At 37.3% G+C, this 121,896-nt stretch overlaps 2 protein-coding genes across 7 annotated transcripts; one reads left to right on the forward strand and one right to left on the reverse strand.

Annotated features, from left to right (window-relative positions):
* Positions 1-27,675: 27,675 nt before the first annotated feature.
* SDCBP (syndecan binding protein) lies at positions 27,676-57,361 on the forward strand. Of its 2 annotated transcripts, none has more exons than XM_063079507.1 (9): positions 27,676-27,776; positions 38,653-38,718; positions 44,040-44,118; positions 45,363-45,472; positions 49,329-49,490; positions 52,235-52,410; positions 54,057-54,228; positions 55,016-55,107; positions 56,188-57,361. In XM_063079507.1, exons 2-9 carry the CDS (start codon positions 38,668-38,670, stop codon positions 56,240-56,242), a joined length of 897 nt encoding a protein of 298 aa, XP_062935577.1. In that variant the 5' UTR covers positions 27,676-27,776; positions 38,653-38,667; the 3' UTR covers positions 56,243-57,361. The 2 variants fall into 2 exon arrangements, with proteins under 2 accessions (XP_062935577.1, XP_062935578.1); XM_063079508.1 differs by having other exon boundaries at positions 49,332-49,490.
* Positions 57,362-58,047: 686 nt separating this feature from the next.
* Positions 58,048-117,592, reverse strand: NSMAF (neutral sphingomyelinase activation associated factor). 5 transcript variants are annotated; one of them, XM_063080154.1, is made up of 31 exons: positions 117,454-117,592; positions 107,345-107,434; positions 99,292-99,370; positions 99,132-99,199; positions 99,014-99,050; positions 95,267-95,317; positions 89,602-89,673; positions 89,255-89,302; positions 89,101-89,153; positions 80,310-80,439; positions 78,580-78,651; positions 76,915-77,023; positions 74,722-74,898; positions 73,563-73,642; positions 72,960-73,050; positions 72,802-72,865; positions 71,818-71,869; positions 71,600-71,720; positions 71,074-71,205; positions 70,281-70,323; positions 69,820-69,983; positions 68,316-68,424; positions 66,812-66,870; positions 64,139-64,206; positions 63,323-63,390; positions 62,774-62,897; positions 61,741-61,824; positions 60,568-60,718; positions 60,379-60,481; positions 59,972-60,081; positions 58,048-58,752 (listed from the first exon to the last, which is right to left on the reverse strand). In XM_063080154.1, exons 1-31 carry the CDS (start codon positions 117,510-117,512, stop codon positions 58,658-58,660), a joined length of 2,763 nt encoding a protein of 920 aa, XP_062936224.1. In that variant the 5' UTR covers positions 117,513-117,592; the 3' UTR covers positions 58,048-58,657. The 5 variants fall into 5 exon arrangements, with proteins under 5 accessions (XP_062936224.1, XP_062936223.1, XP_062936226.1 ...); XM_063080153.1 differs by having other exon boundaries at positions 76,876-77,023; XM_063080156.1 differs by lacking the exon at positions 117,454-117,592 and adding an exon at positions 117,261-117,334.
* Between the last annotated feature and the right edge of the window lie 4,304 nt (positions 117,593-121,896).

A 121,896-nucleotide genomic window follows, 5' to 3' on the forward strand; every position in this document is an offset into this window, starting at 1 on the left:
TATTTCTGTCTCCTCCATCAGCTGTAGCAGTTGTTTAGGAGATGAGTTGGTGACCCGAGGTAGGCCAATGAGGTGCAGTACTTAGAATTTTATACAAACTATAACAAGAGTCTTTCTTTCTGTAATGTTGCTGAGAAGGTAAGGTGTTAGCATAGAAAAACAAAGTCTTCATGCCTCCACCAGCTTGTCTAAGAATGGAGGAGGGGAGAGTTTCCCTAAGGAAACAGCACCAAGAGATAGAGTAAGACTGAGTCAGATAGCGTCATGAAAGCCAGATCTGTCTTGGACTTTTCAGGTTAAAAATCCAATGCATTTTCAATTTTGCTTAAGCCAGTTTGATTTCTTTTTGTTTTGTTAATTGAAACCAAAAGTGTACTAACTACTACATATTTGAATCCTCCCCATGTACTGGTTTAGCTAGACTTCCTACCAGGTGCCACGATTGCCTGTAATTTCTAAATTTTCTTTAATAAATATGTCTGATTTTATTAACAAAAATTTTAAAAACCTCTTTTTTAAAAAATTTGAAGCTGAAATATCATGTAATTATATAATATATGACAAATAATCTTGTGGAGGAGCATTATCATCACCATAATTTTTATCAGAAAAAACTAACAATCTCATTTTATCTCATTTCTGTTAAATAAAGAAGTCAATGAAGAAAATGAACTAAGTCAGGAAGTGTTAAAGCAGGAATTGAAACTCACATCTGGTTCGAAATTCCATATTTTCTTCTTTATAGTCCTTGGGAACAGCTTCTTAGGACCTCTAAAAAATTTGATAACACGCTACGTATTTGGAACTCAAAACCAAACATATTCTCAGAACATACACAAATACCACATGGTCAGTTTAGTTTTTTAATACTCTGGAGAGACACGATAGCAGATGAAAACTCAACACATCTGATTGTCCCCAAATCTTCCCCCCTTTTTTCATGTATACTTTTTATAAATTTGGGGTTCGTAACTTTTTTTTTTGTCACTCAAAAGTTTTTATCAAATGTCATGATCAAGTAGACAACGAGTCAGAAAACAACAATCAGGTAAAATATTTGAGATGGTCTCCATTTCTAATTCTCCATAGTTAACCCCAAACTTCTACCATACACCTTTGGCTGCATTGACTTTGTTTGTTTCTTAATAATGTAACTCTTCAAATTTTTAATTTTGTTTAATTTTGAAACAGTCACAAATTTACACAAATGTAGGAAGTACAGTACAAAAATCTTTTTTTCCTGTACATGTGAGAGTAAGTTGGGGCTGACCTCAAGCCCCATCACCCTCTATGCTTACTACCTACAAACAAGTACATTCTCAGCACAACCACAGTACAATCAGAACATCAAACAGGAAATTAATATTAATTCTCTAATTCCATTCAAGTTTTGCCAGTTGTCCCCACAATGGTCTTTTTAAACCAAAAGGTTAAGTTCAGAATCTCATGTTGTGTTTGGTGGTCATATCTCTTTAGTCTCCTTTGGTCTGCAACAGTCTGAAACATTTCCGCAGCCTTTCCTTGATTTTCATGACTTTGGCAGTGCTGGAGGTTATAAGCCAGTTATTCTACAGACTTGCCCTCAATTTAGATTTTTCGAAAGACTCCTCTAAATTCATTTATTGCAGCATTATTCACAAAAGCCAAAAGGTGGAATCAACCTAATTGTCCATCAAAGGATGAATGGATAAAAAACTGTGGTATATGTGTACAACGGGATACTACTCAAGTGTAAAAAAAGTGATATCCTGTCATTTGCAGCAACATCGATGGAACTGGAAACCATCATGTTATGTGAATTATGTCAGGCACAAAAAGATAAATACTGCATGATATCACTCATATGTGGAATCTTAAAAGAAAAGAAAAGGTTCTCATAGAGTAGAGAGTAGAATAATGGTTACCAGAGGCTGGAGGGTTTGGGGGTAGGAGGAAAAGTGGGGGACTAATGGGTACAAAACTACTCAATCTACCCTAAGTGAATCATTGTGCAGTATCTGCCCGTGTTGAAACAACATACTGTACTCCACACATACGTACAAATAAATGTTAAGATATTTTGAATAAAAAAAATGTGTTTTATTCATCTCTGACAGAAATGCAACAGAACTGATGCTGCATTCTTGTCATCACGCCCTATCAGGAGCACACCCTCAACTTGTCCATCACTGATAGTGTTCACTTTGCTCACTGGATAAAGATGGTAAGTGCCAGGCCTCTCACAGCAACGTTATCCTCTTCCCATATGTAGAACACACTCACATCCCCACCAAGAGAAATAAGACAGAGTCTCATCCAGTTACTGTATTCTGCTCAAAATGCAGCATCTCTAGGTGATACACAGTCATTCATGCTGTGTCCAGGTGTGGCTCTTCACGGTGGGCCAGCAGCCTATCAACTAAAACACAAGTCATTTGCCTACTTTCTCACATATCCACGGAATGTCTTCCATTCAGTGGCTGAATAGGAGCAAGATTACTGCAACAGAATCTGATTTGGAAAGGGAAGAATAGGTGACACATAGCAGTCAAAGTCTATATTAAATCCTACTAAGCAGGACTTAGAAATACCCACTGTCTTCACACGAAATCTGTTCCTTCAAGAGCCTATCTGGATACCTCCAGTTTTGTTCCCAGAGATTAACATGCTAGTTCTTGAGCCTCTGTGGCAAGATATTACTTGTCTGTAACCCTCTGTGTCCACATTTAATGTAAGCATTAGGGAGAAATTCTGCCCTGATCATTGTACAGACTTTTTGGAGTTAGGTGGCCTGGAGGTGTCTTTAGGGCTCAGACAGTCACAGAATTTTGCAGCACTGGTTTGGGATTTCTTTGGCAATATGATGCCTTCAGAAACTCAGTTGGCTTTTAGTCTTCACATGTGGCAGTTCCATGTGCTGGTGACCATCCAGTGGTGATTCTTCTCATCTTGCAACATGTTTTAAATTTTTGTTTACCTAGATCTTTTCTTCTGATATTCAATAAAGTTTTCTATTTCATAAAGTACATATTTGAGTATTCATAAGCATATTAAAAAGGTTTTTGTTTTAGTCTATGTGTTTATATTATGGATTTTTCCTTCTGTTTCTAGATTACTAGTTATTTTAAAAATCAGGAATAGTTGCTTAATTTTATTAAATGCCTTTTCAGCATCTATTAAGGTGATCATATAGTATTTTCATTTTAAATTTAATATTGGCAGGATAGAAAAAACATTAAAGGAAATACCTATGTATCCATTACCCACTTACAGAAATAAAACATTACATATACAATTCAAACCCCTGTGTATCCTTCTCCAATCCTTCTCTCCCCTGATACTCTGCACCACATCATTATCCTGAGTCGGATTTGTATTGTTTACATACTATCCATATACTTTGCCACACATATATTTCTTCATCAAATATATAATATTGTTCAGGCTTTTAGTATACGTATTTAATGTTTTACATTGTGTGTATCTCTCTATACACTACTTTTCTTCACTCAACATTGTTTTTGTGATTCAGCCTTTCGGATACACTCAAGTCTAGTTTATTTTAACCACAACTTAGTGTTCAAACTGAATGAACATACAAAGTTTATTTATTCATCTTCCTAGTGATGGTCATTTACTTCATTTGCACTTTTTTGCTATTTCAAGGTTATTATGCATTTCTCCTTGTGCTTATATGCAAATTAGAATTGTCAGATTTAGCAAGTAAAAATACAGAATGGCCAGTTAAATTTGAATTTCAGATAAGAAATGAATAATTTATTAATATGTGTCCCAAATATTACAACCCTACATGACTTTTGTTTGAGAACACATAAGAAATCTTTTATGAACTGACCTAGTGCGCGTGCACACACACACAGCAACAAAAGGTAAAGTTTCCAAAAATAATAATTGATCTCACTTTTTGATATACATTCTATTATTCTTTTTCTATTGAAATTTATTCTGTTCTTCTCTATCCCATCTTATTCCATCCCATTCCATTGAAAAGGACATGTCTTGTACCAGTAAGTTAATTTCACCACTTACTAATTTGCCAAGTGCTACAGTTTGAAAAATGCTGTTGGAGAGTATTGCCAGGAGTGGATTTGTTAATTTGTAGGACTTGCATTTTTAGCTTTACTGGAATAGCCAAATTGTTCTTCATAGTGGTGGTATATGAATGTTACCAGTGTTCCAAAGCCTCATCAACACTTTTTATTGTCCACTTGTATAATTTTTAAATTTCATGAGTGTCAAATGCTGATTTATTTCAGTTTAAGTGTGCATTTTACTGATTATTAGTAAGATTTAGCATCCTGTTCATATGTGATCATTTAAATTTCCTCAGTGAACTGTCTATTCGTATTCTTCATCCAATTTTCTACTGGGTTGGTTACCTTTTCCTTTCTGAATTTTAGTTGGTCATGGTATATTTTGCATACTAATGCACTGTGTGTTATGTGAATTGCACGTGACTTAATTTGTAACTCATTTTTTCACTGTGTTTATGTGAATATTTTTGATATACAAAGATGATTATTTTAAATGGTCAAGACTTTAAGTCTTTTGCAAAATAATCTGTGCTTTTTGCATCTTGCTTAAATAAGTTTTTCCTATCCCAAGGTCAAAAAATATATTTCTCTTCTATATTTTCTTCCAGAAGTTTTCACATTTTGGGCAGTGATTTTGTGTATTTTAATTACTGCTATATTTCAAATACCTGGAAGAGTGTCAACACATGGTAGGCACACAATATTTGTTGAAACAGTTAAAGGAGTATATGTCCCAAATCCTTAGGGGCAAAACAAAGTGAAAATGGAAAATCCAATGGTGAGGGAGACTGGAACAAGTTCTTTGATTTGTGCAAGGTGAAGCTTGGAGCTTTGCAATCAAGGCACAGAAAGCCAGGACTCTCGGTGTCTTTAACAGACCCCAGGACCTCAGAAGAGATGTAGACAAGAAAAAACTGCTCAGCTAGACATCTAAAAGGATAATGGTTGTATTTTATAAAATATTTAGGTGATTTAGAAAGAATGGGTGTTCAGAATTATTTAGCCTTCTCTATCACAAGAAATTTACCAGTTAATGTTTGAATTACATTAATTGATTTTAGATTTTAATTGATCCCTACATTCCTGGTGTAAAACATTCTTGATAATGTTATTGAATTTTATTTGCTAATATTTTAGAATTTCTGCATTTTCTGATCATAACTAATATTGGCTTCTAGTTTTCTTGGTGATGACCTTACCCAATACAGGTATCTTGATACGCTAACCTGATAGAATGAGTCAGGAAGTTTTCTAGCACTTTCCATGCTTTCAAAATTTTAAAATAATATAGAACTATTTCTTAGATATTTATAAAACTTGCGTGAAAGCTATTACAGCTGTTTCCTTTTTAGGGATAAATCTTTTAAGTTGGTCTTTTCGATTTTGCAATTTTTGAGTCATTTTGGTTATTTATATGTAATGACACCTCTTCTGTTACCTCAGATTTTCAGCAGAGGACTTAGATTGTGAAACCTGTTGGAAACCTCAGCTCTTTGTGACATTTAGGGTTTCTTAGAGCAAGTGAAGAAATTCTTTAGGAGAGGCCAGCAGTGACGATGTCTCTGATGACTATTGTCAATGAGCTGTGTGCTCCTCAGATAGTGGAAGGGTAAAGGGTTTTCTTCTCTCACCTCAAACCAAATGATGGGTTTTCAAAGAAACTCTCCAGGAGCTTGTTATGTGCTCCCTGGCATTTGGATAGCACAGCTAAGAAGCTTGTTGGAGCCACAGTGGTGACTTCCTGAATCATAAGCTTTGTTTATTTTCAATTTTTGTAATATTTATTTTTAAGGATATATTTTTTCTTGAAAACAATTTGAGTCCTGTTTTAAATTTATTCTTGACCAAAGATTGGGGAGACAATCTATTCTTTTATAGTACCCAAATTAATTCTCATTAATTAAGGTAATGAGATTCAGAATGCTAAGAGACAGGCCTCAGGTGAAATAGTTTTTTGAGATAGTCCCACTTACTTTCTACTTTGAGAGTATTTAAGTAATTGGGTGTTCCTTGCTGTGTTTTCTCAACCCTCTTCCATTCAGTCTTCACCACGTAGTTTCAGAGCTCTGTACAGTGAAGAAACTTCCCTCTTTATGTCGTAGGAGGGACATAAACAAGAGATACTTGCACAAACAAGTTCTAAGGATACAGCTGGCTCACTGCATCCAGAGCTAATTGGCAGCAATGGTGTTTAATTGCATAACTTTTCATTTTTTTACTAGCAGGTTTTCCTCTATTTTCTAAAGGATATGGTCCAAATCAACAGGCATGCACCAACTCTCACAACTTAGAACAAACTATACTGACTCAGCAGCACATCTCTTATTTTTGTTTCCTCTCTGGCTCTAATCTATAAAACTTTCCTCCTGGAAATGGGATGGCCTAAATTTTGAGGATCTACACTCTTCTAAGTGACAATTGATCTAGTCTTTTTCCCAAATGATGGAAGCATTCATTGTGACATGGCAAGTTAACAAGAAGCCTAATTTCTAGGGGACACATTTTCTAAAGATTTCTAGGCACATTCTACTTGACAGCACTTATTATTGATTAGGACATGATAAATCTTTGTATCTGGCCATTATCCAAGACAAAATGAAAGAAGACAGCTGTTGTCTGCTTCAGTTGCAACATAAAATTAGTGCAATAATGACACCCATGGGTGCTTTACCCAATTGCCTCGAGGACACCACTTAAGATTTCTAAACTAGTTACCAATTCAAGTGATGTGCCTGCCCTGTTGTTAGGTTTGTTTAATGACTCACTCTATGGCCTCTTCTATTGTATTGATCTTTTAAATAGCATTAGATAACATTGTTTTATTGTGGCTTTAAACTGATGAAGATGATCTACGTTTTAAGCCCATGGACCCAATGCTGTTATATCTGGTTCTCACATGTTTTAATCTAAATATCAACTTCTCAAATTCTCCTTTTGAGGTTCTCTATGATCCTTTAGCCCATGTGGGCTTCATAACAGTACTGATAGCAACATCAATTGGTTTCATTAAATTGACATTCATTGTTCTTCAATGTAAGAACTGCCCCGTATTTTCCTGAGCAGCAGTGGTAAGATATGTCCCCTCCTGTCCCTTAGCCTTAGAAGAAGCTGCAGCAAGAAAATGCCAGGGCTCCTAAATTGAGCTGGTAAAATATCCTGTAGGATAATCAGCATAGACAGGGAGGACATGACTCACATGAAGAAGTTAATAATTGAATATCTCGTTGGAAAAAAATAGAGAATTGATACTTCTGTGGATGTGAAAACTGCCTGGGCAGACCTTATATCTTTACATACTCTAAAAATATACTCTAGAATTGAGGCACATTTTTGGTCTCTTATTAATTATCATGACCTTATCAATTCTGCATCCTGTGTGACATACAAGAGGAGAAAATGGTTCATGATAAAATGGAATTAAAAGATAAAAATAAAAAATATAAATTTTATTATTCAACATAAGCTCCATCAAGTTCATGACACTTTGGAAGTGATGATACCAGCCATTTAGTCCATTCCTAAAGAACCGAGGGTCCTGGGCATTGAACCATGTCAATGCAGTCTGTTTTACATTATTAACTGGAAAAAAAATGGGTGCCCTTTAAAGATTTTTGTGAGATTAGGAAACAAAAAGAAGTCAGAAGGAGCCAAATCAGGACTGTAAGGTGGATGCCTAATGATTTCCCATGGAAACTCTGGCAAAATTGACCCTCTTTGATGAGAGAAATGAGCAGAAGCTTTGTTGTGGTAGAGAAGGCCTCTCTGGTGAAGCTTTTCCAGGTGTGTTTCTGATAAAGCTTTAGCTAACTTTCTCAAAACATTGTCCTAATAAGCAGATGTTATTGTTCTTTGGCCCTCCAAAAAGTCAGCAAGCAAAATACCTTGAGCAGCCCCAAAAAACTGTTGCCGTCACCTTTGCTCTTGATTGATTTGCTTTTGCTTTGACGGGTTGACTAGACCACTTCCACCTCTTGGTAGCCACTACTTTGAGCTTTGTTTTCAGGATCACAGTGTTAAAGCCATGTTTCATCTCCTGTCACAATTCTGTGAAAAATGCTTCAGGATCTTGATCCCAGTTTTTCAAAATTTCCATTGAAAGATCTGCTCTTATCTTCAATTGATCTGGTTGCAACAGTTTTGGTGTCCACCAAGCAGAGACTGTGCTCCACTTTAATTTTTCAGTTGGAATTGTGTAAGGGGAACCAGTTGAGATGTCTATGGTGTGGGCTGTTGTTTCTGCTGTTGATTGGTGGTCCACTGCCATTAGGGCACAAGCGAGGTTAGTTTTTTTCTCACGAGTTGATGTGGATGGTCTGCCGCTGCAGGCTTCATCTTCAATGATGTCTTGTCCCTTCTTAAAATGAATTATCCATTTATAAATGCTAATTTGCGGGTGGGGGTGAAATGTCTTCATCAACTTTTGGTAAAGCATTAATGATTTCACCATTCTTCCACCCAAGCTTCATCATAAGTTTGATGTTTGTTGTTGCTTCGATTTTAGCAGAATTCATGTTGCTTTGATAGGAGCTCTTTTCAAATAGATGTCTTATCCTTCTTACTGCCTCAAACTAGATCCTGTTCAAACATGTTGTAACACATTAGTACGAGTTTCTTTTAGTGCAAAAAAAAAAAAAATTTGAAATCCATGCACAGCTTTTCCATAATATGCATTTTCCGTAAATTTTTGAAGATCCTTGTACATATTTAGCATAACATGACTTATTATGAAATGCTACTCTTCGATTTGTCTGAACATGTTTCATTGCACTGGTTGTCTGTACTCAGTCCACAGTGTCTATTGATTGGGCATTGGTGTTACTTTGGATAGACTAACGCATAAAGATAGCTAATTATTGACAGTTCCAGTGCATTGCATTGTGTGCTGTGTACACCGGCAACACTGCACAAAGATTTCCATCCCCCCACTCTCTCCCAGTCCCAGTTTCTCCTTTACCCTGCTCCTATTCCCACAGCCAGGTCAACGTTGATTGTTTTCTATGCTTTCTTATTCCATTTTTGCATGTTTCTCTAGTCCACAAATTTTTTAATGATTGTTTGGCTGCAACAAAATGTCTCCAAATGGTATTCTTATTATATAGCACAAATATAAAGTTGAAAAAAAAAAATTTCTTTAAAGACTCCATGACTTGAAACAGTATCTGCAAATACTTAGTGAATATTTTGCCTTGCTGACAGAAATATTTGATTTATACCCAGATATTGTTGGGTGAGAATACTTTCTCACTTTGTTCACACACCAGTCATCTAGACATAGTTTTACAGTCTAATGGGTACACACCAAATTATCAATATTGTTTATTTCAATATATTGGTTACCCTTATTAAATTACTTCAGAAAAGAGTTTGCTCACTTCTATAGTGGAATTTGTTCTCATATAGCTCAGCCTCCTCTCACAGATAGTACCCAAACATATTATTGGGCATTTTTAATAATTAGAGTCCTTGGCTGGTTCCCCACCTACAGGCCACCACAGCAGGGAAGGCTAATACACATTGAGTCTTTCCTAAACATAAGGGTTTATCAGATAGCTATAAGTCATGCCACTTATCAGTAGAGGGCAGAGTCTGTCAATCTAAATACTATACACGGAACTCTAGCCTTGAAGAGTAGTAACTATCAACAAGGGTAAAAAGATTGGGGCAAACTTATTGGAAAAGTAAAATCAAATTAAAGGATCAATTCTAAATGATTGCAGGATCTTAAGATATTTTCCACATATCCTTTCATCTCCATATTTAGTATTACTCAGCCATTAATTCTCCAATTTGTGGCTTAGTTCCAAGATCCTTCATTTGTTTGATTGTTTTCCAGGCCAGCAAGTATGGGGATCGGAACTCTTGACTTTGGTGTTGTAACACTGTGCCCTAACCAACAGAGCTAATTGGCCAGCCCTTCCTAGATAGCTCCTTTGGACAAAATGAATTTTCCTTTCTTACCCAAATCTTTTTGGCATGTCATAAAGTTGTGAGTTCTTATTCTGGTTTATTCAGTAAATTACTATCAAATTGCTCTCCCAGTTTGTGTAAACAATAAGTTTTTAAGGACTAAGCAACAAATAACAAGTTTGATTTGAATCCAAATAATGAATGGTAAAAATCAATTTCACTGATTTTGTTAAAAATGGTTAGTAACCACCAATATTTGATATGCATTTGTTTTTATATTTAACACGATAAAGGAAAAAGAATACTCTAAGATAGTTCATTTAGAGCCCTTGTTTATATTTCCTCTTTATCCAAGAATTACTTTAAAGAGTAATTGTAAATTTTCAAATAGAGGGAAAGTTTGTTTTGTTTGGATTTTTTATTATTTTATTGGAATTTCTACACTTACTGCATTGGGGTCAGAGACTATTGTCTTATGTAAATTCTGCTTTTTTGACTCTGATATATTTCAATGTGGCCTAACATACCATTGATTTTGGTGAATGTTCCATGTGAATTTCAAAATGAAGTATATATTTCTACATGTTAAGTGTACAGTTTTGTATCCTTTTATTATATCAGAATGACTACTTGTGTTTAAATTTTTGATATCCTTAGTATTCTTAGTTTGATATTTTGATTTCTGAGTTATAATAAACTTTCCTACAATGGTTGGGGATTTGTCAATTTAACTTTCTCTTTTTTTGATCTCTGTATATTTGAAGCTGTGTTGATAGGTGCATGTAAGTTTATGGTTAAGGAATGACCCTCTTTATCAATAATAAAATTTCTTGCCATGCAGTCTTAGTTTTATTTGTAATTGTTAAACCCATATTTTTTTTTCCTGCTGTTTGCCCTGTCTATCTTTTCCATTCTTTCTTTTTTTTTGTTTTGTTTTGTTTTTGTTTTTTTAATTATAAGGTGTAGTTTTTAAATGGCAAAGAGCTGGGATTTATTTTTAACAAGTATGAGAGCTTCTGTCTTGTAATAGGATGAAATGATCCTTTTCGTGTTTATTTTGGTTTCTCATATCTGCCCAACTTATTTCTGTTTTCCAGCCATCACTTTCTTTTATTCCTATCGCTTTCCTACCTTTGTTCGATTGAGGATTCCGGCCCCCCCCCCCATATTTTATTTTTATTCTCTCTTGTGGCATAGGAGCTATATATTTTATTTCAATTTTTATAGTGTTAACACTCATATTTTTGACCCATGTGTATCACTTATATTCTTCTAGCAACAATCAGAGGTATTCAGTGTAATCTTGTCTTTTCAGACATGAAAAAAATTGAGCAGCATTTGATTTTCCTACTCTTTATATCCAAGGAACTATGTAGAGATAATTTGCAATTTCAGTTTAAGGTTGTTATTCTAAAACTTTGGGTCTTTTCACATGATATAACAATAGACTTAGCTGTCTATTTTGCTGGCATTACTCACCACTATTTTTTGTATCCCACATACATAACTCCTGAGTCTGTAGTGGAATGAATTATGTCCCCCCAAAACTCACTGAAGCTGGAATGTGTCCCCAAGTTTTGTGCATTAGAAACTTGGCCCCCACTGTGACTGTTAAAAGGGTGGGAAATCCTATTACGGTAGTTGAAAGGTGGAGCCTTGAAGAGGTGATTGGATTGTAGGACCGTGCAGTAGTGAATGGACTAAAAATGGTGGTCAGGGGCGTGGTTCTGAGGGCTTTCAAAGAGGAGAGTCTGTCTTGCTCTCTCTCTGCACTCTCTGCTTCCACCGTCTTGCAATGTGAGACCCCTGGGTCACTGTCGCCACCAACAGAGAAAATTTGGACTTCCCAGCAGAAACTGTAAGCAATAAATTTTGTTTTCTTATAAATTACCCAGTTCCAAGTATTTTGTTATAAGTAGCAGGAATGGTCTAATATAGAGTCATTATTCAATTTGCTAGAATACATCCTCAAATACTTCTTTGAAAAAGGATGCGTGGATATGCCCTTATCTTGCTTGTCTTTGAGTACTCTTCAGTTTTTCCAGAAATCAGTCATCTCAAGCAATTTCCAGCTTATTTGGCTTCAGTTTCCGAACTTGGTGTTTTACCTATGAGAAGATTGCTCCTGTCCTTTGTCCACATGGAGCAGAGAGCAAGAAGGATAAGTAAGTGTACCTGCTCCACACGCACTTCCTCATGCCAAATATCCTGATGACACTCTCTTGCTCCTTGTATTTACATACCTATTTGAGCTTGGAGTTGCTGTGAAATGTGCATGCCTTCAACTCAGAGCTCATCTGCATCTGTTTTGGGCTAAAATTTCCTTTTGTTTTGTTTCTCTGGTAGGGAAAGAAGCCATATCATCACCTCTGCCCATCTCCTGAGTGCTTCTGAGTATCTCAGGGCAGGAGCTGATTAACTTGTACCTACCTCAGTGTGCTCACAGCAGCAGAGGGGATGCCAGTTGAGCAGGACCTGGCTTTGGTGGGCTGAGTTCAAAGCAGAAGCTAAACAGTCTCTGGTTTTCATAGTGACCATATGTGTGAGGGTGCTGTGTAAACAGAATAATAATGATCTTGCAAATATGTCTATGTACTACTCCCTAGATTAGAATTTGAGAATATGTTAATTTAGATGACAAAAGGGACTTGGCAGGTGTGATCAAGGTAAGGATCATGAGATGGGGAGATTATACTGTGTTATAAGGTGGGCCCAAGGTAATCACAAGGGTGCATATAAGAGAAGCAAGAGAGAGTCAGAAAAGTAGGTGTGGTCACAAAAGCAGAGTTTGGAGTGCTACGCTTTGGAGATGAGGAAGAGTCCGTGACCCAAGGAATGCAGGCATCTTCTACAACTAAAAATACAAGGAAGTGAATTTTTCCCTACAGCCTCCAAAAGTGGCTCAGCTTTACCTCCACCTTGATTTTAGCCCATAAGATCCATTTCAGACTTCTGACTTCCAAAACTGTAAAATAATAAATTTATGTTGTTGTAGCCACTAAATTTGTGGCAATTTGTTACAGCAGCAATAGGAAGCTAACACAGGTAGCATCTTTTTCCAGCAGCAGTGATTCTTTGAGTGTGGGTTACCTGTTCCTCATGCTATCTTCAGTGAAGGGCAGACCTAGCCAAAACAACTGAAGCTCTTACATAAACCTCAGTTTCCTCCTCCCTGACAGAGTCAAGAAAATGGACTGGTGCTGTGCTAGCCACCTCGCAGATGGAGAGCTGTGGCGGTTTGCACTTCGGTGGAACAATGCTGTGGGGTATCAGTCTGTTTTCTGTCACTTATAACAGAATACCTGAAACTGGGTTATGTATAAAGAACTGAAATTTATTTCTTATGCTTTGGAGGCTGGGAAGTCCAAGGTTTAGGGGGCCCACCTGCTGAGGGCCTTCTTGCTGGTGTGGGACTCACCGCAGAGTCCCCTGGCGACTCAGAGAATCACATGGTGACAGGGCAAGAATGTGTGCTAAGGCACTTCTTCCTCTCCTTAAAGCCACTAGTGTCACTGCCATGATAACCCATTCATACATTAACCCCTTAATTCTTGAATGGATGGACCCATTCATGAGGGCACACTCTTCATGGTCCAATAACCTCTTAAGGTCCCACCTTCAAAAACCATAGCGGGGATTATGTCCTGACATATGCTTGGGAGGATGTTCAAACCACAGCAGTCTTGCTAGCTGCTAGGAAAGCAAAACGGCTCAGGAATGCCATTGGACGGGTAAGGATGAAATGTTGTTCAAAAGCGTGGAGGGAAAGGGAGGTGGGGATGAAGCATGCAAAAGAAGGGTCATCTGCCCTGACAAAACTGTCCCTGGTCACCGGCTCCAAAGCTTGGTCCTACTTGTTCAGTTTCCTGCTCTGGTTGCTCCCCAGAGACCCTTGGCTCTATCAGGGAAGGAAATCTCCCAGGATGATGTCTTTATAGTTCTGAACTCCAATTTTTACATCTGGAAGCAACCTGTCCTTTGAGGTATGCAAGTACTTCTGAAGCACGGGTTGGCTTCCGGAGGCTGGGTCCGGTCCAGTGCCAGGAGCCAGCCTCCGAGGACATAGACGCTCTGTCCTTCACTCCTCTCTGACTCGGTGTCAGAGCTGGCTGCCCCTCCAACCTTACAGTAACACTATGTCGGTGGCCTCATTTCCCATGCCTCCCCTGCAATTTTATCTGGATCATTCTGGTTCATTCTGGAAGATCTTTATGACTTCAAATCTTGGAGAATAAGAATTAGGGCATAGGTTCCTTTCCTCCAAGAAGTCTCCGAGCTCTTTAATCAAATGGTTTCTTGGTCCTCCCACAAAAGAAAAATCTGCTCCAAAGTGGCTTTCCTGTCCCTGTCTGTGACTGTGAAGCAGGTGGCAATCTAAATGAAGAGAAAAATTAAACAAATGCAATTTTTGGCTGTGCATTCTATGAGCAAGGAATCCTCGTTCTGTGACTTCCCATGAATTCTTGTGACTAAATTTATTCATCATATTGTAATATCTTTAAATGGTAAGAGCCAAGTTTTACATATTTATGAATTTTCCCCACTTAACACAGTTTCTGGTTATATAAATGCTCCAATACATATTAAATACTTTGAAATATCACTGTGGAGCAAAGAATGTTGATTGCCTCACAATATCCATTCTCCCTTCTCCCTCTGTAACAGAATCTTGGGAAATGTGCTTGGCTTAAAAGACAATATTTCTCACACCTCCTGCAGCTAGATATGGCCAGTGAGAAACATAATCTAAATGTTATGAAGCTTCTAGGAAGGTTTTGTAAAAAGAGGAGGGCCTGTGTCCTTTGGCCCATCTGTTCTTCCACCTTCTAGGATGCAGACATGATGGCTGGAGCAGAGCAGGAATTTAGAATCATGAGGCAATTTCACTTCTAGATTTCTTTTGTGTGAGAAAAATTAATGTCTGTCTTGTTTCAGTTTGTTTTAGGTTTCTGTGTGCAGCTGAACATATTCCTAACTAAATCAAACATGTTTATCCTTTGCTTGTGGAGAAAAAAAAAAAGTAAAGAAAAGAATCGTGGAGAGAAGATTGAGAAGACTGATGAAACATTAAGAAAAAAAAAATGGCAATCCAAAATAGTATTAGAATTCTATGTGTGGTGTATTTCCTAAAGTCTTTCAGAGGATAAAACATCCAGTCTGTTCTGTTACCACCTATGTTTTGGTAATGTGAGTTAGCTCATACAAAATGGTAGATGGGAAGGGCCAACCCCGTGGCGCACTCGGGAGAGTGCGGTGCTGGGAGCGCAGCGGCGCTCCTGCCGCAGGTTCAGATCCTATATAGGGATGGCCGGTGCACTCACTGGCTGAGCGTGGTGTGGACGGCACCAAGCCAAGGGTTGCGATCCCATTACTGGTCACAAAAAAAAAAAAAAAAGGTAGATGGGAAAACGATATCAGTGTAATAATACTGAAATTGCTTCGATCCACATGTACGTAATCTTCCAAGTATGTGATTTCCAAGAAATTAAGGCCAAACTTTCTCCACGATTTAAATGCAAGTCTTAGCAATTTGCAAACACCTTATGAAAAAAATCCTATCTTCCTTTAGTGAAATCAAGGGCTGGGTTAGTGGTTTCAGGAACTAATTGCTATGCATTTCACCATGTTAAGCTATCTGGCAAAGTGAAGACAAATAAGAGAGCTGAAAAAAAAAAAACCCGCCTTTGTTTAAAAAAAAAATGATGAAGGCACCTGAATCAGATTTTTAGTTTAGATAAAGACTAAAATTTTAATTGGCCTCTTGACAGCAAATGCTCCTACATCTCAAGAGAGAAAGTGCAATCCCCTGAGTTCAAAAGCTGCGTGAGGTATGCTGCTGGTGTAGATAGACTGAGCAGATATTTTTTTTATGTAGATATTTAACTTTTTTGTTGGTGCTCCTGTTATAAAATTGGGTGGTGTGGTTTGTCCCTAACCCTATTTATGCCATATGCTCTTTTATTTCCAGTGTATGCTTTTGTAGAATGCAAAGCTTTACATGAATGCACAGATGATTTTATTAAAAAACGGCTATACATAAGAAAGCAAGGAGAACAGCTTTAAAGTAAACTATATTGGTAAAATATTCCTTTTTCACATCATAACACCAGTTCTTCAGTCAAGGTTGGCTTTCTTTCTGCTTCCTCCCATAATTTTACTTTATTTAACATAAATCAAATTTAAAATAAAATCTAGACTCAAATCTTGAAAAATGCAAAGCCTTAAACATTTTACCGTCATGCTCTCTTTCTCAGAAAGCTAGTAGGGAATGTGCTCTTGACAAATGAGAGTGAACAAAGAGTTGCAGGAATCAGGGACTCAGTATGGGAGAACCGTAGGGGGATGTCCAGGATGCTGGTGAGCAAAACCCAGGAAAATAGCTGCACAGCCACCGAAAGAGCCAACTGCTCAGTCTGGGCCCTGGAGAGGGAGCTTTGGGGGGCCTTAAAACTGAGAGAGTATCTGATAGGTTTGAGCATATGGAAAAGTAACATCTAAGATGTTTTACAGATCTCTTGGGTACACCAGGAAGAATTAGTTATGACAATATGGACAGCCAGTTCTAACTTGATTTGAGAAACAAGACATGTAACAGTACTTGCATCCTCCACTATGTAGAACAGACCATATGTCCTAGGTTGGCTCTTAGGATTTAAGAATAATAAAAGTGGATGTCATCCTGTTACTTTTTGAGAGTCCCAGAAACAACCCTGTACTTTTAATAGGAGATTTACTTGTATGAAGTACAAGAAATACAACTCTGCCTTTGTGCTGATGGCCTAGCTCAGAGGGTTACTCTGCCTCCCACAAGCATGGTCAGGAAGCCCTGTCTCTGCACCTCCCTCACCAGCATAAGACACAGTATCACTCTGTAAGTCCCATCATCCATGTTGCTGATCCTAGTATCCTCATGCAGACCTTTGGCTTTAGATAATGACAAACACCTATTTCTCCCAGTCCCTTATGTCCAGCCCAGATCATGCTCCTGAAAGATTCCCCTATTTATTTTGTGCACAGATGGTAGATTTATTGTGATGTAGACCTCACTTGTCAAGGTTGGACCTTCATAGGGTCAGTCACCGGAGAAGAAGTTCATTGTCAGAGAGGACACTAGAACTCCTGCTGGAAGAGACAAGGAAGTCCTGCCTCTTTCTGGCCTCATTTTATTGCCTTTAATAGCACAGGCAATCTGTTTCTTGTTTTTGAGTTACCTCATTGTGTAATCTTTTTGAAGGCATTTTCAGCAACGACCAAGAATCTTCCACTTAAGTTAAAAATTTAACAGTTGGAATGCTAAGAATGCAAGTAATTCAACTGAGGTGACAATGCTGAAGGGCTACCTCTGGAGAGCAGCTAAAGGTCACACACGAGCAGGTGAAGAAAATGGTCTCAACTTACTTTTTGGCCTGACATCTGGAATATTCTTTTGATATTGATGATTACAGAAATTTTAAGTTCTGAATTGTTAAAATATTAAAAGATAATAATGTGACTCTTAAAAACAAGAAAATATGATAATTCTAAAATCAAACTTTTTCAGTTCCTCAGGCATTGTGCCAGGCATCAGAGACCATTTGAAGTTTAGCCCCAGGCAGCTCTCAGGAAGTTCCCATCAGATGAAGAAATGATTAATATTCAAGAAACAACAGGAAGAAAAACGAACAAAAGACCACTTCTTATCACATGTAAAATTATACAGGAAGGTCTATAACAAGAGCTGAAGAGTGAGATCCAAATGTGAAATTAATGCAATTGCCCAATTATCCACACACAAGAAACTAAATAAATGAAACTATAGTAATTTTCTATACGTGCACAGTTCAGAAGTTACGCATTCTACTAGCTGTGCTGTTTAAATATGACTAGTATGGCTGATTCTGAACATCTGGAACACTTTTAGCCATGTGTAACTTGGAAGTGCACATTTGGCATTTTTTTTAAGGGTGTGTATATATTCACAACTTAGGGAGAAATCCCAAACCGTATTCCACAGTTAAAAGCAAAAACAAGTTTTAATATACTGAGAGAGTACTGCCCTGTGTGGTACAGAAAGACCAGCCAGTCCATGATGGAACTCAGGGCAACCCCAATGTCAACGTGGCACATTTGCAGAGTGCAGATACATTCAGAGACTCTAATGATTTCACTCTCTTAACAGAACCCAGATGCTCTTAAATATTTCAGATATTATTAAAAATTAAATTGAATATAAGTGGCCACAAAATATTGTAGTTAGTATTCTTGTAAAAACTGTTTTGAACACTGATATAGAAAGAGCTGCATCCTTTTTACCAGCATGGCTATTTCAAACCTACTACAGTGTATTCCTGTACATTGTTGATCACCTCTTTATCTTTACTGTTCTAGGAATTCTGTACCAAGTGGGCTAATATGTGTATTTTTATTATTTTTTTTTTATTTTTATTTTTTTATTTTTTTTTTTGTCTTTTTCGTGACCGGCACTCAGCCAGGGAGTGCACGGGCCATTCCTATATAGGATCCGAACCCGCGGCGGGAGCGTCGCCGCACTGCCAGCGCAGCACGCTACCGAGTGCGCCACGGGCTCGGCCCAAATATGTGTATTTTTAGATTTCTCTCCACTTATGTAAAATTCATGATGAGCAGTCAAAAAAAAAAAAAAAAAAAAAAGTAGGAAAAAAAAAAAATAAACCTTGAAACAAAACAAATGATCCAATCAACAATTGAAACTCATTTTTCAAAAAAAGAAAAGAAAAGAAAAGAAAAAAAAAAAAACTAAAGACACAGTCACTATACCTTTGCTTTAAATTTTTTTGGTAGCCACAAAAACTATTTCTACTTTGTGGAGGGGAGGTATTTCTAAATGTAGTAAAATTCGTTTTAATTTTTCAGGAAAACAGAATTCAACACACACCTTTGAAAGGGGATCCAAATGTTGTGCTATAAGTTAATTTAACTTATGTTTACAAGTTATGTTTAACTTACTGGTATGTCAACCAATAATATTTTTACCACCTGTAAATGGTATGGGAGATGACTATAATGGAATCTTTAGGACAGATATTCTCTTCAGTATGGAAAAATAATCTATGATGAAAAAACTTTAAAAATAGTCTTGTAAAATTATAACTACCTGGAAAAATGTTTAATTTATCAAGAGACTATTATTATTTATATAGGAATGTTCTACTATAAAATACCTAGCTATACTAAGTCCAAACTTTAAAAAATCACATTAACTAGGAAATAATTATTTACTTTTCACAAGTGTCTAGGCTTTGCAAAATAATTTATTTTAATGTTCTTTTTAAATAGGCAGTGCCCTTGTACATTTAGAAGGTGATCGAATTGACAAAATATGATTTACATATTTCTTTTCAGTAACATACTCTCTTTCAAGTGAGATTCTCTAGAATGTTCATAAACAAATTTGTTCCAGGAAAGTCAGCTGAGTTGCGTTGTAAGTGGTGCTTTCACTGTTCAACAAAACATTATTCACAGTCTTGCTGATATAACGTAAAACCCTGAGAAGGGAAACGTGCTCTGGAACAAAGGTCGGTGTTATAAGGCGTTTCCCTGGCTGGTTTGTCATGTGGCTGAGGTTTTAAAAAGGAAGAGGAACTTCCATAATTCAACAGAGTGAGTGAACTACAAATGATCAATTCTTTTTTGTGCTTTATGGTGAAATAACATCTTTAGAAACAGCAACAATGCCAATTATGATAGTAGAATTATATCGACATTTCAGAAAATTTAAAAAGATTAAATTCTCCATTCTGAAAATCCATAAAAATTTATGGTAATTATTCTTATCTTTACCTATAATCCACATTATAAATTAGACATGGAATATTAAAGAGATTTTCTTATGCAGTAATACCTTGGGTTAGTCATACCCTACCATGGTAATTGTTAGAGTACATTCATATTTGTGGCTTTATTTTTGTAAATAAAGACCACTGAAAATCCTGAATAAAGAAACGTGTATGGAAAATAACTAAATTAGCATCTGTAGGTAACCTGTGATGGCTTGGGCCTAAACGAATAATATATCGATCTTATGTTTATGTAAATATTACTCAAAGACAAGATGTGTAGTGATGTGATTACGTTTCTTTTCTTGGTCGATTTGTCTCATTTTTAAAAACTGTTTTGTACTCTAAGTTCTTATAATTAATTTATCTTCCTACTCTGTACCAGAAGCAAGAGTCCCTCACTATGTTCAAACTTCCTGGAAGCATTCCTGCTAGAGCCCTCCATCATCCAATTCTAAACGGGATTTCTGCTTTCCAGGACTCTGTCACCAGTGTCCTCCCAAGCTCTCCCTTCAACAACCCCCTGCAATTCTCTCTGCCTCTCTCTTGTGCCCCTGTGTTGTGGGAAGCCTCTCACCTCCTTTTCTTTGTTCTTAATGTGTTCTTATTTTTGTGAAGCAAATGTTTCATACATTTTTTGACAAAGGGCACATGAGAGGTAAATTTTTTGATTCCTCATATGGATTTAATGTTTTCATTTTATCACATGTGAGTGATACAGTTTGGCTCAGTGTACACCTCTAGGTTAGAAATCACTTTCCCTTTTAATTCTGAAAGCATTGATCTATTGCTATGGCATCAAGCCTTTATGAATTGAGAAGCTCAGTGTCATTCTGATTTCCAGTCATGGGTATGTGGCATACTTCTATGTGAAGACATTTAGGATCTTCTCTTTCCTCTCATGGTCTGAAATTTCACAGTAATGTGCTACTGTGTGGGTCCTCAAAATCAATTGTTCTGGGCATTCAGTGCATCCTCCCAACTTGGAGACACCTGTTCTCCAGCGCTGTACTGTTCCTGCATTAGTACGATCATTCCTCCCTTTCATTTTCTCTTTCTGGAACTTGTAGTATTTGGATACTGGACTTCCTAGAACAATCTATGATCTTATTTTTTCTCTTCTACTTACCATATTTTTGTTTTTAGCTTTCATTTCTGGAAGATTTTGTTGACTCTATCTTCTAGCCCTCTGTTTTTTTATATTTTTGTCGTAATACTTTGTTATTTCAATGATCTTCTTTATTAACATAACATTTTAAATGTTCCTTAAAAATATCATCCTGTTTCTCTTTTATGAATTCAATATCTTCTTCATCTCTCTGATGAATTCAATATCTTCTTCATCTCTCTGAAGAAGATTAATTACGAATTTTTGATTTTTTTTGTCATTGTTTCTTCCCATTTTTTTTTGTTTTGTTTTAACTTCTGTCTTTTATGATAGAGGCTTTTCAAATTGTTGGGAATCATTGGGTATCTGCTCATTTTTAAGAAGGGCTAAAAAGATCACTAAAAGCCAGGATGGGACTTCATTACAGAGGGATGGGGCTGACTGTCAGTATCTTAAGGTCTTCTCTCTTGAGTCTCTCTGTTTCTCCAGAGAGGCATCCTTCAATCTCCTGCCTGAGGAGGTACAGGGGATGGGTATAAGCCTGACTGTTAGTGTCATTGAAGCCAATGGATGGATGAAAAACGGGCCTGGGGTCTCACTATTCACTATATAGATTCTTCCCTTCTTCATTCATTAGGGAGTAAGTCTTCAGTATTCTGCAGATGTAGGTGACCTGCAGATGAAGGTGATTCTATAAGTCAAGGTGTAGACAGGGCTGGTTCCATTTGGAGGCATCAGGGGAGAATCTGTTTCTTCTCTTTTCTAACTTCCAGAGGCTGCTGGCATCCTTTGGCTCATGGCCACATCATTTCAATATCTGTTTTCTTCCTCAAATATTCTACAGACTTTGACACTCCAGCCTTTCCCTCTCGTAAAGACCCTGTGATTACATCAAGGCTTGATAATTCAGAACAATCTCCCACCTCAAAATGATTAACTGATTAACAAATAAATGATTAATGTGATTAACATCTGCAAAGTCCATTTTACTATGTAAGGTAGTGCATTTACAGTTTGTGGGATTAGGATGTGGACATCTTTGGGGGGGGCGCATTATTCAGCCTACCACAACTGGTAACTCGCATGTTACTTCAATTTAATAAGTTCCAGAACAATCTTCTGATCTTCCCACCTCCAATATCTGCACATCTTAGAGTACCCCCGACCTCTCAGCAAATGTGCCAACATCTACCTATTTGCTCATGCCAGAAACCCAGTACTCTTTTTAGAATCCCCCTGTAACTAATCCACATCATCAACCACCAAGTCTTCCTTATTATTCATCCTAATCTTTTACAAATTTCTCTTATTTTCTCCTTCTCCACTGTAATTGGCACATCTGGACGACTGCATCTATGTGCCAGCACCTCTCCTCACATCCGAAACTTATCCTCACAACCAATCCATCCTCCAAGCACTAACCTGCGTAATTGTTTTCAATGCAAATCTAATGGTGTTACTCTTTTCAGTAGTTTCAGTCCAGCCCCACCTACTTCTCCAGCTCCATCTTCAGCTGGTCTTTCTCTGACCCTGGAGTTCTAGCCATAATGGCCATTCAGCTCTTGGAATGCATCGAGCTTCAATTCAACTCCAGTGCTTTTGCATTTGCTATTTTCTTTACCTGGAGCACTTTTCCTCTGTTTGTCCCTTGGCTAATGCTTACTCTTCAGCTTAAAAGCCACATCCTCAAGGAAGCCTTTGAACTCCTGGTGTAATTTTGATTCCCTTGTTATATCTTTTCATAGTCTCCTGAGCTTTTTCTTTATACATGCATCACATATTTATTTGTGTAATTATTTCTTTTAGTTAACAGACTTTATTTTTTTAAAACAGTTTTAGATTTACAGAAAAATTAAGCAAATAGTTCAGTGTTCCTATATTCCTCCCTGACAGTTTCCCCTATCATTAACATCTTGTACTAATGCAGTACATTTGTTACAATTGCTGGACTGATACCGATACAATATTATTAACTAAAGTCCATAGTTATACATCAGAATTCACTCTTTGTGTTGTACAGTGTGTTGGCAACTTGGGTGTCCTAGAATTTAATTCAGTTCAGACACTAAGTACCCAGAGTTAGCATCAGATCCCACAAAGAAAGGGGACAATGTCACCAACAAAATTGTCCTGACTTCAGATGCCAGCTGCAAGTGGGGTCCTCATGCTACCCACACTGCCATCCAATTTGGTTGGAAATTCAGGGGTTCCACAATCCCCCTTCAGATTCAATCATTAGCTAGAATGACTCAGAACTCACTGAGAGTGCTATACTTATGTTTAAAGTTTTATTATAAAGGATACAAATGAACAGATAAAGAGGTACATAGGGCAAGCTCTGGAAGGGTTCCAAGTGCAGGAGCCTCTGTCTCTGAGGAGCTGGGGTTTTCTACTTTCTCTGGTACATGCATATATCTGCCAACTAGGGAGTTCTCTTGAGCCTTCGTGTTCAGAGTTTTTATTTAGGGTTTCATTATATTGGCATGATTGACTAAATCATTGGCCAAGTGCATGAACTCAAACTTCAGAGTTCCCCTCTTTGGAGATCAGAGGTTGGGGCAGAAAGTTCCAACTGTGATCACATGCTTGGTGTTTCTGGTGACCAGCTTCTATCCTGAAGCTTTCTAGGGTCCCTCTTCCTTACTCATCTGCAATGAGCCACCTCATTAGCATAACAGAGACATTCTTATCACTCAGAAAATTCCAAGGGATTTTAAAGCTCTGTGCTAGGTACTGAAAACATAGACCAAATATATGTATGTGTATATGTATATATGCGTGTGAATATATAAATATAAATTATACTACATATTGTCCTATGATTTTTGACAAATGCATAATGTCATGTATCCACCATTATAATATCATACAGGATAGCTTCACTAACCTACAATTCCCCTGTGCTTCACCTACTTATCCCACTTATCTCCCCTGAACTGCTGGTAACCCTGATCTTCTTACTGTCTCTATAATTTTGCCTTTTCCAGAAGGTCATACTGTTGGAATCAGTATGTACAGTACATAACCTTTTTAGACAGACTTCTTTCACTTAGCAAAATGCACTTAAGATTCTCCCATGTCTTTTTGTGGTTTGATAGCCCATTTTAAAAAAAGCTAAATATTTCATTATATCAATGTACCACAGTTTTTTTGTCCATTCCCCTATTGAAGGACATATTGGTTGTTTCCAATTTCTGGCAATTGTGAATAAAGCTGCTATAAATATTCATGTACTGTTTTTGTATGGACATAAGTTTTTAACTAATTTGAGTAAATACCCAGGAACATGATTAATGGTTCATATGACAAGTCTATGTTTAGCTTTGTAAGATACTTGCAAATTGCCTTCCAACATGGTTACACCATTTTGCATTCCCATCAGCAATGAATGAGTTTCTGTTGCTCCACACCCTAGATGGCATTTGGTGTTGTCAATGTTTTGGATTTTACTCATTCTAATAGGTGCGTACTGGTATCTCATTGTTGTTTTAATATGCAATTCTTAATTTTATGTAATGTTGGGCTTCTTTTTATATACTCCTTTGCCATCTATATCTTCTTTGGTGAGATGTCTGTTCAGATTTTTTGCCTAGTTTTTAATTGGCTTGTTTTCCTATTAAGGTTTAGGCATTCTCTGTATATTTTAGATACACATCCTTTATCAGATATATATTTTGCAAATATTTTTTCCCAGTCTGTAGCTTGTTTTCTCATTCTTTGACATTGTTGTATTGGTCTGTTTCTGTTGCTTATAACAAAATTGCTGGAACTGGGTAATTTATAAGGAAATAATATTTATTACTTACAGGTTTAGAGGTTGGAAGTCTAAAGTCCAGGGAGCACATGTGGTGAGGGTCTTCTTTGGTGGTGGCTTTACAGCCAATGCAGGGATCTCACATGGCAGAAAATGGCAGAGCAGAGAGAGAGATTCTCACATGCTCTCCTCTTAAAGCACTTGGAACCACTCCCCAGACCACCATTATTAATCCATTTGCTACGGCATGGTCCTACAATATAATCACCTCTTCAAGGCCCCACCTTTAAATTACCATAATAGGATTTCTCAGCCTCTTTATACTGTCATTGTGGGGACTAAGTTTGGGGGGGACATCAACCCACAGCCATTGTCTTTCACAGAGCAAAAGTTTTTATTTTAATGAACTCCAACTTGTCAATTTTTTCTTCCATGGATTGTGCTTTTGTTTTTGCATCTAAAAAATTTTTGTTAGAGCCAAGGTCACCTAGTGTTGTAGATTGGATGCCCCCCAACCTCAATGAAGCTTAAATCCCTACTGTAACTTCTGAGGGTGGGAAACCCTATTAAGTGATTGAAAGGTGAACCTTGAAGAAATGATTAGATTGTAGGACTGTGCAATAGTGAATGGATTAATAATACTGTTCAAGGGCATGGTTCGGAGGACTTTAAAAGGAGAGTGAATGAGGAGGTTGGTCTCTCTGCTCCACCATTTTCTGCCACGTGAGACTCCTGTGTCACTGTCACCACCACCAAAGCCTTTACCAGCCATATTCCCTGGACTTTGGACTTCCTAGCCTCTGAAATTGTAAGCAATAAATTTTATTTTTCTTCATAAATTAGTTCCAGGCATTTTGTTAAAAGAAATAGAAACAGACTAATCCACCTAGATTTTCTCCTATGTTATTTTGTAAAAGTTTTATAGTTTTGCCTTTCAAACTTAAGTCTATTGTCCATTCCAAGTTAATTTTTGTTAAGGATGTAAGATCTATTTCTAGATTTATTTTTTACATGTGGAAGTCCTATTGTCACAGCACCACTGTTGAGAAGATAATCCTTTCTCCATGGAATGCCTTTGCCCCTTTGCCAGATATTCGTTGAATGTATTTGTGTGGATTAATTTCTGGGATTTTCATTCTATTCTCTTGATCTATTTATCTATTCTTTTGCCAATACCACACTCTCTTCATCACTATAGTTTTACAGTAAGTTTTGAAGTTGAGTACTGCTAGCGACTGAATTGTGACCTTCCAAAGTTCTTATGTTGAAGCCTAAGCCCCAGTGAGATGGCATTTGGAAATGGGGCCCTTGGGAGATAATCAGGTCCTGTGGGTGGAGCCCTCATTTTGGGATCAATGCCCTTAGGAGAATAGACAGAAGAGAGCTTTCTTCCTCTCTCTCTCTCTCCTCTGCCATGTGGGGATACAATGGGATGATGGCCATCTGCAAATGAGAAAGTGGGCCCCCCACATGACCCCAGATCTGCCAGCACCTTGATTTTGCACTTGCCAGCCTCCAGAACTACGAGAAATACCTGTCCGTTGTTTAAGCCACCCGGTCTATGGTAATCTGTTATAGGAAGCCAAACTAAAATAGGTACTGACAGGCCTCTGAGTTTATTCCTCCTTTTTGGTATTGTGTTGGCTCTTTTGGGTGTTTTGTTTTTCAACATAAACTTTAAGTTTGTTGATATCCACAAAATAACTTGCTGGGTTTTTGGTTGTGATTGCATCAAATTTATAGATAAGTTAAGAATTGACATTTTAACAATATTGACTCTATCCATGAACATGAAATATCTTTCAATTTAGATCTTTTTGATTTCTTTCACTAAGACTTTGTAGCTTTTCTCATGTACATAGTGTACATATTTTGTTAGCTTTATACCTAAGTATTTCATTTTACTTTGGTGCTAATGTTAGTGGTAGTGTTTTCAATTTCAAATCCCAATTGTTCATTGCTGATATATAGGGAAGTGTACATGCTGCAACCTTGCTATAATTGCTTATTAGTTCTATTTTTTTGTTGTTGTTGGTCAATTCTTTGGTATTTTCTACATGAACAATCATGTAATCTGAGACCAAAAGTAGCTTTTTTTCTTCCTTCCTAATCTATTGTGTAATTATTTTTAAAGGTCTATATCATCAGCTAAACTATAAGCTCCCTGAGGGCAAAGTTTTCTTCTGAGTAGGTTTTCACCTCTTCGTGCTCGGATTTTTATTAATTTTATCAGAGTAAATTATTGTGGCATTAAATAATTTAGCTAGAAATAAATGCTTGTAAGTTAATGCTATTTTGTCAAGGACTCTACGGTATTTCACGATAACTATAACTGCTCTTGGGTAAACTGTGCCTCAGTTTCTTCGTAGTGGTATGTTGTATCTACCCTACATATTGATGTAACCACCAAATACGACTATATACATTAAGTTCTTAGAACAATGCCTGATCAGCCCTCAAGTTTTCTTGTTTTTGTTTTTGGATACAACCATTACCTTTGCGCAGTACCACACATAAGCCCCAACAGCCAATGAGCATCACATCGGGGGGACAAAGAAAAATAAAATCAAAGAAAAAATTTGTAACAGAAAAATAGGGCATAAGTTGAGAAGGAGTAGTGGGAGGACTGTTTCTGAGCTCTGGTGGGGAGTAAAGCGAACGGAGGGTGTAGGTAGGACAGCCGTGGTGGCAGTTAAAGCCTGGGGGAGAAAATCTCCAGAGAGGAGGTACGGGTTCTCGGGACTCCTTTGTATTGCAGGCAACAGGAACCAAGTGACCAGGAGCGAAGATACGCACAGCAGTGAGCGGGTTGCACGGCGCCCTTGGGCACAAACTGTCAGGAGGGCGGAGAAATTGGTGGCATAACGGAAGGGCAGAGCCGCGCAGGGACACTAGGTGGCATGGCCGGCGATACATCCCCCACCCAGCCCATGGAGCAGCAGGAACGACCCCCACGCCCCGCCCCCGCTATCTCCGCCCCATCCCCGCCGTCCCGTTACCATGGGGATGCGGGGGTCACCTGACCCGGTGCCGTGCGCCTGCGCGGGCGGAAGGCGGGGGTGGCACCGTGACGCGCCTCGGGGGCGGGCCTCGGGCCCGCGCCGCTCTCCTTTCCTCGGGTCTCGGAAGTCGGTGCCAGTGACCGGAGGAACGGCGGCGAGAAGGTTCTCGCGGTCTAGGTGAGCGGCCCCGGGGGAAGGAGGGACGCCTGTGCCGCGTCCCAGGCGCGAAACCGAGGGGCGGAGGCGTGGGGGATCCGGGCTACTTAACGGCGAGCGCCCCGTCGCAGCGGTTTTCAGGCGGCGGCGGCGGCGGTGACACCCTCTCCTCAGGGGGCTCCGCGCCCCTCTCTGCGCCCAGCTGGGCATGGAGGGAAAGTTTGCGGGAGCCGCGCGCTCTGCGTGGCCCACGACGCCGCCAGTTTCGGGGTCCCGGCCGGGCTGGGGGTGGGGCGGGCAGAGCCGAGCCCGGAGGCCTGGCTCGGGGCGACGCCGGCAGCCCCGCGGCAGCTCTGGGACTCTTTCTCGACCGCTGTCTCTCGAGCCTTGTTCCTGCTCGATCCGTTCTCCCAGAGATTGGTAAAGAAAGAGCGGCTGGCCCGGGTCCCCCCGTGCTGCGCATTCCTTCCTTGGTGGCTTAGTGGACGTCTGGAGGGGAAGGAGGAAGGCGCTGTTTGTTTAGTGGGCGAAGCCGTGACTTGGGACGCGGGAGGCGGGGAGCTCGTTCGCTGTGCGCTTATTTCTGGAGAAGTTGGAGCACAGGGAGAAACGTTTCCAATAGGCTGTGTTCAGAAGGAAATATCCCCTGAGATCTGGTGACTCAGGGCTTTCCTTTCAGGATTTCCGTGTAATAACGGCACAACTTGTAATAATGGGACAGGGGGGCATATGGATGTGGAAAGTTTTCACTTTCTTCAAAGTGGAATTACTGAATCATGGGGTCTTCTAATGTGCCAGCTTTTGAGAGGAGTTTCTAGGATTACCTAGTATGTGTACATTAAGTGCATGCACATTTACTGTTCCTTTTTTTCCATTAACTAAGTACATTACTCAGAAAGTACACTCGGTTTTAAAGATAAAACAATCGAGGGCTTAAGGCCTTGTAAATTAGATTGATTTCTAAATGTATATATAATTAGTTAAAACTCATATTTGTTCAGGTTTTCCATTTTTCTATTTCAGGTTTAGGACAAACGGTAAAAAAATGCGTGCGTGCGTGCGTGCGTGCGTGTGTGTGTGTGTGTGTGTGTGTGTGTGTGTGTGTGTGTTCCATTTTTTTTGTTACCAACTGTAAACTTTTGTGCCTTAAATGGTAAATAAATATTCTAGATGAAGCGGTTTGTGCCACAGAATAAAAATAAGTGGAATGACTTTTACAAGGTTCAGTTAATAGTGACTGCATTATAATCCAAATTTAACTTCGGAAACGTCAATTTTTACTTCTGTTTTAGGCATTATAAGAAAGGATACAGAAATCACAAACAAAAGGGGAAGAATTTGTTAATGGTTGACAGTTAAATGTACTGTTTAATTAAATAGATCTTTAAAATGGCCATAATTCAACTATTTTTTTCCCATTTTTGCTAGATTTAGGTACTTTTTTTACGTAGTAAATGCCAAGAGATTCTAAAAAGAAAAACTCCCTTAAACAACTTTACAATATTTCCTACATATAGTCATAGTTATAAACATTTATTAATTTCTTTCCAAGTGCTGTCAACATTTTTTGTAAAATTATTTCATTGTTGAGGAGGTGAGCAGTCACATAACTCAAATTTAAGCAGTAAAAAAGGTATACAGTATAAAGTCTTTCCTTCCTTTTCCTCCAGCCAACCATATTCCCTGCTGGTAGGCACCTGTTTTAAGTTTTGTTAGATATCCGTCCAGGGATATTGCATGCGTATATAGGCAAAAGTGAAAGTACATTTTTCTCCTTGCTTTCAACACAAATGTTAATATACTTTGTTTACTGCTTTATAACGTGCTTTTATTTTTCCAGTTAGTGATAATATTTTGGAGCTTTTCCAATATCAGTATGTATAGAACTTTCTCCTTTATTTCAAGTCTTCTGGTACTACAGTCAATGCTGCAATGAGTAATCTTTTACATACTTGCTTCCTCCATGCAAGTATGTTTGTAGACTAAAGACCTGAAGTGGTATTGCTAGGTTGGAGGGTATCTGAGTTTATAATTTTGGTAGATACTGCAAAGTCACTCTACATGGAAATTATATTAGTTTACACTCTTGCTAGTAATGTCTGAGTGTTGCTCAAAGCTTTGCTTTCAGAAAGTTTGTCAAACTTTGGATTTTTGCTAGTCCCAATAAGTGAGAAATGGACTCCTGTGGAGATGAACCGTTATGAAAACCTGTGTAGAGGTTCCTCAAAAAACTAAAAAGAGAACTGCCGTATGATCTAGCAGTCCCACTGCTGGGTAGTTATGCAAAGGAAAGGAAGTTAGCATGCTGAAGAGATCTCTGCACCCCCATTTTTATTGCAGCACTATTCATAATAGCCAAGATGTGTAAATCACCTTAAGTGCCATTAACAGATAAATGGATAAAGAAAAGGTGGTATGTATGCACAATGGAATACTGCTCAGCCATGAAAAAGAATGAAGTCCTGTCATTTGCAGCAACATGGGTGAACCTGGAAGACATTATGTTAAGCAAAATAAGTCAGGCACAGAAAGATAAGTCCTGCATATTCTCATTCAGTATGTGTGAGCTAAAAAACTAGAGAGTAGAATTGTGCTTACTAGAGGCTGGGAAAGGGAGCAGTAAGGAGGAATAGGGAGGTTGGTTAATGGACACAAAATTACAGCTGGACAGGAAAAATAAGTTCTAGTGATGTACAGCAGTGCTAGGTATCTGTAATTAGCAGTAATTTATCATATGTTCTCAAATGGCTAGAGAGGAGCTAAAATGTTCTTATGAAGAAATGATACATTTTTGCAATAGGGAATATGCTAACTACCCTGATTTGATCATTATACGTTGTATACTTGTATTGAAGTATGACTCTGTACTCCATAAATATGTACGATCAATGCATTTCAATTAAAAAATACCTTTAAAAAAAAGACTTTATTTGGCCATACTACTCAGTGGCTGATCATCAGAATCCCCCTGGGTATTCATTAAGAAGAATTGCTGAGTTCTTCTATGAAGTTTGTGTCAGCCTAGGAAACTATTTTTAATCTGATGATTAGCCAAATTAAAGGAACATTGCTCTGGAAGACTGTTTAGGACTTTATCAAGGTATGTTCCTTTATACTGTGTATGAACCATCTGGAATGCTTATTAATCCTCAGTATATTAGAAAACATGGTCATCACTATTTACTATCTGGGTTGAATGGACACTTTATTTTTATTTTTTATATTTTATGTCATTTTATGAATAATTTGCAGAAGTGAAAATAGACAATGAAACACAACCTTACTAAAAAATTTAATAACAGTTTCAACATAAGACACCCAAATTATTATTCCAAATTTTCTTGGTTGTGAAGATATATATATATAGCTGAAATGGTCAGCATATTTGAATTCAACTAACTTTTCAATTGTTGTACATTAACCATTAATGTTGTACATTAATGGTTGAAGCATGTCCATCTTATGATAGTTCCAGATTTCAAATACACTTCTAATGTTTAACTTATTGTTATGTCAAAACACAATACTGATTTCAAATGTATCTCTAATACATTCTATCCTTACTATTTGGTAATTTTTGCACTTCCATTGTCAAATGCAGTACTTTTGAATTCTTTAATGGTTCATGATTTTGTTGAGAGGATGACCATCTTTGCTCTAAACTTGCAAAGAATTTTATAGGTTTGTAAACACCATTTAGAATAATCAATGCAATGATTTTTTAAAAAAAATTTTCTACGGTACATTTTCCTTCCAGTCACTTTTGCTTATACACCTGCTTATATTCGGCTACTTACAAACCATCCCAGGTGAACTTTGTTGTACAAATGTAGAAGATGAAAGAAGATTGTAATATCCTCTTAGTAAAACAGGATGGTCCAGGGACTTTTCTCAAACAGTTGTATGGTAACATCCTTCCTGCTGAATGACTGAATGTAAAATCGTATTTCTCTGATTAATTAGAGATGTATTGTTTACGTAGATTCTCTTAATTTTTAGGAATTTCTGTTAGGATATCATCATCTGAAAACTCATATTCTGAGATTTTGCTTATGATCAGTTTCCTCATTAGAAGAGTCTGGAGTGCAGCTATTTGTCTTTTTGCATTCATCTCTGATTTGTCTAATAAATATCTTTCTCCTTTAGTTTTCTTCTCCCTGCCACCATAGATGAAAGATTCCAAATCATGTACTGTGTTCAGTGAATGTCTTTTAAAAAAAAAAAGAGGACTACAAAGTGGTATCTTCAGACTTTGTACCTTCTTAAAAAATGCATTACTTTGAGCAATACAAACTGAATGATATGTAATTTGATGGGTTTTTTTCACTATTGCATCATCCTAGGCAATTGTATTAATTTTTGTTGTCATTTTAGTCTTTCTTTTAGCATAGTTGGGAATAACTGATGAATAATGATAAATAATTCCTAGCTAAAATGTTTCAAGATATAGGAAGGATAAATTCACTAAGATCTCATAATGTATAATTGTATACATTTTAATGTATTCTGATATTTAGAATATTCTAATGTTAGAATATTTAATATATTCTAAATAATGTGTTTAGATTATTTTATGTAATTTAAGTGTATTTTAGATTTATAAAAGGGTACTGTGAACCTGTATGGTATTTGTAAAATAGAATGATTTTACTCTATTAAAAATTTTTCCCTCTTTTTTCTTCGAAAGATCTCTACGGAAAAAAACAAGTCATGAAATAGAACTGCTCAAAAAAGAAACACAAAAATTAAAGTTGGGTACACTGGACCCTGATGGTATACAAAAGATTAAAGGGCACATTTCCTGGACCCCACCCCAGGCCTAGTATTTCCTTACTTACTGTTTCAGTTTCTGCCTCTAGGACTCAGGAATCTGCATTAACAAGATTTCCAGGTTATTCTTACATACTTTAAAGTTGAAGAATTGCTGTTTTAGGACCTTAAGATGGTTTTTACTTTGATGCCATATGGTAGTATTTTAGGCTACTGCTCTGATGTGCATTTCAGTTTTCTGTGCCAGTGAAAAAGGTTTTTCATTTTACAGTAATTAAGGCTAATTAGGTTACTTCTTCGTTCATGTGGAAACGATCTACGGGACTAGAATATTCAAACCCTTTGTTGTTGAGGAGTTAGAGGAATATAGCTTGTAGAAACATATTTAAAGAGCAAATGTGTTCAAAACTTTTTGCTTCGTAGAAAAAGAATTTTTTGTTAATATATCGTACGTTAAGAGACCCTGGAAAGCAACTTAAGTTGGTGGCAGAGTTGGGATTCGGACTTGGATCTTTAGAGTCTTGCCCACTGTGTTTATTTTAAGATCAGTGATTCTGCAGTCCTGAATTTTCATCATCCCAACGTGTTTTTTAATAGTTCAGGTTAAAACAAACAAGCAAACAAACATTATTTCAACACAAATAGTCACACCATTTTTAAGGGAGGCCAGCTGTAGTGGGTGGTTTGAGAAGGGGCGAGGTCAACAACTCAGAAAATAAGTATTCCTGTTTCAGGTGATATTATTTGGAAAACTTTACCAATGTGTTTCCTATTTCATTAATCAGAGGATTACAGCTAGAAAGCAAATAATCACATAGAGTATTTGAGTTGTGAGAGTGTTTGGTCTGTGCACGTATTTGAAGACTCCTTGGAAGTTACCCTGATATTTTTCTGAGAGGGTTTAGGCACAAGTGGGAAACTTGATACTGAGGAAGAATAGATATTTTTTGTGTGTTTAGATGTTCTGAAGAAACCCTGAAACTACCCCAACCCCTGAGAAATCTTTTAATAGAAACTGATTTGGGGGATTATTTTCTAAGGCCCGGAGATGCACTGAGTTCAGGAACCTTTTGTAAGGCATGAAGAGAATCAAGAAGGTTACAAGGAGTGTAGAGTGGGCCAAGCCTGGTTTAAGAGTAAGTGGAAATTCTAGTTCTCTTTAGGGAATTAGGCCAATGAAAAAAAGCTGTTATGGTCAGGAAGCTTGTAATCAAACTTTGATAGAGTAAATGGCAAGATCTTTTGCCTACTGATTTCAGGAGCGGTGGGTGCTCTTATTAATCTTATTAATTAATCTTATTAATTACTCAACTGAAAGGAAGACCTAGAAACAAAATTTTGTAGTTTAGTTGATAACAGTAATAGTGTTTGATAGGAGGTGTAAGTGAAATAAATTGAGAATTCTTACACTGATGTCATAGTTATTTTCAGAATGCTTTTAAATCTCGTTAATGGTCACTGGGAAGTTCCAGCTGTAATTGGAAAAGTTTCTTTCCTAAAGGTAGCTTTGTGATTCTTCAGAAAGGGCTAAGTGATTCTGACTTAGATCAGAGATTTAAATATAATATACAAGTGAGCTAATGGAGCTCTTCAGAAAAACAGTGCAAACATTATTCTCCTGGAAGACATTTTACACTGTTTAATTAAAAATTATGGACTTGCTCTAAGAATATTTTGATCTTTTCAATAAGTATTTAAAGATATCTTGTTTACTGTTATTTTGACAGTATTTGTAAAATATTTAATAAACAATTGATATTTTTGAGGTTAAAGCATTTGTGCTGCTTGAATAAGAAATTGAGTGTGGGCCTTATCCTCAAGTAATAAAGATAAACATAAATATGCTGTAATGTAAGGCAGAGTGGAACTGCTGAATTGAGAGGAGCCAGTAATGTCAGACTGAGGTCATCCAAAGGCACCCTCACTGAAGAATTTGCACTTAAGCTAGGCTTCACGGCTGATTAGGATTTTGTGAGGTGGAAAAGTCCTGGAAAGACATTACAGGAAGGGAAAGCACCTTTACAAAGATATGGAGGCGCAGAAACACATGACCTTGTGGCAAATAGAGAGTAGTTTGTGGCTGGAACATTTTAATGTTCAGAAAGAAATTGGATAAAATGAAGCCAAGAAAGTAAAATCATTGAGGAATGCTTTGTGTTTTAGAAGAATGGTGAGAGTTAATAAGGTCAACACACTTAGGTAAACCTGAAACTACATTTTTACAGAAGTATAAATTGGGATAATATTTAACTTAAAAAAAAAAAAAACAACTGAAAGCCCATTTCTCTTCTAGTCCTGAGTTGACAGGTATGAGTAACCTCTGATTTGTTCAGATAACTTCAGTTAATATTTGCTTGAAGAGAAACTTCTACAGGGGAAAAAGTTTAAAAACCACTCCTTGAGTACATCCAGTTCATTTTTCGTAAGACCTTGGATCTTGTAGTTAGCCAATGGCAGAACCAGGAATAGAAATAGTACTAGATTACCAGGTAACATTCTTTTCAGTGCATTTTAGTTATTGCAACTTGCTTTGCATTTTATGTCATATGCATTTTGTTTATGTTGATAAAATCATTGAAAGTTTAAAGTATAAATTTGTGTTTAAAGGAAAGGCTGCTAGAGAACTGATTTTTTGAACACAAAATAATCTACTGTGTTCTCCTGGATTAGCACAGTGAAATCATACTTTATTGCACTCTCAATAATTTGCACTTTATTCACCAACCTAGATCTTATTTTTCCTTTAAGAACTGTACCATGCCACTTCTACTTAGCATTGTGCTGGAGGTCATAGCCAGGCAAATTAAGGAAGAAAAATAAGTAAAAAGCAGGCGATGTCAGCAAGAATGCAGAATAAGAAGCCCAGACCTTTCTTTTCCCCACAGAGATACTGATTCAACAACAGTGCACAGACCAGTTCCCTTTGTGAGAAATCCAGAAACTATTTAAGAGGCTCCTGCACCCCAGGCAAGCACTAAACCTGCTGTATCTAAGCTGGTAGGAAAATCCATGCCACTAGCTCACCATAGTACATCCCTGTGGCTCAGTGTGGCATAAGTGGGAGTAAGCTTCAAGTTTTTGACTTCTCCGTGGGGCAGGAAAGAGAAAACTGAAACATATGAACAACATTTAGATTTGTCAAGGGTTTGCCTGAGGGATTGGTTTCTATTATGAATGAATGTAAGCACTGCAGGAAAGGTGTCAGGTTAGGGACCAGTGAAAACAAAGGTGACAGTTTGGACTAGCACATACTCACCATAGTTCATCCCCCTGGCTCATGGAACAAATAGGAGAAAACCCCAATTCCTGGCTACCCCTTGGAAAAGGAAAGAGTCAGAATGTGCGTCTAACATTCTGGCTTTTCATTGGGACTGGTTTCTGTCTTGCCTGTCTTGGAGTGCTGATGGAAGTTGGCATATTCTGGATGTCTGGGAGCCTTGGAGAGCAAAAGAGCTGGATGACTTGCTTCTGCTTCGGTAGACCTGGTAGAGAAGGCAGAAACTGATGCAGCTTGGCAGCCTCTTTCTAGGTGTGGGATGCAAGTGGGGAGAGAATAGTGTAGTGTGTATTCAACGTTCTAGCTCTCCACAGGCTGCCCAAGGGACTGGTTTCTGTTTCATCTGTCTCATCACAGACAGAACTGGGCATGCTCTAGAACCCTGCGAGCCTCTAAATATAAAAGAGCTGGGAGGCTTGCAGCAGCTCCAGAGGACCTGAAGTACCACAGACAGATACCAGAGGGAGCAAAAGATTATGAGATCTTGAGAAAGGAAGCCAAAAATCCCTTTGAGAAAGTAATCACACAAGTCCAGAGAAGATGCAACCACAGAAAAGGTTGACAGGTACCCAAAATCTCTAGTCAGGCTGACTGATGAATATCTTTCCTTGTACAGAGCGAGTCTGTAAAGACTGGAAGAGGTGGCTGTTTTTCCAAATGCTTGACCCCAACATGAAGTTGCAAGGCACACAAAGAAACAGGGAAACATGGCACAATCAAAGGAACAACATATCCAGGAACCAAACCTAAATGAACGGGAATATGAATTACCTCATTAAGAATTCAAACTGACTGCCATAAAGATGCTTAACAACCTTAGGAAACTGATGTGTGAACAAAATGATATCAACAAAGAGATAAAAAGTATAAAAAAAGAACCAAACAAATTTTGGGAGTGAAAGAATGCAATAACTAAATTGAAAGATGTATTAGTTCAACAGCAGGCTTGATCAAGCCAAAGAAATTAGCAAATGCAAAGATAGGACATTTAAAATTATCCAGTTAGAGGAGCCAAAAGAAAAAGAATAAAAAAGAGTGAAGACAGCCTAGGGCACTGATGTGACAGTATCAGCAGACCAATATACATAATAGGAGAGATCTGGTAGGAGAAAAAAGAAAGGGTCAGAAGGCTTCTTTGATCAAATAATGGCGCAAACTTTCCAAATCTGGGGAAGGAAATGGACATTTAGATTCAGGAAGCTGAGTGGACTTCAAATAGGAGCAAACCAGAGACATCTGCAAGGCACACTATAAGCAAATTGTCAAAAGCCAAAGACACAAAACAAAGCATTTTATAAGCAGCAGGAGAAGCGCAATATGTCGTGCACAAGAGAACTGTTACAGGACTATAAGATTTCTCAGCAGAAAACTTGCAGGCCAAAAAGGAGTGTGATGAATATTCAAAGTGCTGAAAGAAAAACAAAACAAAACACAAAAACTACCAGCAAAGTACTATATCTGGCAAAACTGTCCTTCAAAAATGAAAGGGAAATAAAGACTTTCTCAGATAAACAAAAGCTGAGTAAGTTCATCACCACTAGATATACCTTGTTGGAGAGGTGGCAGTTGCTCAGTGCATGGTGAAGAAATTGCTGAGATACTGTGCTGGTGGAACTTACTGGAAATCCTCCCTCTGGCATGCTGCACCTGAGAAGCTGCAAAGCCACATGAAGGGGTGCTTGGGAAAACTGTTCATGGAGAGATGCCTTGCTGTTGGCATTCTGCTGCAAAGCTACTCCCCAAAGTGCTGGGTGAGCTTCTGGGTGCCTGAGAATCTGCTCCCTGTAGCACACAAGTTGCTAGAGAAGCAGGTGCTGCAGGAGCCTGGCTGGAGTAGTACACTGGAACTGGGAAAAGAATAACCTGTTTCTCCTCCAGTGTCCCTCCAGCTGCTTTTATTGACAAGGCTTCAAATTATGCCAGCTGGCAAAAAGGCAATATTTAAACGGCTCAGCTCCATTTTTGGAGAGTAGGTAATAAGGGATGATTTTGGAGATAGGATGTAATAAATTGATAGCTGTCTCAAAAATCTATGTCAAACCTTATACCAATTTAGGATGTATTCCGTTTTGTTGGGTTGAGTAAAAGGACTAGGTATTCATCTCAAAATAGCTAAACAAAATTTAAAGTATGTATCTGTGTAATATTTTCAGAGAATTTTTGTTTTAAATTATTACAAAAGCAATTAATTCATAGTAACTAAAAAACATTGAACAATACAGGTGTTTAAAATGAAAAGCAAAAATTTTCCTTTTATTCCTTATCCCATTACCATTTTATTCCTTATGCCATTCATCTCTTGAAAATAAAACTATTGTTAACAGTTTGCATGTATTGTTTTTTCCATATACGTATATGTGTGTATATTTATATTTTCTAATGATAGAGGTTTTATATATCAGCATTGCATATGATCTGCTTTTAGGTTTTTGTTGTTAGAAGGAAATGTGTCTGTGCAGAGCACAAGAGCAGTGTACTAAGGGGTAGTCTCCTTATTCTAGCTTAGTTGCCAAGTACTTGTGTAAGCCAGAAGTAAGTAACATAACTGTTCTCTCTGACTTTCTAAACTTGCAAAATGAAGGGACTTTTCCTTGAGGGAAGTTTAAAATCTGTGATGGGTAAAGCTGGGGAGGTAGAAGAAGTTTGGTAACCCTTCCATATCAGTTAAGAACCTGTGGCATGGCTTAGATGTTCTTTTTTTTTTTTTTTTTTTTTTAACGTGTTTTGCCTTGAAATTTTTTTTATTGTGTTAAACAGTTGTACATGTTTGTGTATATGTTGGTGGCTATGCAAACTATTTAAATTTCTATGACATTTGAAAAATACAACTTTCTTTTTTCTTTTCTTTAGAAAAATCCTGCAAAAATGTCTCTCTATCCATCTCTTGAAGACTTGAAGGTAGACAAAGTAATTCAGGTATATTTAAATATCTTTTCTTTTTTTTTTTCCCCCGTATACTGTAACATGCATTCTATTTATAGGTGAAGCAAAGCAAGAATAATAAGCAGATGTATTTGTTCATTTTTACCCTTTATAAACCTGTTTTTTCATTGTAGATTAAAAAGTTACAGAAAAACTAGCAATTTTCATTCATTTCACTGTGAACTAATAGTCATGAGACATTATTTCTTTAAAATTTGACTTATATAAAACTCTTCAAAGGTTGCTTGATTTTTCTCACTATAATTTCAATTACATACAGTATATTTAAGTTGATAAATGACACTCCAGTCTTTTAGATATTCATAGTTTTGTGTAAAGTTGGTACAGTTTTCTTTTGGATTTTTAAGTATGACCAGTCTTTTTAACTTCTAAGAGGAGGCATAGAATTATTTTAAAAATTACAGAAACAGTGGAGTATATGCTGCTTTTAGAAGAGTAGTAGTGATTAAAAAAAAAAAAAAAAGCACACGGAAAGTGTAGATACCTGTTCTTTTAGAAAAGCAGACATTTCACTTGTTCAAGTTCTTAATTACTGTTAGAGATTACAGTATTTCTGATTTCATTAAGTTAAACATTTTTATAGTCCTTTGTGTAAGTATTAGTTTTAAAAACAGATGCATCTGCTTAAGAAGGAAGTGTGGGGTTGAGATCAATTCTTGCTATTTTGTAAATTTTTAGTAATCATTTTAACTGGACATAATATGTAGTATATAATGAACCCATCTGTTTACAGGTGCCTTTCAACTTGATCTTTTATTAACTCAAAATCTCTTCAGCTATTGTTTGCTTATTCTTTTAAATTGACAAGATAAACCAAACTCACTGTTGTACTTTTTTTATTCCTAAAATAATCTTTTTAATATATGATAAATGTGAGGAAGTTCTTTTTGAGTTGTTTAATATTTGATAACCTCTTATCTTAAAGATTATTTTACTTGAGGTCCTGACCTCAGCTTACTCTGAAGTGAGATTTACATCTTAATAATTGATTGATGAGCAGGAAAAGTTTATTACAAACAAACTAAAGAAGTCGTAGGCAGCCTGAAGAATACAAGTGTCTTAGGAAAAATATTGGCCTTAGTGGGGTGAAAGGAAAAAGAAGCAGCAGTAGTAGTAACATGTGTGGCTGGAATTACTCTCCTTGTGGCAGTGGATAGGCAAAGTGCTATATGGGGGGGGGGAACATGAACAATTTTTTTCTATCATAGATCCAGTGTAGATATTAAAATGTGGTTTGTAAAATTTCTGAAATGGATAATACAGCTGCCAAGGCTTTGATGCCTCAAAGTTTTAAGTGGCCTTTTCAGTCATCTTAAATGTTCAATCATTTTTTTCTTAAGTATTTTGTCAATATTTTTCTCCTGTGGTTTTCATTTCCACAAAGTTCATGTGAATAAGCACTCTTTGTTTTAAAAAAGCTTTTATCTGAAATATTTAGCTTTCCAGAATAACCATTAAGCCATTAATGACATTAGTGCATTAACTGATAAGGATTAGCAGATGGATCTGAAAGAATGACTGATCTATTCTTTGTTTTCATCCTTTCTTTGTTAGCTTTTTATGGAATTGAGCTTAAATTAACCATAGTTGGCTTTGAGTAAAGGCTTTTGATTTTGAAAACAGCAGAAAAAGAAGAGTTGGTATTGAGAAATGTTGGATTGAAAAATAAAGAGGGCTGCATTCTACATCAAGCTGACCTCTTTAAGGAGAGACAGATTACATGGAGATTTATTTCCGTTAGAGGACCTTTCATGTCAGAGCAGAAAGCTAGCTGCTAGGAGATAGAGCAGTGAGCTAGGAGGGGGAAACATGGTTCTTTTTATTCTCACTGAATTTAAAAGTATTTGTAATCTAGCCATTAGAATATTGGGCTGTATTTTTTTTCTTCATTTTCTAAGGTAGATGATACTTACGTTTGTTTTTGTTCTTGAGAGGCCCCTGAAAAGGTATTATAGAGGAAAGTAGTATCCATTTTCTCATCTGCTGGCCTTTTACACCACAGCAAAGCTAAATTGCAGCAGTGACCTGGCAGTTCATATTTTGTAAACTATTTTACACTAGCCATTAGGCTGTGGTGTTCAGCCTCATGTAATCGCTGAACTTCTCTATCCATGCCAAATCCTAACAGGAGCTTGTGGTTTCTTTACCTATACAAAATAAAAAGAAACAGTGAATTTAGGGAACCAATGCTTATCAGTTTCCTAATACAGTGAGTAGAGTTTGACTGAAGTGACTCTACAATCCTGGTTTCTCCACATGCTTTCTGTAAATGGCAGAAATGATAGACCCTGGCAGTAACTGCTGCTCCATGGGGCAGTCTCTCCTCCCTTTTTAACAATTTCAGATTGTGAAATAAATTGAAATTTGGTTCAAACCCGTGGCTTACTCGGGAGAGTGCGGTGCTGGGAGCGCTGAGGCCGCAGGTTGGGATCCTATATAGGGCTGGCCGGTGTGCTCACTGGCTGAGCGCGGTGCGGACGACACCAAGCCAAGGGTTCCGATCCCCTTACCGGTCACAAAAAAAAAAAAAAAAAATTGCTACTTTTAATGGCTTACTGTATTTAAGCCCTTGTTATTACATCTGTCTTTTGTTTTATTTTTACTACAGATTACATAAATTAATGTAACTTTGTTGCAGAGAGTTTTCTGTATATATTCGTACTTTTCTATATATTCTTTCTTCAGTATTCCTTGGATAAGAATAATAGCAATGAAAGAATAGAAAGGAATAGTACAAAAAGCAGTATTTTTCAAATTAAGCCATATTTTAGAGCAATTTTAGGTTCACAACAAAATTGAGCACAAAGTGCACAGTATGCTCAGTCCCCACACTCTCACAGCCTACCTTGCTATCAGCATCTGCATCACAGCAGTACGTTTGTTAATGATCAATGAACCTACATTGACATATCATTATTACCCAAACTCCATAGTTTACAAATAAGGCTCACTCTTGGTGTCGTATGCTCTGTGGGTTTTGACAAATGTATAATGACTCGTATATACCATTGTAGTATCATACAGAATAGTTTTACTTCTCCAAAAATCCTGTGTTCCACCTATCCATCCCTCTCTCCCTTCAACCCCTGACAACCACTAATCCTTTTACTGTTGATGGAGTTTGGATGTGTTGTCCCCTCCAAAATTCATGTGGAAATTTGATCTCCAATGTGGCAGTGTTGGAAACTGATTGAGTCATGGGGCAGATCCCTCATGAATGGATTAATGCTCTCCTTGGGGGAGAGGGGATTAATGAGTGAGTTCTCACTCTATTAGTTTCGGCGAGAACTTGTTGCTTAAAAAGACCCTGGCACCTTCTCTCTCCCTCCCACCCTCCCCCCTCCTCCACCCTCCCTCTCTCTTGCCATGTGATCTGCTTGTACCCGCTGGCTGTCTGCCACTTTCCGCCATGAGTAGAAACAGTCTGAGGCCCATACCAGATGCAGCTGTACCAGAATCATAAGCCTAATAAACCTCTCTTCTTTATAAATTACCCAGTCTCAGGTATTCTGTTGTATCAACACAAAACGGACTAAAACAACTGTCTCCACAATTTTGCCTTTTCCAGAATGTCATATAGTTGGAATCATTCAGTATGTAGCCTTTTCATATTGGCATCTTTCAGTTAGAGTAATATGCACTTAAGTTTCCTCTATGTCTTTTCATGGTTTGGTAGATATCTCATTTCTTTTTAGCACTTAGCAATTTTTTTTTCCTTAAAGTTTATTCAAGAAGTAATCCAACTGGCCACTAGCTCCTTTTAGCTGATGGATGGTGAAAGAACTTTTAAAATTCAACCCACTTTGAATTTGTGGATTGTTATTTACATTTATAAATATTTTTATGCTGCATTTTGTTTTAATTTAGAATGTTTAACAAATTATGGAACAATAAATATTAAAGAATGTCTAAATAACAAGTATATTGAACATTTACAGTCCAAATGAGTTTAGTATCATTCAGAGCTTTTGTAGGCTGTGTTAAGCTTCCATCTCTCGAAGCATTTTTGGGACTACTCTTGGCATTGATTTCAAGGCTAGGTTGAAATATAAGTATAAACTTCATTTTTTTAATTGACATTTCTGATTAAGTTTTAAGAAGTGATAGAGATTGGTCATACAACTTTTTACAAAACTCGTCTCTAAGTGACATATGCTTATTTGAGAAAGTCAGCTCTATTAGTAAAGGACAAACTGTTTCCATCGGTGGGATACTTAGTATGACTAAGGCTCTGAAGGTAGCCCTGAGATTTACTTGAGCATACTTGAGCATGAATAGTATTGATAAATATGAGTATATACTTTGTCAAAATAGTTTCGATAAATTTGTTTAACGGTTATGAATTATATTATTTTATCATCATCATTTTATGTAAGTGGTAAAGTATGCTTTTTTGCATAGTTTGTAATATTTTTCTGATACTTGCTAAAATAAAGATACAGATTATTTCAGTGGGACATGCTAAAATGGTGAAACAAATATTAGCAGCTTAATAGTATTAATTTTTTGTAGTTTTTCTGATATGTGACTTTTTATATAAACATGGCTGAGCTTTTTTCCTTATGCAAAAAAGTATTTTTACTTGGACTAATTAGTAAAAGAATAATGAAAATGTAAAATGTGTTGCCATCTATTTTAGAATGCACTTTGAAAATATTTATTAACTTTCAGCCGCAGTATAAAATATTGGTTATAAGATATGTAGAATGATGCTTATTCAATTTTTATATGATAATCTTAAAAATATTTAGAATATGAAATATATTTTCCTCAGTTTGAGTTTTTTTAAAGGAATTTATTTTTTAATTGAAACATTGATTTATATATTTATAGCATACAGAGTCATGTTTCAATACATGTATACAATGTGTGATGAACAAATCAGGATAATTAGCATATTCATCATCACAAAAAGTATATCATTGTGATGAGAACACTTGATCTCTCTTTTAGCCATTTGATAACATACATTAAATTATTGGTAATTATAGATGCCTAACACCACTAGAATTTATTTTTCCTATCTAGCTGTAATTTTGGGTCCATTAACCAACTTCTTTCTATCCTTCCTTTCTCCTCCTGTTCCCAGCTTCTAGTAACCACAATGAAATATATTTTTGATGTACAGATTTCCTTTGAAAAATTTATTGCTGAAGTGTTTGAAATTAAACTTTCTTGAATAAAACTTCAGTGTTTTTGTTTCTTTTTGGAAGTATGGGATTAAACTTATAAATTATGTAAGAATTTTAAGTATTTATAACATGTTGTTAGAACTTCCTTCTTTTCTTTTTCAGGCTCAAACTGCCTTTTCTGCAAACCCTGCCAACCCAGCGGTTTTGTCAGAAGCTTCTGCACCCATCTCTCAAGATGGAAGTAGGTTTATACTTTGGGTTCATTCACTGTGAATAGACATATCTGTTAAGCCTTCTTTTGCTGAAATAGGGAATCCAAGATTTTTTTTTTTTTTGACATAGTGCATAAAATTGGTGGTTAAAAGCTATAGTAGTAGTTTGGAAAAAAAGTTTACTTCAAACAATAACCTTTTATCTAATCAAGAGAGTAAACTGTGAGTATGAGGATATTTCATGGCTTAATGAAAGTTGATTTTAGCCTGACTCACACTTCCCTAACAGATTGCTGATTCATTTATGAAAAAAACTTACATGTGAAGTAAGGTTTGCCCCACACTGTTGCTCTTGAACTTCCTGAACCGCTCTCTGTCTTTGCCAGGGGAGTTTTTGAAATTTTCAACCACCTCTTTTTTGGGGAGCTTCCTATATCCTGGAGTCTCTATTCAGTCTCCATATCCTCTCTTTGGTCCATTTTCCTTCAAGGTTCAGAGGGATTCAGGACAGAACCCCCCCTAAGTAATATGACTTAAGGTAGACAAGTGTTAAATAGGTTTTTGTCATCTTGTCTTATAACTGTATATAACATTGTTTCTTTTAGAAAATTCATTGTAGGTCACAAATAATCCTATGAAAAAGAGCTTTTGGAAATAGTACCCATAATTACTAATAAGTTAAATACTGTTAATCTTTAAAAATACTGTTTCTAGGACTTCATTAAAATGTGGTTAACATTCTTAAAATGATATAACACTAAATAAATGTATAAGCTTTGATTTTTAAAAAATAATTGTTGTTAGTTCAGAAGAATCATTCCATAGCCATGTTTACTGGATTAGTTATAAAGTCGCTGGCTTGACAGCAGACATTTTGTCAGTTGTTTCGAATTGGAGAATAACTGGTATTTCTTACAAAATTCCTAATCAGGTAGGTTGTTTTTGTTTTTGTTTTTTAAGAAACAGGAAAGGCAAGATAATTTATTTGGAAAAATTGTTTCTACTTTTGAGTATTTGGAAATCTGAGGTGGTTTCAGTTCAAATGTCTTCATGTTTTATGGCTCTCACCTTAAACATTTTCTGAATTTTCTGTTTCTATAATTGTCATCACAGAGATAGGGAAGATACTCTTCCAAATTGCTACTTTAAATTTAAACTAGATTTTCTAGTTTAAATGTAATTTTTAAAACACTAGTAGAAGCCCATAATAACAGTTTCATAATGAGTATTCTGCCAGTGCTTTTTTCCTCATTCATTCATTTGTTCATACTAGATCTCTATCCTAAACTGTATCCGGAGCTCTCCCAATACATGGGCCTGAGTTTAAATGAAGAAGAAATACGTGCAAATATGGCAGTGGTCCCTGGAGCACCATATCAGGGGGTATGTATAGTTTAATTAATTTTGAATTATATAAAATCATACTTGACAGATAGATGTGGTAACTCACAGATTTATAACTTCAATATTGACCTTTCTTCTCAGAAATTGTAGACTTTCTTCTGAATATCACTTCATACATAGTCTACTTCCTTTTGTGCTGTTACCACTGTTTGAGTTTATTAGGACTTATCCTGCGTAAGATCTAGTGATTCTGTCTCTGCCATGTTTTTTGTATGCATTTTATCTATTCCTGTCCTACTATAACTGTATTCAGGGTTTTTGTACTTCTAACCTAGATTATTACAATATTCTCTTACACTTCCTTTAGTAACTTGTTTCACACAGTACTGAGCTGCTGTTAGATTAATGGTTCTGAAGTACAGGTCTATCATATCTTTTCTTTGCTTATTATCTTTTAACATTCTTTCCAAAATCCAAAGCTCCTTGTAATTAGACCCCAGATTCTAGGCTAAAATATAACTTATCTGATAACTTTTTATTAAGGTCACTGCTGTAAGACTTTATGACCCATAATTACAGTTGAATACTTCATGAAGTGTCCATGTTGTTGAGTACTTACGTAGCATAGCTGCTATGATTCTTATTTTAGTAACTGGTCATGAGGCTGTAGTAAATATTTATGATTTCCTTTGTTCACTACATGTATTCTTTGTTCCCTTTGTACTTGGCCAGCACTTTAGCTGGTCTTTTTTCTTTAATATCTAGTGGGATGACCCAACCTATCATTTTTAAAGTATCTAAATCTCCAGGGCTCTTCCTGTTTCTTCCTTTTTCTTTCATTTATTTTAATTTGTCGCTTGAGATTTCTGTTAGTTCTTCCCATCTAGTGAATTTTTCATTTCACATATAGTCACCACGCTGTACATCAGATTCTCAGAACTTACTCATCTTGTAACTGAAAATATGTCCACTTTGACCAACATTTCCTGATTTCTCCCCCTGCCCACCCTCAGTCACTGAAAGCCACCTTTCTACTCTGTTCTTCGGTTTGACTTTTTTAAGTTCCACATATAAGTGAAATCAGACATTATTTGTTTTTCTGTGCCTAGCTTATTTTACTTAGCATATTGTCTAGGTTCACTTCTGTTGTCCATCTGGCAGGGTTTTCTTCTTTTTTATGACTGCATATTATTCCATTGCACATATGTACCATATTTTCTTTATCTATTCATTTGTCAGCAGACACTTGTTTCTGTATCTTGGTTAGTGTGAATAATGCTGCCGTGAATGTGAGAATGCAGATATCTCTTTGAGATAGTCATTTTATTTCCTTTGGGTATATACCCAGAAGTGGGATTTCTGGATCATATGGTAGTTCTACTTTTAATTTTTTGAGGATCTTCATACTGTTTTCCATAGGTGCTGTACTGTTTAAAATTCCCACCAACAGTTCAAAGGAGTTCCTTTTTCTCCACACCCTCACCAACATTTATCTCCTGTCTTTTTAATAATACACCTCATAATCTATTAGGATGGCTATCTCATTGTGGTTTTGATTTGTTATTTCTTTGATGATTGGTGATGTTGAATACCTTTCATATACATTGGCCCTTTGTATGTCTTTGGAAAAATCTCTCTTCAAGTCTTTTGCTCATTTTTTAAATTGGGTAATTTTTTTGTTGTTGTTTTTGTTTTTGCTCGTGGGCTCTGTGAGTTCCTAATATATAATGAATATTAACCCTTTACCATTTTCTTCCATTCTGTAGGTTGCCTTTTCATTTTGTTGATTGTTCCCTTTGCTGTGAAGAAGTTTTTAGTTTGATGTAGTCCCACTTGTTTACTGGGTTTTTTTTGCCTGTGCTTTCGGTGTCATATCCAAACAGTCACTGACAAGATAATGTTAAGGAGCTTTTCCATAAGGTTTCTTCTAGGAGTTTTATGGTTTTAGGTCTTAACATTTAAGTATTTAAGCCAGTTGGAGTTCATTTATGTGTATGGGGTAAGATAAGGATTCAGTTTCAGTCTGTTGCATGTGGATATCCAGTTTTCTCAACACCATTAATATCCGAGACCATTTTTTCCCCATTGTGTAGCACTGGCATCCTTGTAAAAGAAATCTGGTTCTTTTTTATATCTTTAGTTTCCTCATTTCATAATTTCCTTTAAATTTTTGATTATATTTGTAATAGTTATTTTAAGATTTGTCTGGTAATGTCATGATCTGCATCATTTTTGAGTCTCTTTCTGTTGACTGATTTTTCTTCTCATTATGGATTACATTTTCTTGCCTGTTCACATGCCACTTGTTTTTTAAGTGGAGCTGGACATTGTGAATTTTACATTGTTAGATGCTAGTACCTGTTCTTGCAGGCAGTTAATTATACATGGATCTGTTTGATCCTTCTGAGTCTTGCTTCACACTGTGTTGGGGTAGATCTATAAGACTAGGGTAGCCCCATTATTAAAGTGTGTCCACTCTGGGGTCTCTACTGAATGCCCTGGGTGTACAGTGAGCACCCTTTACTCTGGCTGATGGGTACCTGAATATCTCCCAACCCTGTGTTAGCTCTGGAAACTACTGTAGCTCCCTGAATGTCCTTTGCCTGGCCTTATGGAGCCTCACCTCATGTGTACGTGGATTAGTACTCAGCAGCAGAGTCAAGGAGACCCCTATGAAGATTTCTGTAGCTCTTTCTTTGCGTAGCTCCCTCCTTTCCAGACTTTGCAATTTCTAGCTGTCTCAGCAATTTCTAGCTGCCTCAGCCTTCCTGATCTCACATCTGTGTCACCTCAGTGCAGCGTGAGCATGGTGCTTTGCTTGAGATGCCTTCGTAAGTAATTTCTTCTGCAATTATGTTCTGATCTGTGGTATGTAGAGTGTGTATGTGTGTGTGCACATGTATGTGTGTTACTCTTGTTAGACTGTCATCTTTAGAATATTTACTCATTCAGAATTCATGGTAATTTTGAATTCCAACTAAACTGAGTAATTCATTTGCTTCTTTAAGTTTTTCTTTTCCTCTCCCAAAACCTGATTTTCCGGTGTCTTTTATAGCTGTGATCATTTCTTCTTTTGAACCATCATAATCCTTCATAAGTGATTTCTTACAGTATTGTGTTCTGATTTCTGTTATAGTAATTTGTGTATGTATGTGTGTGTGTGTTTCTTCTGTTAAAACTGTCAGCTTTAGAATATGCTGTTGAATTACCATGAATTCCAAATGAGTAAAATTTCAATCTGTGATGTTTTTGTAGCTGAGGTTCTTCTTTCCTATCATGGCTGCTCTGAGCATCACAGTTTATGGGCAGACCAGAGCTTTCTATCTTTTTCTATAGACAAATTCCAATTCAGAAGCCTTGGTAAGCTCTTCCCTCGTTGTCTTTTAAAGGGGATGAGAAATAATATTCAGCTGACTTACGTGTTCCAGGGCCTATACAACATGCTCTTTTCTTTTAATCCTCACAATAACACTGTGAGGTAAGAATGTTATTCCTTTTATAGAAACTCTGAAAGGATAACTAGATTATCAAAGATCATACCATGTAAAAGAACCCTCTGGAAAAATGTGTATTTCAAGAGTATATATAATATAACCTTTAAGTTCAAGGATAATACATTCGAGATGAAGACAAGCCAGTGAGTAACAGACAGATGGTAAGTCATTGAATCTATTGGAGATGATAAATGTGGAAATATGTTACCTGAGGAATTAGTAAACAAAACAAAACAAAACAAAACAGTGTCGTTTTTGCAGAAATCAAACTTTATCTGAAGGAAATTATTTGTGGATTACTTTTGGAAAACCACAATTGAGCATGTTCCAGGTAATTATCATCTTAGATTTTTTTCAAAGAGTGTTTCTAAATATTGAGACATTATGTGTGTTTTTGTTAGCAGTTGGTAGCAAGACCTTCCAGTATGAACTATATGGTGGCTCCTGTTACTGGTAATGATGTTGGAATTCGTAGAGCAGAAATTAAGCAAGGGATTCGTGAAGTCATTTTGTGTAAGGATCAAGATGGAAAAATTGGGCTCAGGCTTAAATCAATAGATAATGTAAGTATTTTTAATATCTATTTGAATTTGTCTAAATAACTTCCAGAATATTAAGTGATTAATATGAGATTAATTTGAAATAGAAATGCTTTAGTTAATTGTAATGGTGTATGTACAGTTGAGAATATTTTAAATCTAACTTAAATTTGTGCACTTGAAGAATGCCGTTTTTTAAATTTATTTTTTATTAGCATATTCATCATTATAAATCATACTTATTCTTTATGTCCCTTCTCCAATCCCCTCTCTGCCTCTCTTTCCCCTCCCTATCCCCTTCCCCCCTCTGATAACCATAGATTCATCCTCTCTATCCAGTAGATTAACTGCTTCTCTCCTGGTTTGTTGCCTTGATGATTTGTCCAGTACTGACACAGGTGTGATCAAGTCCTCCCCTATTATTGTAAATCAGATGCTTGTGCTTTGTGTAGAGAGAGGACCTCTTCTTTTTGGTCTTCGCTAGTGCCTGAACTTGTGTCAATGCAGTTGAGAGTCTGGTGTGCCATTTGCAGGGTGGCTGTGACTGCTGCCATAGAGACTTGTGGCAGCCGTGGCAATGGCAGTGGCTATGGTGGGCTACCCGTGTGGAAATGGTGTTTTTTTTTGGTGTGCTCTTTCCCTGGTGCTTCTGGGGTCGGCTTCCCCCCAATCCATGCCTCGGGACCCTGGTGGGACCCCGTTGTGGTGGCAGCAGTTTGCCTAGTTGTGGCCAGGTTCGGCTTTCCCCGGCTCCTTGCCTTGGGACCCTGATGGAGTGAAGAATACCCTATTTTGATGAGGTAGAGGTTGGGATTTTTCAACCACATTACTTTGAATGATTTTTTTTTTTTTTCTTTTTTCAGGTATTCTAACATAAAATGTACTGGTCTACATATATATTTAAAAATTTTTAAAAAATTAATTATTACTATTTTTAACATTCTAAGATGTTGTGGAGCAGTTGGGGAAGAGGGGGAGAGGGCAGGGGGAGAGGAATAGGGAAGGAGGCGGAGGGGGGAGGGGTCCAGGCCTGTGGCACCCGCACCCCGTCATTGCGGCAGGGGAGCCCGGGGCTGGTCTACGTGTAAAGCTCGTACAGTAGAATTCTGGCATTCTGAAATAGGGCGGCATATTTGAAAGCTAAGAAAAAACTGACCAGTAGGAGTCAATGTGTGTGCATTTCTAAACCAAATGATGATTCTTTAACTTGTGAGATGATTTTGTAGGTTTATTTCCATCCTTCAAATTTGAATTTAATAGGCCATTTTCTGGGCAAATGTTTCTTTCTAATTATGGTAGTCATTAGTTTACCTTATAATTACGTTACCTCTCACCATACTGAGGAAGTGAAGTAGGCTTACTCTCTGAGGAGACATTTAGAATTGTTAAGGACATGCTGGGTCTTTACTGCAATTTATGGTTTTAGCCATTACCTTATTGGGTTCTGTTTCAGTCTTCAGTTTCATTAGCCCAGTGCGTCTAGCTTTACACATAGAAAATGATAGGAAGCGTGGCACACTGCTGTAAATGGCTGAGTCCGACCTCGGCAGGAAGCCCCAACCCTGCCTGCCCACTTGGATGTCAGAGGGTTTCCATGTCTTTGCACCCTCCTGGCTTATTTAAGACACATCAGTGTGCTTGGTTGGGAAGCTGTGACTTCTCTTTATCCCTTATCCCTTTATCCTTTGCTCTTTATTCCTTCCTCCTCAGTAGAGTATACTGTTGCCCCTTCTGCCAGGTTTTCTTTTTCTGGTTTTTTTCTTTCCTAAAGAGAGAAGATACTTTTCATAGGCCCCTTTGCCCATTATGCACTTGGCCAACTCACGTCGATCCACTTTATGGGTGTTGCCTAGTTTTTGCTGAAGTATAACAGACACACAACAGAAATCACGTCTGACCCAGCTTAAGATTGTGGAAAGGTTCTAGCTTTGTAGATGTGTTTTTGTGAGATACTTTATTTGTATTTTGTTCAATGTCTGAGTTTACATAAGTAAAAATATCCATGTGGGTTTAGTTCTTAGTTAATGGTACTTCACTTTTCTGCATGTTTCATAGCGGATTCCTTTTTTTTTTCCTTTTTGCTGGCCAGTACAGCAATCAAACCCTGGACCTTGGTGTTATCGGCACTGTGCTCTAACCACCTGAGCTAACTGGGCAGCCCATAGTGGATTCTTTATAAGATCTCATGTCATATTTAACATGCCCATCTTTCTAGGCTGTTAAATAAAATCTAATTTTACTTGATTATGCATAATTTAGCAAATGGGTAAAGGAATCTTTCAACTAGAAAGGTAAAATTACGATACCTTACACCATCATTTTTTTAAACCATAAAAGAACTCACCAATCTTCTAACGCTTGACTCCCTTTTCCCCTAAGTAATGATCATGTCCTTATAATTTGGCATTCTGTCAGACTCACAGAAACTTGCATTTATTAAAGTTGTCTGCTTTATTTTCTTTAGTCTTTTTATTCCAAGATGAAGGGGATGATTGAGGTTGGTCAGGTGGGTCATAATTTGGGATAGAAATTACTACTGAGATCCCACTTTTTTGCCTTATTCTTTGGGGTTATTGCCTTAATTAATTTTTCCAGGTTTTTTTAGGGGGCAATTTGATACACTATAATCATATAATTTTTCTTTTTTGTTATTGTTGTTTTGTTACTAGAGTAGATTTCAACCGAAACAGTTGTTTCCTAATTTTCCAGCATTGTTTAACCATGTCACAACAGTGGTATATGACCAAAGTTATTTTCTTATTATCTAGGGTATATTTGTTCAGCTAGTCCAGGCTAATTCTCCAGCCTCGTTGGTTGGTCTGAGATTTGGGGACCAAGTACTTCAGATCAATGGTGAAAACTGTGCTGGCTGGAGCTCTGATAAAGCACACAAGGTGCTCAAACAGGCTTTTGGAGAGAAAATTACTATGACCGTTCGTGACAGGTAAGCTGATACTAAATAGTTCAAATGGAAATTCAAGACTAGTATTCCATTTTCTTGGGCTTCCAGAATTCTTTGACTATAGTATTTTATTGTAGAAAATGATTAAACGTTATTGATGAGCCTTATAGTCTTGCAGTTGTATGGTGCAGATTTTTCTTACAGTTTAATTTTTTTTAATAACATCCTTAAGTTCATGAAAAATAGAATTAAAAGATAATATGAATCTTTCCATGAACTTTTTGAGTGCCCTTGTACACATTATTTCAGAGTTTATAGGCAGTCATATTAAGCAGGTACTTACTTGCCTGTCTTTATCCCTCTAGAAAACAGAAAATGTATGTTGGAGAAGTAATTAGGTAGCATGGCATCTCTGGCTTGACTTATTATTTTACTGCTTAGGAATCCAGCTTGGGATATTCACACACAGTCAGGTCCCTTGTAGTGAGGGTTAGAGCCTGTGCAGAACTCCAAGCAGTCTGGGAGTTCTGAAAACCCAGTCTGTCCTCTTGGGTGTTTATAAAGCTCTAGTTGTCAAGAGGATCGGATATTCTATTTAGTGGTTAGTTCATTTACAACTTTTAAGCATTTAGCACACGAAATATGGGCCTCCATTTATTTTCTTGTCCAGCCCCCATATGTGTTGAGGGTGGACCCTGTATTACATTGTTATAGTAAGCTTTTGGGTTTTTGTTTCTTCTCAGTTAAACTTCTGTTTTGTCTACTTTGGCGTTTCCAATTTCTCATACATTTTAGGTATTTAGTAAATGCTTTATGGATAGTGTCATTTTTACTTTATATCTAAGCAGTATTTCAAGGAGTAAATTGGACCAACAGGAAGATCTGGCTGGTCTGAATTTTACAATGTAAATATAGGCTTATAAAGCCCTTATGATAACATAATAGCAGAGTTGTAGAGAAGTGAGCATGTGTGACAGTTGTGACAGGTTTTGACAGCAGACAGCCGGACACCTTTTTATAACAGCTGCATGTTCCAAAAGGTCTTGAGAAACTTAAGTCCTGCTTTGGCAGTTCTTTTAAACTACAACAAAAAAATCTTCTGTAAAATTTTCAAAATTAAGATGTATGAGAACTATTTTAAAGGTTTTAAATAAAAGAAGTATTTCCTAAAAACAGTTTGGCTCTAGGAGATATTAAAAGTTAATTAAAAATAATCTATTTTTACCATTGTGATTAGGTTCTAGGAAATACTAAAAGTTAATTAAAAATAAAAATTTATTTTTGCCATAGTTAAAAGCCTATTTCATTCTTATTAGCACCACATTCTGACTGAGCCAACTGGCCAGTTCTTAAAAGCCTATCTCATTCTTAATGCTAAAGTCTGATGAATTTTAAAGGTAAAAGCATATTGATAAGCAGCATGAAGCATTGTGTTCAGTTGTGTTTGATACTTGAAGAAGGAAATCTTGATTAGTAAGTCAAACCACAATGAAGATTTTTTAAGAAAATCTTTTAAACAAAGATGTTCTATGAATGTGCAATATCAGAGTCATAACAATTTGCTCTTATTAAAACACTTAGTGTTTAGTGTAACAAAATATCCAACATGGCAGAATTTATGGTATATGAAATCCATTAAAATGTTTACCTTGGAATTAAATTTTTAATTGAACCCATCACGTTTACAGGCCCTTTGAACGGACAATTACCATGCATAAGGATAGTACTGGACATGTTGGCTTTATCTTTAAAAATGGAAAAATAACATCCATAGTGAAAGATAGTTCTGCAGCCAGAAATGGTCTTCTCACGGAACATAACATCTGTGAAATCAACGGACAGAATGTCATTGGATTAAAGGTAAGAAACTGACCTTCTGCCTGTTCTGCCGCCCGCAGTTTTATTTTAGCAGATGTCTTTTTCTTTTGACTGTGTAGGTGATGCTGTTTTCACACTGACCTCCAAAATGCAGAAACTCAGGGGGAGACAGGGACATGGCACCTGGGCTGGGCTCTGGCCTAAGCTAGCTGTGTTCTTGGGCCAGTCACAGGAATTATCTGGGTGACTATTGTTCCTATAAGAAGCGGGCTGGACTCAGTGATCTCTAACGTCCCTTGAGCTACAGTTCTGTGGAGACACAGGCAGAGGAGATTTTGATGACGCTCTGAATGAATGGCTGCCCAACTTTTTTCAATACAGGAATATAAGGAAATGAGAAATAGTTTTGGTTCATGGTAGTACTTTGTTTTTAGTTTTTTCCCGGTCTATAAATCCCTAAGTAAGTCTGTCTTAAGGTCTAAAGATTTTAGTTAAGAGAACTGCTCGTTTCATAAACTTTGGTTTAGAATATACAGTTAACTGAGCGGATATGGTAATATTATATATTGGGAAAATTATTTAATCTTCAGTAATGATTTTTTATCTCATATGTTCAACTCAGTTTTCTTCGCAGTTTTGTCACCAGCTGTAAAATTGTGTCCTATAGAATTAAACTTGGTAAGGAATACTAGAAAAAGAAATAATGGGGGTCAGGATTTTAGAGTTATGAGCAAAACATAATAGGGTGTATACTGTACATTTCTTAACTGTTTTATATTTATTAGATAAAGCCTCAGTGAAATTAATTTTCATTATGTGTTTTCATCAGGACTCTCAAATTGCAGACATACTGTCAACATCTGGGACTGTAGTTACCATAACAATCATGCCTGCTTTTATCTTTGAACATATTATTAAACGGTAAGTAGGCAGTTCTTCAGCTTCATGTGTATGGCCGAGTAAGCACTGTACTTTTTTTAAATTCCCAAACCTTTTGTTCTTTTACCCTAAGGAATAACACTGGTATTGCTCTAGAAATTTGAAGTAAATTCTTTAAATCAGAGGAATTGGTGAGGATGACCCCTCTAACAGCTTCCCAAGTATGGAATAAAATTCACATACACTTACTAAATTTTGACATTGTCCAGTAGAAAAAGGGTGTTCAAGCAGAGGTGGGCATGCTTCAGCTTGCAGCACGATTGACTGCAGCTGTGCTCCGCCTACAGCCCTCTCTGCTCAGTAGAAACCTGATCATGTGGGTCATGATGGAGAATTCTTGCCTGTGGAATGTTAGCAGTGACTGTTCCTGTTCTCTCCAGCATCTCAAAAGGCAGGGAGAGCTGTGTGGCCTGTGGTGCTATTATCTGTCCTCCGGTGCTGAGAACTGGAAAGCTGAGTGAGCAGAATTGAAAAGGGGCAACAAGGGTTACTTCCTCTAGTTTTTTCAAATCCTAGCTTTTATCATAGCTGTTTTTGCCAAGCCAACTGAGAATCCTCCTTTCAGAATCCCTATCATGCCTATGGAAATGAGATTGATAAACAAACAATAACCCATGTAGTGAAGTTTTTCTCTGTAAAGTTGGCTCTGGGTAAAATGCAGCTAGCTACTCTTGGAGAAAAAAAGTTATTGTCAGGACTCATTGCTCTGGAGTTCTCTTTTAAACATCTGATAGGTCCTTCCTCCCCCATTTTCTTCCCAACTTACCACAGCCTTGTCTTTTTTTTTTTTTTAATCCCTAGCCTTAATATACAAGGACTTATTTGTATCCAATTGAACTTTTCTAGCCAAAACACAGATAGCCTTTCACTCTCAGTATTTGCCAACAACTAGCTTACCAGAGACCCTTACGTCTAAGCTTGTTTCAAAAATCTTTCCCTTCTTCCCCAATCTAACAGGTGCTATGAGGCCAACAGTGCCAAACTGGAATAGGAGTGGACTTGGATTATATAGCACTTGGGGGTGGAGGGAGGAGCTAGTATATAATAAAACTTTTCTCGTAGGATGGCACCAAGCATTATGAAAAGCCTGATGGATCACACCATTCCTGAGGTCTAAAAGTCACGGCATGATGGAAAGGTAGCTGAACTCCTCCAGTTTCCTTCTTCGGCAACTTCTGTATTATGCACACGAAGCTTTCCCAGATCCAGGGAGCATATGCTGCATGAGGACCTGCCTATCTTACATTGTGGCTGGGAATCTTACTGTTTCATCTGATATCTTGTTCACATTTCAAGACAGTTGTAGCCTTATCCTGGTTTTACAGATGTGAAACTTTCAAAAGATTTACTGACTTTCCTAGAATAGTTTCTCTACTGGAAACCTGATGCTTTTACAAGCCATTGTGATTGGGATGACTGATACAGGCTTAGCTTTATGTGAAAACCAGTCACCTTTCTCCTAGGTAATGAGTAATGCTGTTCATATCACTTTAGTTCTATGGTATATTTGTGTTTTTAACATGTTCCCACAGTACATTTAGAATGATTGCTTTTGATAGATTTCTTTTTTAAGTTCTCGTGTGTGTGTAAAATACCAATTAAGAACACTGGTTTCATTCCATGTAAGCATTATACAGCATATGTAGGTTGCAAGAGATTGTAATGATTGTCATTAAATTTTAACTACCTTCACTTAATGCTTGAACTGTCGCCTTAACTATATTAAGCATCTAGAATTAAGACCAAAATATAATTTTTGCTGCCTTTTTAAAACTCAAAATGTAGTTCAGTATTAAACTGAAATGTATACTTAACCCAGAATACTTTAATGGTACTTACTGAGCTATCGCATAGCTGCTTAGTTGTTTTTGAGATTTTCTAGTTGTTGCATAATGGAAACTTCTTCTGAAAGTTGCCAGTATCACTTTCTGAGGAATGAAGTGCTGTACATTTAATGTAAAAATTCTTGTACTAAACAGGATAAACTTTTGACTCCCTTTGTTTTTGTAGGTTAAGTGGGATAATACTTAATTTTGGCATTTCAGTCTTAACATTGTGTAACCTAGCTACTTCGAGATGGTCTTCGAATGTTTTCCTGGTAATTTGTTCCATTTCATGACTCCTTCCTGCAGACAAAATGACAGTGACACTTTATTCTGATTTTTTTTCTTTTTGGTTTATGACTATTCTGTTTTGAGTATGTCTAAATAAAGTTAAATTTTAGTCTGTTATTGCATCATCTGGAAAACTGTGTGAAATTTGGCTTTCACCAAATTTGTGTATGACCTAGAAGAGAGGCCTGTGAAATTCACCTTTGGTGGTGGGAGACAGTCACCTCCCAGAGCAGCTAACATCTAAGGGCCCTGAGAACAGCCCTCCTACGAGACTTGAGTGTCAGAAAAAGTGCTTCCAGCTGGAAGTCCCAGATTGCCAGGCCTGTGGGAGCTGGTTCACACCAGTGCACCTCAGGAACTCAGTAAGGCTATTGATTCCTCCTAGCAACAACAGAGAAAGATCAGGTAGTATTTAATGACACCTTAAGACTGCCTTTGAAAATTCTATTTACCATGGTCTTGATTCAAGTTTTCCTCCCTATGCCATACTACCGGTAGGATATAACAATATTTTTAAAGACTATACAAAAATTTTAAATAATTACTGTGGTTCAAAGGTTGAATGTAAAAGAAAATCACTGCTATTGCTGTTGAGCTTACCTTGTTTGAAGTTTAGAAAAGCAAACAGTTCCCAGTTTGATTATCTACTTTGCCATCTGGACTTGGGTCTGAAGATAAGTTTCAAAAGTAATGGAACTATATTCGTATCCCTAAATATGGCTTTCTAGAAGGATCAATACTTGTTCTTAAAAGCTACTTACTAGTCTTTGTAATAAATTATTTAAATAATAAAATGAAAACTGCTTCATTACAGAAAAATATTTTTAATATAGAAAAGATGATAGCTATAATGAAATACAAACAATTCCTATAACACAATAAACTTACTGTTATAAGAACTGCTAATCCTTCCCCAGGTTCTTAGAATCTGGGTACAGCATTATAGAAGTAAGTAACCACTCCATGAAAACACACATAACCAAAAACCCCATGGGCAGCAATTGTGGTAGATCAGAAAGACAAAACAGAGCGACTCAGAAGTAGTAGAGAATACTGCACCTTTTCTAGGGCAGTTCTAAATTCTTCAGTGCTTTCTGGTAAGTTCCTCCAGCCCAGTTTAGCATCTCTTAGCTACTCTCTGCTGCCCGATCTTGTCTCCTGCCCGTCATCTTACTAGGATGAGCATCTGCCTCACAAATGTTATGTCTTCTCCCTAATACTGCTTTTTTTTATGTGCCTTGGAGGATGGCAACTAATGGCTTTCAATGAAGTCACCATGATTTAGAAAGTTTAAAACCACAAATTTTCCATGTGGTAAAACTTCTAATTACTATAATTGCACATTCACCAGTTCATTTAAAAATTTGGTTTAAAAATACATTAGAGTTCAATTTAACATTCAAGAGAGGAAAAGGCACTTAATACTGCAGTTTCCAGAACATAATTTGTTTGTCTTCCCCTCCTGTGATGATACTGCTACACTGTTCATTCATCCATATACATGTCACAGCACCTGAGAGAAAGACATTTTGGTTAGGTAGGAGGTTGACCAGGAGGCGCCCAAATGCTCCTGCTTGCTATTCATTTAAGGTGAAGTGGGTTCTACTTTGTCTTGTGTGTTTATAATAAAATGCTCATATAAATTAAAAATAACTGCTTGGTACAAAGAACTTGAGGAATAAGAAACCATTTAAATGTAAATCTAAAGCTAAAACAATTGGGAATTTGGGGTATAGAACAAAATGCAAATATATACCTTGGCAAAATGGGTATAATATGACAAAGTAAAGAAACACTTGGGAGGAAAAAGATGGGGAATTGGTGAAGGTCTACTGATTTACTTCCTTTTCCATTGAAAGGGGTCAAATGTTAATTAAAGCTACTAAGTTGAGAAAAAAGGCATAGATACAGGATTTTTAAGGTATAAGGTCAAGAAATAACCATTCAAAACTGAGTGACAGGGAAGAAGGTGAAGATGGGAAGTTACTGCTCATAGTGGGAAGTCAATAGAGGTAACAGGAGATACTAGAATTAAAAACTAAGTCCTCCAAATGATCAGGAGGAAAGCACACTAATGTAAGCACACACAACGTCGTGACTCTCCAAGAGGCACTACTAAACAGAAAAGACAAGGGAAGAACAGTTTTACATTACACTTTATATTATACTCTTACACCCTCTCTCATTAGTAAGAGGAGCACGTACAGGACACACACTGATAAAAAGTCCTCTTAGGATGACCAGGAGGTAGGAGTCAGTGATGGGAGAAAGCCTTAATTTTCATTATAAACTGTAATTTTGGGGGCTGGCCCGTTAGTTCAGTTGGTTAGAGTGCAGCCTTGTAACACCAAGGTCACGGGTTCAGATCTCGGTACTAGCCTGCACAAAAATAAATAAAAAAGAAAACTTCTGTTTGTTTTTTTTTACTGTGTGTTATCTTAATAAAAAAAAACAAACTATTACAGCTTTACTATGGTTTTTGGTTCTTCATATGGAAGTTAACATAATAAAACTTCCTTTTTGGAGTCAAATATCTGTCAATATAGATCTAAACTCTGAGCAACCTAAGAGATGCAGATTGCCTGACCAACCGTGATGCACCAGGGAAATGTTTATTGCAGGAAGGACACATGGGTGTTTTCTATCGAGAAGGGTGTGTTCTCTGGTGGAAACGGCAGGTTTGAGTTCAGTATCTTAGGAACAAAGATCAAGACAACTGCAAAACTGCTTACCTGTGTGGCCCTGTATTCTCTCACTGATTTTTGCTCCAAGGAGGTCCCAAACGAGCAGTTCACCGGACTGACTTCCAGATAAAATGTAATTTCCATCCCAGAGAAAGCACCTGCAACAGCGATTTAGCAATCATTTCGGGGGCGGGGGGAAGAAGACATAACAATTCCTTGATCTTGTGAATAAAAATGATGTTCATGGTGGGGAGGGAGGAGAGGGAGGGAGGAAAAGGAGGAATTGGTAAAGGGACATGAATATTGAATATACTATATATTGATAAAATAATTAAGAAAAATAATTTCATCATCATGAAGGAAGGGGTATGTTACACTGGCAAAAGCAAGCCCTAGAGAAACGATCATGAACGTATTTGTAAGTGTCTTCACCACTAGTAAATCAAGAAATATACCTCTGGGGCTCATCTGATGTCATAGAGGAGATTAGCATCCCTGTCTGCACATCGATTACATTAAGACAGCCATCTGCTCCTGTGCTGAGGACATGGCGACTGTCTGCAACACAAGATGAGACACAGATATAGGTGACAGAAAATTCCAATTTACATGGTATCGTCTGTATTAAAAAGGATAATACCTACCTGGGCTAAAAGCTGTATCACATACAGTCCCTGAATGGCATAAAATCTGGTGCACTAAAGTGGCTGTAGTAAGGTCCCAAATATTTACCGTGCCTTCTTTGGTGCCAGAGACCAACAGTGTGCTTGCAGCATTTAAACTGATTGTATCTACCTAAGGAAGAAAATACATTGATATATATTCCATTTAGATAAATGGTCATTAGCTATGTTTCCTAGGCTGATTCAAATACGTGGTCACAGTGACATAGGTTAAACTCTTATTGTTCAGTGTGCTGGTGTAGCTGATGTAGATGTATTTCTACATCATCCTATTAAATGATAATTTATTTAAAAGTGAAGTTCTTCACATGCTACTGAATACAAGAAAAAAATGAAGTATTGCTAGGGTAAATGTAATGCTGTTTTCAAATAGCTGGAAACTCACAGACTCAGAGAAAAACTCCAATAATAAATTGTAGTGAGAGGAGCCAAACTGCCTGAAGCACAGCTGATCCATGATTATTTGAGGGATCTGTGCGAGTGGGGGATCTCTCAAGGTTATACTTGTGTACTATCTTGAGTTACATGCAAAATATTACTCAGCCTCAGTTAATCTGGAGACCATGAAAATCAGGCATCAATTTACAACCTCAGAGAAAAGGCAGCACTGTGAACTACAGCCTATGGCACAGAAGTGTGACCCAGGGAAAATGGAACAGGCTAGGAGTACTGAGTGAATCTCGGCTCAGCCAGCAGGTTGTGTGCACTTGGCCACCCCAGACAGCAGTCCCTGCCTTCAACTGAATGGGCGTCTCCTGGACAGATGGTCCTTTCCATCTTCCAGGTCAGAAAACATGAAAGGTGGTGGATGGGTCCCATCTTCTTGCCCCAGAGAGGTCGAGAGTACCCAAATATTCAATGTCATGCTCAAAAATTGTTTTTTTGGAAATCTAGTCGGCTGGTAGCTAATTCTCAGGGAAATGTGCAAAGAAGCAAATTGGAAAAACGAAAAGAACAAACTTGGAAGTGTAAAAAGTCAACCCAAAGAAAAGAACTGAGATTAGCCTATAATCTCCTCCAATAAGCAAAATAAAATAAAAGCGCATAAACACATATAAAACCAAGAACCTCTCCCCACCCAGCCCCAGACTTTTTAAACTCAGCTTTCCACACAGTTTTGTCGCTGGTACTTACACTGACATCATGTTCCAGCTCAGCCAGCAGGTCAAACTGATGTCTTTTGGTGCCTGGCATCTCTGCAGGAACACCAGACCACACCTAGGACAGAACACATTGTAGAAGGTATTTTTAAACATTTAATATAAAAACATATCCAACACTCAGGAAAAAACTCTCTTGACCAACTTTCATTTAACATACTTGCCAATAAAGTTAAGCTGAATAATGCTCCAGCTTCACCTCCCCAATGCCTGTACTTTTTTCCCTATCAGCATGTGCATGCTTAGAGTGGATTGTTTGTACCTGTGTCTGTTTCCATCACCTGCACTTGCTGCTGTAATTATGTGATTTAAGTAATGTGTGCACTAAGGAAATATGAGGCAGAAGTGTTGTAGTGTTTGAGAACACTATTAATGTCTTGAGAAGACTCAAAAAGAAAGTCAGCAAAAAAAAAATATTACTAAAATTAGGTATAGGCAAGTGAACTTGTCTAAAAGAATGGAGGAAAAACTGGAAAACATCTGAAGGAATTCTAATGATATTAGGTTCTTGCTTTCTTCTACATAAACACAAATGGGAACCAGAAGATGATGGATACTCGTGTGATTTATGTAGGACAGCTGTGTAGGATGCCAAAGAAAAGGCCAAGCACAGTCCTACATCAAAAAAATAGTGAATGAACGTGCATTTGTATGTTTTGAGTTTAAATAAAATAAATCTTTTAATGATTCCTTTAAGTTGAAATTTTCTGATTAATCAACTAGTTATAGTCATGTCAGATAAGGGGGGCTGCTACTGTACATTTCTCTACAACTCTGCTATCAAATGAATACTAAAACAGTCAACCCCTAGCTGAACACAGTACAGAAATCATGATGACTTCCTGTTATATTAAGAGGTGCACATATTTAACAAAAGACCAGTAATAACATTTAATATCCTTATATATCACTAACACAATCTGAAAAAGAATGAAGTGACAGAACACATTAACAGGTAGTTGAATGGTTTACAGTACTTATATGCTCAAAACAGTTAATATATAAACCTTCACTGTAGAGTCCCACGATGCAGTATATAGCCTGTTGTCATGCCAACAGATCTTACTAACAGCATCATCATGTCCCATTAATGTGTCTTGGCGTCTTCCAAATGCTATGGAATAAAAATAGCTAAAAGATAATGAGAACTATTAAAATAATATTACAGCTTAAGGTTAAGACTCTTAAGAACATATATTTTCAAGAAACATATTTAATTCTACACTTACTAAGACCCACTAGAATTACAGAATGCTTGTTCTCAGGCTATTAAACCAAAATATTCAGAATTTGGTTTAAAACTAGAAATTTCCTGGTCTGGCTCATCTGTTTTTGCTTCAATTTAAAACTTAGAAAAAAATATATTCCAACTGGAGAAATTATTAGATTGAAATAATCATGTTCGAACCCAACAATACTGTCCCTCATTTCTAACATCTATTCTGTTTGGAAAACAACACAGCCCCCTTCCAGTGGGAGACTGTCCTCCTGTACCTTACGCCCACAGAGAGCTACTCTGCACGTGGAACTGCAAAGGAACGTGCGCAGATACATACACGTTGTTATCCCAGGAAGAGCTTACAACAGTGGCGTCTCCTGGTAAAAGTAAACAGGATGATAAAGCCTGAAATACAAATGACTCAACGTCAACAATTTACAATAATTAGTAAATTTCTAACATGGTAAATCTATAAGTTCTCCCCCAAAAGTAATGCTCAAATACTCTTTGTGGTGGCTGACCTCATATTTAACCTAGGTTTTCTCAACTGACTAATTCCAGATATGGGGTTTCCTCCCAAATGGAGGACGGGATGGCCAAGTGTGTCCAGTGTACTCTGACCCAGCCTGCGACAGGGCTCTGGCAGCGCTCACTGCCAGGCTGGAGGAGTCCTGTTATCACTCTGCAGTAACTCGCCGGGGCAGGGCGGGCTGGGATAATCCTCAAGAATGGAAATCCCCTCTCAGGATTACAGACTTATGTGGGTAGGGAAAGCTTCCAAAATTCTTTAGATGATTTACATTAAAAACAAAATGTGTTCTTTCAGAAGAATTGGTTTTGCCGCATTAGGTATCTTACCAACTCAGGTACGCGTTATTTAAGTACCACATAAACATTTAGTGTGACAGTCTAAAAAAGGGAGAATTCAGCTGGGTAGGTCTTCAAGTTTTTTATGCTAAAAATGAAATCACAATAGTATGAGAAAGAGGCAACCTGAAAAAAATCTAAATTGAATTTAGAAGTCATCCAACTAGTTAAGATAGTCTGTAGATAGCACAAGGAATAAACTCAATTGTTTAGGGAGAAATCAAAGAGCATTACAGGTATGTGAATAAAACAAACTTCTATCATAACACTGATAAAAGGAACTCACCATATTCGAAAATGATATACTTCTTTGTAGCATTTTGGATTCTTTAGAGAACATCTTCAAGGTGGAATCTAATTTAATAATGAGAAAGCAGACATGTAAGAAACATTTTCTGATCATTACAGGTGTCAAAAAACGCTGCCTGTCTTGTTTCTGCAGGCCAACAGGCAGTGTAATTTCAAAAAGAACTGGGTGTAAACAGGGCTAGATGATCTAAGGCTTCATCCAACATTAAGATTCTATGATCTGTAACTCTATGACAAGAAAATCAATTTAAACCCAGCACGGTATCCTGTTGACGTTTCAGCATGACGAATGCAGAGTTAAACCTAATAAAATAATCAATGTAAGCTAAAAGTTAAAAAGTGGAAAATAGCAATTTCAATATTAAAAAGATCTTGGCAATAAAAGTTTTTTTAAACAAATGGTCCAGTTATGATGTGGTACCCTCATACTGAATTAGCATTTATAGAAGAAAACCGATAACTTCTAAAAAATAATAAAGTAGGAATTACAAAGTCCAAGCTTTTAATTTCCTTACCAAACAGAAGCTTTAACAGTTTAACAAAACAGCCTCTTAACCAAGACTTGCAAATTACAATGCTCTAATGTGCATCAAACAGCCCATAATTGAGATATGTAACAATCCATTTCCTAACTTGAAGTATATAACTTCAGAAATAAAATGTCAGGATCAGTTTTAAATCAGTTCTTCTGTATAGTAAAATGTAATATTTCAACCTAAGTTTTACACCAACACATACAAGTCCTAGAATTTATAAACATGAGCTTCAATTAAGACATTCTTCAGCATTAACTTGAAAACAAAACAGAAGAATGAACACAACACCTGAACTTTTCCATGAGGGATACAATCAGTCTGAAAGTCTTCCCAGCCTTGCTTTTGATTCTAGCAGGCAATTCCGAGTGTGCACCACAAAGTCTATTTTAGATTATTGATTTGAGGCATCCTACAGAAAAAACCATAAGCCAGCCAGGTGTGTAAAGATGTTTTTCTCTAAATGCAAGATTCCCTCCCTGCACTAGAAGTGATCACATTAAAGACTACAGTAACGGCCGACCCCGTGGCGCACTCAGGAGAGTGCAGCGCTGGGAGTGCAGCAGCGCTCCCGCCGCGGGTTCGGATCCTATATAGGGATGGCCGGTGCAAAAAAAAGACTACAGTAAGAGCCAATCCTGTGAATGCCCACGTACCTAAACTACTGCCCATCTGAGGAAGAAATGTAACTCTAGGGTGACCATCAGGATACGTATAAATCAGTAATGTAAATTATGAAAATCTAGATGTGAGAAGAAACAAGCAAGCAGAAAAAAACAAAAGCTTCTGACTTCGTTTTCTTAAATTTCCCCCTTAATTTGGCAAATCTACATAGAAGCAATATACTCATAATGCTTAATAAGCCTCAGAGGATAAAATTCATGGTTCACAAGGTCATACAAGTACAACAAGCTGAAGGATTTAACAAACCGTGTCAGACAAATCCAGCTAAGAACACAGGCTTTGCTTAAAGATACAGCACTCTGTTTGGTGCTACAATGGTGGCAAACTCAGCACGCAGAAAACCCGGTGACACACAGATTGCTTCCTTCCATCAGAGTGCCATCTCAGTGACCCTGATGTGTCACAGCATGGATACTGCACGGGAACATCCTTTTGGTTTACTGTAGAATCATTTTCTATGCTTTGTGGAAAATTCTGTTTTGTGCAATCTGAGACAGTATTTGAAAGACAAAGGAATGAAATGCTATAGGTAATAAACCATGATAACAATCTGGGAGTAGTAACTGATTTACCTGGAAGTATTCAGTTGCATAGCACCATTTCTTAATGGATGAAAAATATAATTTCCTTTAACAAGAACTAAGGAGCAAGTAGCCTTATTTTAAAAAGCCACAAGCTTTGTCTCAGAACTAGTCATCCTATCACTGAAGCAGGACAGCTAAGACATTACTCTCTTCGCCTTCAAACCTTCCAGAGCACCTACCATGGTGCTCTGAATAGAACAGAGACAGACGTGCTTTAATTAATTATATATTACACAGACTACCAGGGAAAGCAATGGTGTGCATAGTAAGAGAGGCATTTTGCTTAGTTTTTTTCTTTAAGATCAAGATAGCCAAATTCTAATGTATCATGCAAATATAATCACAAGACATAACAATTAGGAACTGCAGGGGTTGTCATAACTTTCATAATGCGTAAGCACATTAGTAATATATGAATTCAATCTCGAGTGAAATCCTTCCAAAACATCCCAAGGAAATACACACTGAATGGCAAAACTGAAAATGGCACATCTGCGGTACACGCACCAGCACACGTGCCACTCTCCCAGCCACTCTGGGCATGCGGCCGACCCCCAGACAGACACGGCCTCTCGAGGCAGCAGGGAAGGCCCGACCCAGCAAGGACTTAGGAAAGAGGCTCGTTCTGCCCTGTATCTTCATTTTGGGAAACCTGATCAGCAACAGAAAAGCATTTCACTTTGTTTTTGGCAAACTACAGTGAAATTTTATGTAAAGCGCCATAAATAAATTGCTCTAAGTTTATTTTCTGTGGAGGCAGCATGTGCAAGCACAGTCCTTAACTGAGAGTTAAGAAATGTGGATTCCTGATGGTTCTGGCTGAACCACTCTTCAGGTGGGAAAACATACCTTGTGATGTTGTAAAGACTGAAGACCCATTGCAAGAGACTGCTATTCCAGTAACTGCCCTGTTTAGAAACAAAGTTTTGTAAATTAATACCAGTCATGTGCTGGGACATCTGCTTTGTCCTAAGTCCTTGATTTAATTTTACCAAGTTTCCTCAATTTTTTTCTTCACAGCTTGTCTGCTGGATCTGTCCCCGCATACACTCACTCTCACCAACCCATCTCCTGGCAGCTCCTCATCTGTTCTGGCAATACTCATGGCTTCCAGCATCGCCACACCTCGCTTCCCTAGCTGCCACAGTCAATGTTTAACATGTTCTAAAAATTGGAAAAGGCTTCTCCTTCAATCCCACTTTTTTGACCATCACCAAAACGACAAACTCTTCTTTACAATCACTCACTTGCTTTGTTACTGAATCTAATTTGCCTAGTGTCTGTTCAGTGATGATACAATTGTCTGCTTCTAGGATGTCTCCTGAGGGACATTCAAGGTTCATTTACCATTACATGTATGAACATTAAAGGCTCACTCATGTGTTTATTCATGTCTTTACTGCATTGGATAACAAGGTCCCTTTCTATGAGCCATTTAGAGAAGCTGAGGAAAGAATAGCCCTCTTATAATAAACATAATAAACTACTTGCTTCTTTTCGGGAGGCTGCTCTGATTTGGAGCCATTCATCTAAAGTAGGTTAGTATATCCAGGTCCACCATGACCAATGGTGTACATATCATCAGAACGTCAGCCAGGCCATGGAGCAGGACAGGGCCTGGCCTTGGGGCCTGCAGCAAGAGGCACCAGGCTAGGTCAGCGCTTCTAAAGACTTTCCACCAGAGTATGTGGACATCCTTAATGGCAGAGGACAGGGAACACTCACAACCCCTCGGGGTCCAACAGCAAGCCCAATTTCTTTGAGGGATATTTATTTTAAAAATTCACATGACCTTTGCAATGTTCTTTCTATGTGTGTGTGTATACACACACACGAAGGTACTTCAAAAAGTCAGTGGAAATAGAATTAAAAGTTAGCATGATTCTTTTCACGAACTTTTTGAAGACCCCTCGTGTGCGTGTGTGTGTGTATCCATGTTTGTCATTTTTTAAAAATGCATTTCCCCTACATTATCAATAAATTCAACACTTGAGGAAGATACACCAGCTTCTCCTGTAGCTTCACGTTGTCAAAGACCTGAGTGGTCGGGCACCCCAGTGTGAGAGGCACAAAACTCCTTGCCACCTGCAGACCTATCTTGTACTTGAGAATGACAGACTGCAGAAATGACAGCATGGTGGGACAAAACAAATAATCTTGTGCCAAACTTTCCCTTGCTACATCGACCTCAGGTGGAAGATCACTAAAGACATTTTGGGGGTATAAAAAATAATCACAAGAACACTGAAAGGAAACTTCCCCCTTTGACTCAGTTTAAAACAGTTCAACCCCATGCGAAGCTTCTAACTTGCAAGGACTGTTGGCTGCAGAGAAAAGCCCGAGGCAGCCTTACTCTCTGTGGATTTTGTAGTGCTCATACGACTGCAGCTTGCTGATGTTATTCCAGGCCAGTGTTTTGCTTTCTTCAGTCAGGTCTTCAAAAGACTCCTCACCTGGAGAGGCTACATCAAATTGTAGCTAAGTGAGTCAACTAAATTACTAACAGAGAACAGTATCAGATTCACAATATTTTCTATTAAAATCAAACCACCAAGAAAACAAAACACCCTAACACAACTGCTTTGAAATGTATTAGATAGCTTCATGTTTGAAAAAAAAAAATCGTGTAGAGAAAGATTTTTAAAAAGTATCTTTGAATACTATAGTCTTTTTACCAGTGTTTGCAAAGTTTTCACTTGGCCACTAACTTCTGAATTACAGGAACTACAAGACTGAGTAACCGCTTCCTTGTCAGCAATCATTGCAAAACCTGAATGTCGCAGTTTTGTATTGGTTTTGAGGTGGAGAAAGCAAAGAAGAAATCAGCTACGCCAAGTGCTTCTGGTCAGAACTAATCCCTTCACTTCCACTTTAAGAAGGGCTGGAACAATTATCCTTTTACAACAACCACATGATTGTGGTTAAGGCCTGGTGACTAAGCAGAGCACTGGTTGAAATGGCATCATAAGATCAACCTGTGATCTCTATGACTTAGCCCTCTGGAGCGTTATCTCTTAAAGAAATACTGCAAGCTACCTCTGGGTCGCATGGCTCCAGTAAGCTACTCCTCCATGACTGGCAGAGTGCTCAGCTGTGCGTGCCTATGAAACCTAGATGTGCTTGGAACAGATAGTAGAATGGGAGATAAAAAGAAATTAAGTTATTTTGCTCTCCAGGTTCCATACAGTGTCAAACTCCTTCTGGGAGCATGTAGGATGAGGCTGTGTCATGGGAAGTGTAAACCGTGGATAACTAGAAGAAGGTGAGAGTTCTTTCCTTCCTTTCCAAACACTAGATGCAAGAACTGGATCAAGTTTATTTTAGCTCCTAGCATATGTCTGGCATAGAACAGATGCTCTATAAACGTTTGTCAAATGTTAAATAAGAAAATAGAACCAAATAAAGAAAACAGGGCACTTTAATTCAAGATCTGTATGTGGGTATGGAAGAGAATTCAGGATGGAGGCAGTCATTTCTGGGAAAGAGAGGGTGGCTGGTGGCTGTTGCAGCAGCCAGGACCATGCGTATACCAAGGTGACTAGCTAAGAATCAGATGTAAGCCTGGAAAACCACAGAAAAGAACAGGAACCACATCAAGAAAATCCTGCCAAGCCTCACATATATTAAATTAACATAAAAGAAAAGTTATTTGATTTCCCTTAAAGCCGATAGTTGAAAACAAACAACAACAACAAAAACAGTTATCTGTTTTGGGAACCACAGCAAGACAGTACAACACAGGCCTCTCCATGCCCCACAACAGTTCGTGTTTTATCTTCATTTCAAAGTCTTCAGAAACTCTTAATCACTAAAGAGAAGCAAAAGGTGCTCACACTTATTCTCTTTACAAAAAGTACCTGGGGAATCTGCCACAGAAGCATTATAACTGTAGGTTTGGCACCAACTTTTAAACTTTGGGGTGATCCTTCGAGGATGTGGTGTCACAAACAGCTGTTTTGGTGTCTGCCCAAACTCCAAGATCTGGGTTAGCATGGCTACTTTCTCATCAGGATCCTCGATGCTTTAGGAAAAAACACAAATAATTTATTGAACCATTAGGGTCAAGTTCATCAAAAGCACACATTTCAAATAATATAGATTAACAGGAGAGTTAACAGCAACCATGTGCCAGGATTGTCTAAACCGCATTACAGATCTCAAGGTAATTTTCTGAGGCTCAGTAACTTAACAGTGAAAGCAAGATATAATTCATTTTAAAAGTTCCATAGCTTAACACTCCCAAATAACTGCATTAATAATTTAGAATAAAGAGGTATTTTAGAACTCAAGTAGAAACACCTTATAGACTTAAAAGTACCTGTTCAAGTCCACACCTCCTTCATAGGTCAGGGGATGAAATACTGAAAGAGAAATTTAATACACTATTGACTGATGAGCTTTTTAGTTATAATGCACACCCTATTCAGAATTTAAACAACTTAAAACCTGTGTTGAAAGAAACTGATTTTCACTTTGAAAAACAGATGAACATCCCACTTCAGTAAACATCAACTTGAATCATTATGTTTGAGAAACAAAGATCTAATTGGCAGGTGAGAGGACCTGTTATCTCAGTGTAATTCCCAGTCAGCATCACTTCTCCTTCAGGAGGCACGAGTCAGGGTATTAGTCTGCCTCTGCACTACCATGTGAGAAACAAGGTCTACACTTCCAGCTCCAGTTGCTTATGAGCAACACTGGGAAATGCAGAGGCAGGCAAGCTCTGCAACAGAGGAGGAGGGACGCTGCTGCTGTTTCTTTTCTGTTCAGTTATAAAGAAACTCTGGGGCCTTTCACAGGAATTGAGGTCACTAGTCTATCATATTTTGATTGAGTTTTAATTAAATTATTGGATGGGATGGAGAGAATATATGCTAATATCAGAAGACTTTCGAAAAGACCTCTTGGGACCATGGTGAGGTAGGTGCTGTGTAGGCAAAAGTCTTTCCTCCTCAGTTACTCAGTATCTCGTCTGGGTCACAGAGCCCATGGGCACTGTTTCCTGATAAAAGAGCTTGTGCTGGAAAAGTAAGCTTGATTGCTCTGCCCTCATGTTTCTTTGCTTTCACTTTCACCAAATGCTGAATGAAATTTCGGTGAACATTACGTACCATTGTGGGCCCCAACAGCGTCATGACCTTTCTGCTTGTAACCAAATATTAGATCAATCCATTCGTGAAGGTGCTCGGACACATAATGGCTTTCCAGTGCCTCTTTGCTCTTCTGGAGAAAGTCCTTGGGACCTATCAGATTAGACTCAATCAAGAAATCAGTCTTCATTTCATTTTCTCCCATTTATTCTGTCTATTCATATGTAGATAAAGCAATTAAGATAGGCAAGAGGTACCATATTTCTCGAGGTTTTTTTCCCCCATCATATGAAATATAAGTTTTTTTCAGAAAAAAAGTGGCAAGAATCATTTTCACAACATTTAGGTCTCAGAATACATATGAATGTCTTTACATCGCAGACTCAGAGAATACTTCTGATTTGGAATAGAGGTGATATTGCCTCATTTTGACAGAGAATTATATTGTTGTTTTTAAAAAATCTAAGCAACCAAATAATTAATGATACTGCAATTGCACTGTGGGTACAGAATGTGCATAACACAATTCATCCAGGATGGCACTCACTCAGGGCCCAAGGGGGAAGTTCCACGTCATCAACCATCTGCCCTCCTTGTCTCTTTCCCAAATCCAACTTCAGGCTATTGACTAAAAAGCTGACATCATCACCATAGAATTCTGGAATCAACTGAAAGTTTCAGGGGGAAAAAAACAGCAACAAACATTTTTTTAAAGCAGTTAGAAACCACAAGCCCAGTGAATCATTGGCTTTACTAATTGCATACCTCTTTAAAATCTGTTGCGCCATCCAAACAGTTTTTCCAAGTTTCTGCAATACTGAATACAGAAGAAATTTGCCTGATTGTAAATTTAAGCTTTGGAAACAGCAACAGCACTTCCTATTATTATTGTCCACTTTAATTATATTAACTCATTTTTCTCATTCACTCAGTTCTCAACATTCCCCTTTAGCAGAAGAGAAAACTGGGGCTCAGGGAGTTCACGTAACTTCTCTAGGGTCACACAGGAGTGAGCGTGGAGTTCAAGTCCACACCATCAGCCACCACATACACGCTGCCTCATCAAGGGCCAAATGGACGCAGGTACCTAAACACTAACAGATTAGCACAGCTATTTTAATAGTTCACTTTAAAAAGGAGTTATAAATAGATATGTGTAGAGCTCATGAAAAAACTGGAAAGACATAGACCAAAAGATTAATGAAGATTGTTATCTGACCATGGTGGGATACCAAGTGAAACTTATTTCCTTTTCTATATTTTCTGATTTTTTTTTTTTTGGGTAAGGAAATATTACTTGTATTTTTAAAATAAGCTATTTAAACACTCATAGGGAGCTGCATTCAATTCATAGCAGAATTATTAAAAATAATAAAATGTTGAAAACAATCTAAATATCCAAAAGTAGAGAAAAATAGTTGCTATCAATTGTGGCATATGTTAAAATGTGACACAGCAACTTTAAAAATCACTCTTTTGAAAAATATCTCATAATATGAGAAAAACTTCAAGGTTGAATATTAGGCTACAAAAGGCAGGACAAAAAACTGTATTTAAAGTATGTTCTCACATTTATACACACAAACCCACACACACACACGTCTAGAAAGAGCCTGAAAGGAACAGGTATAACAATTTGTGATTTTTACCTTTCTTTACATTTTTCTTTATATCTAGTTCTTTGAAACAAACATATTATACATATATAATCAGAAAGTGTTAAAATTAAGTGAGACATTGATATCAAACCTGTTGAACATTCTATCTGCATTATCAAATCTTCCATTCTGTAGGCACAACATATACTCTGGCGCTAGAGGGAGAAAAAATCAGAGTTGAATTAGATCATAGAATCATTTAAGAATCCAATTGAAATAAAATTTAATTATAATGACAGAGACTCTTACCAATCCTAACAAGATAAAAGAGCACATAGCCTGGGGAGGAGTAGTGACTTCCATACATGAACTTTGGCTCGGGCATTTCCTGGTAGCGTGTCTACAAAATATACGGAAAAAATACTGCCAAGTGATGGCTATGAAATAATAAGTAACTCAAGTAGAAAAGCCTAAAAGAAATTGTATATTCCTTAATTTCTCATGTAGACAGAAAAAGAAGATAAGATGGAAGGGAAAACCTGTGACTAAATAGCATTCCTATGACAAGCATTCTCGTTTTGTTGGCTTAGTGGTAACAGTGTTGGGGCTGGATTAAACAGAACTGATTTTATGAGTTTCTTATGCAATTTACCACTGAATACCTTCATGAACATAATTCACTAAACCTGTAAATGGGTCACTTTCCAACTTCCTGAATTATAGACAAAAAAATGCAAATGGTGAGTAGCTAAATTCATGGTGGGGAGAGAAGGAAAAACCTTATATAGGGTCACCGAGTCACCCCTGGTAGATCTCCCCTAAGTTTTGGAGAAATAAGTTTCAGTGACTCTAAAAACATAGGATATGGCTTATTATGTTGCTTAGAAACCAAGAATCCCTAAGTGCACGTACCAGTAGCCGCTCCAGCCGTTCTTTATTCAGGGCCCCCACTGGCTTACTAAGATCCCGGAAAGTTCCTGGATTTGACAAATCTATAAACACACATAAATAAATCATTTCAGCTTATACCTAATGCTGTTACCCTTCTGAACTGATTGAAATGCACACACACAACTACAAAATAGTTTTTTAAAAGACTCGGATAGGTCCATGAGAATTATAGTACTTCTGTTAGTTATTTATACAGCTGTAAAGAAAATGTTAGAACTTCTTGAATTTCAACTTACAACATCTGCTTAAGAGTAATATTTCTAATTTGACAATGCCTTGAATATTGATTTTTTTAAAAAGATCTGATTAAACAAAACCTATATTCCAAGTAAAACAACAAAAAATAAACAAACTTAAAAGCTATTATTCTTCTACCAAGATTTACTTCCTAAGTTTGAATTATGGTGAATCTTACTACTATTGATATTAGCATAACGTGAGAACTGGAAACCTGAATGTTTATCAGAGAAATAAATTCTCATATTCCTAGGAAATGTATTACCTCTTTCAAGTACAAGGGTTCAATGTAGTGAATTGTCAGTAGGAACTAATTGTTTATAATACATAATTTTAAAATATTACAAAATAAAATTACAATGTGATCATAGTTTTATTAAAATAATTTGAGGGAGTGAGACAGAACACATATACCACAAAGTTAAAATGGTTATTTCTCAGTAATGTAATGTGGATGATTTTTATTTTCTTCTTTGATTATTTCCTTTGATTAAATGTACTATAATGAATAATTATTTCTTTTGATAATCACATTTCCAAATGTGAATTTTAAAATAATATGATAAACTAAGTCACAATTTTCAAAGTGAGAAACAAGTATTTCATAGGTAAGTGATAACACTAGATTAAAATTATGTTCATTTTTGTGTGTGTGCCCTTCAAGAAGTACCGTGGAGAAAACGTATAAAAATACATATTTATATAACACATACCCAGTATCTTGGAATGGAAATTGTTAATCTTTAGCAATAAAATTGAAACGAGTTCTAATCTTTTCATATATCAAATCATGATTTAAAAATAGAATTTATTCTCTCCTTTAAAAACAATAAAGATGACCAATGCCAACTCAGCTTTGTCAGAATCCACGCAGGGCATTTACCTAATTCTGAGCTGGAATAGTCATTTATTATCCATGGAAACACAGGGTACTGGGAGAGGTCGTTGCAGCTCCGGTCAGCCAGGTTGTTGAGGTGAAGAAGGTACTGGTAGTTGGACAGGTGTCCTCGCTGCCACAGCAGCATGTAGCTCTCGGCCGTGTGCTCTGCAACATGGTGCTCTGAAGAAGAGAGGACCCACGAGGACTGTCACTTTACTTTGCAAACGGTTGGCTAGTGTTTACTTAGTATGTAAAAACTAGATGCTTAAAATGTAGACCCTTCAGTGCATTTATAAAAAAATACATTTTTTAAAAAAGAAAAATAGGCTGCTCACTGATTTGTTTTCACAAAGTAGTTGAGTATGAAAAATCTCTAAGATCCAGGAGGGGAAATGATTAAATATATTGAACTCTTATCCTACCACCCAAAATATAACAAACAAATATAAAAGTATGGAGCAAATATATAAATGTTACATGGTGATAGATAATATTTATACAGTAAATAATAAAGAATCCTCCAAGTGTGAATTTTAATGCATTTAAAAAACGACCATTTGTGAAAGCTTATTTCCCCAATTTTTTATGAAATCAAAATAAAACAACCTTTTAGTTATCTTTTAGATCTGGAAGAGGTGTACTACTGCTAATTGGTCAGTGACTACACATTATTTATGCATGTGAGGACTAAGGAAAAGAAATTGTTAAAGAAGAAAAGGTATTTGGTAGGAGAACACAATTTCTCAAACTGGAAGAACCACAGAAGCCACCCCCGGGAACACCTCAGGAAAAATGGAATCACAGGTGACACGCGCCAATGAGAACGCCGCCTATCAGAGAGTGAGTCAACTGTCCTGCAAGTGGATTTTCTACCTTGTTCAAAAAATTCTGCTTTCAACTTTTTATTAGATACACCAAGTAACTTAACTCATATGTCGATTACATATTTATTCTTACGTACTTTTACCAAGTTCCTTCTCTAATCAGCTACTAGGAAAGGGCTTCAAAAATCAAAACGCTCCCTCCTCTCATTTTCTACTCTTGAAACGCCTCAGAAAAAGTATGTACAGTCTTAGGAATAAACGCAAAGAGAACTGGTGGCCTGACAGAGGACAGACATTTTAGATCATGGCAAGTTTTTTAACTTGAGATTTTTAGGACTCACTATGAAAGCTCAGTTTTTTGTTGTGATCTTGTTATGGTTAAAAAAATAAAATTAAAAAAAATTAAATCAGGAGGCAGGAGATAAAAGTAAATTTTTACCAAAGCTATACTATATTTATGTATTAAGTTAACTTGAACAGCTTAATGTGTGAAGAAAAAAAAATTTTAACTATAAACCTAATATAAAATAAAACATTATTTATTGAAAGTAAACTACTCCTCCTTGAAAGAAAATTTCATTTCTAAGGGAAAATGTACTTCACTACATATCTCATAAATGGTTTCACTGGACACTAGGATGGCCAACAAAGTTAAGATGCTGTTAGTAAAATCCCAACATCCATTTTTAAAAATCATTCTATTCTAGTCATCCGGCAACTTTGTAAATAAGAATAATTTAATTTACCCACACAACTTAATAAAAAAGTTTATGCTTGAAAAGAAAAATACAGGTGTTCTCCTTGATAAAGATGGGAAAATTCACATTTTCCATGAAAGTCTGAGGCTATATCATTAATTAAAAGCAAGTTCCAGGCCAAGGGTACTATATTGAGCACAGAAGGTTCACTTGTTCTTTTTACGTTTTTTTTCGGCTTTGTGATTAAGACCACAGTCAATGATCACAAACATATGACTGTTTAATCACTATCTCACATTAAGAAACTGAGTGCTCTGAGTGCTGGTTTTTCATAAACTAATAGAAGATACAACTAGACTTAAAAGTAAATGGATGTGTACCAGCCACCAAAAAAAAAGTGTATGGATTCTTCATAATCCACTCAATTGAGATCATTAAAATATAAGAAACATTTAATATATTTATCAAGAGTTTTAAAAACACACAAGTGGAACAAACTATTACTAAAATGAATTTATATTTCCCTTAGTTTTCAAAGTATTATTTTGGCAACTATAGTTTCTGACGAGAAGAAATAAGTAGAACCACAGACAGGTGGTTCTTATTCTTTTCTCAGTCCTTAGGAGTTAAACTACCTTCATATAAATAGGCACAATGAAGGGTGAGCACCAAACCTAGATATGTAGCAATATAGAAATAGAGATCATCTCTATCTTGAGGTTCATAGAACTTTAGGTAGATGTCGGAACATAGATCATCTTCTGTGCAAAATACTTCCAAGCCCTATAAATTCAGAAAGAAAAGAATAAAACAAATAACATTGTATTCATCTTGCAATCCCAATATAAGTATATAATTACAAGAGCCTTTCACTGAAACATCTGTATTTTTATTTTTAGATCTTGTATTCATATTTTCCATCTATAAATTTCATTCAGTGAGAGAGAGAGATACACATGTTGTGTTTATAAACTTCCGGAGAACAAAACATGTATCTCAGCTAAGCTTTGTAAAATCCCCTTTGGTGCTAAATATTTCTATTGATAACAGCTTTTGTGAATTTATTATTTTTAAATTAAAAATTAGCTGACCCAGGGCTTCATATCTCTTCTTCAAACACAAATGTTTAGCTTTCTTTTATAAATTATCAAATAATAATACTGTACACCGAACAAATTCATAATTAAATAACACATTCAATTAATAAATTGCAATTATTTTAAATAAATATCGTTGTGAATATTGTACTGATAAGGCTGACATCGGACAGAAATAGACAAAGAAAGGAGGAAAGTCCAGAGTCGTCCTTGGTTCTAATATGGGCAATCACCATTTATTAGTTAGGAAACTGAGGAAGTTAACCCCTGGAGTCTCAATTTCTTTATCTGTAAAATATAATATCTACCTTACAGGGATTGTGATGGCAAATAAAGGAGACATTGTATATGAATTGCATGGTGCACAGAAGGCACTTAATCAATGTTAATTTCTTCTCTTTTTCTGACTGCACCCCTATACTCAGAGGAGGAGATATTTAATGGTATCTGTTTCCCTGATCCTCTATAAGCACTAGAAATGGAAAGGGTTGCCTATTAAGTAAAATAGGCAGCAAAAAAGTTAAATTTCACAAATTAAAAATACAAAAATGAGATGGTTAAAATTCCACAATGCTTTTGTAATGCCAGCAAGTTACTGGTTAATCTTCAAAGGAGAAAAAATAAACTCATGTTGATGCCAAATTGAAACACCTTGGAATCACGTCTTCTGTAGGGACTGGTTCCTAAATTAAGTGTGTAAGACGAATGTAAGTACGGACACATGCTCATTCAAGGGAATTGTGGGAAGAACTGCCCAAGTGATTTAAATGGTTATTTCATCAACTTCTCTCTCACCAAGCCCTAAAGCTTGAATTAATGTAAGTTAACTGAGAATATACTACAGTTCCACTGAAGAGTTAATTTTGTGATATCTACCAAATTCTACTTTGAGACCTAGCTGCTGTGTAACAGGGGGGTGGCAAGTAACACTGGACTGGTTCTGCACATGTTATTCTAGTCTAGGGCCAGGAATGCTGAGAATACAGGAGTGAGAAACTCAAGGGCACTAGCCCTCTTGCTCTTGGAGCCAAGAATATTTTTGCAGCAGAACCTCTTACATACAGAAATTTATCCATTTCTGGCTTATCCAAAAGAAAGAGCAGCAAGAATCACAGCCCATTTGCTTACAGTATAGCATACTTGCACGTTTCAGACATGCCCTGTTATTTACAAGTCAATGAACCACTGGCAGCACTGGCTGCAAAATTGTTCACCTGGAACTGCTGTCCCACAGGGACTCACCAAAGGCATGAGGCCGTGCCTCCTTTTGTAAATACGGCGGACATCCTGGAGTGTGATCTGGACCACAGGTTTCTGTATAAGTAGAAAGACAATTTCAAACAATGTCCTGACACAATTAGAAGTTCTTTTGTATCCAAAAGGGGGAAAAAATGATCAAATCTTGCCTTCCTGATATGCTGCGAGCGAACAACTGGAAAGGGAGAACTTGGAACAAGGTATATGCGGTGCTATATTCTATTCTGCCATTTTTCACCAGCTTTATGACCCTGGACCAGTCTCCCTACCCCCACTCAGTACACCCAAATGATAATGCAATAAATTGCAAGATTGCTGGGTGATAAGGAATATTAAAGGACTGGTACTGATAACCTCTCGGGAATTTTGCTATTTTTTTATAGACCGATAGTTTGCTTAGTATTGACATACATCTTTTTTTAAGGATGCTGTCTTTTGTATCCTTAAAAATCACAGCGCATTAAGACTCACAAATTACTACAGTATAAGGCAGGGCCGCTAGAAAATTTTATTGCTTCTCTGGAGCTTTACAACACTAGAAAGAGAGGAAGGAAGTTAGAAGAGGCACTGACAGTGGCTAAAAGGCAATGCTCCCACATTCCTCCTCCCAGCTGAGAGGGTGGAAGAGCCTGCAGAGGCGAGGCTGCACCACGATAGAAACTGGCAGAAGATCCCAAGACAGGTCTTGGGAACTACTGGTCAAGGATCCTGGCTCAGAGGTTGGGAAGTGATGATTGCTTATAATGTGGAAGCTATGGCACATATTCAGACATTTTCCTGGGAAGTGATGATTGCTTATAATGTGGAAGCTATGGCACATATTCAGACATTTTCCTAAAATTGTTGACCAAAGTAATAGTAACGGTAGTAGCCAAGCCATTTGTTTAGTACCACAGAATGTCATTCCAGCAATGTGCGCTGTGACTGCTGGAAAACTTGGCGTGTGTGCCCACCACCTAGTGGACAGAATTGTTATAGCATCATCTTTCACTCAGGAAAGTATTAGATGCTTTAATGCCACATAATGTAGCTTTCCAAGGCAGAAAACACTCCTTATTCTTTAAGCTGACCTGCCAAATGGCCAAACTGTATTACTAGAGTGTGTTAGAATTTCTGTTCTTTTCGTGAACCACTCCAAAAAGGGACCAGATCTAGATAAGCAACAAATCTTCACAAGTTTTAGTGTAGAAATATGAGTTTTTGTTTACTTTCTGGCCTAGTAAGTCTAATATCATTGTGAAAGAGAAGATTGTTTCCCAGATCACAGAAGGAGCCCCAAGACTGCCAGATTACAGCAACCTCTGAAACAGATGAGAAAGGACCAGTTCATAGTGCTTCTTCAAGAGAGATTCAGATCTACTGATTTTGTTTATAATTAAGAAGAAACAAGAAATACCAGCCTATGTGTACATATAAATAAATATAGAGAAAACACCCATTTCTTATTTATCGTAGCACATTTCATTGGTTTCTTCCAGAAGTGCTTCCTAGTAGAGAGGTATAAATCTCTAGTGCCCCTTTACTAAAATCATGAGGGGTAGGGTTCCTTTTCACAACACTGAGAGCAGGTGCCCCAAAATGACTGAAAATAGATGAGAGGAGCTCAGACTCGGGTGGCTGTGCATTAGGATTACAAGGGAAGCTGTAAAGTAGAGATATGCCAGCAGGGAGGCTTACAGATGGAGGCAGCTCCTCCCGCCCTGGGGTCTACGCACCGGGTACCCATTGAGAGGCTGGAAATACAGGTTGGTGTCAGTGATGCACACGTGTCCAGGGTTTGTCACCAGAGGTGTCACCATCTCAGCTTTGCATTCCATGTGAAACTTTTCAGAAACACTTTGGAATCTGAAAATATGTTTTTGGGCAAAGCAAGAAAAATCAGAAATTAATCTACTTTCTCGGTTTATCTAAGGAAACTACAGTGTGACTTTGCATGACATGTACCTAAACACAACATTTAATAGCAGACAAATGGTACTATAAATTGATTCCTTAGATAAAACTGACATTTTTAAAAATGTCATAATGAAAACTCATTACATATGAAATTGTATATGGCAGAAGTGAAGGTAGACAAACAAGTAATACCAAATGACCCTTTGGAACAAGCTGAGTTCTTGTTCCTCCCAAAATAAATTGGCCTTGAAACTATTCTTACATTACCATAATTTTCTATTTTTGTGTCACTAAAACCTATTTTTATAGTCGTACGAACCATTTTGGCATAGGTGTCATTTATTTCACACAGCACTTTATACCGCTGTGACTACGTAATTACAATTATTTGACTGTCAGTTCCAAAGTATATTCTTTTATGGGTTTACTGCAGTAAAACCAGTCAAAGATGATCTCTCTACTACCCACTCCTCAAATATTTAGTTAAAAAAAAGTCATTCTCTTCTTAATTAAAAAAATTTACTAATTAAAAAAATTAGTAAATTTTGCTAATTGAAAAATTTTACTAATTAAAAGAATTTAGAGGGAAAGCAACCAAATCATTAATATTTTAAGTCAATTACTTAGTTAAATAATCAGGTTAAAAAGATCTCGCTATAAATGATAAGACAAAAAAACACAGGGACAGCCTTCCACCTCAGGTTGGACGTGAAAGCTGTAGAAGACCCTCATAGCTCTCACCCTAACGACCAAAATCAGCTGGAGAAGCTCAATAATCCTCATGATTTTTTAACACCCATCAGAAAGATGAGGATTCAAAGAAACCTAAATGAACTTAATTGCATAAAGGAAAAAAGAGACCAACAGTTGAGGAGCAGGAGAAGGAGCAACCTGTCATAGAAAGGGGTAAGGGCTACAGGATGAAGAGAGATCCTTGGAGAAACAGAAAGCCACAGCTGGGACTGGAGAGTAAACAAAGCTCCCCGGAGATGCAAAAATGCTGACGACTAGACTGGAAAGCAAGAGAAAGCTGTGATGATTCAGAAAGCTAGTGGCTTAGCTGCAAAGCACACAGATATCTCCACACTGCTTCAAGTGCTCAGACCCCAAGTCCTGTTGAAGAGAAAGTCTTGATTACTCCCTCAATAGTAGGCAATGGCTACTTGAATTTAACCATGGCTGCAACAAAGCCTTAATACTGCTCAATTTCAGATTTGAATGATAGAGCCCCGCAATACAAGCAGCCTGAAAGAATAAGGGGTAGGCATGACTACTTCTGGAGGTACATATTACTTAATTCAGTCTCTACAGTTTTTTTTTTAAACAGACTATCCAGCATACAATGAAAAATTACAAGACACAAAGAAGCAAGAAAATATGACCCATGCTTACAAGAGAAAAGACTCAACGGATGTTGGATACATCAGAAGGAGACTTTAAGATAACTATAATAAATATGCTAAAGAATATAGAAGAAAAGATGGATAACATATGTGAAGAGACAGGAAATTTCATCAGAGAAATAAAAACTACAAAAAAGAACCGAAAGGAAATGTAGAAATAAAAATATGGATATTAGAAATGAAGAATTAATTAAACCAGCTTAACAACAGATTAGACACAGTAGAGGAAAGTTCCAGTAAAGTTGAAAACAGGCCAATAAAAAGGTGCCCTAGACTAAACAAAAGATGAGAAAGAATAAAAACATATAGAACAGTGCATCTGAGATCTGAGGGAATACATAAAACACACTAATGTAAGCATAACTTGAGTTACAGAAGAAAAGAAAGAAAACAGGAGAAATATTGAAGGAGAGAGGGGCTGAGAACTGATGAGAGACATCGATTCCTAAACTAATGCAGTTTGAAACTCTATGTGCCATTGCCATAATAGAAAACATATATTTAGTCTCTGCTGTCAGTACCTGGCACAGAACTCCTAAACCCTTGTAATTTCCTCAGTGATAAGGGTGCTAGGTGCATCTTTTGTTCTAATATTTGGTCTTCGGCCCTGGTTCCTGACACAGAGCTCCTAGACCCTTGGAATTCCCTGGGTGACAGGAACATCTTTTGTTCTTTGTATTCTAGTGAGGTGACTCTTGGGGGGCTCCTGGATAAGGGCTGGCCACCAGAAAGACCAAGCATGATTAGAGACTTGGAACTTTCAGCCCCACCACCCATCCTCGGAGAAGGGAAGAGAGGTGGAGACTGAGTAAATAATCGATCATGCCTACATGATGAAGCCTCCATAAAAATCCTTCAAATACAAGGTTTGGTGAGCTTCCAGGGTAGAGAACATGTGTGTGTGTCAGGAGGATGGCAAACCCCAGCTCCAAGGACACAGAAGCTCCTGCACTCAGGACCCTTCCAGATCTTCCCCAATATCTCTCTTCATCTGGCTGTTCATCTGTATCCTTTATCATATCCCTTATTAATATAATAAACCAGTAAATGTCTTTTCCTGAGTTCTGTGAGCCATGCTAGCAAATGAGTGAGCCCCAGGAGGGGGCTGTGGAAGCTCTGATTCACAGCCAGTTGGTCAGAAGCACAGATGACAACCTGGATTTGTAACTGGCAAATGAAGGCGGGGTGGGGGGGCAGTCTCGTGGGACTGAGCTCTTAACCTATGGGGTCTGTTCTAATTACAGGCAGGAAGTTTCACAATTAAATTGAATTGTAGGACAGCCAGCTAATGTCAGAGAATTGCTAAGTGTGGGAAAAACTCACACATTTGGTCACAGAAGTGTTCTGTGTTGAAAATATAGCCAAAAAAAAAACCAGTTTATTTTTTCCTGTTATACACTCTAAGTCTCCCAAGCAGGATAAGCACAAAGAAAACCCTATCTTACATACAGGTAACAACAAAAGTCATGTGACTTTTCACAGGAAATAATGGAATAAAAATATCTAAAGTGGTAGAAAAACCCTGTCAACCTACAATTCTATATCCAAAAATTGCTCTTCAAAAATGAAGGTGAGGGCCAGCCTGTGGCTCACCTGGGAGAGTGTGGTGCTGATAACACCAAGGCCAGGGGTTAGGATCCCTATATAGGGATGGCAGGTTAGCTCACTTGGGAGAGCATGTTGCTGACAACACCAAGTTAAGGGTTAAGATCCCCTTACTGGTCATCTTTAAAAAAAAAAATGAAAGTGAAACAAAGATATTTTCAGACAGACAAAGCTGAGAGAATTCATCTCTAGCAGATCTGCATTATAAGAAATGCTACAGAAAGTTCTTCAGATTGAAAAAAAATGATGCTGGATGAAAACACTGGATCTGCAGAAAGGAAAGAAGAGCACTAGAAAGCATAAACATTTAAATATCTGAGAAAACAGAAAAAAAATTAGTTTTTAGCATTTTTAATTTGTACAGAAACACATTGTATGTATCTAAATTCTTTAAAAAGCTATTGACTTTTTAAATCATAAATTAGAACTCTATTGTGGGTTTAATGGTATATGCAGAAATTACATAGAAGACAAAAAGATCACAATGGACAGGAGAGGCTAGTTGGAAATTCAGTGGAGTAAGGTTCTTGCCCTGTTGTAAATTAGTATAATATAGTATTATTTGAAGGAACACCCTGGTACAAGGAGCATACTGTAATCTCTTAGAGTGACCACTAAAAGTAACACAAAGTGGTACAGCTATGAAGTCAACACAGTAGATAAAAACAGAGTACTGAAAAATCCTAGATTTACCCAAAAGAAGGCAGGAAAGGAGAAACAGAGAAAAAAAGAACAAACAGATGCTAAGAAACAAATACTAAGATAGTGGGCTTAAAACCAACAATATCTATAATTACATGATTATAAATTATCTAAGCATTCCAAGTAAAAAGCAGAGATTATCAGAATGCATAAAAGGCAAGACTTAAAGTGTGTGTGTGTTTTTTGGAAACAGAATAAAGACACACACAGGTTAAAATTAACATGACAGAAAAAGATATACTATGCAATCACAACACATAAGAAAACCAGTGTAGCTACATTAAAGGAAGACAAAGTAGACTTCAAGACAAACAGTAATACAGATAAAAAGAGACATTTCATAATAGTGAAATGATCAATTCATTAAGAAGGCATTACACATCTAAATGTATTGCTTGACAATACACAGCATATAAACTGACAGAAATAAGAGGGGAGATTAAACAATTCCACAGTCATTGGCTATTTTAACATCCTTCTCTCAGTAACTGATAGAACAAGTTATCAAAAAATCAATGAAGTATATATGATCTGAACAGCCATCAACCGACTGGACCCAAATGTTATTCACAGAGCACTATAAGTTGACAATTGCAGAGCACACATTCCTCTCAAGGGCACTGTTCACCAAGACAGACCACATGCTGGGCCATAAGACAAACTTTGACAAATATCAATACACTGAAATCATATATGCTTTCATCAGATAATATCAAATTAGAAATTGGCAACAATAAGATATCTATAAAATCCCCAAATATGTGGAAGTTAATCAACATATTTCTAAGTAAAGTAGAGATCAAAGAAGAAATGACAAAGGAAATAACAGAATATTTTAATATGAATGATATTGAAAACACATCAGTGCATAGAGGGAAAATTTATAAGTTTTAGTGCTTCTGTTACAAGAGAAGGTATAAAGTGGGTGATCTAGGCTTTGTTCTCAGGAAGCTAGAAACAGAACAAGTTAAACCCAAAGTAAGCTAAAGGGAAAAAAAAATCATAAAAGTGGAAGTCAAATTTAAATAAAATGGAAAAATAGAGAAATATCAGCCAAATCAAAAGTCAGTTATTTGAAAAGTTAATAAAACTGGTAATCCCTAGTCAATACACACAAAAAGAGAGAAAACAAAAAAGTATCAATAAAAGGAATGAAAAAGGAGTCATTACAATACAGATCCTGCTGGCATTAAAAGGACATGCACAACTTCATCCATGAAATGGACAAATTTTTTTGAAATATACAACTTACCAAAACAGACACAAGGAAAAACAGACAAACAGTACTACGTCTACTAAATAAATTGAGTCCCAAAGAACACTCCAGCCCTAGGTGGCTTCATCAATAAAATATATTAAAAATTTAAGGAAGAAATAACACCAATCCTACACAAACTCTTTCTGAAGCCATACAATAAAGGAAAACCTCCAAACTCATTTTATGAGGTGAGTATAACCCTGTACCAAAATCAGACAAAAGAGAATTACAGGGCGATATTCCTCTTGAATGTAGATGTAAGAATACTTAATAAAATACTAGCAAAGCAAATCCAGAAATACATAAAAAGGTAATAAATCATAATCTCAAATTAGGTTTATCCCATGAGTACAAGGTTGGTTTAACATTGAAAAATTAATCAATGCAATTCACAATATTAACAGAATAAAGAAGGAAAAAAATATGGTCATGTCAGTAAATGCAGAATAAGTATTTCACAAAATTCTACACCCATTACTGAAAAAACTCAGCAAACTAGGAATAGAAAGGAACTTCTTCATTTTGTTAAAGGGCATCTATGGAAAACCTACAGCTAGGCTCACTGTTTAATGATGAAACATTAAATCCTTTTCCTATAAGATCCAGAACAAGGCAAGGGGGACAACTGTTCCCACCACACCTATTAATAAAACAGTGCAATAAGGCAAGAAATAGAAAATAAAAGCCACAGGGATTTCTGTAAAACTGTCATTATTCACAGCTTAAATGATTACATCCACGAAAACTCTATGGAATCTACAAAAAACCCTCTGGGACTAATAAATGAATTTGAAAAAGTCACAGGGGACAAGGTCAATAAAAAAAAAAACACTGCATTCCTATATACCAGCAACCAATACTTGAAAATAAATTTGCAATAGCATCAAACAACCAAATATCTCAAAATATGTCCAACAAAAGATGGCGGCATCTACATACTAAACATACAGCAGTGGGGGAGAAGTGAAAGAGAACTCTATACTATCTTTCCATCTTTTCTTTAAATTCTAAAACTATTCCAAAATAAGGTATTTTTAAAAAGACACTTTGGGGTATAAATGGGGAAATCTGAATATGGAGCTATATATTAGATGATATTATAGAATTGTTGCTAATTGGGTATGACAACGGTATCAAGGAAAGGAGGAGAATTTTGTTTTATTAGATGCAAGCTGAAGCTCTTTCAGGGGGAGTGTCAGGATGTCTTGCAATTTAGTTTCAAATGGTTCAGAAAAAAATTACATATGTATTTTATATATATCTCATACAAACATATACACAAATACATGTACATATCACATATATACACATCTACACATGCTGATAATATATACATGCATACACACAAACATAACGCACACGCACAGAGCAAGCTTGTGAGCAGGAACAGGAGCACACACAATCTACAGCAAATTTGGCAAAATGTTAACAAATTAAAAACATCTGGTGAATCGTTAGAGTATTTGTGTTCATTACGTTATTCTTTCAACTTGTGAGAATTTGAAATTTTTCAATATAAAAAGCAGGGAAAAATAAATATAGTTATCCTTATACTCCTTCAATAAAAAAGTATCCCAGAAATACGATGAAAAGCCTATCTTAGCAAAAGTTTACCTTCTTTCTTTTAGATAAAGTACACAATAGTAAAATATTTCATTTCATACTGACAAAATTTCGCCTCCAAATTCTTCAGCCTAACAAGTCAGAGACTGGGTAAATTAAAACTTTTATAGCGAACTGCTTTTTAAATGAATGCCATGCTGACACCCAGAACTGAAGTCAAAATCACTATTGAGAAAAATAACTCACTCTAAGTAGGTCTGAAGAAGCTAAGTCTTCTTATTATTCCTTCACCTTTCTAAAATGGAAATATTCTCTCCTTATTATATTATGTAAGCAATCCACTTACATAATATATCCTGCTAGTATGAAAATGGAAAGAAAATTAATGCTAACACGTTAAAATGCAGGGTAAGGGTCAGGATGACTCTGATTCCCAAATCTCACAAAGATAGCTTTCAAATAGAATATTACAAATGAATCTCCTTTATAAACATAAGCTTCTAGCAAAAGCCTTGCACATAATAATCCACAAATAAATGAATCTATTCAACCAATACTTTCTATTTTGTCCTGAGCATAAATGATTACAAATGCAAAAATCTAAAATAAAAATGGTAGTAAATAGAGATGGCAAATAATTCACAGATAATATGTAAATATAAACACTCTAAACACAAAGTTATGGAATTAATCACTGAGTTTAATATGGTTGATGAAAACAAAATGAGTACACAAAAATCTATCACATTCTATATATCAACAATAAACAGAAAATAAAAATTTTAATAATACACCATCAAAAATATGAAGTACTTGAAATAAATCTAACATAAGACAGGAAAGACCTTTATGAAGAAAATCATAAGGAAGACATTAAAGAAAATATAAATAAATGGAAAGAAGACTATATATTTGCTACAGCCACAATCAAAATCCCAGCAGCCTTTCTTTATGGAAATTGACAAGCTGATTCTTAATTTATATGAAAGTGCGTAAGACCAAGAAGACATAGTAAAGACATAGTTAAAAATAAGGTGTGGGGCCTTTCACTACCAGATAGCAATAGACACCATAAAGCTATAGTAATGAATATAGTGGTATTGGAGATGAAGATACAGACAAATAGCCCAGATATTCTTAAAATAAAGAAATCTACTTAATTTAAGGCAAGAAATAAATAAGAGAACAGGATAATATAAAAGTATCACTATTTGCAGAAAATATATTGTATACTTAGAAAAGCCAAGAAAATCAATGAAAAATCCACTAGAAAATTATGAGTGTACTCTCTTGGTCTCTACAGGGCACCACAGGAAGGTGCTTCTTGCAACTTAAAGGGTTGGGAAAGACTTTCTAGAAGAACTGACAGCTAAACTGAAATCAGAAGAATAAGAGACAGCCAGGCACAAAAGGCACTAGAGGACAAAAGGCATTATAGCACTAGAGGACATGAACAAAGGCTCACAGGTGAGAGAACGTGAGGCACCACAGGAATCGCATGTGATACAAATAGCTGGAGCACAGAATTCAAGAACAACAAGAGACTAGAACTCATAAGCAGCTGGCGTAAGAGGCGTGTGTGCCATAAGGGGTTCAGAATTGATCCTAAAGGCAACCGGGTGTCTTCAAGAGTTTTAAACAGGCAAGAGATATGATTAAATAAGTTCTTTAAAAAAACCAGATTTTAAAAGGACATTAGGTACTGGGGAAGAAGAGGTTTGGAAAAGGGAAGACTAGGGGCAGGCAGATGAGCCACAAGCTGTTACAATGCCCTGGGTGGGAGGAGATGGTGGCCTGAACTGAGGCAGTAATGGTGTAAACAGACAGAAGCGGGCAGACTGGAGCGATCATAGGGAGCATCGATCAACAGGCCTTTCTGACTGACAGAGGTCAGGATGGGGAAGAGTTGAGGGAGCCCCGGAGATTTCCCCTGCACTGAGGCACCTAAGACTGTTTTTAAGGCAAACAGGTTTTGGGTGAGACCGATGAAGACATCAGCTTTGGACATGCTGAATGAGGCATACAGATGAAGACGTCCACTGCTTTCCTAATCAGGAAACAAGATCATTAAAAACATACCTGTTTTTGTCAAATGAAGTCCTAGCCAAACGTGACTGCAAAATAGCTGTTATCTGTTAAAACAGAACCGTTTAAAAGTATGGATATAAGCATTTATAAGTAGAATATCAATACAAGTTAATTCGCAAGCAAAGATACAAACAGAAACACTTACCATGGCAGTTTGGTCACCCAATTTGTTAAGGCACGATGCTCTGTGAAGCTACAACATCATAAATATACATGAATGCATTTTTTCTCTCAGATGATATGAATTATTTCTTTAGAAGCAATGAAAGACAGCAATCATTCTGTTACTTTGCAACAGTCAAGATTACTTCTGATTTTACCTATAATTTCATCCTAATATATAGCTGTCAAATTCAACAAATTCAAGTGAATCTGCTACATATTTAGAAAAGAGATTATGGTTTAAGACATATAAACATGAAATTTAGAACAGTTTCTGCCTCAGTTTGCCTTGAATCCGCTGCCCAGTGAGTGCCTAAGTCACTGGCTTACCTGAAGCAACGTTTCCACAACATCTTCCACTTTCCCTGAAACATCCAGTTCAAAGACATACTCCATTTTGCCCTAACAAAAAGGGGATGGTAACAAAACAAAAAAAGAAAAACAGCATGTTAGACCACAGTACTTTACGAACATTTGTACAGTACCTGCCAAGTTCTGCCTGTTTCTGTCTTGTGTGCCCTCCCACCTGGAACGAGAGCTCTGGGGAGTGAGTCTACAGGACCTACTGCCATATTTATTACTTCTTTCCTCCTGCCAACTTTGGACTTAGTTTGTTGTTCTTATTCTAATTCCTTGAAGTGTGGAGTTAGAATTTTTAAGATCTTTCTTCTCTCTTAACATAGGCATTTATCGCTATAAAATTCCCTCTTAATACTGCTTTTGCTGCGTCCTATAAGTTTTGGTATTTGTGTTTTCGTTTTTGTTTGTCTCAAGGTATTTTCTAATTTCTTTTTTGATTTTTTCTTTGACTCACTAGTTGTTTGAGAGTGTGTTGTTTATTTTCAACATATTTGTGAATTTTCCAGGTTTCCTTCTGCTATTGGCTTCTAGTTTCATTCCATTGCAGTAAGCAAAGATACATAATGTGATTTCAGTCTTCTTAAACTTAAGAATTATTGTGTGACCTAATATATGCTCTGTCCTGGAGAATGTTCCATGTGCCTGAGAAGAATGAGTATTCTGCTGCTGTTGGGTGGAATGTTCTGTATATGTCTGTTTGGTCCATTTGGTCTACGGTGCTGTTCAAGTCCTCTCTTTCCTTATTGATGTTCTTATCTGGATGTTCTACTCATTATTTAAAGTGGGGCATTGAAATCTCTCCTATTAGTGTGTTGCTATCTATTTCTCCCTTCAGTTCTATCAATGTGCTTCAAATAGAATTAAAAGATAATACAAATCTTTCCATGAACTTTTTGAAGATCTCTCCTTTAGGTGCTCTGAGATTGGTCCATATATATTGTGATGGTTCATTTTAAGGGTCAACTTGACTGGTACACAAGAGTGCCCAAATATTTGGTTAAACATTATTTCTGGCTGTATCTGTAAAGGTGTTTCTGGATAAGATTAACATTTGAATCAGTAGACTGGGTAAAGCAGATTGTTCTCCCCAATGTGAGTGGACCTCATTCAATCTATTGAGGGCCTGAATAGAATAAAAAGCTAAATAGAAAAAAAATTTTTTCTCTATCTTTGAGCTAGGATATCATTCTTCTCCTGCCTTCAGACTTGGACTCAGACTCAGACTGAAATTTACACCACCAGTGCTCCTGGGTCTGTAGTTTTCAGCCTCTATAATCACATGGGTCAAATTCATATAATCAATCAATCAAGCTTTCTCTCTCCCTTTCTCTCTCTCTATATATGGAAAGTTCATAAAAAGATTCATAGTATCTTTCAATTCTATTTTTCCATAAGATGTTTGAAGTACCCTCATATACAAACATATATGTATGTATATGCATATGTATATATACACATATCTCCCTCTACATGATATGTGTATGTATATGTGTGATGTAAAAGTGTATGCATGCATACATGCAGGCTAACATGAGGGGTCTTCAAAAAGTTCATGAGAAGATTCATATTATCTCTTAATTCTATTTTTCCACAAACTTTTGAAGTACCCTCGTGTGTGTGTGTGTGTGTGTGTGTGTGTGTGTGTGTGTGTGTGTGTGTGTGTGTGTGTGTACATACATCCTATTGGCTCTGTTTCTCTGGAGAACCCCGACTAATACATATATTTATAATTGTTGTATCTTTCTGGTGAACTGACCCTTTTATCATTATATATTATACTTCTTTGTCTCTTGGAATTTTTTGACTTAAGGTCTGCTTTATCTGATATAAGTACGGCCACCCCAGCTCTCTTTTGGTTACCATTTGCATGGAATACTTTTTCCATCCTTTCCCTTTCAGCCTATGTGTGTCCTTAAATCTAAAATGAGTCTCTTGTAGACAGCATATAGTTTTGGACCTTGTTTTTTTACCCATTCAGCCACTCTGTTTTTTGATTAGGAAGTTAACCCATTTACATTTAAAGTAACTAATGATAGGGAAGAACTTACTATTGCCATTTTGTTTTTTCTGTTTTGTGGCTCTTTTGTCTCTCTTTTCATTTCTTGCTAGCTTCCTTTGTGTTAAGTTGGTATTTTACAGTGACATGCTTTGATTCCCACCTTGTTTTTGTATTTTCTATAGGGATTTTTTCTTTGTGGTTACTATGGAACTTACATAAAACATTTTATAGTTATAATAATCTCTTTTAAGCAGATAACAACTTAACTTCAATTATACACAAAAACTCTGCTGCTTTGTATATCTGCCCCTCTTTGTTACTGATGTCCCAAATTACTTCTTTTTATACTGTTGTTCTTTAACATAGATTTATAAGTACAGTTTTTTTATGCTTTTATCTTTTAACTTCTATGCTAGAATTAAAATTGGTTTATACACCATCATTATAGCACTAAAGTATTCTGTATTTGTCTATAGTTACCTTTATAGACATGCTTTATACTTCCATGTGCTTTCATATTGCTGTTTAGCATCTTTTTGTTTCAACCTGAATGACTTGCTTTAGCATTTCTTGTTAGGCAGGTCTAATGGTGATGAACTCCCTCAGCTTTTGTTTATCTGGGAAAGTATTTACTTCTCCTTCATTTTTTAAGGAGAGTTTTGCCAGATACAGTATTCTTTGCTGGCAGTGTTTTTTTCTTTTAGCACTTCTATCATTTCATTCCCTCCGGCTTGCAACATTTCTGCCGAAAAAACCAGCTTATGATTTCATGTAGGTTCCCTTGTAGGTGATGTCACTTTTCTCTTGCTACTTTCAAATTCTCTGTCTTTGACATCTGACTATTTGATTATAATAGTCCTGGTACAAATGTCTTTGCATTGCTTTTTGGGGAGTCCATTAGGATTCTTAAATATGGATGTCCATCTCCTTATTCAGATTTGGAATGTTTCTGGCAGTTATTTCTTTCTTTATTTTTATTTTTTTGTCTTTTTTTGTGACCGGCACGCAGCCAGTGAGTGCACCGGCCATTCCTATATAGGATCCAAACCCGTGGCGGGAGCGTTGCTGAGCTCCCAGTGCCACACTGTCCCGAGGGCGCCACGGGCTCAGCCCCAGTTATTTCTTTAAAAATACCTTCTACTCCTTTCTCTTTTCCCCTTTTTGGACTCCCATATTATGCATTTTATCTACTTGATGGTGTCCCATTAGTCCCTTCACTCTTTTTGATTCTTTTTTTACTTTTTGCTACTCTGACTGGACAATTTCAACTGGCCCATGCTCAAGTTTGCTGATTCTTTCTTCTGCTTGATAATGACTTTAGTCTGCTCTGAACCCTCTAGTGAATCTTTCAGTTCAGTTATTGCGTTCTTTAGCTCAAAAATTCCTGTTCACTTCTTTTTTATATTTTATATCTCTTTGTTAAAATTCTCCTTTTCTTCATGCATCATTTTCCTGAGCTCATTGAGCATCTTTATGACAGTTATTTTGAATTCTTTGCCAGGTAATTCACATATCTCCTTTTCTTTAGGATTGGTTTCTGAAAATTTATTTTGTTCCTTCAACTGGGAGATTTTCCCTTGATTCTTTGTGTTCCTTGTAATTTGGTGTTGGTATCCATCCACTTGAAAAAACAATGACTTCTACCAGTCTCTACAGACTGTCTACATGTAGGAAAAGACTTTCACCAGTCAGCTGCGGGACTCTCAAACCTTTGCTGTGGTTGTGGCTTCTCTGGACTTATTCACGTAGAGTCCTAATTAGAGGGATTTATTCATTTCTTTTTTTCAGGAGCTTATAATCTCTTGTTCTCTCTGGTATCTTTTTGCTATAGCACAGGTCTTCTGAAGCAGCAACATGCTGCCAGTCTCTTTTTTGTTCTCAGTGGCCTCCAGTCATCTAGAGCATGCTAGGTTCCACCTGTACTCTGAGACAGGTGAGATGCAAGCCAGTTTCTTGAGCAGCTTCTTTAAAAATCAGAATGTCCAACGTACAGCCCATTCTTCTTTCTTTCCCCAGGGAGAAGCTGGGAGCTAAGAGTTCCCTCCTAATCATGTGCCAGGGAGATGGACCATGACAAGAAAGTGCCACAAATTTTCCCACTAGTTCCAAAGTGGCTGGTTTTGTGTTCACCTGGGGTGCAAGGTCATCTTAACTGGCTTCTCGATTTCTTGCAAAGGGAATTGGTCCATATGATGTTGAATCAGTATATTTGTGGGAAGGAAAAGGGAATAGAGCTTCCTATGTTGCCATCTTGCTGCTGCTACTCACTCTCCTCCTTTTTTAATTTTAATCTAAGAATCCTTTGGTGTTCTAATTTACACTGGATCAAAAGAGCTTTTTTTTGCTCAGACACTTTGATCACTCTTATTTCCTTTTACATAATTTTTCAATACACGATGTGCAACTTTGCACTTTGGATGGGTCTCAGGAGAGCACCCCAGGTTCTCTTTCTCAACCTGGTGGGGGAGAGTGTTCCACTGCCCCCAGGGGTTTTTGTCATTGGGTGGAGGTGCTGTAACAACAACAGTGTACTAGAAGCATTTAGTAGGTGAGAAGAGGCTGGAATAAAAGGGACAGACCCACACAGTGAAGAACTGTCCTGCCAAAAATGCAAACACCACCACCTGAAAGTAATTAAATTTCAGTATTCATGATTTCTGACCAATCAGTGCATGTGTTTCTTGTCCATAAAATCCAAAGGCTACTGCACATACAGTTTGTGCATTCCATGAACTGCTGGCTAAGGAACTGCAGGCTGGCCTGCAACTGGAACAGAGATTCAGCCTATGGAATTATGTTTGCCCAGAGAGTATGACTTTTCCTAATTCACAGAAGTGTCATTATAAGGAGCACTAGCCCTGTCCCTAAGTCCTGTAAAAGCTCTCTTTTAGTAGGAGTTATCCCTGTACTATATATTAAGCTGAGCATAAAGAATTAAGGCACAGAATAGTTAAATGAAATGTCTATGCTTACTTGAAAAGTCCTATGGAACCAGACATTGTATTCAAGTCTACTCATAGCTCCTACTCAATTGAGTACTTATAAATTATTATTGAGTTCTCAAATAAGGGTATTTTATAACCTGTAAATATTTTTCAAATTATTTTTAAATATAAACTTTCAGTTATGTACTGGTAAATAAATTCTCTAAGTAAACCCAGTAAATAATCTTATAAATGATGCATATTCTGATTTCATTTTTTTTTTTTTTTTTTTTTTGACCAGTAAAGGGATCATAACCCTTGGCCTAGTGTGGTCTGCACCACGTTCAACCAGTGAGTGCACTGGCCATCCCTAATATAGGATCTGAACCTGCGGCCTCGGCACTACCAGCACCCCACTCTCCTGAGTGAGCCACAGGGCTGGCCCCCGATTTCAATTTTAATCTAATCATTTAAGGGTTTTTTTTTTCCCCTATTAAGAACTTTTTTTTTTTTTTTAAGTCAAAAAGTTAATTGAATTCTTTTGAACTAAAGTCTGCAGCTCCCTTGGGTAATTTTGTTATAACTGCTAGGTAAGAAGCTTTGAAATACCCATTATTATTATATTTGATTAAAGATGTTAATAGAGTCACAAAACCTTATTGATCAAAATCACTATATAAATTGCTGGGAATATATGAAAAGCTTTACTTACCCTTTCTATTTTATATGGTGCAACAATGTTATGTTCTTTAATGAAATATACCTGAGAAAGACAAATCAAAAATTGTAAAATAATTAACAAAATTTTTCATTGTAAAGAGTAACTATAAATCAGGATATTATAAATCAAATGTTTTAAATCATTGTTACTTAATCTCTATTTCCAAAAGTACTTGCATTAATATTAGTATTGCTTTAAAGTTTTGATGTTAAAATAACAAATATTAAGTTGAAAAGAGAATTATCAAGGCAACAAGATAGCAACAATTATTTGATAAATAAATATCTAAGATGATTTATGAATAACATCACTTATACCAAGTAACCAAGAAGATGGGGGAAGGAAGCTAATCTAAGTGCCAAATGTCTAAGAAATGGGTGGCATGTGGCATGAAATACATTCATTAACATAGAGAATGTCTCTTCCCTAGAGGTGATCTGGGAAAGTGGTGTTTTCACATGCACCGGGCCACCCGTCCTCACACTGTATATTAATAACTATGTCGAATAAGCAACAACATTCACCAGAGCCATTGACCTCCTGGCACCTGTACCCTTATCCCTGCCTTTCCTCCTGTTACAATGAAGGGTCTGCTTGGGCTCTCAAAGGCCCTGCTACTGTACTAGGGCACAGAATATAGAACCCCTCCACCTGTCGGCTACTCAAATACTCTGTTCCTACGATTATACACTGTACTTTCTCCCATTTTATGGAAACCATAGATAACACCCTCTTCCCCTTGGTCTCACATCCTCCTTTGGCCATTTTTCTGTTCCTTTCTTTGGCAAAACTCTTTGCAAGAGCAGTCTGTACTTTCTCTGGGGCGCACAACAGGTTTTCATCTCTACCATGCTATTGAAACCACTCCTCAGATGGCTCCAAAAGGTGCACAAGATTTCCATGTCACCAAATCTGACAGTCAATTTTCAAGTCTTCCTTGACTCTCTTTCTCAGAGCCTGTGACAAGCTGAGGTCTTCCTGAAGCAGTTTTCCACTTGGCTTTTGAACACCTGCTTCTTCTGGTTCTCCCCAACCTTACTAGCTGCTCCTTCTGTCTGCCTTTTGGACCCTGCTTTCTTCTCAAACTCTAAGGTTAAAGAGCTGAAGAGCCTTAATCCTCAGACCTCTCTGTCCACACTGAGTCCCTGGGAAATTTCATTCAGCCCTTGGCCTTAAGGAAGTCTCTGGAAACTCCCACCTCCTCAGATTATTCTTCTAGCATCAGCCTCCTTTCTGAAACCCAGATGAATGCATCCAAATGCTGGACTCCTCCCTTTGGAGGTCTGTTGGGCATCTCAAACCTCATTCTAAACCAAGCCTGCTCCTCCCCAGGCTTTGTCACAACAAAGGGCACTACTGTCCACTTAACTGGAGTCATTCCTGTCTGTCTACTCTCCTTTATACCCCACAACTAATCCATCAGCACATCTGTTAGATTGTCCTTCACAATATATCCAGACAATGACCACCTCTCACCATCCTGGGTTTCCCAGAGGGTCTCCTTGCTTCCACTTTTGCCTCTTTACAGCATGGTCCCTGCCCTGCCTCCAGAGAGACTTACAAATACACACCATTCAGATCATACCGACTCTCTTTCAGCTCTCCCATGGCTTTTCTCTGTGCTTTATTCTAATTCCTTACCATGGCCTGCGAGGCCCTCCATGGCAGGACCCCTGCCCTTGTTCCAGCCTCCCTTTGAGGGCTCCTCTTGACTCCCATACCCTAGGTGCACTCACCCTCCTGTCTCTTCTACCTGCTGAGGACATGCTCACCTCAGGGCCTCTCCCAGCCACTCTCTGTTCCTGGACCGCCGCTGCTCACAAGAGTCCTATGGCTCACTCCTTTGTACCTTCTAAGTCTCTGGTCAAGTGGTACCTTCTCAGACACTAGACCACTTCCCTGACCTCTCTATGTAAGGCTGCACAGTACTATTCCTTATTGTTTGCTACCCTTTTGTCCTGCTTACATCTTCTTCATAGCACTTATCACTACCTGACATTAGAGAAGATATTTGTTTATTGTCTGTCTCCCTCATTGAAAAGTGAAGTCCTTGGGGAGAGAGACTTCAGATATTTTATTCTTCTGTATATCTCCAGAGCCTTGAGTATGATACTTATTAAATGCATGGGTTAAAACTATTATTTACACACACACCCCTCTTTATTCTAACAGCAACAGAAAATTTGGTATCAAAACTCTGAAGTCTAAAGCACCATAATATATTTCTGAGGACCGGTGACCTTGTAAGTAATCAAAAAACACAAAAGTTGCCTGGATATGTACTTGACCCAGTAATAAAATAATACTTTAAATAGCAGCTTTGTCTAGGTAACTCTTGGTGTTAAACTGATTTAGAGCTGATTTGATACGAGACCTCTCCTACAAACTGTTAAAAGTAAGTGCAGGGATTCTGAGGCTTCATTTCTAAGCCAAGATCATTAAAATTTTACTAAAATAAATAAAATGTGGTTTTATAATGAAAACCCTACTTCCAACTGAAGTACCTCTTCATTTCAAGACATAAACTTTCTAGAACAAGGCCATGAAGTAGAATGATTCTATAGACAGGAGACCACAGGAGTGGACCAAAATTAATAATAATTATGTTTCCTCCCCCAAACAGCAGATAGCTATAGCTGTTTTCACATATGCCAGTTAAAACAATATAAAGTCAAAGATAGCCTGTGGAATGTTTTCTTTCTTAAAATTAATAGGATCATGGGAGGCAGATGTTGAAAATCATCTAACCCAATATCTTCCAGTTTTCACGAAATAATTTTCAACACACATCAAAACGTGTTTCATGAACAAAGGGCTTCAGTGATCCAAAACATGCCAGGAGCACTCTCTTCTCCTTGCCACCCGGCTCCTGGAGACTCTCAATGCACTATCGTATGTTTTTGAGCTGAGTCCTGAAGTAAAGAAATCTGTGTGCCTTTGTTTCCGCAACTTTTCCTACACTTATTTGGTCACAGAATGATTTTTCTCTGAACACCTCAATACCTCGAGGAACTAGAGCTCTTCAGAGAGTTGAGGCAACACTGTTAACCCCTTCATTTTAAAGATGAAGAAGGTGAGAAAAACCACATCTTAATTTACCTTGTGCTGCCAGTGCTGCATTAAGCCCCTGTGCCGCGCACAGCAGTGAGTGCAGAAATGTACACAGGATACTTGGGGCATAAGAAAAGATCATGATTCAAGGGTCATGGTACAAGACCATCCATCCTGCCTTGTTGTCTCAGTTGTCACGAGCTCCAGAGATCCATTTAAGTGGACTGGCACTGGCCTCCACCTTCTAAACACCTAGGAGGCTAGAGAAGGAACTGCTGTCCCTTTATGTCCACCCTCACACACTGTCAGAGCTCCTGAGGACAAAGCCACAAGCTCACAGATGTTACACTCTAGACAACCATGTCACACACTTGATAACCATTAAGGATCCTATTAGGGATCATATCTTTAAAACACACATTCTCAGTCATTAAATTGTAAAAGCATTTAAACATTTATTCCAACAAACTTCATTTGAGAGCTCTACAAATAGATTTCTACAAATTGCATCATGCTAAAAAATATATATATATGTATACATATAAATTTGTGCGCGCGCGCACACACACACACACACACACACACACACACACACACACACACACACACACACACACACACACACACACACACACACACAAGTGTTCATTCAGGTTAGGAAAAAAATATTTACTATGTGCTTCTTACCTGACTGAAAATGAGTGAAATTCCACTTGATTTTGCCCTGAAACACAGATAAAAGTCATTAAATATATAGAATTTTTTTGGTTGAAGTAAAATTAAACAGTTAGTGAAAACAACATACTTTGCAAAGTGTCTATTGGCTCCATTTTCTCCATGTTTTTCTATTTTTATACAATCTCTCAAAGGAATCTGGATAAAATTAAAGAATATTATAAAAATAAGCAAAGGTAAAATATACACAAAAAATAGGAATGTTTCTGTTCACATTTAAAATGTGTTACCTTAATGATGGGCTGGGATATTGTATCTGGTTCAAAAATCACTGATTTTGAACATATTTTTAAGGACCCTCTGATTTTCCTAGAGATCAAAGTACAAAAGATTATTCAATGAACAAAAGTCACGAAAGAACCATAACACATTTTAACTGGAGAGTAGGTTACTAAAGCATCAACTAATAAAAGACCAACAACACAATTAAGAAAGGTATGAAAGGTTGGAAAAAACAAAATAATATCCCCTTATCTCCATCTCCCTAGAGATTAGAGAAATCTGCACATATTATAGTTACATCCCACGAATTTTTTTATTACCTAACTTATTCCTCACAACTACTCTGAAAGGGAAACGAAGGACCGAAAAGGTTAAGAAATGCTGAATCCATCCTGTCTCTGGTAAATTATGTTCACTTTTAATTCCCTACATCTGGAAGAAATAATTAGAACACAATATTAAATATCTAAAATTGATTTGGTAGAGGTATGTTTTTTCTTATTTATAATCATGGGAAGAATTTGAATTTAGGAGATAAAATGCTTTTAACAGTGATTGTGGCATATGTAGAAATTCAGGAAAAAAGTTATTCCCTTATAATAAGCAATTTTAAAGACTATCTGGCACACCATAATATCAAATAAATCAGTTATAGACTTTACCATTTTCATCCTTTCTTGGGACATTTATATAGCTTCAATAAGTTTTAGAAAGAAAACTGCCTGGGTGTTTTAGAGGCAGTTGCTAGTTTTGACCAATATGCATTACTTGGCTGAAGCTAATAAAAAATCTACACACTTAAAACAACAAAACAAAAAACTCTTCATTACAAAAAAAAATCTACACACTTTATTTTCTTTTACTGATTGGGTGAATTTTATCAATGATCAAACCAAGGCAATAGTTTATTACACAGTCAGAACGTAGGTTAAGATATGCTGGAATATTATTATATAAAAAAATCACCTTAAGATCAGTTCCAAGAGTATATTTTGTTTACAATCAGAACTTCAAAGAATTTAGGTTCTTCAAAATCACTTGAATAACATTGGAATTGTTTCTCTAGCCATTCGTCAGTGTCTTGGTGAAGTCTCTTACTCTGTCCACCCCAGGGTTCTCTCTTGGCTCTCTGCCTTAACTGAAGCAATTATTTCATTTACACTCTTGAAAGAGCCTAACTGCTTTCCCTGCTTCTGCTTCCTCACTCCCCAAATCTTCCTCTACCAAAGAAATCTCATCCCCTTCCTTGTTTACAAATATACCATGGCTTCCTGGCCTACAGGATAAAGTCTCAACAAGGCCTTGCATAATCTGAGCCAGACCTGCCTCTCCACCTCGTAGCCAATAATTGAATTACATTAATTCTATGGTCTAGTCATGATAAGCTACTAGACATTATCCAAATCCTGCTTATTTACAACTTTTAGCTTTGCACATGTTATTCATTCTATCTGTGGCACTCCTGCCCTCATTTCTTATCTGGAAAAATATCAATCATCTTTCAAGATCTAGTTCAAATGCCTCTTTTCTGAAGCATTCACCCCACCCCACCCCAATACAATTATTTACCGTTGGGCAGAATAAGAGAAGGAAACTGGGCTTTAGCTCAAATTAATCCATTTTTTAGATTAACTAGTAAAACAAAACACAAAATAGTAGTTCACATTGGCATTTACAATTCAAATGTTAGATTATAGGGTTTTAATTTAACTTATTTGGTTTATATCTGTATCTCTATATAGTTTACAGTCTATTAGTTTGGACACCTGAAGTATCCAAAAAACATCACATTGAGAAATAAAGTCTGATAGTCTAAGAACACCTCCTCCCACCCTCACCCCTAGAGTAACACCCCTTGTTCTCCTGTGGGAGGAAATATTGACTTTAACTTTCTATCTTCAGTGTTCAATATATATGTACTGAATGCCACATCCATGAGAGGTCCATCATGCAGAAGGTTAGGATTTGGTTTGTAATTCCTCTTCCTCAAGGGTTTTTGAAATTTTCTATATTTTTTCCATGTTGTTAACGCATTTACTTTTCTAATACCCAAAATTATCCAACACAAACTTAACAAAAGAATTTTTATGGAAATTTCTAAACATACACAAATAAAATAGAAAATTCTCATGTACCAATCACCTAGCTTTTGCAAGTGTTGATATGTGTTCATTCTTTTTTTGTCTATAACCCCCAGAACCCTGCTGGACTATAGAGAAATTATTGACATCACATACTTCATCTACAAATACTTTCTCCAAAGACAGACTCACTTAATAAATGATCTATTGTTATCACACCTAAAAAAAAGAAATAATTCTTAATGTCATCGAGTATACAGTCAGTGTTCAAATTTTTCTATTTCATAAATAAGCATTTTCATACTCAGTTTGTTCAAAGCAAAATCCAAAGTCCATGTTACATTTGTTGATATGTCTCTTACATCTCTTAATCTAAAATAACTTTCCCACGTTATGAATTTTGCTAAATGCATCTCTGTGATATTCCTCTATCCCATGGATTTCCTTTAAATTATCAGCAAAATGAAGAGACTTGATCAGATTCTGGTTTGATCTGACAGGAATACTTTACAGGTGGTGCACATGTACAGCTTTTGCATCAAGAGGCACCAGGGGGTTCCGGTGATATCAATCTTGATGTATCCACTATAAAATTTCTCAGCAACTTTTCACCTAATGGTTTTAGGAGTCACTGAAGATTCCTGTTTGGATCAGGGGTTGGCAAACTTTTTCTATGAAGAGTCAAATAGTAAATATTTCTGGGTTTGACATATGACAGAGACATATGGTCTCCGTCACAACTATTCACCTCTGTTGTTGTAGGGGAAAACAGACACACACAATATGTAAACAAATGGGCTTGGCTGTGTTCCAATAAAACTTTATTTACAAAAACAAGTGGCAGGTCAGATTTGGCCCAAGAGCTGTAGTCTGCTGATCCCTGGTGTAGATCCATTATTTTATTAGGGATTGAAATTTTATCATTACTTCTATATTTATTAGCTAGAATTTATCAACAAAGAACTTTGCTTATTGGCAATTTGGTTACCCTGAAGTACAATTTGTGTAAGGAAAGGAGGAAAAATGCAAAATGCTTGATTCTTTACCTTTATTTATCAAGTTTCATAAAAATGAGTTGGTGTCCTACCCTTTGAAGATAACTGATAGGTTCATATATACAGATATCTAAGAGTACTGCAAAAAGTTCATGGAAAACTGAATTAAAAGATAATACAAATCTTTCCATGAACTTTTTGAAGACCCCTATATATATATGCACACTCATGTATTTTAACACATCTCAATCCATTGCAGACCTTCTTTTTTGATGCTCAATTTGCCTCATTTTTGGCTCAGTGTTAGCCTTCAAGTTGGCCTTTGTGTCCTTTATTTCATTTACAGTAGTCTTTGATACCTTCTTACTTGCCATTATAACAAGATGTTCTCATTACGACAAGCTCATCTTACACATTTCCTGCTCCAGACTAAGAATCAGACATTTCTCCAAAGAGCCCTCATCCTTTTAGTGGAAAGTGGTATTCAGAAAACATATTCATGGTGCTGATTGCTACTGAGTTGTTTGTAGACCTTTACAGAAGATAGAGATAGGAAATACCTTCTTTAGAAAAGTATACAGAAGCAAGACAAGAGTGTCCACTCTTGCTACTTCTATTCGACATGGTACTGGAAGTCCTAGCAAGGCAATCAGGAAAGAAAAAGAAATGAAAGTCATCTAAATCAGAAAGGAAAAAGTGAAATTGTCTCATGTTGCACACAACATGATCTTATATATAAAGAAAACCCTAAAGACTCCATGAAACTTAAAGAACTAATAAATAAATTTGGTAAAGATGCAGGATATGAAATCAATATACAAAAATCAGTTGCATTTATATCACTAACAACAAACTATCCAAAAAAGAAATTAAGAAAACAATCCCATTTACAATAACATCAAAAAAAAAAAAAAAAAAAAACCCCAAAACTAAATACTTAGGAATAAACATAACCAAGGAAGTGAAATATCTGTACACTGACAACCATGAAATATTGATGAAAGAAATTGAAGACAACACAAATAAATGGAAAGATCTCTCATGTCCATTTGGAAGAATTAATGTTCTTAAAATGTCCATACTACTCAAAGCAATCTACACAATAAATGCAATCTTTATCAAAACCCCAATGGCACTTTTTAGAGAAACAGAAAAACAATCCTAAAATTCATATGAAACCACAAAAGACCCTAAATAGCCAAAGCAATCTTGAGAAAGAAAAATAATGCTGGTGGCATCAAACTACCTGATTTCAAAATATATTACAAAGCTATAGTAATCAAAACAGTGTGGTACTGACATAAAAAGACATAGAAACCAATGCAACAAAATAGAGAACTGAGAAATAAATACACACATTTATAATCAACTGATCTTTGATAAAGGTACCAAGAACACACAATGGAGAAAAGACAATCTCTTCAATAAATGGTGCTGGGAAAACTGGATATCCACACGCAGAAGAGTAAAACTAGAACCTTATCTGACTCCGTATACAAAACTCAAGTTAAAATGGATAAAAGGCTTAAATGTAAGTCCTGAAACTGTAAAACAGCTAGAAGAAAACATAGAGGAACAGCTCCTTGACATTGGTCTAGGTAATGATTTTTTTAGAGTTGACCCCAAAAGCACAGAAAACATAAGCAAAAATAGACAAATGGAATTGTAGCAAACTAAATAAACCTCCACACAGCAATGGAAACAATCAAGAGAGTGAGAGACAACCTATGGAACGGGAGAAAACATTTGGAAACCATACATCTGATAAAAGGCTAATATCCAAAATATATAAGGAATTCAAATAACTCAACTGTACAAAACAAATAGCGTATTAAAAAATAGGCAAAGATCCTGAACAGAGATTTCTCAAAAGACATACAAATAGCCAACAGACATATGAAAAGATATTCAGCATCACTAATCATCAGAGAAAGGCACTTCAAAACCACATTGAGCTATTATCTCATCTCTTTTGGAATGGCTATTATCAAAAGATGAAAGGTAACAAGTGTTGGCACGGATGGAGAGAAAAGGGAACCTCTGTACACTCTTGGTAGGAATGTAAATTAATACAGCCATTATGGAAAACAGCATGGAGGTTCCTCAAAAAATTAAAAATAGAACTACTATATGATCCTGTAATTCCACTTCTAGATATACACCCAAAGGAAATAAAACCAATATGTTAAAGGTATATCTGCACTACTATGTTCTTTATAGCATTATTCGCAATAGCCAAGATTTGGGATCAATCTAAGTGTCCATCAACAGATGAATGAATAAAGAAAATATGATATACATAAGTGCATATATAAAAAATATATAAATATATGTAAATAAATATAGGAGGATACTTCAAAAAGTTCATGGAAAGATTCGTATTATCTTTTAATTCTATTTTTCCACAAACTTTCTGAAGTACTCTGATATATACACACACACATATGTACACAGAATGGAATATTATTCAGCCTTAAAAAAGAAAGAAATCCCACCATTTGTGACAACACGGGTGAACTTGGAGGACGTTATGCTAAGTCAAATAAGCCAAGCACAGAAAGACAAATACTGCATGATCTCGTGTATAATCTAGAAAAGTTGAACTCACAGAAGCAGAGAATAGGATGGTGGTTGCCAGGGGCTAGGGACGGGGAAATGGGGAGATGCTTGCAAGAGTACAAACTTTCCATTACGCAGGATGAATAAATTTTGGAGGTTTAATGTACAGCTAGTGACTATAGTTAATAATACTGTATTTTATACTTAAAATTTTCTCAGAGAGTAGATCTTAAATGTTCTCTCACACAATAAAGCAAGTAACTATGTGAGGTGCTGGATATGTTAATTAACTTGATTGTGGTAATCATTTCACAATGTGTACATATTTCTAAACATCACATTGCACACCTTAAAAATACACAGTTTTTATTTGTCAATTATACCTCGATAATGGTGGGGGGAAAAGAGAAAAGTACATAAATCCATATAAGCATTTCCAATTCAAATGTGAGATTACAAGGCTTTACTTAACTTCTTTAATATTATATTTATATCTCTATTATTTTATACTGAAAATCTTGGTCTTGGCATTAACGAAAATACTCAATTGCTTTATCAAACTATATAAATCTATGTGTATATGTATATAAAGCAGTTTCAATATAATAATATCTATTAACAATATTATTATTGAAAATAGTTTATAACTTCACAATTCTTTTCCAACTTAGGATATATCTCACACAGTCAAATTACTGTGTTGTGAAGTTGCCTGTCTACCGTTCTATCAGTTGATTTCAAACCTTCAGAAATAATAAAATAATTCTCTATGGATAATCTCCAACTTTACAGTTAAGGTTTTGGGTTTTTTTTTTTTTCATTTTCTCCTTGATTTTTAGGATTTACTGTTTTTTTTACTAAATTTGATTTTATATTAAAAATCTATAAAATATTTATTATATGGTTCTTAAACCAAAGTTAGAAAATAAGGTACATCCAGAGAACTATAGTTTCCATCTCTATATTATCCCCCTGATCTCTCCCTCTTCTGTGTAGAGAACCATTTACGTTAGCTTTTAGTTTCTGCTTCCAATTTTTAAAAATATAACCAAAAAATAATTCCCCCACCCTTTCTTATATGGAAGATGGCATATAACAAACAGTTCTCTGCCCCTTCCTTTTTGCATTTAACCTGTGCCAGAGATCACTCTACAGCACAGTATAGAATTTCTTCATTTCTTGTTACAGCTGCATACTACTCCATTATGAGGCCATTCCTTTATATTCAACTCCCCTATCAGGTTGTTTCCAGTCTTTTGCTGTTACAATCAACACTATAATAAATAACCTTGTACACATGCATTTATATATTTGCCAGTGTATCCTTGAGATAGTGTCCTAGAAGCAGCACTGCTAGATCAAAAGGTTAATGCACATGCAATCTTGCTAGCTATTACCAAATTCACCCCCATGGGGTTATACCGTTTTGCCCTAATAAGAACTTTAAAATTACAAAAACTGGTTTCAGTTTGCTATCTTATATTCATGCTTTAATAATAAATAGATGTATTTAATTTTAAGTAGGACATTATTATGATATAGGACAGAGGAGTGTTGAGAAGGAAAAAGGTATGAAATTAGAGAAAAAATATACATATAAGCAAAATTCCAGGGGCAAGACAGCAAGGTGCTATGTTCAGGAAATTGTGATTGTCTAATTTGATAGAATGGTAAGGAAAAGGTATGTCCTAAGCTACAAAACAAAAAGCTAAAGGGTTTTTACTTGGCTTGTATTTACACAAATACTGCATGTTTTTGATTATTCAAGGATAAAATCTGAAGAAGACTAAAAATTAAAGTGTTTAATGTCAAAGCATTTTCTAAGTTGTGGCTAAGCAAGCTCCCAAAAGGAAATCATTAGCAGATACATTTTTGCTGGAACAACTTTAATCTTAGTTAATTCCAAGCTGGCATTTTAAACAAAAAACTTCATTACACACTTTTGTACATAGATTTCAAAAGGTAAGATCAAATAAACAGAATATGTTTTTATAGTAGTAAGCAATAGTTACTGAAGTATAGAGAAATCAGATTTTGCTTCTAGTTCAAATACATTATTCATTTCGAAAATGCTGATTTTATACCAGTCTTATATTTTATGGTCATGACCTTATAACACCATAATCCAAATAATTGAGAGCAGAGTACACTGCTTAACTGCAAGTGCAATGCAAGAAAAAAGTGATGGGACAGATGAGAGTCCTATCCAGCTGATATAAGACACCCACATCCGTAGAGAAATTAGAACAAATGCTTTTTAGCTTTGAAAATATTTGAAGTTATGACAGCGACTTATAAATCCACACTGCTTGTTACTTTCCTAATAAGAAAGAAGGGGGAGAACCGTCTATGATCATACATTAAATTGTTAAATATCAGAGATGGAGAAGGTTAGTGAGTGCATAGAGATGCAGAAGCTTTCTCACCTTTCATCAGGACGGCCCCTGTGCTGAACATGACTGACTGTATGCTGTTCAAAGTAGTACTCCTCCAAGTTAAGCAGCAGCAAGGAAAATCTAAATGGGGTGGGGGGGACAACTTTCAGGTTTATTTTTTACAAAGTATAAGAAAGCAGGATATTTAAAACATTTCATACAAAGTGCTCTTCTATTCATTAAACAAACACTTATGAAGCATATACAGTCAGGTGTCTCTTAATGACATGGGTACATTCTGAGAGATGTCCTTAGGCGATTTCCTCATTGGTGAGTATCACAGAGTGTACCTACTCAAACCTAGATGGTACAGCCACCACACACCTAAGCCGTACGGTGTAGCCACCGTCGTATAGGCGGTCTGTCGTTTCTGCGGTGGGTGCTTAATCAAAACGTCCCCACACGGGGCCAAGCACTCGCTCTCTCTGCCCAGAGGGGAAGGACGCCTTCCAGAGAATAACATCTACGGCAAAAATGAAATCGCCCACCAGATGGATTTATTATTCCTTTACAGAAACCTCAAATTTCATAAAATTAAACCTGTTTTACCTGAATAAAGCTTACAGCTTTCCCACCTATGGAATTTTCATCGTTTGTTTCCCGAGCGAGCACACTAGGCTTCCCCACCTCTTCCTCGCCACATGTCCCCCTCCCACCGATGTCATGTCTCACAGTTATTTGAGTTTATCTTGTCACTCCTAAAAGACCATATGCCTCTAGGAGATAGATCTTTAGATATGCCCCTGCAATGGCCAACCTAATGCTTTGTATAAACACGATGGGTGTATAATAATTAAAATAAGCAATATGAACTGAATGAGATTAACATATAGTTCTTTTTAAAGTTTTAAGTGCTTTAAACTTTTAAAAACAAGATAAAGTAATAAGAAAAAAAACATTAATTTAGTTGTATGCCCACAGAAACAAATATATGACGGAGAAGTGAAAAATAGGCGTTTTGTTTGTTTCACAGCAAGAAACATCACTGGCAACTAGAGTTACAGGGAAAAGCTTTCGTGAAACGTGTAGGACCTGAGATGGGTCTTGAAGTGCTTGTATATGAGAGGAAGAGATTTTTCCTCTTGAAACACCACTAAAATGTGAATAAAATTATTTTTAAATGGTAAAACCCAAGACTAAAGTAAATTGGAGAGACTGAAAAGCAGAGAAGAGATAGGAACACATTTGTGGGACACTGAAAGCAGATGGGAGAAATTAGCAGTGCTCAGAAATCAGAATATCAGATGCCCCCAGAGAAGGCAACACTCAGGAGAAAACCAACTCAAGTCACAGGACTTCTGAAAAGTCCAGAAAATGATGGCAGGAATCAGGCATTAAAAGGCAGGGACGAGGTATGGGGGGATGATTAGAAGTGGGAATGAGGGCAGTGGCCCCAGATTCTTTCCCTGGTGGTTATCCTCGCCCCACCCAGGCATGTGGTTTTTCTATCTAAATATTGAGCAAGAGGCTCCAAACTAGACATCAAGCACGGTGGAGAGCAGGACTGAGTGTGAAAAGAGGGCGATTAAGCAAAAAGCTGAATACACAAACAGCAAGCAGCAGGAAGACTACCACTACAGGCAGGAGGCTGCTAAAAGTTTTGGAAAAAACTAAACTGCCCTAGAGAAAAGACCTACAGAGAGCGGCACTGAAAGAACCGAGTCTCCATATCATCATCCCATAGTGACGTGCAACAGAAAAGCTTCTCCAAGTGACACAGAATTACACACTTCACTTAAATACAAATGGACAACCCCAGATCACCAGCCTCTCACATGAAAGAACAAAACCTATACAAGCAGGAGGAACGCAACTTGAAGGGCTGGAGACAAGGCAGAGAGAAGAAGAAAAGATCAAAAGAATATAATTAATATCCTTACAAAGAAGAAACTAGATCCATGACACAAGAAGAAATGGCTCGTTAAAAAAAATAATAATCTGAACCAAAAAAAGGTAACTCATAAAATTAAAAATAATGATGGCAGGAACCAGTTTTACCATCCTAATAGGTAACTTTTATTAACCTGTCCTCCAATTTTAAACCCATCAGCAAGAATTAATTATAGGCTAAAATGCCAGAGCGCAATATAAAATGTTCACTATCAATACCTAATCTGAATTTCAATAAAATCACAAGATTTAGGATTGTGAGGAAGCCCTTTGAAGCACCAGATAATTTCCAGGAAGGTATAAATGAAGGAGATACTCGCTTATTACCTTGCCCCTTATTTTCAGCTTGTTATCTTAATGACTAGAAACACCCTGCTTAGGCTAAAGCTGTAAACCCTTCCTTTTCTCTATTGATCTCCCCAATCCTCCTCTTATAGAGAGGAAAAAACAGAATAAGTATGCTTCAATAAGACAATGGCATAATTTTATTGCTGTGAAGTACAAGTAGCCTTCAGAGACAACTAGTTCTTCCACATAATTATTAAAATATAATCATATCAATTATTTTAGAACTAAAGTCATCATTTTGGTAAGCTAATTAATTACAGCCTCTTAATTTATCAACATGCATATTTTGCAAGAAATGTAAAACACGTAATGGAGGAACATAACCAAATCATATTGTTCAAAGTTAAATATCTAAGGAACTTTTTAGAGTTTATTTTTTCTTTTTACTAAATTGTTTAATTATACCTGCTTTAAAATTTTTCATTGTAAAAATTATTACAATATGTTTCATGGTGTGTAGTGCAATGATTTTCACACAGTATTCTATGGAGTAAAAGATTCACACTTTTAAAAAAAACTGTTTAAAATCACCATATTGTAATTTTATGGGCTCACTCAGTAGTATTACGCAGACTGTAAATTATTTCTTTAGGAGACTCCTGGCCTTGGCTTTCTTACTCCTTAGTTGAATCTGCCTTTACAGAGGTGCAGTGTTATTCTCCTTAGATACATTTTCTCACTGAGCAACTCAACTTTCCTAAAAAGAGGTCGTCCTATCTTCGTGTCCTCTAAACATTAAAGCACACTGTACAATACTTCACCAACATAAAATAGCTCCAGGCAGCCCTGAGCACGTGCTCTGCATTCGCAGCCACTCAACAATTACTCAGCGCTTTGTTGATGAAAGGTATTGACAGTGGACCCAGAGGGTTTTGCTAGTCAATCCTGCCTCTAGACTGGAGATGTAAACAGGCTTCACAGTGTTGAGGGGCATGTGAGGCGAACTCACTGGGAAGTGCTGTGCCACTGTAGCAAGATGTGCAGGGGCATGGGAAAGTCCTATCTTTGCCATCTCTACTCTGAATACCCCACCACCATCACTGGATTAAGGTAGACTAAGTGCCCGTGCCCCACTAGAGAGCTGGCTTAACCAAACTACACATTTTTTAAAGATTCTAAAAAATGGTTTCTGAAAAAAGGAAGAAATTAATAAAATTGCCATTGGCTAGACAAGGGCAAAATCACAGTCCTGTGACCGACCCACCATTAGAAATGTCCTCCCAAGTAATCTCTGAAGAGAGTCATTCAAACAATGTTATATACATCTAACTATACTAACATTAATTTCTCTTTTCTCAATTCTGTTAGTAAGACATCACAAAAACAAACCTATCCTCTGCCAGATTTCAGATCATCTAAATCTACTGCATTTTCCTGACCTACCAGTCAGAACTTTAGCAAGAGATTAGATTAACATGAAGTGAACTCATGCCGGAGACTGGTGGCAACAACTTCCTTTTCTAGTGGTTTATAAATAATCTGTCTCATCTAGAATTAGTACAAACCTATTTATGCACATCTACTCTTTCAAGTTCCAAGCACCTTTCCAAGTTCCTAGATCACTGAAACAATTCTGTGGTTGTAAACTCAAGTGCTCCCAGGATTTTATGCCAGGAGATAAGTCCATGGGTGTCCTTTGCATCCTCACCCATCTTGTGAAAGTTCATCCTCTCTGAGTCTGATGGTCCGTGTCATTAACAGAGCACATGATAAGAGCCACTTTCTCTGTCATAAATCAAGTTTATACAACAGGGCTGGGCCCTAGGCAGCAGCCTCGCACTTCCTTGTTTTAAACACAACTTTAGAAGATTTTTTTTTAACCTATAGCATTTTTTAAAGCCTCCACTCATTTAGAGCTGTAACCTTCTTGATGCTAATTGTGTATAACCTTCTTGCTTTATATATATTTTTTAAATTATAAGCTCCAAGGAACACTACCTGTATATTCTATTTATTTGATTGCCTGATTTTAACTCTTCAGGAAAGACCATTTGACTTGGATGTTCCGAATCATATTTTTGACAGTTTCACAAACTTCTTGGGTCAATATGCTTTCCACTACTGCCTAGTGATAATACCTATCTTTTTTTTTTTTTCTTGAAACTTTCAATATCTGCTTTCTTAAAAATCTAGACTCTATGTACGGCAGTATTCTTCTTAATCCCCCCTGAGCTTCAACAATAAATACCTTCATACGACTGCTTTTTCTCAAGGTTTCTTTCATTGCTACTTGGTTAATCAATTTCTCTCTAATGTTCCCAATTAAGTAAAGTTCTCAAGTAGTCTGCTGTAGGATAAGTTAAACTGTCAATAGAGGAAGTGGAGAAACTGCAATTAGACCTCACCAAGCATTTCAGCAGGTGTCTGTACTGCTACTTCTTACTTTCCTATCTACATCAGCTACACGTCTGCCATTTTTCCACTCACTTATGTGACCAGTAACAAATGAACAGTTATGTCATCTCTGTTCTTCTTTCCAATACGTTTTCTGCGTTTTTTTTCTCTCTGGTTCATGGATTTCCCCACAGATGTCTATCTTTTGACATTCAGAGCCCATGGCCACCTCCTAACAGGTCTTTCCTTTTGAGTAGGTCTTTATCTTTTCAGCACTAGATTTCAATCTTGAGTCTTATCAAGCTTCAGTGACATCTAAAACACACGTTAATCCTCTTTTGTAATAAAACCAGGCTCATAGTATTTCTAGTTCCTACAGCAACTGCTAGGAAATGTGCTGGTGCATCCCTAACCATGAACACTGATGGAGCCAATTCCCTGACACATCATACAGACTTAGACAGACCTCGATCAAGCCAGCGAGGGGGCGAGGACAACCCAAAGCCACCAATGCTGAGCTGAACAGGGTAAGCCAAGGTTCCATCCCAGCATAGCCCTTCTGTATCCTGGCCCCTGGTCAGTCAGTGGGGTCTGGGTTTCTGCTGGAGTCTGAAGTTGTCCCCACCAGGGAGCTAAGTGCTGCCCCAGAGGGTCATGGCACACTTGTAACTGACTTTTTCTCTGTGAGTTTCCCCCACTGAATGCCGCTCCAGAAAGTCTGGTGCGTGTTCCCTGGCTATTTGCCTTGGTTTACACAATCTTCTAAATGCTTAGAGAATTATACATCTAGCAAAACTGATTTCCAAAACAAGGGCAAAATAAGGATATGTTCAGGCATACAAAAAAGAGATAGTTACTATTATACCCTGATGTGAGGAACTTCTAAAGGATATTCTTCAGAAAAGAGAAAATAATTCCATAAGAAAGATATGGCATGCAAGAAGGAATGCTGAACAAAGACAGTGATAAAAGTACGTGTAAAACTATACAAGCATTAGCTTGACAATTATGTCTAATTTGTAGATTTAAAATATAGATCAAAAATTCTGGACAATAACCAACTATAATGTAGGACAGGACAAGAGGAGTTAAATATTCCAAGGTCCTTATACACTGTTAGAGAGGAGTATAAAGAGAATGATCAGCTTCAGATCTTAAATATGTTAGAATTTCAAAGGTAAGCACTAGAAAAACAAAAGTAGAACATATAATTTCCATACTCTTCAGGGAAAATGAAAGGGAGAAAAAGGGCCTTATATATTCCAAAGGAAGAGGGGGAAAAAGACAAAAGAACAAATATAAATGAGCAGAAATGAGTCCAAATAAATTTGTAATAATAATAAATGTAAATGAACTAATTTGTTACACAAAAATTATCAAAATTATAAAAAGTCCAACTATAAGCTATTTTCTTATAAACAGCCTAAAACCTAAGGACACAGATGAGTTAGCAAATAACCAAAAGAAAACTGATATAGCTATATTAATATCAAAGTAGAAAAACTCATTATTAGAAGTAAAGAGTTCATTATATATTGATAAAAGATTCAGTTTGCCCAGAAGATAACAATTATAAGCTATTCACTGAGCACAAGTAAAAAATAAATAACAAAAGATAAATTTCAAAATCTGTGAGCTGGAAATTTTAAAACATAATTATACATACCTGACGGGTAAAAGATGAGATCACACGGTATATCAGAAGATCTGAGTTCCTTAAATGACCATTCCTACTTTACATAACAGTTTTAAAAGTATTTTTTAATGAAAATCATATAGCAAACACACTCAGAATCCATGTATGGTAGATTCTTGTGCCTTCTCAACAGTAAACATTTTGGAAGAAGTTAATTTGAGATAACAATAAGGGAATAAAGTAGACAGGCTAGTGATACATTTTGGGTAAAGCCAATATAAATTCAAAATTAATCAAAATATTTGCAATATTTATTTCCTCTCCCACTGTTTTTTGTTATGTGAAAAAAATTAACCCTATTTCTTAAAGTCATAGGTAGATTTCCTGCAACCTATCAGCATTCTGAAATAGAATTCAGTATCATTAACGTTTCATCCTGGAATGACAGCTTGCAAACCACACTAAGTAAGTCTATGATGTTACAGGGATAAAACTATGACTCTCCCTCAGAAGAAACATGCCTCAACTATCTAAATTTCTATATCACCCAAGAGGAAAATAGCTGAGTACTGATTCTGCAGTTTACCTCCATTTTCAACACCTGACATATCCCGCAAAGAGATATTAAAAGACTGGGATGATCAGCCTTGGAAATGAAAGATTAAACAGGAGTATAACAAATCATTTTGCTTTCTTAACAAGTAAGTGTTTTCAATATAATGAATATAAACTCAATTGATTAAACAGACATGTTGAGTAAAAGAAATTTAATGTCAGCATACCAAGAAAGTTATACACTCATGGAATGTCTGAAGCAAACTTGCAGTCTCAGAAGTGCCTGTAAACTATTAATGTAGTATGTAGGCACCCAATATAGAATTCAGGGTCACTACTGGTTCTTCCTGGAATGACAGCTTACAAACCACAACTAAGAAACTTACTCTGTGATGTTACAGAGTTAAAACCATGACTCTCCCTCAGAAGGAACAGGCCTCCACTATCTAAATTTCTACACCACTCAAGAGAAAAATAGCTGTAGTCCTACCACACCACAACTAGATGTGAAGACAACAATATTTAACAATTAGTCTACTCCTAAAATTTAAGACAGAAATATCTTATACAGCAGCAGTTCATAGAATATCCTCATCTGCTAACCCACTGTATACATCTGCTATTCCCAGCAATTACAAGGAAGATATATGAATTGTCTTTTAAAATTTTTTTCCATTTACCTTCAACAACATGTGCACAGGACATTTTTAAAAACCAGTAAAATCAATCAGTTTCCTGCCATCTAAATCTTAAGCAGGATAAAATTAGTACTAGAATACTTAATTTGAATGGCCAAGTGTCTATTTGTTTTTTAATCCTGAAAATTTCCAAAGCAGTTCTTTATAAACATCACCAATAAATGGCACCACTATATCCAAACCAGAAACCTGAGGGAAGAATTGCCATGTTTAGCAAATAAAAATACAGGATGCCCAGTTAAATTTGAATTTCAGATATTCAAAGTGCATTACATGGGACATACTAACTACTAAAAAAAATTACTGTTTTTCTGAAATTAAAATTTAACTGGGTGTCCTGTATTTTATCTGACAATCCTAGCTGAGATTCTTCCTCTATTACCTCTTAGGTGCAACTCATCACACCAAAACTTGTCAATTCTACCTCCTAAAAACATCTAGAATCCATCTACTTTTCTCCAGTTCTTCTGCCACCACCTTGGTCTAAGTACCAACGCAAGAATATCCTAGTCTGCCTCCGCTTCTACTTTTGAAGAAATAACACTCTAAATGCAGCAGCATCGACTTTACAATAAGAGAAATAAACGCTAACTTCAAGTTTCTCTCTTTCTGGAGTCATTATTTGATAGCTGTAGAAATCTAAAATCCCTAAATCAGCATGAGAGGGGCCAACAAACTCACAACGAAGAGGTGAGGTCCCTCATGGGTAATAACAGTTCTGTTGGGTGTGCTGGAACTAATGATCTATGTCAGTCCTTTTGCTAATTTGTGTTTATTGCTACGAAGGCATTAACAACAGCAACAAAAAATCTGCAGAAATGGTAAATTTGGGGTTCAATAAAGTTAGTCTATATTCCTGTCTTTCAGAACAAATTCTAAGATTTATAAAGAGACTGTTTGAGTCATTCAAATCGATATTCCACGGACAGTATCTTAGTCGGAGTATGCCCATCAGCCCAAGGTTGCAAAGCCATGGGGTAGAGCAGTAAAGAATTCGGGCGGTCAGCAAGTAGAAGTCAAATCAATATAAAACACATGGCACCAACGTCTTCAGATTACTGAGGCTCAGCTGATGCCTCTGGACGGATAAATAAATGTTTTGGTTGTGAGACCTAGTTATCTCGGAGTGCTGTTAGCACTAACAAAGCAGCTTATACATGGAAATACACGTGCAGACTTAAAGGTTTGTGTGGCACTGCAGAACTGTAGAAGCTAACCAAATTAAACAGAAAATACTTCCATAGAAATAACTGATCTGAGGAAAACAGGTTTTCCTGTTTATCAAAGAGGCCACAGAATTGTTGTAAATGATTCTTAAATCACAGAACATGAGGGAAATTTAAACGTTTCAAAGTTCTTACAATGTATATCTGAACGTTCATCTATTTAATACAGAATACTGATAAGTTTTAATGTTGTTGATATTGTACAAAAATCTCCATTCAAAGTTTCCATATGAAACAGGATCACAAATGCAGTCAGAAGAACACCCACAAATGTGAGTTATTTTAGTTAGGACCCAGGTGTTTAAATAAACAAGCCTTTCTGGGAATGAAACATAATCACGCTACCAAAAATGTTTTTGCAAGTCATATCCAAGATATGTTTTCTGTATGTCTTAACTTCGCTACAGTAGGGAAATGAAATTTCAGACTGTGGGTATCCCGGCCGGACCAACACTACAGATTAGAGAGGGATATGAACGTTGGATGGAAGGGGTCGAGTCAACGCCTATAGAACAAGTGTAGATGCTGCAAAATCACACAAATCTTAAAGTCAGCACCTGGCTTTGTTGGAACCCTCTGATGAGACAACACCGGGACAGGCTGGCAGCACTTGGAGATAACTGCAGCCCTCACAACCAAAGCAGTATTTGTGAAATGCCTCGGACCCCGTGCCTTTTGGCCCCTGCGACGCCAGACCAGAGGACCGGCAAGTTGTCTTGCTCAGTGAAGATGCATTAGGAAGTATACAAAGAACCCAAGTGAGCTTTCTTCTGAGAGGCCTCCCTCGGGAACAAGATGAAACTCTGAAAGGGCACTCACTATTGTGAGACCATTTCAGCTCCCGCTCGTGAACCCCAAATCCTCACCGGGATGTGGGTGACAGTGACCCTCCTGTGGCACCGCGCTTCCTAACGCACAGCCTGCACTACACTCACGATAAGGTCCGTTGCCGGGGGAGGGCCTGGGCTTTGCCCACAGCAGGGCCTTCCCGGCGGCCTCCCCGCAGCCCTCCGGCGCAGGGAGCGGGTCTGCGTTTGCTTCATGTCTGAAGGTCGGCAGGGAGAGCGAGCGAGCTGTGGGACGTCAGCGGCCCGGGGAGGACGCGGGCCTGCTCGGTCCCGCCCGGGCGCAACCACCGTACAGCGCGGCCCGAGTACTCGGACCCGATGCCACCCGAGAGGCCTGGGGCGGAGGGGTGTCCGTGGGGCTCGCCTGCTCACCCTTCCTGGCGAACGCCCGGGCTCGCGTGCCGGGCGGCGCCCCGCGCTCTGGGCGCCCGGGAGGGATCCGCGCCCCTTCCCGGCGCGGCCTTCCGGGTGAGCCGGCACGCGGCCGCGCCTGGCTCGGCTCCGCCGCGGGATCCTCGGTCCCTGCCCCCGGCCAAGCGCCCTCCCCGCCGCCGGGGCCGCGCACCTCTCCTTGGAGTAGAGCTGCAGCTGCTGCTCCTGCTGCTTCTTCCGGATGAACGCCATGGAGGGCGGGCGCGGGCGGGCGCCGGGCGCACGGGCAGGCCGCAGCGCCGCCCGCCGAAGAGGTCCCGAGGAGCCGCGGGGGAGGCGGACGCGGCGGCCGGCCGGGGAGCGCGCGGCTGCGGGCCTGGCTTCCCGTGCGGCGCCGCTGGGCGGCCGCGAGCCCGACGCCGCGCCTCAGGGCCCCGCGGCGTCCCGGCCGCCCTCACCGAAGCATCCTCGCGTGGGGACTCTGGCGGCGCCGTGACTCAGGCCCGGAGGAGGGGCGCGCGGTGACCCGAGGCGCCCCAAACTCAGGCCGTCCCAGGGGCTCTCCTAGGACCAGAAGCCGGTCTAGGACCCGTCCTCACACGTCGCCAACCATAGCAAGGCAGCATTCTTAATAGTTTACACGTCAAAATGGATGTCTGCCCTTACACCAGCAATCTGTTGGCCACAGGGACTTGAAAAAACATTTTGGGTCTTCAATTGTCAAGGAAAACCAGAACGAGACAAGTTAAAGTGGTATAAATTTTATTCAGGACTATTGGTATAAGAGAAGAGAGACAGAGCTGGTCTCCATTCCGAATACAACAGGGATAAGTGGGGATTTCTAGCCAAGAAGCAGGGGTTGGTGAATGGAAAATTGCTAAGAGGAGACCTCAGGTCTGGGGGCTGGGGTGCTGGGGGGCGGGATTCTGGCTGAACCAATCTAACAGTATTTCTGCTTAATGCTGGCCAGTGCGGTCAGATACCAAAGGGGGAGTGAAAACTTTTGAGCAGATAACAAGGGTGATCCAGGTACTGAGGGTGAGGGATTCGTGCTAAGTTGCTTGTTATTTGCTAAAACTGGATTCTACAAGAAAGTGTGCAGATGGGCCTAGGATAAGATTCAGAAGCCTGACTAGAGTTTGCTCAAGCAAAGACTCTTTGTCACAATCTCTTGGTTGTTGAAATAATTGGTTGCATGGCTTATTTTTTCTTTTTCTTTTATAACAGCATAATGGAGATATAACTCACATACCAAACAATTCACCCATTTAAATTGTACCATTCAATGGTTTTTAGTCTGTTCACAAATATGTTAAGTCACCGTTTGTGTCTGGCTTCTTTCATGTAGCATGATGCTTTCAAGGTTCATCCACGTTGTGGCATGTATCAGTACTTCATTCCTTTTTATTGCTGGAGCGTATTCCATGGTATTGATATACTACATTTTGTTTATCCATTCATCAGTTGATGGACGTTTCAGTTGTTTACAACTTTTGGCTATTATAAAGAATGCTGCTATAAACATTCCTGTACAAGTTTTTGTATTGTGAAAGTTGTCAGAATCAAAATGGAGTGGCTTGTGTTTAAAAAAAAAAAAAAAAAGCCCTGACAAACAGAGTGGGCGGAGTCCCTGAAGGGAGGGTTCTCATGCACCAATGCCTGATAACAAAAAACCGGCAACCTAGCACAGGCCATCACACCCTTAACGAAAAGGACTTATCTGAGGACATCTGCCCAACAACTGTCCAACCTCAGACTGGCATCACCCTTGTTATTAATTCTTATAACCAAGGAATATTATCCAAAAACAATATGTGATCCATCACTTTTCCTTTAAAACCCTTTGTCTTTCTTTACCTCCCTGAATACACACATGGTTTACTATGGCACACATGTTCCCATTCCAATGGCCTATTCCCAAATAAAACTTTTTCTTAGAGATTTGTCTCTATAGTTTTTCTTAACTTTAACTTAACAATGTGGACATATGTGTTCACAGAATCTAAGAGTGGAATTGCTGGGTCATATGGTAATTCCATGTCTAAATATTTGAGGAATTGCCAGGATGTTTTCCAAAGTGGCTGCACCATTTAAAACTCCCACTAGCAGTGTAGAAGGGTTCCAGTTTCTCCACATCTGCCAATACTTGTTATTATCTGAATTTTTGTTTATATCTATCCTAGTGGGTATGAGTAACATCTTATTGTGGTTATAATTTCTTAATATGAGGGTACTTCAAAAGGCTCATGAAAAAAGAGAATTAAAAGATAATACAAATCTTTTCATGAACTTTTTGAAGACCCCTCATACATCCTGAGAATAAGCCCATGATTTTTTCCTTTGAGGGTTTCTTGAATAACAAGCTCCTAAATTGTATGTATGCTGAAACATTTCTAATACTGTCATAAGGACCAGGTTCTGCAGGGTTAGATTTTTAAAAGCTTCAAGGCGAATGTACATCTGGGCTTTCTCTAGTAAGTGGCAGGACTCTGTGGGGAAGGCAGGGAAACCAAGAATAAAAAATGAGGCTGGGTCTTTCATTTGATTCCTAGCAGCATTGGACAAAATGCTATGTATAAAGCAGGTACCCATTAAAAATTTTTGGAATGAATGAAAGGTTCCTGGGTACTCTGACTTTGATTGAGTCCTTTTCATGTGTCCACGTGCTGCACAGACCCATAACTGGTTAAAAAAAATAAAATAAAATGTCAGAGATACTGGCTTAATGTTCCTGGGGGAAACTGTGAATTTGTCAGATAGCCAAGATGTAAATACATGAGCAGGTATATGATTAGATAACAAAGTTTGCCGAGAAGTACATGATAAATTTCTCTATGAGATGTACTATAGTAGATGCTATGAATTCAGAAGTGCAAAATTAATTTGGCTAGAATAAGGAAAATAAACAGAATGTAAGTTTTTTTCTTTTAGTTAAATATTAAAGGAAGATTTGATCCTGGTAGGTGAAGAGAGACAAAGATTCTCTCCTTGACCAAACTCTAGCCAGGGTCCTCTGAGCCCTCTTCTCAACTAGGCCTCAACCTTGACCTATAAAAACTATAGACTCCCAGCACAAATGATTTCCTTCCACTCATTCCCCCCATATTAAAAGACTTAAACAAACACTGGCATAGTTTCTAACAATGCAAGGCCACATCCCTAAGATGACCCTAGACTCCTTTAAAGTGCCTGCCTGAGAAAGCTCAAGACTGCCAAAAGAATTTCTATTTGTCCCAGCTAACACTTGATAAGGCCCCTGCCCACCCTTTCTTAGAATATTTACTAAAAAGAGCTTATAATTGTGAATCATTCCTTTGTCCCCTTGAGATGCATGTGTGTCTTCTACAACTCAGACATTTCTTTCTCAAGGACCTCAAAGCCATTCCTCTGAAATGTAATCAGCAGGAAGTATAGGGCCTCTGTCACCCAGTCCCTGTGGGAATATAATTGCCAGTTAGCAGACACAGCTGGCCTCAGCACATTCACACTGACCCTCCCTTTGTAGTTTTCCACTTCCTTGACTCTACTGAGTCTCTGATTGCTCCCCTCCCTACTCCCTCATTCTCCCTTCAAAATGTCCAGTTCACCTTTGCACAAATCAAAGTTGAGTTCAGTCTATGCTGAGCTCTCTCCTCTATTGCAGTAGTATATTACTGATTAAAATCTGTCATTACCACTTTAACTAGTGTCTGGCTTTGCTTATATTTGACAAGAAGAGGGGACAAAACATGCTCAAAAGGATTTTCGTGAACAGTAGCTCAGAAGAGAGATGCTTCTGCTATAACAGAGTTTGAGTTGGTGGAGAATTAAGAGAGAACTTCCCCATCCTCCCACCACCAAATCATCCATCCTACTAGCATCTGCACCCTTATACTTTGTCTTCGTTCCTGCTATTTTAAGGTGTATTTGCTCCTATCAAAGGCCAACTTCTTTCTTCTTCCCAATGATTTAGCTTTGTAATTACCCTTCCTCTCTCCTCTCTCTCACGCTCTGTTGCTTTGTCTGTTTCTCCCTCACTGTTGAATCATTCCCATCTGAATATGCACATAGTTTTCACAAAACTTTCTCTTTATCCTGCATCTCCCCCCAGCTCCCCGTTCTCAGCAAAACTCCTTGAAACATCTGCCCACATATGCTATCTCCATTTTCTCACCTTGAATTCCCTTCAGTCCATCCCAACGGGGCTTCCAGTTTCACCACTTCTCCTAATGGTTCTTGTCAAATGACCACATTCATTGGTCACTTTTCTAGCTTCATCTTTTCTGAACTCTCAGCAGAATCCAACGAAGTTGACCACAGCATTCAACGTAGCTCCCTACTGGAGCACTTTGCCCCGCCCCCATTACTTCCAGGTCCCACAGTTTCTCCGACCTTGTGTCTTTCTCCTCCTCAGTCTCCTTTGTTGGTTTATCTCCTGCCTAACTTCTTAATGTTGACTCTCTGTACACACCGTTCAGGTCATTTCAAACAGTGCCAAGACAGAGGGGCAGAAGGGCTGTTGAAAAGAGAAATTTCTGACAGTCTTAAGTTGTTTGCATTGCCTCAGGGTAAACCTCCCTTCAGGTACCTACCAGAGCTGATGAGGAGAAATCTCAGGATGTATAGCAAAGTAAGAAAATTCAGTAGAGGCTGAGTA

The sequence above is a fragment of the Cynocephalus volans genome, chromosome 15 (genome assembly GCF_027409185.1).
Source record: "Cynocephalus volans isolate mCynVol1 chromosome 15, mCynVol1.pri, whole genome shotgun sequence".
Lineage (NCBI taxonomy): Eukaryota > Metazoa > Chordata > Mammalia > Dermoptera > Cynocephalidae > Cynocephalus > Cynocephalus volans.

Excerpts from the sequence above, each read along its gene's own strand:
- SDCBP (XM_063079507.1), top strand. The coding sequence starts at position 38,668 with ATGTCTCTCTATCCATCTCTTGAAGACTTGAAGGTAGACAAAGTAATT. Across the intron at positions 44,119-45,362 it reads ACCCATCTCTCAAGATGGAA|ATCTCTATCCTAAACTGTAT; the intron begins GTAGGTTTATAC and ends TGTTCATACTAG. Across the intron at positions 54,229-55,015 it reads AGAATGTCATTGGATTAAAG|GACTCTCAAATTGCAGACAT; the intron begins GTAAGAAACTGA and ends TGTTTTCATCAG.
- NSMAF (XM_063080153.1), bottom strand. The coding sequence starts at position 117,512 with ATGGCGTTCATCCGGAAGAAGCAGCAGGAGCAGCAGCTGCAGCTCTAC. Across the intron at positions 77,024-78,579 it reads GGCACGGCCTCATGCCTTTG|GGCTTGGAAGTATTTTGCAC; the intron begins GTGAGTCCCTGT and ends CTGAATTTATAG. Across the intron at positions 71,870-72,801 it reads GCAGATAGAATGTTCAACAG|TATTGCAGAAACTTGGAAAA; the intron begins GTTTGATATCAA and ends TTCTGTATTCAG.